Source organism: Chiloscyllium punctatum, chromosome 8 (genome assembly GCF_047496795.1).
Source record: "Chiloscyllium punctatum isolate Juve2018m chromosome 8, sChiPun1.3, whole genome shotgun sequence".
Taxonomy (NCBI): domain Eukaryota; kingdom Metazoa; phylum Chordata; class Chondrichthyes; order Orectolobiformes; family Hemiscylliidae; genus Chiloscyllium; species Chiloscyllium punctatum.
Genome location: NC_092746.1, coordinates 134,041,227 through 134,182,102, shown reverse-complemented (window position 1 = coordinate 134,182,102; position 140,876 = coordinate 134,041,227). Strand labels below are relative to the sequence as shown.

Below are 140,876 nucleotides of genomic sequence, written 5' to 3'. Positions count from 1 at the left end.
AGTGCTGTAGCCCAGCGTTATGCAGTGTGGGATTTGTCCTGTGACAGTGCTGAAGCCCAGTGTTATACGGTGTGGGTTTTGACCTGTGACAGTGCTGTAGCCCAGTGTTATACGGTGTGGGTTCTGTGCTGTCCAGAGCAGTAGCCCAGTGTTATACAGTGTCGGATTTGTCCTGTGTCAGTGCTGTAGCCCAGTGTTATACGGTGTGGGTTCTGTCCTGTGACAGTGCCGTAGCCCAGTGTTATACGGTGTGGGTTCTGACCTGTGACAGTGCTGTAGCCCAGTGTTATGTGGTGTGGGTTCTGTGCTGTCCTGTGCTGTAGCCCAGTGTTATGCGGTGTGGGATTTCTCCTGTGTCAGTGCTGTAGCCCAGTGTTATACGGTGTGGGTTCTGTGCTGACCCGTGCTGTAGCCCAGTGTTATACGGTGTGGGTTCTGTCCTGTGTCTGTGCTGTAGCCCAGTGTTATACGGTGTGGGTTCTGTCCTGTGTCAGTGCTGTAGCCCAGTGTTATACGGTGTGGGTTTTGTGCTGTGTCAGTGCTGGAGCCCAGTGTTATACGATGTGGGTTCTGTCCTGTATCAGTGCTGTAGCCCAGTGGTATACAGTGTGGGTTCTGTCCTGTGTCACTGCTGTAGCCCAGTGTGAGACGGTATGGGTACTGTCCTCAGTCAGTGCTGTATCCCAGAGTTATACGATGTGGGTTCTGTGCTGTGTCAGTGTTGTAGCCCATTGGTATACAGTGTGGGTTCTGTCCTGTGTCAGTGCTGTAGCCCAGTGTTATACGGTATGGGTTCTGTCCTGAGTCAGTGCTGTAGCCCAGTGTTATACGCTGTGGGTTCTGTGCTGTGTCAGTGCTGTAGCCCAGTGTTATACGGTGTGGGTTCTGTCCTGTGTCAGTGCTGTAGCCCAGTGTTATACGTTGTGGGTTCTGGCTTGTGTCAGTGCTGTAGCCCAGTGTTACATGGAGTGGGTTCTGTCCTGTGTAAGTGCTTTGGCCCAGTGTTACACGGTGTGTGTTCTGTCCTGTGTCAGTGCTGTAGCCCAGTGTTATACGGTGTGGGTTCTGTCCTGTATCAGTGCTGTAGCCCAGTGGTATACAGTGTGGGTTCTGTCCTGTGTCACTGCTGTAGCCCAGTGTGAGACGGTATGGGTACTGTCCTCAGTCAGTGCTGTATCCCAGAGTTATACGATGTGGGTTCTGTGCTGTGTCAGTGTTGTAGCCCAGTGGTATACAGTGTGGGTTCTGTCCTGTGTCAGTGCTGTAGCCCAGTGTTATACGGTATGGGTTCTGTCCTGAGTCAGTGCTGTAGCCCAGTGTTATACGCTGTGGGTTCTGTGCTGTGTCAGTGCTGTAGCCCAGTGTTATACGGTGTGGGTTCTGTCCTGTGTCAGTGCTGTAGCCCAGTGTTATACGTTGTGGGTTCTGTCCTGTGTCAGTGCTTTGGCCCAGTGTTACACGGTGTGTGTTCTGTCCTGTGTCAGTGCTGTAGCCCAGTGTTATACGGTGTGGGTTCTGTCCTGTGTCAGTGCTGAAGCCCAGCGTTATGCGGTATGGGTTCTCTGCTGTCCAGTGTTGTAGCCCAGTGTTATACGGTGTGGATTCTGTGCTGACCCGTGCTGTAGCCCAGTGTTATACAGTGTGGGTTCTGTGCCCTGTCAGTGCTGTTGCCCAGTGTTATACAGTGTGGGTTTTGTTCTGTCCTATGCAGTAGCCCAGTGTTATACGGTGGGGGTTCTCTCCTGTGTCAGGGCTGTAGCCCAGTGTTATACGGTGTGGGTTCTGTCCATGTGTCAGTGCTGTAGCCAAGTGTTATACGGTGTGGGCGCTTTCCTGTGTCAGTGCTGTAGCCCAGTGTTATACGGTGTCGGTTCTCTGCTGTGTCAGTGCTGTAGCACAGTGTTATACGGTGTGGGTTCTGTCCTGTGTCAGTGCTGTAGCCCAGTGTTATACGGTGTGGGTTCTGTGCTGAGTCAGTGCTGTAGCCCAGTGTTATACGGTGTGGGTTCTGTCCTGTGTCAGTGCTGTAGCCGAGTGTTATTCGGTGTGGGTTCTGTGCTGAGTCAGTGCTGTAGCCCAGTGTTATACGGTGTGGGTTCTGTCCGGAGTCAGTGCTGTAGCCCAGTGTTATACGGTGTGGGTTCTGTGCTGTCCAGTGCTGTAGCCGAGTGTTATACGGTGTAGATTCTGTCCTGTGTCAGTGCTGTAGCCCAGTGTTATACGGTGTGGGTTCTGTACTGTGTCAGTGCTGTAGCCCAGTGTTATACAGTGTGGGTTCTGTGCTGTGTCAGTGCTGTAGCCCAGTGTTATACGGTGTGGGTTCTGTACTGTGTCAGTGCTGTAGCCCAGTGTTATACAGTGTGGGTTCTGTGCTGTGTCAGTGCTGTAGCCCAGTGTTATACGGTGTGGGTTCGGTGCTGTCCAGTGCTGTAGCCCAGTGTTATACGGTGTGGGTTCTGTCCTGTGTCAGTGCTGTAGCCCAGTGTTTTACGGTGTGGGATTTGTCCTGTGTCAGTGCTGTAGCCCAATGTGATACTGTGTGGGTTCTGTGCTGTGTCAGTGTTGTAGCCCATTGGTATACAGTGTGGGTTCTGTCCTGTGTCAGTGCTGTAGCCCAGTGTTATACGGTATGGGTTCTGTCCTGAGTCAGTGCTGTAGCCCAGTGTTATACGCTGTGGGTTCTGTGCTGTGTCAGTGCTGTAGCCCAGTGTTATACGGTGTGGGTTCTATCCTGTGTCAGTGCTGTAGCCCAGTGTTATACGTTGTGGGTTCTGGCTTGTGTCAGTGCTGTAGCCCAGTGTTATACGGTGTGGGTTCTGTCCTGTGTCAGTGCTGTAGCCCAGTGTTATACGGTGTGGGTTCTGTCCTGTGTCAGTGCTGTAGCCCAGTGTTATACGTTGTGGGTTCTGGCTTGTGTCAGTGCTGTAGCCCAGTGTTACATGGAGTGGGTTCTGTCCTGTGTAAGTGCTTTGGCCCAGTGTTACACGGTGTGTGTTCTGTCCTGTGTCAGTGCTGTAGCCCAGTGTTATACGGTGTGGGTTCTGTCCTGTATCAGTGCTGTAGCCCAGTGGTATACAGTGTGGGTTCTGTCCTGTGTCACTGCTGTAGCCCAGTGTGAGACGGTATGGGTACTGTCCTCAGTCAGTGCTGTATCCCAGAGTTATACGATGTGGGTTCTGTGCTGTGTCAGAGTTGTAGCCCAGTGGTATACAGTGTGGGTTCTGTCCTGTGTCAGTGCTGTAGCCCAGTGTTATACGGTATGGGTTCTGTCCTGAGTCAGTGCTGTAGCCCAGTGTTATACGCTGTGGGTTCTGTGCTGTGTCAGTGCTGTAGCCCAGTGTTATACGGTGTGGGTTCTGTCCTGTGTCAGTGCTGTAGCCCAGTGTTATACGTTGTGGGTTCTGTCCTGTGTCAGTGCTGTAGCCCAGTGTTACATGGTGTGGGTTCTGTCCTGTGTAAGTGCTTTGGCCCAGTGTTACAGGGTGTGTGTTCTGTCCTGTGTCAGTGCTGTAGCCCAGTGTTATACGGTGTGGGTTCTGTCCTGTGTCAGTGCTGAAGCCCAGCGTTATGCGGTATGGGTTCTCTGCTGTCCAGTTTTGTAGCCCAGTGTTATACGGTGTGGGTTCTGTCCTGTGTCAGTGCTGTAGCCCAGTGTTATACGGTGTGGGTTCTGTCCTGTGTCAGTGCTGTAGCCCAGTGTTATACGGTGTGGGATTTGTCCTGTGTCAGTGCTGTAGCCCAGTGTTATATGGTGTGGGTTCGGTGCTGTCCAGTGTTGTTGCCCAGTGTTATACGGTGTGCGTTCTGTGCAGTCCAGTGCTGTAGCCCAGTGTTTTACAGTGTGGGTTCTGTCCTGTGTCAGTGCTGTAGCCCGGTGGTATACAGTGTGGGTTCTGTCATGTGTCAGCGCTGCAGCCCAGTGTTATACGGTGTGGGTTCTGTACTGTGTCAGTGCTGTAGCCCAGTGTTATACAGTGTGGGTTCTGTGCTGTGTCAGTGCTGTAGCCCAGTGTTATACGGTGTGGGTTCGGTGCTGTCCAGTGCTGTAGCCCAGTGTTATACGGTGTGGGTTCTGTCCTGTGTCAGTGCTGTAGCCCAGTGTTTTACGGTGTGGGATTTGTCCTGTGTCAGTGCTGTAGCCCAATGTGATACTGTGTGGGTTCTGTCCTGTGTCAGTGCTGTAGCCCAGTGTTATACGGTGTGGGTTCTGACCTGTGTCAGTGCTGTAGCCCAATGTTATACGGTGTGGGTTCTGTGCTGTCCAGAGCAGTAGCGCAGTGTTACACGGTGTGGGTTCTGTCCTGTGACAGTGCTGTAGCCCAGTGTTATACGGTGTTGGTTCTGTGCTGTCCAGTGCTGTAGCCCAGCGTTATGCAGTGTGGGATTTGTCCTGTGACAGTGCTGAAGCCCAGTGTTATACGGTGTGGGTTTTGACCTGTGACAGTGCTGTAGCCCAGTGTTATACGGTGTGGGTTCTGTGCTGTCCAGAGCAGTAGCCCAGTGTTATACAGTGTGGGATTTGTCCTGTGTCAGTGCTGTAGCCCAGTGTTATACGGTGTGGGTTCTGTCCTGTGACAGTGCCGTAGCCCAGTGTTATACGGTGTGGGTTCTGACCTGTGACAGTGCTGTAGCCCAGTGTTATGTGGTGTGGGTTCTGTGCTGTCCTGTGCTGTAGCCCAGTGTTATGCGGTGTGGTATTTGTCCTGTGTCAGTGCTGTAGCCCAGTGTTATACGGTGTGGGTTCTGTGCTGACCCGTGCTGTAGCCCAGTGTTATACGGTGTGGGTTCTGTCCTGTGTCTGTGCTGTAGCCCAGTGTTATACGGTGTGGGTTCTGTCCTGTGTCAGTGCTGTAGCCCAGTGTTATACGGTGTGGGTTTTGTGCTGTGTCAGTGCTGGAGCCCAGTGTTATACGATGTGGGTTCTGTCCTGTATCAGTGCTGTAGCCCAGTGGTATACAGTGTGGGTTCTGTCCTGTGTCACTGCTGTAGCCCAGTGTGAGACGGTATGGGTACTGTCCTCAGTCAGTGCTGTATCCCAGAGTTATACGATGTGGGTTCTGTGCTGTGTCAGTGTTGTAGCCCATTGGTATACAGTGTGGGTTCTGTCCTGTGTCAGTGCTGTAGCCCAGTGTTATACGGTATGGGTTCTGTCCTGAGTCAGTGCTGTAGCCCAGTGTTATACGCTGTGGGTTCTGTGCTGTGTCAGTGCTGTAGCCCAGTGTTATACGGTGTGGGTTCTGTCCTGTGTCAGTGCTGTAGCCCAGTGTTATACGTTGTGGGTTCTGGCTTGTGTCAGTGCTGTAGCCCAGTGTTACATGGAGTGGGTTCTGTCCTGTGTAAGTGCTATGGCCCAGTGTTACACGGTGTGTGTTCTGTCCTGTGTCAGTGCTGTAGCCCAGTGTTATACGGTGTGGGTTCTGTCCTGTATCAGTGCTGTAGCCCAGTGGTATACAGTGTGGGTTCTGTCCTGTGTCACTGCTGTAGCCCAGTGTGAGACGGTATGGGTACTGTCCTCAGTCAGTGCTGTATCCCAGAGTTATACGATGTGGGTTCTGTGCTGTGTCAGTGTTGTAGCCCAGTGGTATACAGTGTGGGTTCTGTCCTGTGTCAGTGCTGTAGCCCAGTGTTATACGGTATGGGTTCTGTCCTGAGTCAGTGCTGTAGCCCAGTGTTATACGCTGTGGGTTCTGTGCTGTGTCAGTGCTGTAGCCCAGTGTTATACGGTGTGGGTTCTGTCCTGTGTCAGTGCTGTAGCCCAGTGTTATACGTTGTGGGTTCTGTCCTGTGTCAGTGCTGTAGCCCAGTGTTACATGGTGTGGGTTCTGTCCTGTGTAAGTGCTTTGGCCCAGTGTTACACGGTGTGTGTTCTGTCCTGTGTCAGTGCTATAGCCCAGTGTTATACGGTGTGGGTTCTGTCCTGTGTCAGTGCTGAAGCCCAGCGTTATGCGGTATGGGTTCTCTGCTGTCCAGTGTTGTAGCCCAGTGTTATACGGTGTGGATTCTGTGCTGACCCGTGCTGTAGCCCAGTGTTATACAGTGTGGGTTCTGTGCCCTGTCAGTGCTGTTGCCCAGTGTTATACAGTGTGGGTTTTGTTCTGTCCTATGCAGTAGCCCAGTGTTATACGGTGGGGGTTCTCTCCTGTGTCAGGGCTGTAGCCCAGTGTTATACGGTGTGGGTTCTGTCCATGTGTCAGTGCTGTAGCCCAGTGTTATACGGTGTGGGCGCTGTCCTGTGTCAGTGCTGTAGCCCAGTGTTATACGGTGTCGGTTCTCTGCTGTGTCAGTGCTGTAGCACAGTGTTATACGGTGTGGGTTCTGTCCTGTGTCAGTGCTGTAGCCCAGTGTTATACGGTGTGGGTTCTGTGCTGAGTCAGTGCTGTAGCCCAGTGTTATACGGTGTGGGTTCTGTCCTGTGTCAGTGCTGTAGCCGAGTGTTATTCGGTGTGGGTTCTGTGCTGAGTCAGTGCTGTAGCCCAGTGTTATACGGTGTGGGTTCTGTCCGGAGTCAGTGCTGTAGCCCAGTGTTATACGGTGTGGGTTCTGTGCTGTCCAGTGCTGTAGCCGAGTGTTATACGGTGTAGATTCTGTCCTGTGTCAGTGCTGTAGCCCAGTGTTATACGGTGTCGGTTCTCTGCTGTGTCAGTGCTGTAGCCCAGTGTTATACGGTGTAGATTCTGTCCGGAGTCAGTGCTGTAGCCCAGTGTTACACGGTGTGGGTTCTGTCCTGAGTCAGTGCTGTAGCCCAGTGTTATACGGTGTGGGTTCTGTCCTGAGTCAGTGCTGTAGCCCAGTGTTATACGGTGTGGGTTCTGTCCTGTGTCAGTGCTGTAGCCCAGTGTTATACGGTGTGGGTTCTGTCCTGAGTCAGTGCTGTAGCCCAGTGTTATACGGTGTGTGTTCTGTCCTGTGTCAGTGCTGTAGCCCAGTGTAATACGGTGCGGCTTCTGTCCTGTGTCAGTGCTGTAGCCCAGTGTTATACAGTGCGGGTTCTGTCCTGTGTCAGTGCTGTAGCCCAGTGTTATACGGTGTGTGTTCTGTCCTGTGTCAGTGCTGTAGCCCAGTGTTATACGGTGCGGGTTCTGTGCTGTGTCAGTGCTGTAGCCCAGTGTTATACAGTGCGGGTTCTGTCCTGTGTCAGTGCTGTAGCCCAGTGTTATACGGTGTGTGTTCTGTCCTGTGTCAGTGCTGTAGCCCAGTGTGAAACGGTGTGGGTTCTGTGCTGTCCAGTGCTGTAGCCCAGTGTTATAGGGTGTGGGTTCTGTCCTGTGTCAGTGCTGTAGCCCAATGTTATACGGTGTGGGTTTTGGTCTGTGCAGTGTTGTAGCCCAGTGTTATACGGTGTGGGTTCTGTGCTGTGTCAGTGCTGTAGCCCAGTGTTATACAGTGTGGGTTCTGTGCTGTGTCAGTGCTGTTGCCCAGTGTTATACAGTGTGGGGTTTGTTCTGTCCTATGCAGTAGCCCAGTGTTATACGGTGGGGGTTCTCTCCTGTGTCAGGGCTGTAGCTCAGTGTTATACCGTGTGGGTTCTGTCCTGTGACAGTGCTGTAGCCCAGTGTTACACGGTGTGGGTTCTGTGCTGTCCAGTGCTGTAGCCCAGTGTTATACGGTGTCGGTTCTCTCCTGTGTCAGTGCTGTAGCCCAGTGTTATACGGTGTGGGTTCTGTCCTGAGTCAGTGCTGTAGCCCAGTGTTATACGGTGTGGGTTCTGTGCTGTCCAGTGCTGTAGCCGAGTGTTATACGGTGTGGGTTCTGTCCTGAGTCAGTGCTGTAGCCCTGTGTTATACGGTGTGGGTTCTGTCCTGAGTCAGTGCTGTAGCCCAGTGTTATACGGTGTGGGTTCTGTCCTGAGTCAGTGCTGTAGCCCAGTGTTATACGGTGTGTGTTCTGTCCTGTGTCAGTGCTGTAGCCCAGTGTTATACGGTGTGGGTTCTGTGCTGTCCAGTGCTGTAGCCCAGTGTTATACGGTGTGGGTTCTGTCCTGAGTCAGTGCTGTAGCCCAGTGTTATACGGTGTGTGTTCTGTCCTGTGTCAGTGCTGTAGCCCAGTGTTATACGGTGTGGGTTCTGTCCTGAGTCAGTGCTGTAGCCCAGTGTTATACGGTGTGTGTTCTGTCCTGTGTCAGTGCTGTAGCCCAGTGTTATACGGTGTGGGTTCTGTCCTGAGTCAGTGCTGTAGCCCAGTGTTATACGGTGTGTGTTCTGTCCTGTGTCAGTGCTGTAGCCCAGTGTTATACGGTGTGGGTTCTGTGCTGTCCAGTGCTGTAGCCCAGTGTTATACGGTGTGGGTTCTGTGCTGCGTCAGTGCTGAAGCCCAGTATTATACTGTGTTGCTTCGGTCCGGTGTCAGGGCTGTAGCCCAGTGTTATACGGTTTGGGTTCTCTCCTGTGTCAGTGCTGTAGCCCAGTGTTATACGGTGTGTGTTCTGTCCTGTGTCAGTGTTGTAGCCCAGTGTTATACGGTGTGGGTTCTGTGCTGCGTCAGTGCTGAAGCCCACTGTTATGCGGTATGGGTTCTGGGCTGTGTCAGTGCTGTAGCCCAGTGTTATACGGTGTCGGTTCTCTCCTGTGTCAGTGCTGTAGCCCAGTGTTATACGGTGTTGGTTTTGTTCTGTCCTATGCAGTAGCCCAGTGTTATACGGTGTGGGTTCTGATCTGTGTCAGTGCTGTAGCCCAGTATTATACGGTGTGGGTTCTGTCCAGTGTCAGTGCTGTAGCCCAGTGTTATACGCTGTGGGTTCTGTGCTGTGTCAGTGCTGTAGCCCAGTGTTATACGGTGTGGGTTCTGTCCTGTGTCAGTGCTGTAGCCCAGTGTTATACGTTGTGGGTTCTGGCTTGTGTCAGTGCTGTAGCCCAGTGTTATACGGTGTGGGTTCTGTCCTGTGTCAGTGCTGTAGCCCAGTGTTATACGGTGTGGGTTCTGTCCTGTGTCAGTGCTGTAGCCCAGTGTTATACGTTGTGGGTTCTGGCTTGTGTCAGTGCTGTAGCCCAGTGTTACATGGAGTGGGTTCTGTCCTGTGTAAGTGCTTTGGCCCAGTGTTACACGGTGTGTGTTCTGTCCTGTGTCAGTGCTGTAGCCCAGTGTTATACGGTGTGGGTTCTGTCCTGTATCAGTGCTGTAGCCCAGTGGTATACAGTGTGGGTTCTGTCCTGTGTCACTGCTGTAGCCCAGTGTGAGACGGTATGGGTACTGTCCTCAGTCAGTGCTGTATCCCAGAGTTATACGATGTGGGTTCTGTGCTGTGTCAGAGTTGTAGCCCAGTGGTATACAGTGTGGGTTCTGTCCTGTGTCAGTGCTGTAGCCCAGTGTTATACGGTATGGGTTCTGTCCTGAGTCAGTGCTGTAGCCCAGTGTTATACGCTGTGGGTTCTGTGCTGTGTCAGTGCTGTAGCCCAGTGTTATACGGTGTGGGTTCTGTCCTGTGTCAGTGCTGTAGCCCAGTGTTATACGTTGTGGGTTCTGTCCTGTGTCAGTGCTGTAGCCCAGTGTTACATGGTGTGGGTTCTGTCCTGTGTAAGTGCTTTGGCCCAGTGTTACAGGGTGTGTGTTCTGTCCTGTGTCAGTGCTGTAGCCCAGTGTTATACGGTGTGGGTTCTGTCCTGTGTCAGTGCTGAAGCCCAGCGTTATGCGGTATGGGTTCTCTGCTGTCCAGTGTTGTAGCCCAGTGTTATACGGTGTGGGTTCTGTCCTGTGTCAGTGCTGTAGCCCAGTGTTATACGGTGTGGGTTCTGTCCTGTGTCAGTGCTGTAGCCCAGTGTTATACGGTGTGGGATTTGTCCTGTGTCAGTGCTGTAGCCCAGTGTTATATGGTGTGGGTTCGGTGCTGTCCAGTGTTGTTGCCCAGTGTTATACGGTGTGCGTTCTGTGCAGTCCAGTGCTGTAGCCCAGTGTTTTACAGTGTGGGTTCTGTCCTGTGTCAGTGCTGTAGCCCGGTGGTATACAGTGTGGGTTCTGTCATGTGTCAGCGCTGCAGCCCAGTGTTATACGGTGTGGGTTCTGTACTGTGTCAGTGCTGTAGCCCAGTGTTATACAGTGTGGGTTCTGTGCTGTGTCAGTGCTGTAGCCCAGTGTTATACGGTGTGGGTTCGGTGCTGTCCAGTGCTGTAGCCCAGTGTTATACGGTGTGGGTTCTGTCCTGTGTCAGTGCTGTAGCCCAGTGTTTTACGGTGTGGGATTTGTCCTGTGTCAGTGCTGTAGCCCAATGTGATACTGTGTGGGTTCTGTCCTGTGTCAGTGCTGTAGCCCAGTGTTATACGGTGTGGGTTCTGACCTGTGTCAGTGCTGTAGCCCAATGTTATACGGTGTGGGTTCTGTGCTGTCCAGAGCAGTAGCGCAGTGTTACACGGTGTGGGTTCTGTCCTGTGACAGTGCTGTAGCCCAGTGTTATACGGTGTTGGTTCTGTGCTGTCCAGTGCTGTAGCCCAGCGTTATGCAGTGTGGGATTTGTCCTGTGACAGTGCTGAAGCCCAGTGTTATACGGTGTGGGTTTTGACCTGTGACAGTGCTGTAGCCCAGTGTTATACGGTGTGGGTTCTGTGCTGTCCAGAGCAGTAGCCCAGTGTTATACAGTGTGGGATTTGTCCTGTGTCAGTGCTGTAGCCCAGTGTTATACGGTGTGGGTTCTGTCCTGTGACAGTGCCGTAGCCCAGTGTTATACGGTGTGGGTTCTGACCTGTGACAGTGCTGTAGCCCAGTGTTATGTGGTGTGGGTTCTGTGCTGTCCTGTGCTGTAGCCCAGTGTTATGCGGTGTGGTATTTGTCCTGTGTCAGTGCTGTAGCCCAGTGTTATACGGTGTGGGTTCTGTGCTGACCCGTGCTGTAGCCCAGTGTTATACGGTGTGGGTTCTGTCCTGTGTCTGTGCTGTAGCCCAGTGTTATACGGTGTGGGTTCTGTCCTGTGTCAGTGCTGTAGCCCAGTGTTATACGGTGTGGGATTTGTCCTGTGTCAGTGCTGTAGCCCAGTGTTATATGGTGTGGGTTCGGTGCTGTCCAGTGTTGTTGCCCAGTGTTATACGGTGTGCGTTCTGTGCAGTCCAGTGCTGTAGCCCAGTGTTTTACAGTGTGGGTTCTGTCCTGTGTCAGTGCTGTAGCCCGGTGGTATACAGTGTGGGTTCTGTCATGTGTCAGCGCTGCAGCCCAGTGTTATACGGTGTGGGTTCTGTACTGTGTCAGTGCTGTAGCCCAGTGTTATACAGTGTGGGTTCTGTGCTGTGTCAGTGCTGTAGCCCAGTGTTATACGGTGTGGGTTCGGTGCTGTCCAGTGCTGTAGCCCAGTGTTATACGGTGTGGGTTCTGTCCTGTGTCAGTGCTGTAGCCCAGTGTTTTACGGTGTGGGATTTGTCCTGTGTCAGTGCTGTAGCCCAATGTGATACTGTGTGGGTTCTGTCCTGTGTCAGTGCTGTAGCCCAGTGTTATACGGTGTGGGTTCTGACCTGTGTCAGTGCTGTAGCCCAATGTTATACGGTGTGGGTTCTGTGCTGTCCAGAGCAGTAGCGCAGTGTTACACGGTGTGGGTTCTGTCCTGTGACAGTGCTGTAGCCCAGTGTTATACGGTGTTGGTTCTGTGCTGTCCAGTGCTGTAGCCCAGCGTTATGCAGTGTGGGATTTGTCCTGTGACAGTGCTGAAGCCCAGTGTTATACGGTGTGGGTTTTGACCTGTGACAGTGCTGTAGCCCAGTGTTATACGGTGTGGGTTCTGTGCTGTCCAGAGCAGTAGCCCAGTGTTATACAGTGTGGGATTTGTCCTGTGTCAGTGCTGTAGCCCAGTGTTATACGGTGTGGGTTCTGTCCTGTGACAGTGCCGTAGCCCAGTGTTATACGGTGTGGGTTCTGACCTGTGACAGTGCTGTAGCCCAGTGTTATGTGGTGTGGGTTCTGTGCTGTCCTGTGCTGTAGCCCAGTGTTATGCGGTGTGGTATTTGTCCTGTGTCAGTGCTGTAGCCCAGTGTTATACGGTGTGGGTTCTGTGCTGACCCGTGCTGTAGCCCAGTGTTATACGGTGTGGGTTCTGTCCTGTGTCTGTGCTGTAGCCCAGTGTTATACGGTGTGGGTTCTGTCCTGTGTCAGTGCTGTAGCCCAGTGTTATACGGTGTGGGTTTTGTGCTGTGTCAGTGCTGGAGCCCAGTGTTATACGATGTGGGTTCTGTCCTGTATCAGTGCTGTAGCCCAGTGGTATACAGTGTGGGTTCTGTCCTGTGTCACTGCTGTAGCCCAGTGTGAGACGGTATGGGTACTGTCCTCAGTCAGTGCTGTATCCCAGAGTTATACGATGTGGGTTCTGTGCTGTGTCAGTGTTGTAGCCCATTGGTATACAGTGTGGGTTCTGTCCTGTGTCAGTGCTGTAGCCCAGTGTTATACGGTATGGGTTCTGTCCTGAGTCAGTGCTGTAGCCCAGTGTTATACGCTGTGGGTTCTGTGCTGTGTCAGTGCTGTAGCCCAGTGTTATACGGTGTGGGTTCTGTCCTGTGTCAGTGCTGTAGCCCAGTGTTATACGGTATGGGTTCTGTCCTGTGTCAGTGCTGTAGCCCAGTGTTATACGGTGTGGGTTCTGTCCTGTGTCAGTGCTGTAGCCCAGTGTTATACGTTGTGGGTTCTGGCTTGTGTCAGTGCTGTAGCCCAGTGTTACATGGAGTGGGTTCTGTCCTGTGTAAGTGCTATGGCCCAGTGTTACACGGTGTGTGTTCTGTCCTGTGTCAGTGCTGTAGCCCAGTGTTATACGGTGTGGGTTCTGTCCTGTATCAGTGCTGTAGCCCAGTGGTATACAGTGTGGGTTCTGTCCTGTGTCACTGCTGTAGCCCAGTGTGAGACGGTATGGGTACTGTCCTCAGTCAGTGCTGTATCCCAGAGTTATACGATGTGGGTTCTGTGCTGTGTCAGTGCTGTAGCCCAGTGTTATACGGTGTGGGTTCTGTCCTGTGTCAGTGCTGTAGCCCAGTGTTATACGTTGTGGGTTCTGTCCTGTGTCAGTGCTGTAGCCCAGTGTTACATGGTGTGGGTTCTGTCCTGTGTAAGTGCTTTGGCCCAGTGTTACACGGTGTGTGTTCTGTCCTGTGTCAGTGCTATAGCCCAGTGTTATACGGTGTGGGTTCTGTCCTGTGTCAGTGCTGAAGCCCAGCGTTATGCGGTATGGGTTCTCTGCTGTCCAGTGTTGTAGCCCAGTGTTATACGGTGTGGATTCTGTGCTGACCCGTGCTGTAGCCCAGTGTTATACAGTGTGGGTTCTGTGCCCTGTCAGTGCTGTTGCCCAGTGTTATACAGTGTGGGTTTTGTTCTGTCCTATGCAGTAGCCCAGTGTTATACGGTGGGGGTTCTCTCCTGTGTCAGGGCTGTAGCCCAGTGTTATACGGTGTGGGTTCTGTCCATGTGTCAGTGCTGTAGCCCAGTGTTATACGGTGTGGGCGCTGTCCTGTGTCAGTGCTGTAGCCCAGTGTTATACGGTGTCGGTTCTCTGCTGTGTCAGTGCTGTAGCACAGTGTTATACGGTGTGGGTTCTGTCCTGTGTCAGTGCTGTAGCCCAGTGTTATACGGTGTGGGTTCTGTGCTGAGTCAGTGCTGTAGCCCAGTGTTATACGGTGTGGGTTCTGTCCTGTGTCAGTGCTGTAGCCGAGTGTTATTCGGTGTGGGTTCTGTGCTGAGTCAGTGCTGTAGCCCAGTGTTATACGGTGTGGGTTCTGTCCGGAGTCAGTGCTGTAGCCCAGTGTTATACGGTGTGGGTTCTGTGCTGTCCAGTGCTGTAGCCGAGTGTTATACGGTGTAGATTCTGTCCTGTGTCAGTGCTGTAGCCCAGTGTTATACGGTGTCGGTTCTCTGCTGTGTCAGTGCTGTAGCCCAGTGTTATACGGTGTAGATTCTGTCCGGAGTCAGTGCTGTAGCCCAGTGTTACACGGTGTGGGTTCTGTCCTGAGTCAGTGCTGTAGCCCAGTGTTATACGGTGTGGGTTCTGTCCTGAGTCAGTGCTGTAGCCCAGTGTTATACGGTGTGGGTTCTGTCCTGTGTCAGTGCTGTAGCCCAGTGTTATACGGTGTGGGTTCTGTCCTGAGTCAGTGCTGTAGCCCAGTGTTATACGGTGTGTGTTCTGTCCTGTGTCAGTGCTGTAGCCCAGTGTTATACGGTGCGGCTTCTGTCCTGTGTCAGTGCTGTAGCCCAGTGTTATACAGTGCGGGTTCTGTCCTGTGTCAGTGCTGTAGCCCAGTGTTATACGGTGTGTGTTCTGTCCTGTGTCAGTGCTGTAGCCCAGTGTTATACGGTGCGGGTTCTGTGCTGTGTCAGTGCTGTAGCCCAGTGTTATACAGTGCGGGTTCTGTCCTGTGTCAGTGCTGTAGCCCAGTGTTATACGGTGTGTGTTCTGTCCTGTGTCAGTGCTGTAGCCCAGTGTGAAACGGTGTGGGTTCTGTGCTGTCCAGTGCTGTAGCCCAGTGTTATAGGGTGTGGGTTCTGTCCTGTGTCAGTGCTGTAGCCCAATGTTATACGGTGTGGGTTTTGGTCTGTGCAGTGTTGTAGCCCAGTGTTATACGGTGTGGGTTCTGTGCTGTGTCAGTGCTGTAGCCCAGTGTTATACAGTGTGGGTTCTGTGCTGTGTCAGTGCTGTTGCCCAGTGTTATACAGTGTGGGGTTTGTTCTGTCCTATGCAGTAGCCCAGTGTTATACGGTGGGGGTTCTCTCCTGTGTCAGGGCTGTAGCTCAGTGTTATACCGTGTGGGTTCTGTCCTGTGACAGTGCTGTAGCCCAGTGTTACACGGTGTGGGTTCTGTGCTGTCCAGTGCTGTAGCCCAGTGTTATACCGTGTCGGTTCTCTCCTGTGTCAGTGCTGTAGCCCAGTGTTATACGGTGTGGGTTCTGTCCTGAGTCAGTGCTGTAGCCCAGTGTTATACGGTGTGGGTTCTGTGCTGTCCAGTGCTGTAGCCGAGTGTTATACGGTGTGGGTTCTGTCCTGAGTCAGTGCTGTAGCCCTGTGTTATACGGTGTGGGTTCTGTCCTGAGTCAGTGCTGTAGCCCAGTGTTATACGGTGTGGGTTCTGTCCTGAGTCAGTGCTGTAGCCCAGTGTTATACGGTGTGTGTTCTGTCCTGTGTCAGTGCTGTAGCCCAGTGTTATACGGTGTGGGTTCTGTGCTGTCCAGTGCTGTAGCCCAGTGTTATACGGTGTGGGTTCTGTCCTGAGTCAGTGCTGTAGCCCAGTGTTATACGGTGTGTGTTCTGTCCTGTGTCAGTGCTGTAGCCCAGTGTTATACGGTGTGGGTTCTGTCCTGAGTCAGTGCTGTAGCCCAGTGTTATACGGTGTGTGTTCTGTCCTGTGTCAGTGCTGTAGCCCAGTGTTATACGGTGTGGGTTCTCTCCTGAGTCAGTGCTGTAGCCCAGTGTTATACGGTGTGTGTTCTGTCCTGTGTCAGTGCTGTAGCCCAGTGTTATACGGTGTGGGTTCTGTGCTGTCCAGTGCTGTAGCCCAGTGTTATACGGTGTGGGTTCTGTGCTGCGTCAGTGCTGAAGCCCAGTATTATACTGTGTTGCTTCGGTCCGGTGTCAGGGCTGTAGCCCAGTGTTATACGGTTTGGGTTCTCTCCTGTGTCAGTGCTGTAGCCCAGTGTTATACGGTGTGTGTTCTGTCCTGTGTCAGTGTTGTAGCCCAGTGTTATACGGTGTGGGTTCTGTGCTGCGTCAGTGCTGAAGCCCACTGTTATGCGGTATGGGTTCTGGGCTGTGTCAGTGCTGTAGCCCAGTGTTATACGGTGTCGGTTCTCTCCTGTGTCAGTGCTGTAGCCCAGTGTTATACGGTGTTGGTTTTGTTCTGTCCTATGCAGTAGCCCAGTGTTATACGGTGTGGGTTCTGATCTGTGTCAGTGCTGTAGCCCAGTATTATACGGTGTGGGTTCTGTCCAGTGTCAGTGCTGTAGCCCACTGTTATGCGGCACGAGTTCTGTCCTGTGTCAGTGCTGTAGCCCAGTGTTATACGGTGTGGGTTCTGTCCTGTGTCAGTGCTGTAGCCCAGTGTTATACGGTGTGGGTTCTGTCCTGTGTCAGTGCTGTAGCCCAGTGTTATACGGTGTGGGTTCTGTCCTGTGTCAGTGCTGTAGCCCAGTGTTATACGGTGTGGGTTCTGTGCTGTCCAGTGCTGTAGCCCAGTGTTATATGGTGTGGGTTCTGTTCTGTGACAGTGCTGTAGCCCAGTGTTACACGGTGTGGGTTCTGTGCTGCCCAGTGCTGTAGCCGAGTGTTATACAGTGTAGATTCTGTCCTGTGTCAGTGCTGTAGCCCAGTGTTATATGGTATGGGTTCTGTCCTGTGTCTGTGCTGTAGCCCAGTGTTATACGGTGTAAGTCCTGTCCTGTGTCAGTGCTGTAGCCCAGTGTTATACGGTGTGGGTTCTGTCCTGTGTCAGTGCTGTAGTCCAGTGTTATACGGTGTGGGTTCTGTCCTGTGTCAGTGCTGTAGCCCAGTGTTATATGGTATGGGTTCTGGGCTGTGTCAGTGCTGTAGCCCAGTGTTATACGGTGTCGGTTCTCTCCTGTGTCAGTGCTGTAGCCCAGTGTTATACGGTGTGGGTTCTGTCCTGAGTCAGTGCTGTAGCCCAGTGTTATACGGTGTGTGTTCTGTCCTGTGTCAGTGCTGTAGCCCAGTGTTATACGGTGTGGGTTCTGTCCTGAGTCAGTGCTGTAGCCCAGTGTTATACGGTGTGTGTTCTGTCCTGTGTCAGTGCTGTAGCCCAGTGTTATACGGTGTGGGTTCTGTCCTGAGTCAGTGCTGTAGCCCAGTGTTATACGGTGTGTGTTCTGTCCTGTGTCAGTGCTGTAGCCCAGTGTTATACGGTGTGGGTTCTGTGCTGTCCAGTGCTGTAGCCCAGTGTTATACGGTGTGGGTTCTGTGCTGCGTCAGTGCTGAAGCCCAGTATTATACTGTGTTGCTTCGGTCCGGTGTCAGGGCTGTAGCCCAGTGTTATACGGTTTGGGTTCTCTCCTGTGTCAGTGCTGTAGCCCAGTGTTATACGGTGTCGGTTTTGTCCTGTGTCAGTGTTGTAGCCCAGTGTTATACGGTGTGGGTTCTGTGCTGCGTCAGTGCTGAAGCCCACTGTTATGCGGTATGGGTTCTGGGCTGTGTCAGTGCTATAGCCCAGTGTTATACGGTGTCGGTTCTCTCCTGTGTCAGTGCTGTAGCCCAGTGTTATACGGTGTTGGTTTTGTTCTGTCCTATGCAGTAGCCCAGTGTTATACGGTGTGGGTTCTGATCTGTGTCAGTGCTGTAGCCCAGTATTATACGGTGTGGGTTCTGTCCAGTGTTAGTGCTGTAGCCCACTGTTATGCGGCACGAGTTCTGTCCTGTGTCAGTGCTGTAGCCCAGTGTTATACGGTGTGGGTTCTGTCCTGTGTCAGTGCTGTAGCCCAGTGTTATACGGTGTGGGTTCTGTCCTGTGTCAGTGCTGTAGCCCAGTGTTATACGGTGTGGGTTCTGTCCTGTGTCAGTGCTGTAGCCCAGTGTTATACGGTGTGGGTTCTGTGCTGTCCAGTGCTGTAGCCCAGTGTTATATGGTGTGGGTTCTGTTCTGTGACAGTGCTGTAGCCCAGTGTTATACGGTGTGGGTTCTGTGCTGCCCAGTGCTGTAGCCGAGTGTTATACAGTGTAGATTCTGTCCTGTGTCAGTGCTGTAGCCCAGTGTTATATGGTATGGGTTGTGGGCTGTGTCAGTGCTGTAGCCCAGTGTTATACGGTGCGGGTTCTGTCCTGTGACAGTGCTGTAGCCCAGTGTTATACGGTGTGGGGTCTGTCATTTGACAGTGCTATAGCCCAGTGTTATACGGTGTGGGTTCTGTGCTGTCCAGAGCAGTAGACCAGTGTTATACGGTGTGGGGACTGTCATGTGACAGTGCTGTAGCCCAGTGTTATACGGTGTGGGTTCTGACCTGTGACAGTGCTGTAGCCCAGTGTTATGCGGTGTGGGATTTGTCCTGTGTCAGTGCTGTAGCACAGTGTTATATGGTATGGGTTCTCTCCTGAGTCAGTGCTGTACCCCGGTGTTATATGGTGTGGGTTCTCTCCTGTGTCAGTACTGTAGCCCAGTGTTATACGGTGTGGGTTTTGTCCTGTGTCAGTGCTGTAGCCCAGTGTTATACGGTGTGGGTTCTGACCTGTGTCAGTGCTGTAGCCCAGTGTTATACGGTGTGGGTTCTGTGCTGTCCAGTGCTGTAGCCCAGTGTTATACAGTGTGGGTTCTCTCCTGAGTCAGTGCTGTAGCCCAGTGTTATACGGTGTGGGTTCTCTCCTGTGTCAGTGCTGTAGCCCAGTGTTATACGGTGTGGGTTCTCTCCTGTGTCAGTACTGTAGCCCAGTGTTATACGGTGTGTGTTCTGTCCTGTGTCAGTGCTGTAGCCCAGTGTTATACGGTGTGGGTTCTGTGCTGTCCAGTGCTGTAGCCCAGTGTTATACGGTGTGGGTTCTGTGCTGTCCAGTGCTGTAGCCCAGCGTTATACGGTATTGTTCTGTGCGGTCCAGTGCTGTAGCCCAGTGTTATACAGTGTGGGTTCTGTGCTATCCACTGCTGTAGCCCAGTGTTACATGGTGTGTTTTCTGTGCTGTCCAGTGATGTAGCCCAGTGTTATACGGTGTGGGTTCTGTCTGGTGTCAGTGATGTAGCCCAGTGTAGTCCTACGGGGTGGGTTCTGTGCTGTGTCAGTGCTGTAGGCCAGTGTTATACGGTGTGGGTTTTGTCCTGCATCAGTGATGTAGCCCAGTATTATACGGTGTGGGTTCGGTCCTCAGTCAGTGCTGTAGCCCAGAGTTATACGGTGTGGCTTCTGTCCTGTGTCAGTGCTGTAGCCCAGTGTTATACAGTGCGGGTTCTGTCCTGTGTCAGTGCTGTAGCCCAGTGTTAAAGGGTGTGTGTTCTGTCCTGTGTCAGTGCTGTAGCCCAGTGTTATACGGTGCGGGTTCTGTGCTGTGTCAGTGCTGTAGCCCAGTGTTATACAGTGTGGGTTCTGTCATCAGTCAGTGCTGTAGCCCAGAGTTATACGGTGTGGCTTCTGTCCTGTGTCAGTGCTGTAGGCCAGTGTTATACGGTGTGGGTTCTGTCCTGTGTCAGTGCTGTAGCCCAGTGTTATACAGTGTGGGTTCTGTCATCAGTCAGTGCTGTAGCCCAGAGTTATACGGTGTGGCTTCTGTCCTGTGTCAGTGCTGTAGCCCACTGTTATACAGTGTGGGTTCTGTCCTGTGTCAGTGCTGTAGCCCAGTGTTATACCGTGTGGGTTCTGTGCTGACAAGAGCAGTAGCCCAGTGTTAAACGGTGTGGGGTCTGTCCTGTGACAGTGCTGTAGCCCAGTGTTATACGGTGTGGGTTCTGACCTGTGACAGTGCTGTAGCCCAGTGTTATGCGGTGTGGGATTTGTCCTGTGTCAGTGCTGTAGCCCAGTGTTATATGGTGTGGGTTCTCTCCTGAGTCAGTGCTGTAGCCCAGTGTTATACGGTGTGGGTTCTGTCCTGTGTCAGTGCTGTAGCCCAGTGTTATACGGTGTGGTTTCTGTGCTGTCCAGTGCTGTAGCCCAGTGTTATACGGTATGGGTTCTGGGCTGTGTCAGTGCTATAGCCCAGTGTTATACGGTGTCGGTTCTCTCCTGTGTCAGTGCTGTAGCCCAGTGTTATACGGTGTTGGTTTTGTTCTGTCCTATGCAGTAGCCCAGTGTTATACGGTGTGGGTTCTGATCTGTGTCAGTGCTGTAGCCCAGTATTATACGGTGTGGGTTCTGTCCAGTGTTAGTGCTGTAGCCCACTGTTATGCGGCACGAGTTCTGTCCTGTGTCAGTGCTGTAGCCCAGTGTTATACGGTGTGGGTTCTGTCCTGTGTCAGTGCTGTAGCCCAGTGTTATACGGTGTGGGTTCTGTCCTGTGTCAGTGCTGTAGCCCAGTGTTATACGGTGTGGGTTCTGTCCTGTGTCAGTGCTGTAGCCCAGTGTTATACGGTGTGGGTTCTGTGCTGTCCAGTGCTGTAGCCCAGTGTTATATGGTGTGGGTTCTGTTCTGTGACAGTGCTGTAGCCCAGTGTTATACGGTGTGGGTTCTGTGCTGCCCAGTGCTGTAGCCGAGTGTTATACAGTGTAGATTCTGTCCTGTGTCAGTGCTGTAGCCCAGTGTTATATGGTATGGGTTGTGGGCTGTGTCAGTGCTGTAGCCCAGTGTTATACGGTGCGGGTTCTGTCCTGTGACAGTGCTGTAGCCCAGTGTTATACGGTGTGGGGTCTGTCATTTGACAGTGCTATAGCCCAGTGTTATACGGTGTGGGTTCTGTGCTGTCCAGAGCAGTAGACCAGTGTTATACGGTGTGGGGACTGTCATGTGACAGTGCTGTAGCCCAGTGTTATACGGTGTGGGTTCTGACCTGTGACAGTGCTGTAGCCCAGTGTTATGCGGTGTGGGATTTGTCCTGTGTCAGTGCTGTAGCACAGTGTTATATGGTATGGGTTCTCTCCTGAGTCAGTGCTGTACCCCGGTGTTATATGGTGTGGGTTCTCTCCTGTGTCAGTACTGTAGCCCAGTGTTATACGGTGTGGGTTTTGTCCTGTGTCAGTGCTGTAGCCCAGTGTTATACGGTGTGGGTTCTGACCTGTGTCAGTGCTGTAGCCCAGTGTTATACGGTGTGGGTTCTGTGCTGTCCAGTGCTGTAGCCCAGTGTTATACAGTGTGGGTTCTCTCCTGAGTCAGTGCTGTAGCCCAGTGTTATACGGTGTGGGTTCTCTCCTGTGTCAGTGCTGTAGCCCAGTGTTATACGGTGTGGGTTCTCTCCTGTGTCAGTACTGTAGCCCAGTGTTATACGGTGTGTGTTCTGTCCTGTGTCAGTGCTGTAGCCCAGTGTTATACGGTGTGGGTTCTGTGCTGTCCAGTGCTGTAGCCCAGTGTTATACGGTGTGGGTTCTGTGCTGTCCAGTGCTGTAGCCCAGCGTTATACGGTATTGTTCTGTGCGGTCCAGTGCTGTAGCCCAGTGTTATACAGTGTGGGTTCTGTGCTATCCACTGCTGTAGCCCAGTGTTACATGGTGTGTTTTCTGTGCTGTCCAGTGATGTAGCCCAGTGTTATACGGTGTGGGTTCTGTCTGGTGTCAGTGATGTAGCCCAGTGTAGTCCTACGGGGTGGGTTCTGTGCTGTGTCAGTGCTGTAGGCCAGTGTTATACGGTGTGGGTTTTGTCCTGCATCAGTGATGTAGCCCAGTATTATACGGTGTGGGTTCGGTCCTCAGTCAGTGCTGTAGCCCAGAGTTATACGGTGTGGCTTCTGTCCTGTGTCAGTGCTGTAGCCCAGTGTTATACAGTGCGGGTTCTGTCCTGTGTCAGTGCTGTAGCCCAGTGTTAAAGGGTGTGTGTTCTGTCCTGTGTCAGTGCTGTAGCCCAGTGTTATACGGTGCGGGTTCTGTGCTGTGTCAGTGCTGTAGCCCAGTGTTATACAGTGTGGGTTCTGTCATCAGTCAGTGCTGTAGCCCAGAGTTATACGGTGTGGCTTCTGTCCTGTGTCAGTGCTGTAGGCCAGTGTTATACGGTGTGGGTTCTGTCCTGTGTCAGTGCTGTAGCCCAGTGTTATACAGTGTGGGTTCTGTCATCAGTCAGTGCTGTAGCCCAGAGTTATACGGTGTGGCTTCTGTCCTGTGTCAGTGCTGTAGCCCACTGTTATACAGTGTGGGTTCTGTCCTGTGTCAGTGCTGTAGCCCAGTGTTATACCGTGTGGGTTCTGTGCTGACAAGAGCAGTAGCCCAGTGTTAAACGGTGTGGGGTCTGTCCTGTGACAGTGCTGTAGCCCAGTGTTATACGGTGTGGGTTCTGACCTGTGACAGTGCTGTAGCCCAGTGTTATGCGGTGTGGGATTTGTCCTGTGTCAGTGCTGTAGCCCAGTGTTATATGGTGTGGGTTCTCTCCTGAGTCAGTGCTGTAGCCCAGTGTTATACGGTGTGGGTTCTGTCCTGTGTCAGTGCTGTAGCCCAGTGTTATACGGTGTGGGTTCTGTGCTGTCCAGTGCTGTAGCCCAGTGTTATACGGTGTGGGTTATGTCCTGAGTCAGTGCTGTAGCCCAGTGTTATACGGTGTGGCTTCTGTCCTGTGTCAGTGCTGTAGCCCAGTGTTATACGGTGTGGGTTCTGTCCTCAGTCAGTGCTGTAGCCCAGAGTTATACGGTGTGGCTTCTGTCCTGCATCAGTGCTGTAGCCCAGTGTTATACGAAGTGGCTTCTGTCCTGTGTCAGTGCTGTAGCCCAGTGTTATACGGTGTGGGTTCTGTCCTCAGTCAGTGCTGTAGCCCAGGGTTATACGGTGTGGGTTATGTCCTGAGTCAGTGCTGTAGCCCAGTGTTATACGGTGTGGCTTCTGTCCTGTGTCAGTGCTGTAGCCCAGTGTTATACGGTGTGGGTTGTGTCCTCAGTCAGTGCTGTAGCCCAGAGTTATACGGTGTGGCTTCTGTCCTGCATCAGTGCTGTAGCCCAGTGTTATACAGAGTGGGTTCGGTGCTGTCCAGTGCTGTAGCCCAGTGTTATACGGTGTGGGTTCTGTCCTGTGTCAGTGCTGTAGCCCAGTGGTATACAGTGTGGGTTCTGTCCTGTGTCAGTGCTGTAGCCCAGTGTTATACGGTGTGGCTTCTGTGCTGTGTCAGTGCTGTAGCCCAGTGTTATACGGTGTGGGTTCTGTGCTGTCCAGAGCAGTAGCCCAGTGTTATACGGTGTGGGTTCTGTGCTGTCCAGAGCAGTAGCCTCAGTGTTATACGGTGTGGGGTCTGTCCTGTGACAGTGCTGTAGCCCAGTGTTATACGGTGTGGGTTCTGACCTGTGACAGTACTGTAGCCCAGTGTTATACGGTGTGGGTTCTGTCCTCAGTCAGTGCTGTAGCCCAGTGTTATACGGTGTCGGTTCTCTCCTGTGTCAGTGCTGTAGCCCAGTGTTATACGGTGCGGGTTCTGTCCTGTGACAGTACTGTAGCCCAGTGTTATATGGAGTGGGGTCTGTCATGTGACAGTGCTATAGCCCAGTGGTATGCGGTGTGGGTTCTGTGCTGTCCAGTGCTGTAGCCCAGTGTTATACGGTGTGGGGTCTGTCCTGTGACAGTGCTGTAGCCCAGTGTTATACGGTGTGGGTTCTCTCCTGTGTCAGTACTGTAGCCCAGTGTTATACGGTGTGGGTTCTGTCCTGTGTCAGTGCTGTAGCCCAGTGTTATACGGTGTGCGTTCTGACCTGTGTCAGTGCTGTAGCCCAGTGATATACGGTGTGGGTTCTGTGCTGTCCAGTGCTGTAGCCCAGTGTTATACGGTGTGGGGACTGTCATGTGACAGTGCTGTAGCCCAGTGTTATACGGTGTGGGTTCTGACCTGTGACAGTGCTGTAGCCCAGTGTTATGCGGTGTGGGATTAGTCCTGTGTCAGTGCTGTAGCCCAGTGTTATATGGTATGGGTTCTCTCCTGAGTCAGTGCGGTACCCCAGTGTTATACGGTGTGGGTTCTCTCCTGTGTCAGTACTGTAGCCCAGTGTTATACGGTGTGGGTTCTGTCCTGTGTCAGTGCTGTAGCCCAGTGTTATACGGTGTGGGTTCTGACCTGTGTCAGTGCTGTAGCCCAGTGTTTTCCGGTGTGGGTTCTGTGCTGTCCAGTGCTGTTGCCCAGTGTTATACGGTGTGGGTTATGTCCTGAGTCAGTGCTGTAGCCCAGTGTTATACGGTGTGGCTTCTGTCCTGTGTCAGTGCTGTAGCCCAGTGTTATACGGTGTGGGTTCTGTCCTCAGTCAGTGCTGTAGCCCAGTGTTATACGTTGTGGGTTCTCTCCTGTGTCAGAGCTGTAGCCCAGTGTTATACGGTGTGGGTTCTCTCCTGTGTCAGTACTGTAGCCCAGTGTTATACGGTGTGTGTTCTGTCCTGTGTCAGTGCTGTTGCCCAGTGTTATACGGTGTGGGTTCTGTGCTGTCCAGTGCTGTAGCCCAGTGTTATACGGTGCGGGTTCTGTGCTGTCCAGTGCTGTAGCCCAGCGTTATACGGTATTGTTCTGTGCGGTCCCGTGCTGTAGTCCAGTGTTATACAGTGTGGGTTCTGTGCTGTCCTCTGCTGTAGCCCAGTGTTATATGGTGTGTTTTCTGTGCTGTCCAGTGCTGTAGCCCAGTGTTATACGGTGTGAGTTCTGTCTGGTGTCAGTGATGTAGCCCAGTGTAGTCCTACGGGGTGGGTTCTGTCCTGTGTCAGTGTTGTAGCCCAGTGTTATACGGTGTGGGTTCGGTGCTGTCCAATGCTGTAGCCCAGTGTTATACGGTGTGGGTTCTGTCCTGAGTCAGTGCTGTAGCCCAGTGTTATATAGTGTGGGTTCTGTCCTGTGTCAGTGCTGTAGCCCAGTGTTATACCGTGTGGGTTCTGTGCTGACAAGAGCAGTAGCCCAGTGTTAAACGGTGAGGGGTCTGTCCTGTGACAGTGCTGTAGCCCAGTGTTATACGGTGTGGGTTCTGACCTGTGACAGTGCTGTAGCCCAGTGTTATGCGGTGTGGGATTTGTCCTGTGTCAGTGCTGTAGCCCAGTGTTATATGGTGTGGGTTCTCTCCTGAGTCAGTGCTGTAGCCCAGGGTTATACGGTGTGGCTTCTGTCCTGTGTCAGTGCTGTAGCCCAGTGTTATACGGTGTGGGTTCTGTGCTGTCCAGTGCTGTAGCCCAGTGTTATACGGTGTGGGTTCTGACCTGTGTCAGTGCTGTAGCCCAGTGTTATACGGTGTGGGTTCTGTGCTGTCCAGTGCTGTAGCCCAGTGTTATACGGTGTGGGTTGTGTCCTCAGTCAGTGCTGTAGCCCAGTGTTATACGGTGTGGGTTCTCTCCTGTGTCAGTGCTGTAGCCCAGTGTTATACGGTGTGGGTTCTCTCCTGTGTCAGTACTGTAGCCCAGTGTTATACGGTGTGTGTTCTGTCCTGTGTCAGTGCTGTTGCCCAGTGTTATACGGTGTGGGTTCTGTGCTGTCCAGTGCTGTAGCCGAGTGTTATACAGTGTGGGTTCTGTCATCAGTCAGTGCTGTAGCCCAGAGTTATACGGTGTGGCTTCTGTCCTGTGTCAGTGCTGTAGGCCAGTGTTATACGGTGTGGGTTTTGTCCTGCATCAGTGATGTAGCCCAGTATTATACAGTGTGGGTTCGGTCCTCAGTCAGTGCTGTAGCCCAGAGTTATACGGTGTGGCTTCTATCCTGTGTCAGTGCTGTAGCCCAGTGTTATACAGTGCGGGTTCTGTCCTGTGTCAGTGCTGTAGCCCAGTGTTATACGGTGTGTGTTCTGTCCTGTGTCAGTGCTGTAGCCCAGTGTTATAAGGTGTGGGTTCTGTCCTGTGTCAGTGCTGTAGCCCAGTGTTATACGGTGTGGGTTCTGTGCTGTCCAGTGCTGTAGCCGAGTGTTATACGGTGTGGGTTCTGTCCTGAGTCAGTGCTGTAGCCCTGTGTTATACGGTGTGGGTTCTGTCCTGAGTCAGTGCTGTATCCCAGTGTTATACGGTGTGGGTTCTGTCCTGAGTCAGTGCTGTAGCCCAGTGTTATACGGTGTGTGTTCTGTCCTGTGTCAGTGCTGTAGCCCAGTGTTATACGGTGTGGGTTCTGTGCTGTCCAGTGCTGTAGCCCAGTGTTATACGGTGTGGGTTCTGTCCTGAGTCAGTGCTGTAGCCCAGTGTTATACGGTGTGTGTTCTGTCCTGTGTCAGTGCTGTAGCCCAGTGTTATACGGTGTGGGTTCTGTCCTGAGTCAGTGCTGTAGCCCAGTGTTATACGGTGTGTGTTCTGTCCTGTGTCAGTGCTGTAGCCCAGTGTTATACGGTGTGGGTTCTGTCCTGAGTCAGTGCTGTAGCCCAGTGTTATACGGTGTGTGTTCTGTCCTGTGTCAGTGCTGTAGCCCAGTGTTATACGGTGTGGGTTCTGTGCTGTCCAGTGCTGTAGCCCAGTGTTATACGGTGTGGGTTCTGTGCTGCGTCAGTGCTGAAGCCCAGTATTATACTGTGTTGCTTCGGTCCGGTGTCAGGGCTGTAGCCCAGTGTTATACGGTTTGGGTTCTCTCCTGTGTCAGTGCTGTAGCCCAGTGTTATACGGTGTGTGTTCTGTCCTGTGTCAGTGTTGTAGCCCAGTGTTATACGGTGTGGGTTCTGTGCTGCGTCAGTGCTGAAGCCCACTGTTATGCGGTATGGGTTCTGGGCTGTGTCAGTGCTGTAGCCCAGTGTTATACGGTGTCGGTTCTCTCCTGTGTCAGTGCTGTAGCCCAGTGTTATACGGTGTTGGTTTTGTTCTGTCCTATGCAGTAGCCCAGTGTTATACGGTGTGGGTTCTGATCTGTGTCAGTGCTGTAGCCCAGTATTATACGGTGTGGGTTCTGTCCAGTGTCAGTGCTGTAGCCCACTGTTATGCGGCACGAGTTCTGTCCTGTGTCAGTGCTGTAGCCCAGTGTTATACGGTGTGGGTTCTGTCCTGTGTCAGTGCTGTAGCCCAGTGTTATACGGTGTGGGATCTGTCCTGTGTCAGTGCTGTAGCCCAGTGTTATACGGTGTGGGTTCTGTCCTGTGTCAGTGCTGTAGCCCAGTGTTATACGGTGTGGGTTCTGTGCTGTCCAGTGCTGTAGCCCAGTGTTATATGGTGTGGGTTCTGTTCTGTGACAGTGCTGTAGCCCAGTGTTACACGGTGTGGGTTCTGTGCTGCCCAGTGCTGTAGCCGAGTGTTATACAGTGTAGATTCTGTCCTGTGTCAGTGCTGTAGCCCAGTGTTATATGGTATGGGTTGTGGGCTGTGTCAGTGCTGTAGCCCAGTGTTATACCGTGTGGGTTCTGTCCTGTGTCTGTGCTGTAGCCCAGTGTTATACGGTGTAAGTCCTGTCCTGTGTCAGTGCTGTAGCCCAGTGTTATACGGTGTGGGTTCTGTCCTGTGTCAGTGCTGTAGTCCAGTGTTATACGGTGTGGGTTCTGTCCTGTGTCAGTGCTGTAGCCCAGTGTTATATGGTATGGGTTCTGGGCTGTGTCAGTGCTGTAGCCCAGTGTTATACGGTGTCGGTTCTCTCCTGTGTCAGTGCTGTAGCCCAGTGTTATACGGTGTGGGTTCTGTCCTGAGTCAGTGCTGTAGCCCAGTGTTATACGGTGTGTGTTCTGTCCTGTGTCAGTGCTGTAGCCCAGTGTTATACGGTGTGGGTTCTGTCCTGAGTCAGTGCTGTAGCCCAGTGTTATACGGTGTGTGTTCTGTCCTGTGTCAGTGCTGTAGCCCAGTGTTATACGGTGTGGGTTCTGTCCTGAGTCAGTGCTGTAGCCCAGTGTTATACGGTGTGTGTTCTGTCCTGTGTCAGTGCTGTAGCCCAGTGTTATACGGTGTGGGTTCTGTGCTGTCCAGTGCTGTAGCCCAGTGTTATACGGTGTGGGTTCTGTGCTGCGTCAGTGCTGAAGCCCAGTATTATACTGTGTTGCTTCGGTCCGGTGTCAGGGCTGTAGCCCAGTGTTATACGGTTTGGGTTCTCTCCTGTGTCAGTGCTGTAGCCCAGTGTTATACGGTGTCGGTTTTGTCCTGTGTCAGTGTTGTAGCCCAGTGTTATACGGTGTGGGTTCTGTGCTGCGTCAGTGCTGAAGCCCACTGTTATGCGGTATGGGTTCTGGGCTGTGTCAGTGCTATAGCCCAGTGTTATACGGTGTCGGTTCTCTCCTGTGTCAGTGCTGTAGCCCAGTGTTATACGGTGTTGGTTTTGTTCTGTCCTATGCAGTAGCCCAGTGTTATACGGTGTGGGTTCTGATCTGTGTCAGTGCTGTAGCCCAGTATTATACGGTGTGGGTTCTGTCCAGTGTTAGTGCTGTAGCCCACTGTTATGCGGCACGAGTTCTGTCCTGTGTCAGTGCTGTAGCCCAGTGTTATACGGTGTGGGTTCTGTCCTGTGTCAGTGCTGTAGCCCAGTGTTATACGGTGTGGGTTCTGTCCTGTGTCAGTGCTGTAGCCCAGTGTTATACGGTGTGGGTTCTGTGCTGCGTCAGTGCTGAAGCCCACTGTTATGCGGTATGGGTTCTGGGCTGTGTCAGTGCTATAGCCCAGTGTTATACGGTGTCGGTTCTCTCCTGTGTCAGTGCTGTAGCCCAGTGTTATACGGTGTTGGTTTTGTTCTGTCCTATGCAGTAGCCCAGTGTTATACGGTGTGGGTTCTGATCTGTGTCAGTGCTGTAGCCCAGTATTATACGGTGTGGGTTCTGTCCAGTGTTAGTGCTGTAGCCCACTGTTATGCGGCACGAGTTCTGTCCTGTGTCAGTGCTGTAGCCCAGTGTTATACGGTGTGGGTTCTGTCCTGTGTCAGTGCTGTAGCCCAGTGTTATACGGTGTGGGTTCTGTCCTGTGTCAGTGCTGTAGCCCAGTGTTATACGGTGTGGGTTCTGTCCTGTGTCAGTGCTGTAGCCCAGTGTTATACGGTGTGGGTTCTGTGCTGTCCAGTGCTGTAGCCCAGTGTTATATGGTGTGGGTTCTGTTCTGTGACAGTGCTGTAGCCCAGTGTTATACGGTGTGGGTGCTGTGCTGCCCAGTGCTGTAGCCGAGTGTTATACAGTGTAGATTCTGTCCTGTGTCAGTGCTGTAGCCCAGTGTTATATGGTATGGGTTGTGGGCTGTGTCAGTGCTGTAGCCCAGTGTTATACGGTGCGGGTTCTGTCCTGTGACAGTGCTGTAGCCCAGTGTTATACGGTGTGGGGTCTGTCATTTGACAGTGCTATAGCCCAGTGTTATACGGTGTGGGTTCTGTGCTGTCCAGAGCAGTAGCCCAGTGTTATACGGTGTGGGGACTGTCATGTGACAGTGCTGTAGCCCAGTGTTATACGGTGTGGGTTCTGACCTGTGACAGTGCTGTAGCCCAGTGTTATGCGGTGTGGGATTTGTCCTGTGTCAGTGCTGTAGCCCAGTGTTATATGGTATGGGTTCTCTCCTGAGTCAGTGCTGTACCCCGGTGTTATATGGTGTGGGTTCTCTCCTGTGTCAGTACTGTAGCCCAGTGTTATACGGTGTGGGTTTTGTCCTGTGTCAGTGCTGTAGCCCAGTGTTATACGGTGTGGGTTCTGACCTGTGTCAGTGCTGTAGCCCAGTGTTATACGGTGTGGGTTCTGTGCTGTCCAGTGCTGTAGCCCAGTGTTATACAGTGTGGGTTCTCTCCTGAGTCAGTGCTGTAGCCCAGTGTTATACGGTGTGGGTTCTCTCCTGTGTCAGTGCTGTAGCCCAGTGTTATACGGTGTGGGTTCTCTCCTGTGCCAGTACTGTAGCCCAGTGTTATACGGTGTGTGTTCTGTCCTGTGTCAGTGCTGTAGCCCAGTGTTATACGGTGTGGGTTCTGTGCTGTCCAGTGCTGTAGCCCAGTGTTATACGGTGTGGGTTCTGTGCTGTCCAGTGCTGTAGCCCAGCGTTATACGGTATTGTTCTGTGCGGTCCAGTGCTGTAGCCCAGTGTTATACAGTGTGGGTTCTGTGCTATCCACTGCTGTAGCCCAGTGTTACATGGTGTGTTTTCTGTGCTGTCCAGTGATGTAGCCCAGTGTTATACGGTGTGGGTTCTGTCTGGTGTCAGTGATGTAGCCCAGTGTAGTCCTACGGGGTGGGTTCTGTGCTGTGTCAGTGCTGTAGGCCAGTGTTATACGGTGTGGGTTTTGTCCTGCATCAGTGATGTAGCCCAGTATTATACGGTGTGGGTTCGGTCCTCAGTCAGTGCTGTAGCCCAGAGTTATACGGTGTGGCTTCTGTCCTGTGTCAGTGCTGTAGCCCAGTGTTATACAGTGCGGGTTCTGTCCTGTGTCAGTGCTGTAGCCCAGTGTTAAAGGGTGTGTGTTCTGTCCTGTGTCAGTGCTGTAGCCCAGTGTTATACGGTGCGGGTTCTGTGCTGTGTCAGTGCTGTAGCCCAGTGTTATACAGTGTGGGTTCTGTCATCAGTCAGTGCTGTAGCCCAGAGTTATACGGTGTGGCTTCTGTCCTGTGTCAGTGCTGTAGGCCAGTGTTATACGGTGTGGGTTCTGTCCTGTGTCAGTGCTGTAGCCCAGTGTTATACAGTGTGGGTTCTGTCATCAGTCAGTGCTGTAGCCCAGAGTTATACGGTGTGGCTTCTGTCCTGTGTCAGTGCTGTAGCCCACTGTTATACAGTGTGGGTTCTGTCCTGTGTCAGTGCTGTAGCCCAGTGTTATACCGTGTGGGTTCTGTGCTGACAAGAGCAGTAGCCCAGTGTTAAACGGTGTGGGGTCTGTCCTGTGACAGTGCTGTAGCCCAGTGTTATACGGTGTGGGTTCTGACCTGTGACAGTGCTGTAGCCCAGTGTTATGCGGTGTGGGATTTGTCCTGTGTCAGTGCTGTAGCCCAGTGTTATATGGTGTGGGTTCTCTCCTGAGTCAGTGCTGTAGCCCAGTGTTATACGGTGTGGGTTCTGTCCTGTGTCAGTGCTGTAGCCCAGTGTTATACGGTGTGGGTTCTGTGCTGTCCAGTGCTGTAGCCCAGTGTTATACGGTGTGGGTTATGTCCTGAGTCAGTGCTGTAGCCCAGTGTTATACGGTGTGGCTTCTGTCCTGTGTCAGTGCTGTAGCCCAGTGTTATACGGTGTGGGTTCTGTCCTCAGTCAGTGCTGTAGCCCAGAGTTATACGGTGTGGCTTCTGTCCTGCATCAGTGCTGTAGCCCAGTGTTATACGAAGTGGCTTCTGTCCTGTGTCAGTGCTGTAGCCCAGTGTTATACGGTGTGGGTTCTGTCCTCAGTCAGTGCTGTAGCCCAGGGTTATACGGTGTGGGTTATGTCCTGAGTCAGTGCTGTAGCCCAGTGTTATACGGTGTGGCTTCTGTCCTGTGTCAGTGCTGTAGCCCAGTGTTATACGGTGTGGGTTGTGTCCTCAGTCAGTGCTGTAGCCCAGAGTTATACGGTGTGGCTTCTGTCCTGCATCAGTGCTGTAGCCCAGTGTTATACAGAGTGGGTTCGGTGCTGTCCAGTGCTGTAGCCCAGTGTTATACGGTGTGGGTTCTGTCCTGTGTCAGTGCTGTAGCCCAGTGGTATACAGTGTGGGTTCTGTCCTGTGTCAGTGCTGTAGCCCAGTGTTATACGGTGTGGCTTCTGTGCTGTGTCAGTGCTGTAGCCCAGTGTTATACGGTGTGGGTTCTGTGCTGTCCAGAGCAGTAGCCCAGTGTTATACGGTGTGGGTTCTGTGCTGTCCAGAGCAGTAGCCTCAGTGTTATACGGTGTGGGGTCTGTCCTGTGACAGTGCTGTAGCCCAGTGTTATACGGTGTGGGTTCTGACCTGTGACAGTACTGTAGCCCAGTGTTATACGGTGTGGGTTCTGTCCTCAGTCAGTGCTGTAGCCCAGTGTTATACGGTGTCGGTTCTCTCCTGTGTCAGTGCTGTAGCCCAGTGTTATACGGTGCGGGTTCTGTCCTGTGACAGTACTGTAGCCCAGTGTTATATGGAGTGGGGTCTGTCATGTGACAGTGCTATAGCCCAGTGGTATGCGGTGTGGGTTCTGTGCTGTCCAGTGCTGTAGCCCAGTGTTATACGGTGTGGGGTCTGTCCTGTGACAGTGCTGTAGCCCAGTGTTATACGGTGTGGGTTCTCTCCTGTGTCAGTACTGTAGCCCAGTGTTATACGGTGTGGGTTCTGTCCTGTGTCAGTGCTGTAGCCCAGTGTTATACGGTGTGGGTTCTGACCTGTGTCAGTGCTGTAGCCCAGTGATATACGGTGTGGGTTCTGTGCTGTCCAGTGCTGTAGCCCAGTGTTATACGGTGTGGGGACTGTCATGTGACAGTGCTGTAGCCCAGTGTTATACGGTGTGGGTTCTGACCTGTGACAGTGCTGTAGCCCAGTGTTATGCGGTGTGGGATTAGTCCTGTGTCAGTGCTGTAGCCCAGTGTTATATGGTATGGGTTCTCTCCTGAGTCAGTGCGGTACCCCAGTGTTATACGGTGTGGGTTCTCTCCTGTGTCAGTACTGTAGCCCAGTGTTATACGGTGTGGGTTCTGTCCTGTGTCAGTGCTGTAGCCCAGTGTTATACGGTGTGGGTTCTGACCTGTGTCAGTGCTGTAGCCCAGTGTTTTCCGGTGTGGGTTCTGTGCTGTCCAGTGCTGTTGCCCAGTGTTATACTGTGTGGGTTATGTCCTGAGTCAGTGCTGTAGCCCAGTGTTATACGGTGTGGCTTCTGTCCTGTGTCAGTGCTGTAGCCCAGTGTTATACGGTGTGGGTTCTGTCCTCAGTCAGTGCTGTAGCCCAGTGTTATACGTTGTGGGTTCTCTCCTGTGTCAGAGCTGTAGCCCAGTGTTATACGGTGTGGGTTCTCTCCTGTGTCAGTACTGTAGCCCAGTGTTATACGGTGTGTGTTCTGTCCTGTGTCAGTGCTGTTGCCCAGTGTTATACGGTGTGGGTTCTGTGCTGTCCAGTGCTGTAGCCCAGTGTTATACGGTGTGGGTTCTGTGCTGTCCAGTGCTGTAGCCCAGCGTTATACGGTATTGTTCTGTGCGGTCCCGTGCTGTAGTCCAGTGTTATACAGTGTGGGTTCTGTGCTGTCCTCTGCTGTAGCCCAGTGTTATATGGTGTGTTTTCTGTGCTGTCCAGTGCTGTAGCCCAGTGTTATACGGTGTGAGTTCTGTCTGGTGTCAGTGATGTAGCCCAGTGTAGTCCTACGGGGTGGGTTCTGTGCTGTGTCAGTGCTGTAGGCCAGTGTTATACGGTGTGGGTTTTGTCCTGCATCAGTGATGTAGCCCAGTATTATACAGTGTGGGTTCGGTCCTCAGTCAGTGCTGTAGCCCAGAGTTATACGGTGTGGCTTCTATCCTGTGTCAGTGCTGTAGCCCAGTGTTATACAGTGCGGGTTCTGTCCTGTGTCAGTGCTGTAGCCCAGTGTTATACGGTGTGTGTTCTGTCCTGTGTCAGTGCTGTAGCCCAGTGTTATAAGGTGTGGGTTCTGTCCTGTGTCAGCGCTGTAGCCCAGTGTTATGCGGTGTGGGTTCTGTGCTGTGTCAGTGATGTACCCCAGAGTTATACGGTGTTGCTTCTGTGCTGTGTCAGTGCTGTAGCCCAGTGTTATACGGTGTGGGTTCTGTCCTGTGTCAGTGCTGTAGCCCAGTGTTATACGGTGTGGGTTCTGTCCTGCGTCAGTGCTGTAGCCTTGTGTTATATGGTGTCGGTTATGTCCTGTCTGAGTGCTGTAGCCCAGTGTTATACGGTGTGGGTTCTGTGATCAGTCAGTGCTGTAGCCCAGAGTTATACGGTGTGTCTTCTGTCCTGTGTCAGTACTGTAGCCCAGTGTTATACAGTGCGGGTTCTGTGCTGTGTCAGTGCTGTAGCCCAGTGTAATACAGTGTGGGTTCTGTCATCAGTCAGTGCTGTAGCCCAGAGTTATACGGTGTGGCTTCTGTCCTGTGTCAGTGCTGTAGCCCAGTGTTATACGGTGTGGGTTCTGTCCTGTGTCAGTGCTGTAGCCCAGTGTTATATAGTGTGGGTTCTGTCCTGTGTCAGTGCTGTAGCCCAGTGTTATACCGTGTGGGTTCTGTGCTGACAAGAGCAGTAGCCCAGTGTTAAACGGTGAGGGGTCTGTCCTGTGACAGTGCTGTAGCCCAGTGTTATACGGTGTGGGTTCTGACCTGTGACAGTGCTGTAGCCCAGTGTTATGCGGTGTGGGATTTGTCCTGTGTCAGTGCTGTAGCCCAGTGTTATATGGTGTGGGTTCTCTCCTGAGTCAGTGCTGTAGCCCAGGGTTATACGGTGTGGCTTCTGTCCTGTGTCAGTGCTGTAGCCCAGTGTTATACGGTGTGGGTTCTGTGCTGTCCAGTGCTGTAGCCCAGTGTTATACGGTGTGGGTTCTGACCTGTGTCAGTGCTGTAGCCCAGTGTTATACGGTGTGGGTTCTGTGCTGTCCAGTGCTGTAGCCCAGTGTTATACGGTGTGGGTTGTGTCCTCAGTCAGTGCTGTAGCCCAGTGTTATACGGTGTGGGTTCTCTCCTGTGTCAGTGCTGTAGCCCAGTGTTATACGGTGTGGGTTCTCTCCTGTGTCAGTACTGTAGCCCAGTGTTATACGGTGTGTGTTCTGTCCTGTGTCAGTGCAGTAGCCCAGTGTTATACGGTGTGGGTTCTGTGCTGTCCAGTGCTGTAGCCCAGTGTTATACAGTGTGGGTTGTGTGCTGTCCAGTGCTGTAGCCCAGTGTTATACAGTGTGGGTTCTGTGCTGTCCACTGCTGTAGCCCAGTGTTATATGGTGTGTTTTCTGTGCTGTCCAGTGCTGTAGCCCAGTGTTATATGGTGTGGGTTCTGTCCTGTGTCAGTGCTGTAGCCCAGTGTTATGCGGTGTGGGTTCTGTGCTGTGTCAGTGATGTAGCCCAGAGTTATACGGTGTGGCTTCTGTGCTGTGTCAGTGCTGTAGCCCAGTGTTATACGGTGTGGGTTCTGTCCTGTGTCAGTGCTGTAGCCCAGTGTTATACGGTGTGGGTTCTGTCCTGCGTCAGTGCTGTAGCCTAGTGTTATATGGTGTCGGTTATGTCCTGTCTGAGTGCTGTAGCCCAGTGTTATACGGTGTGGGTTCTGTCATCAGTCAGTGCTGTAGCCCAGAGTTATACGGTGTGGCTTCTGTCCTGTGTCAGTGCTGTAGCCCAGTGTTATACGGTGCGGGTTCTGTGCTGTGTCAGTGCTGTAGCCCAGTGTTATACAGTGCGGGTTCTGTCATCAGTCAGTGCTGTAGCCCAGAGTTATACGGTGTGGCTTCTGTCCTGTGTCAGTGCTGTAGCCCAGTGTTATACGGTGCGGGTTCTGTCCTGTGACAGTGCTGTAGCCCAGTGTTATACCGTGTGGGTTCTGTGCTGACAAGAGCAGTAGCCCAGTGTTAAACGGTGTGGGGTCTGTCCTGTGACAGTGCTGTAGCCCAGTGTTATACGGTGTGGGTTATGTCCTGAGTCAGTGCTGTAGCCCAGTGTTATACGGTGTGGCTTCTGTCCTGTGTCAGTGCTGTAGCCCAGTGTTATACGGTGTAGGTTCTGTCCTCAGTCAGTGCTGTAGCCCAGACTTATACGGTGTGGCTTCTGTCCTGCATCAGTGCTGTAGCCCAGTGTTATACGAAGTGGCTTCTGTCCTGTGTCACTGCTGTAGCCCAGTGTTATACAGAGTGGGTTCGGTGCTGTCCAGTGCTGTAGCCCAGTGTTATACGGTGTGGGTTCTGTCCTGTGTCAGTGCTGTAGCCCAGTGGTATGCAGTGTGGGTTCTGTGCTGTCCAGAGCAGTAGCCCAGTGTTATACGGTGTGGGTTCTGTGCTGTCCAGAGCAGTACCCCAGCGTTATACGGTGTGGGGTCTGTCCTGTGACAGTGCTGTAGCCCAGTGTTATACGGTGTGGGTTCTGACCTGTGACAGTACTGTAGCCCAGTGTTATGCGGTGTGGGATTTGTCCTGTGTCAGTGCTGTAGCCCAGTGTTATACGGTGTGGCTTCTGTCCTGCGTCAGTGCTGTAGCCCAGTGTTATACGGTGTGGGTTCTGTCCTGTGTCAGTGCTGTAGCCCACTGTTATGCGGCACTGGTTCTGTCCTGCATCAGTGCTGTAGCCCAGTGTTAAACGGTGTCGGTTCTCTCCTGTGTCAGTGCTGTAGCCCAGTTTTATACAGTTTTGGTTTTGTTCTGTCCTATGCAGTAGCCCAGTGTTATACGGTGTGGGTTCTGACCTGTCTCAGTGCTGTAGCCCAGTGTTATACGGTGCGGGTTCTGTCCTGTGACAGTACTGTAGCCCAGTGTTATACGGATTGGGGTCTGTCATGTGACAGTGCTATAGCCCAGTGTTATACGGTGTGGGTTCTGTGCTGTCCAGAGCAGTAGCCCAGTGTTATACGGTGTGGGGACTGTCATGTGACAGTGCTGTAGCCCATTGTTATACGTTGTGGATTCTGACCTGTGTCAGTGCTGTAGCCCAGTGTTATACGGTGTGGGTTATGTCCTGAGTCTGTGCTGTAGCCCAGTGTTATACGGTGTGGGTTCTCTCCTGTGTCAGTGCTGTAGCCCAATGTTATACGGTGTGGGTTCTCTCCTGTGTCAGTACTGTAGCCCAGTGTTATACGGCGTGTGTTCTGTCCTGTGTCAGTGCTGTAGCCCAGTGTTATACGGTGTGGGTTCTGTACTGTCCAGTGCTGTAGCCCAGTGTTATACGGTGTGGGTTCTGTGCTGTCCAGTGCTGTAGCCCAGCGTTATACGGTATTGTTCTGTGCGGTCCAGTGCTGTAGCCCAGTGTTATACAGTGTGGGTTCTGTGCTGTCCACTGCTGTAGCCCAGTGTTATATGGTGTGTTTTCTGTGCTGTCCAGTGCTGTAGCCCAGTGTTATACGGTGTGGGTTCTATCTGGTGTCAGTGATGTAGCCCAGTGTAGTCCTACGGTGTGGGTTCTGTCCTGTGTCAGTGCTGTAGGCCAGTGTTATACGGTGTGGGTTTTGTCCTGCATCAGTGATGTAGCCCAGTATTATACGGTGTGGGTTCGGTCCTCAGTCAGTGCTGTAGCCCAGAGTTATACGGTGTGGCTTCTGTCCTGTGTCAGTGCTGTAGCCCAGTGTTATACAGTGCGGGTTCTGTCCTGTGTCAGTGCTGTAGCCCAGTGTTATACGGTGTGTGTTCTGTCCTGTGTCAGTGCTGTAGCCCAGTGTTATAAGGTGTGGGTTCTGTCCTGTGTCAGCGCTGTAGCCCAGTGTTATGCGGTGTGGGTTCTGTGCTGTGTCAGTGATGTAGCCCAGAGTTATACGGTGTGGCTTCTGTGCTGTGTCAGTGCTGTAGCCCAGTGTTATACGGTGTGGGTTCTGTCCTGTGTCAGTGCTGTAGCCCAGTGTTATACGGTGTGGGTTCTGTCCTGCGTCAGTGCTGTAGCCTAGTGTTATATGGTGTCGGTTATGTCCTGTCTGAGTGCTGTAGCCCAGTGTTATACGGTGTGGGTTCTGTCATCAGTCATTGCTGTAGCCCAGAGTTATACGGTGTGGCTTCTGTCCTGTGTCAGTGCTGTAGCCCAGTGTTATACGGTGCGGGTTCTGTGCTGTGTCAGTGCTGTAGCCCAGTGTTATACAGTGTGGGTTCTGTCCTGTGTCAGTGCTGTAGCCCAGTGTTATACCGTGTGGGTTCTGTGCTGACAAGAGCAGTAGCCCAGTGTTAAACGGTGTGGGGTCTGTCCTGTGACAGTGCTGTAGCCCAGTGTTATGCGGTGTGGGATTTGTCCTGTGTCAGTGCTGTAGCCCAGTGTTATATGGTGTGGGTTCTGTGCTGTCCAGTGCTGTAGCCCAGTGTTATACGGTGTGGGTTATGTCCTGAGTCAGTGCTGTAGCCCAGTGTTATATGGTGTGGCTTCTGTCCTGTGTCAGTGCTGTAGCCCAGTGTTATACGGTGTGGCTTCTGTCCTGTGTGAGTGCTGTAGCTCAGTGTTATACGGTGTGGCTTCTGTCCTGTGACAGTGCTGTAGCCCAGAGTTATACAGTGTGGCTTCTGTCCTGCATCAGTGCTGTAGCCCAGTGTTATACGAAGTGGCTTCTGTCCTGTGTCAGTGCTGTAGCCCAGTGGTATACAGTGTGGGTTCTGTCCTGTGTCAGTGCTGTAGCCCAGTGTTATACGGTGTGGCTTCTGTGCTGTGTCAGTGCTGTAGCCCAGTGTTATACGGTGTGGGTTCTGTGCTGTCCAGAGCAGTAGCCCAGTGTTATACGGTGTGGGTTCTGTGCTGTCCAGAGCAGTAGCCCAGTGTTATACGGTGTGGGGTCTGTCCTGTGACAGTGCTGTAGCCCAGTGTTATACGGTGTGGGTTCTGACCTGTGACAGTACTGTAGCCCAGTGTTATGCGGTGTGGGATTTGTCCTGTGTCAGTGCTGTAGCCCAGTGTTATATGGTGTGGGTTCTCTCCTGAGTGAGTGCTGTAGCCCAGTGTTATACGGTCTGGGTTCTGTCCTGTGTCAGTGCTGTAGCCCAGTGTTATACGGTGTGGGTTCTGTCCTGTGTCAGTGCTGTACCCCAGTGTTATACGGTGTGGGTTCTGTCCTCAGTCAGTGCTGTAGCCCAGAGTTATACGGTGTGGCTTCTGTCCTGCGTCAGTGCTGTAGCCCAGTGTTATACGGTGTGGCTTCTGTCCTGCATCAGTGCTGTAGCCCAGTGTTATACGGTGTGGGTTCTGTCCTGAGTCAGTGCTGTAGCCCAGTGTTATACAGTGTTGGTTTTGTTCTGTCCTATGCAGTAGCCCAGTGTTATACGGTGTGGGTTCTGATCTGTGTCAGTGCTGTAGCCCAGTATTATACGGTGTGGGTTCTGTCCAGTGTCAGTTCTGTAGCCCAGTGTTATACGGTGTGGGTTCTGTCCTGTGTCAGTGCTGTAGCCCAGTGTTATATGGTGTGGGTTCTGTTCTGTGACAGTGCTGTAGCCCAGTGTTACACGGTGTCTGTTCTGTGCTGTCCAGTGCTGTAGCCCAGTGTTATGTGGTGTGGGATTTGTCCTGTGTCAGTGCTGTAGCCCAGTGCTACACGGTGTGGGTTCTGTGCTGTCCAGTGCTGCAGCCGAGTGTTATACGGTGTAGATTCTGTCCTGTGTCAGTGCTGTAGCCCAGTGTTATATGGAATGGGTTGTGGGCTGTGTCAGTGCTGTAGCCCAGTGTTATACCGTGTGGGTTCTGTCCTGTGTCTGTGCTGTAGCCCAGTGTTATACGGTGTAGGTCCTGTCCTGTGTCAGTGCTGTAGCCCAGTGTTATACGGTGTGGGTTCTGTCCTGTGTCAGTGCTGTAGCCCAGCGTTATACGGTGTGGGTTCTGACCTGTGTCAGTGCTGTAGCCCAGTGTTATACGGTGTGGGTTCTGTGCTGTCCAGTGCTGTAGCCCAGTGTTATACGGTGTGGGTTATGTCCTGAGTCAGTGCTGTAGCCCAGTGTTATACGGTGTGGCTTCTGTCCTGTGTCAGTGCTGTAGCCCAGTGTTATACGGTGTGGGTTCTGTCCTCAGTCAGTGCTGTAGCCCAGTGTTATACGGTGTGGGTTCTCTCCTGTGTCAGTGCTGTAGCCCAGTGTTATACGGTGTGGGTTCTCTCCTGTGTCAGTACTGTAGCCCAGTGTTATACGGTGTGTGTTCTGTCTTGTGTCAGTGCTGTCGCCCTGTGTTATACGGTGTGGGTTCTGTGCTGTCCAGTGCTGTAGCCCAGTGTTATACGGTGTGGGTTCTGTGCTGTCCAGTGCTGTAGCCCAGCGTTATACGGTATTGTTCTGGACGGTCCAGTGCTGTAGCCCAGTGTTATACAGTGTGGGTTCTGTGCTGTCCACTCCTGTAGCCCAGTGTTATATGGTGTGTTTTCTGTGCTGTCCAGTGCTGTAGCCCAGTGTTATACGGTGTGGGTTCTGTCTGGTGTCAGTGATGTAGCCCAGTGTAGTCCTACGGGGTGGGTTCTGTTCTGTGACAGTGCTGTAGCCCAGTGTTACACGGTGTCTGTTCTGTGCTGTCCAGTGCTGTAGCCCAGTGTTATGTGGTGTGGGATTTGTCCTGTGTCAGTGCTGTAGCCCAGTGTTATATGGTGTGGGTTCTGTGCTGTCCAGAGCAGTAGCCCAGTGTTATACGGTGTGGGTTCTGTGCTGTCCAGAGCATTAGCCCAGTATTATACGGTGTGGGGTCTGTCCTGTGACAGTGCTGTAGCCCAGTGTTATACGGTGTTGGTTCTGACCTGTGACAGTGCTGTAGCCCAGTGTTATGCGGTGTGGGATTTGTCCTGTGTCAGTGCTGTAGCCCAGTGTTATATGGTGTGGGTTCTCTCCTGAGTGAGTGCTGTAGGCCAGTGTTATACGGTGTGGGATCTCTCCTGTGTCAGTGCTGTAGCCCAGTGTTATACGGTGTGGGTTCTGTCCTGTGTCAGTGCTGTAGCCCAGTGTTATACGGTGTGGGTTCTGTCCTGTGTCATTGCTGTAGCCCAGTGTTATATGGTATGGGTTCTCTCCTGTGTCAGTGCTGTAGCCCAGAGTTATGCGGTGTGGGATTTGTCCTGTGTCAGTGCTGTAGCCCAGTGTTATATGGTGTGGGTTCTCTCCTGAGTGAGTGCTGTAGCCCAGTGTTATACCGTGTGGGTTCTGTGCTGTGTCAGTGCTGTAGCCCAGTGTTATACGGTGTGGGTTCTCTCCTGTGTCAGTGCTGTAGCCCAGTGTTACACGGTGTGGGTTCTCTCCTGTGTCAGTACTGTAGCCCAGTGTTATACGGTGTGTGTTCTGTCCTGTGTCAGTGCTGTAGACCAATGTTATATAGTGTGGGTTCTGTCCTGTGTCAGTGCTGTAGCCCAGTGTTATACAGTGTGCGTTCTGTCCTGTGTCAGTGCTGTAGCCCAGTGGTATATAGTGTGGGTTCTGTGCTGTCCAGAGCAGTAGCCCAGTGTTATACGGTGTGGAGTCTGTCATGTGACAGTGCTGTAGCCCAGTGTTATACGGTGTGGGTTCTGTGCTGTGTCAGTGCTGTAGCCCAGTGTTATACAGTGTGGGTTCTGTCCTGTGTCAGTGCTGTAGCCCAGTGTTATACCGTGTGGGTTCTGTGCTGACAAGAGCAGTAGCCCAGTGTTAAACGGTGTGGGGTCTGTCCTGTGACAGTGCTGTAGCCCAGTGTTATGCGGTGTGGGATTTGTCCTGTGTCAGTGCTGTAGCCCAGTGTTATATGGTGTGGGTTCTGTGCTGTCCAGTGCTGTAGCCCAGTGTTATACGGTGTGGGTAATGTCCTGAGTCAGTGCTGTAGCCCAGTGTTATATGGTGTGGCTTCTGTCCTGTGTCAGTGCTGTAGCCCAGTGTTATACGGTGTGGCTTCTGTCCTGTGTGAGTGCTGTAGCTCAGTGTTATACGGTGTGGCTTCTGTCCTGTGACAGTGCTGTAGCCCAGAGTTATACAGTGTGGCTTCTGTCCTGCATCAGTGCTGTAGCCCAGTGTTATACGAAGTGGCTTCTGTCCTGTGTCAGTGCTGTAGCCCAGTGGTATACAGTGTGGGTTCTGTCCTGTGTCAGTGCTGTAGCCCAGTGTTATACGGTGTGGCTTCTGTGCTGTGTCAGTGCTGTAGCCCAGTGTTATACGGTGTGGGTTCTGTGCTGTCCAGAGCAGTAGCCCAGTGTTATACGGTGTGGGTTCTGTGCTGTCCAGAGCAGTAGCCCAGTGTTATACGGTGTGGGGTCTGTCCTGTGACAGTGCTGTAGCCCAGTGTTATACGGTGTGGGTTCTGACCTGTGACAGTACTGTAGCCCAGTGTTATGCGGTGTGGGATTTGTCCTGTGTCAGTGCTGTAGCCCAGTGTTATATGGTGTGGGTTCTCTCCTGAGTGAGTGCTGTAGCCCAGTGTTATACGGTCTGGGTTCTGTCCTGTGTCAGTGCTGTAGCCCAGTGTTATACGGTGTGGGTTCTGTCCTGTGTCAGTGCTGTACCCCAGTGTTATACGGTGTGGGTTCTGTCCTCAGTCAGTGCTGTAGCCCAGAGTTATACGGTGTGGCTTCTGTCCTGCGTCAGTGCTGTAGCCCAGTGTTATACGGTGTGGCTTCTGTCCTGCGTCAGTGCTGTAGCCCAGTGTTATACGGTGTGGGTTCTGTCCTGAGTCAGTGCTGTAGCCCAGTGTTATACAGTGTTGGTTTTGTTCTGTCCTATGCAGTAGCCCAGTGTTATACGGTGTGGGTTCTGATCTGTGTCAGTGCTGTAGCCCAGTATTATACGGTGTGGGTTCTGTCCAGTGTCAGTTCTGTAGCCCAGTGTTATACGGTGTGGGTTCTGTCCTGTGTCAGTGCTGTAGCCCAGTGTTATATGGTGTGGGTTCTGTTCTGTGACAGTGCTGTAGCCCAGTGTTACACGGTGTCTGTTCTGTGCTGTCCAGTGCTGTAGCCCAGTGTTATGTGGTGTGGGATTTGTCCTGTGTCAGTGCTGTAGCCCAGTGCTACACGGTGTGGGTTCTGTGCTGTCCAGAGCATTAGCCCAGTATTATACGGTGTGGGGTCTGTCCTGTGACAGTGCTGTAGCCCAGTGTTATACGGTGTTGGTTCTGACCTGTGACAGTGCTGTAGCCCAGTGTTATGCGGTGTGGGATTTGTCCTGTGTCAGTGCTGTAGCCCAGTGTTATACGGTGTAGGTCCTGTCCTGTGTCAGTGCTGTAGCCCAGTGTTATACGGTGTGGGTTCTGTCCTGTGTCAGTGCTGTAGCCCAGCGTTATACGGTGTGGGTTCTGACCTGTGTCAGTGCTGTAGCCCAGTGTTATACGGTGTGGGTTCTGTGCTGTCCAGTGCTGTAGCCCAGTGTTATACGGTGTGGGTTATGTCCTGAGTCAGTGCTGTAGCCCAGTGTTATACGGTGTGGCTTCTGTCCTGTGTCAGTGCTGTAGCCCAGTGTTATACGGTGTGGGTTCTGTCCTCAGTCAGTGCTGTAGCCCAGTGTTATACGGTGTGGGTTCTCTCCTGTGTCAGTGCTGTAGCCCAGTGTTATACGGTGTGGGTCCTCTCCTGTGTCAGTACTGTAGCCCAGTGTTATACGGTGTGTGTTCTGTCTTGTGTCAGTGCTGTCGCCCTGTGTTATACGGTGTGGGTTCTGTGCTGTCCAGTGCTGTAGCCCAGTGTTATACGGTGTGGGTTCTGTGCTGTCCAGTGCTGTAGCCCAGCGTTATACGGTATTGTTCTGGGCGGTCCAGTGCTGTAGCCCAGTGTTATACAGTGTGGGTTCTGTGCTGTCCACTCCTGTAGCCCAGTGTTATATGGTGTGTTTTCTGTGCTGTCCAGTGCTGTAGCCCAGTGTTATACGGTGTGGGTGCTGTCTGGTGTCAGTGATGTAGCCCAGTGTAGTCCTACGGGGTGGGTTCTGTTCTGTGACAGTGCTGTAGCCCAGTGTTACACGGTGTCTGTTCTGTGCTGTCCAGTGCTGTAGCCCAGTGTTATGTGGTGTGGGATTTGTCCTGTGTCAGTGCTGTAGCCCAGTGTTATATGGTGTGGGTTCTGTGCTGTCCAGAGCAGTAGCCCAGTGTTATACGGTGTGGGTTCTGTGCTGTCCAGAGCATTAGCCCAGTATTATACGGTGTGGGGTCTGTCCTGTGACAGTGCTATAGCCCAGTGTTATACGGTGTTGGTTCTGACCTGTGACAGTGCTGTAGCCCAGTGTTATGCGGTGTGGGATTTGTCCTGTGTCAGTGCTGTAGCCCAGTGTTATATGGTGTGGGTTCTCTCCTGTGTCAGTGCTGTAGCCCAGTGTTATACGGTGTGGGTTCTGTCCTGTGTCAGTGCTGTAGCCCAGTGTTATACGGTGTGGGTTCTGTCCTGTGTCATTGCTGTAGCCCAGTGTTATATGGTATGGGTTCTCTCCTGTGTCAGTGCTGTAGCCCAGAGTTATGCGGTGTGGGATTTGTCCTGTGTCAGTGCTGTAGCCCAGTGTTATATGGTGTGGGTTCTCTCCTGAGTGAGTGCTGTAGCCCAGTGTTATACCGTGTGGGTTCTGTGCTGTGTCAGTGCTGTAGCCCAGTGTTATACGGTGTGGGTTCTCTCCTGTGTCAGTGCTGTAGCCCAGTGTTACACGGTGTGGGTTCTCTCCTGTGTCAGTACTGTAGCCCAGTGTTATACGGTGTGTGTTCTGTCCTGTGTCAGTGCTGTAGACCAATGTTATATAGTGTGGGTTCTGTCCTGTGTCAGTGCTGTAGCCCAGTGTTATACAGTGTGCGTTCTGTCCTGTGTCAGTGCTGTAGCCCAGTGGTATATAGTGTGGGTTCTGTGCTGTCCAGAGCAGTAGCCCAGTGTTATACGGTGTGGAGTCTGTCATGTGACAGTGCTGTAGCCCAGTGTTATACGGTGTGGGTTCTGTGCTGTCCAGAGCAGTAGCCCAGTGTTATACGGTGTGGGGTCTGTCATGTGACAGTGATGTAGCCCAGTGTTATACGGTGTGGGTTCTGACCTGTGACAGTGCTGTAGCCCAGTGTTATGCGGTGTGGGATTTGTCCTGTGTCAGTGCTGTAGCCCAGTGTTATATGGTGTGGGTTCTCTCCTGAGTCAGTGCTGTATCCCAGAGTTATACGGTGTGGGTTCTGTCCTGTGTCAGTGCTGTAACCCAGTGTTATACGGTGTGGGTTCTGTCCTGTGTCAGTGCAGTAGCCCAGTGTTATACGGTGTGGGTTCTGTGCTGTCCAGTGCTGTAGCCCAGTTTTATACGGTGTGGGTTATGTCCTGAGTCAGTGCTGTAGCCCAGTGTTATACGGTGTGGCTTCTGTCCTGTGTCAGTGCTGTAGCCCAGTGTCATACGGTGTGGGTTCTGACTTCAGTCAGTGCTGTAGCCCAGTGTTATACGGTGTGGGTTCTCTCCTGTGTCAGTGCTGTAGCCCAGTGTTATACGGTGTGGGTTCTCTCCTGTGTCAGTATTGTAGCCCAATGTTAGACGGTGTGTGTTCTCTCCTGTGTCTGTGCTGTAGCCCAGTGTTATACGGTGTGGGTTCTGTCCTGCGTCAGTGCTGTAGCCCAGTGTTATACGGTGGGGGTTCTGTCCTGTCTCAGTGCTGTAGCCCAGTGTTATACGGTATGGGTTCTGTGCTGTCTCAGTGCTGTAGCCCAGTGTTATACGGTATGGGTTCTGTGCTGTCTCAGTGCTGTAGCCCAGTGTTATACGGTGTGTGTTCTGTGCTGTCTCAGTGCTGTCGCCCAGTGTTATACGGTATGGGTTCTGTGCTGTCTCAGTGCTGTAGGCCAGTGTTATACGGTGTGTGTTCTGTGCTGTCTCAGTGCTGTAGCCCAGTGTTATACGGTATGGGTTCTGTGCTGTCTCAGTGCTGTAGCCCAGTGTTATACGGTATGGGTTCTGTGCTGTCTCAGTGCTGTAGCCCAGTGTTATACGGTGTGTGTTCTGTCCTGTGTCAGTGCTGTAGCCCAGTGTTATACGGTATGGGTTCTGTGCTGTGTCAGTGCTGTAGCCCAGTGTTATACGGTGTGGGTTCTGTGCTGTCTCAGTGCTGTAGCCCAGTGTTATACGGTGTGTGTTCTGTCCTGTGTCAGTGCTGTAGCCCAGTGTTATCCGGTGTGGGTTCTGTCCTGTGTCAGTGCTGTAGCCCAGTATTATACGGTGTGGGTTCTGTCCAGTGTCAGTTCTGTAGCCCAGTGTTATACGGTGTGGGTTCTGTCCTGTGTCAGTGCTGTAGCCCAGTGTTATATGGTGTGGGTTCTGTTCTGTGACAGTGCTGTAGCCCAGTGTTACACGGTGTCTGTTCTGTGCTGTCCAGTGCTGTAGCCCAGTGTTATGTGGTGTGGGATTTGTCCTGTGTCAGTGCTGTAGCCCAGTGCTACACGGTGTGGGTTCTGTGCTGTCCAGTGCTGCAGCCGAGTGTTATACGGTGTAGATTCTGTCCTGTGTCAGTGCTGTAGCCCAGTGTTATATGGAATGGGTTGTGGGCTGTGTCAGTGCTGTAGCCCAGTGTTATACCGTGTGGGTTCTGTCCTGTGTCTGTGCTGTAGCCCAGTGTTATACGGTGTAGGTCCTGTCCTGTGTCAGTGCTGTAGCCCAGTGTTATACGGTGTGGGTTCTGTCCTGTGTCAGTGCTGTAGCCCAGCGTTATACGGTGTGGGTTCTGACCTGTGTCAGTGCTGTAGCCCAGTGTTATACGGTGTGGGTTCTGTGCTGTCCAGTGCTGTAGCCCAGTGTTATACGGTGTGGGTTATGTCCTGAGTCAGTGCTGTAGCCCAGTGTTATACGGTGTGGCTTCTGTCCTGTGTCAGTGCTGTAGCCCAGTGTTATACGGTGTGGGTTCTGTCCTCAGTCAGTGCTGTAGCCCAGTGTTATACGGTGTGGGTTCTCTCCTGTGTCAGTGCTGTAGCCCAGTGTTATACGGTGTGGGTTCTCTCCTGTGTCAGTACTGTAGCCCAGTGTTATACGGTGTGTGTTCTGTCTTGTGTCAGTGCTGTCGCCCTGTGTTATACGGTGTGGGTTCTGTGCTGTCCAGTGCTGTAGCCCAGTGTTATACGGTGTGGGTTCTGTGCTGTCCAGTGCTGTAGCCCAGCGTTATACGGTATTGTTCTGTGCGGTCCAGTGCTGTAGCCCAGTGTTATACAGTGTGGGTTCTGTGCTGTCCACTCCTGTAGCCCAGTGTTATATGGTGTGTTTTCTGTGCTGTCCAGTGCTGTAGCCCAGTGTTATACGGTGTGGGTTCTGTCTGGTGTCAGTGATGTAGCCCAGTGTAGTCCTACGGGGTGGGTTCTGTTCTGTGACAGTGCTGTAGCCCAGTGTTACACGGTGTCTGTTCTGTGCTGTCCAGTGCTGTAGCCCAGTGTTATGTGGTGTGGGATTTGTCCTGTGTCAGTGCTGTAGCCCAGTGTTATATGGTGTGGGTTCTGTGCTGTCCAGAGCAGTAGCCCAGTGTTATACGGTGTGGGTTCTGTGCTGTCCAGAGCATTAGCCCAGTATTATACGGTGTGGGGTCTGTCCTGTGACAGTGCTGTAGCCCAGTGTTATACGGTGTTGGTTCTGACCTGTGACAGTGCTGTAGCCCAGTGTTATGCGGTGTGGGATTTGTCCTGTGTCAGTGCTGTAGCCCAGTGTTATACGGTGTAGGTCCTGTCCTGTGTCAGTGCTGTAGCCCAGTGTTATACGGTGTGGGTTCTGTCCTGTGTCAGTGCTGTAGCCCAGCGTTATACGGTGTGGGTTCTGACCTGTGTCAGTGCTGTAGCCCAGTGTTATACGGTGTGGGTTCTGTGCTGTCCAGTGCTGTAGCCCAGTGTTATACGGTGTGGGTTATGTCCTGAGTCAGTGCTGTAGCCCAGTGTTATACGGTGTGGCTTCTGTCCTGTGTCAGTGCTGTAGCCCAGTGTTATACGGTGTGGGTTCTGTCCTCAGTCAGTGCTGTAGCCCAGTGTTATACGGTGTGGGTTCTCTCCTGTGTCAGTGCTGTAGCCCAGTGTTATACGGTGTGGGTTCTCTCCTGTGTCAGTACTGTAGCCCAGTGTTATACGGTGTGTGTTCTGTCTTGTGTCAGTGCTGTCGCCCTGTGTTATACGGTGTGGGTTCTGTGCTGTCCAGTGCTGTAGCCCAGTGTTATACGGTGTGGGTTCTGTGCTGTCCAGTGCTGTAGCCCAGCGTTATACGGTATTGTTCTGGGCGGTCCAGTGCTGTAGCCCAGTGTTATACAGTGTGGGTTCTGTGCTGTCCACTCCTGTAGCCCAGTGTTATATGGTGTGTTTTCTGTGCTGTCCAGTGCTGTAGCCCAGTGTTATACGGTGTGGGTTCTGTCTGGTGTCAGTGATGTAGCCCAGTGTAGTCCTACGGGGTGGGTTCTGTTCTGTGACAGTGCTGTAGCCCAGTGTTACACGGTGTCTGTTCTGTGCTGTCCAGTGCTGTAGCCCAGTGTTATGTGGTGTGGGATTTGTCCTGTGTCAGTGCTGTAGCCCAGTGTTATATGGTGTGGGTTCTGTGCTGTCCAGAGCAGTAGCCCAGTGTTATACGGTGTGGGTTCTGTGCTGTCCAGAGCATTAGCCCAGTATTATACGGTGTGGGGTCTGTCCTGTGACAGTGCTGTAGCCCAGTGTTATACGGTGTTGGTTCTGACCTGTGACAGTGCTGTAGCCCAGTGTTATGCGGTGTGGGATTTGTCCTGTGTCAGTGCTGTAGCCCAGTGTTATATGGTGTGGGTTCTCTCCTGAGTGAGTGCTGTAGGCCAGTGTTATACGGTGTGGGATCTCTCCTGTGTCAGTGCTGTAGCCCAGTGTTATACGGTGTGGGTTCTGTCCAGTGTCAGTGCTGTAGCCCAGTGTTATACGGTGTGGGTTCTGTCCTGTGTCATTGCTGTAGCCCAGTGTTATATGGTATGGGTTCTCTCCTGTGTCAGTGCTGTAGCCCAGAGTTATGCGGTGTGGGATTTGTCCTGTGTCAGTGCTGTAGCCCAGTGTTATATGGTGTGGGTTCTCTCCTGAGTGAGTGCTGTAGCCCAGTGTTATACCGTGTGGGTTCTGTGCTGTGTCAGTGCTGTAGCCCAGTGTTATACGGTGTGGGTTCTCTCCTGTGTCAGTGCTGTAGCCCAGTGTTACACGGTGTGGGTTCTCTCCTGTGTCAGTACTGTAGCCCAGTGTTATACGGTGTGTGTTCTGTCCTGTGTCAGTGCTGTAGACCAATGTTATATAGTGTGGGTTCTGTCCTGTGTCAGTGCTGTAGCCCAGTGTTATACAGTGTGCGTTCTGTCCTGTGTCAGTGCTGTAGCCCAGTGGTATATAGTGTGGGTTCTGTGCTGTCCAGAGCAGTAGCCCAGTGTTATACGGTGTGGAGTCTGTCATGTGACAGTGCTGTAGCCCAGAGTTATACAGTGTGGCTTCTGTGCTGTGTCAGTGCTGTAGCCCAGAGTTATACAGTGTGGCTTCTGTCCTGCATCAGTGCTGTAGCCCAGTGTTATACGAAGTGGCTTCTGTCCTGTGTCAGTGCTGTAGCCCAGTGGTATACAGTGTGGGTTCTGTCCTGTGTCAGTGCTGTAGCCCAGTGTTATACGGTGTGGCTTCTGTGCTGTGTCAGTGCTGTAGCCCAGTGTTATACGGTGTGGGTTCTGTGCTGTCCAGAGCAGTAGCCCAGTGTTATACGGTGTGGGTTCTGTGCTGTCCAGAGCAGTAGCCCAGTGTTATACGGTGTGGGGTCTGTCCTGTGACAGTGCTGTAGCCCAGTGTTATACGGTGTGGGTTCTGACCTGTGACAGTACTGTAGCCCAGTGTTATGCGGTGTGGGATTTGTCCTGTGTCAGTGCTGTAGCCCAGTGTTATATGGTGTGGGTTCTCTCCTGAGTGAGTGCTGTAGCCCAGTGTTATACGGTCTGGGTTCTGTCCTGTGTCAGTGCTGTAGCCCAGTGTTATACGGTGTGGGTTCTGTCCTGTGTCAGTGCTGTACCCCAGTGTTATACGGTGTGGGTTCTGTCCTCAGTCAGTGCTGTAGCCCAGAGTTATACGGTGTGGCTTCTGTCCTGCGTCAGTGCTGTAGCCCAGTGTTATACGGTGTGGCTTCTGTCCTGCGTCAGTGCTGTAGCCCAGTGTTATACGGTGTGGGTTCTGTCCTGAGTCAGTGCTGTAGCCCAGTGTTATACAGTGTTGGTTTTGTTCTGTCCTATGCAGTAGCCCAGTGTTATACGGTGTGGGTTCTGATCTGTGTCAGTGCTGTAGCCCAGTATTATACGGTGTGGGTTCTGTCCAGTGTCAGTTCTGTAGCCCAGTGTTATACGGTGTGGGTTCTGTCCTGTGTCAGTGCTGTAGCCCAGTGTTATATGGTGTGGGTTCTGTTCTGTGACAGTGCTGTAGCCCAGTGTTACACGGTGTCTGTTCTGTGCTGTCCAGTGCTGTAGCCCAGTGTTATGTGGTGTGGGATTTGTCCTGTGTCAGTGCTGTAGCCCAGTGTTATGTGGTGTGGGATTTGTCCTGTGACAGTGCTGTAGCCCAGTGCTACACGGTGTGGGTTCTGTGCTGTCCAGAGCATTAGCCCAGTATTATACGGTGTGGGGTCTGTCCTGTGACAGTGCTGTAGCCCAGTGTTATACGGTGTTGGTTCTGACCTGTGACAGTGCTGTAGCCCAGTGTTATGCGGTGTGGGATTTGTCCTGTGTCAGTGCTGTAGCCCAGTGTTATACGGTGTGGGTTCTGTCCTGTGTCAGTGCTGTAGCCCAGCGTTATACGGTGTGGGTTCTGACCTGTGTCAGTGCTGTAGCCCAGTGTTATACGGTGTGGGTTCTGTGCTGTCCAGTGCTGTAGCCCAGTGTTATACGGTGTGGGTTATGTCCTGAGTCAGTGCTGTAGCCCAGTGTTATACGGTGTGGCTTCTGTCCTGTGTCAGTGCTGTAGCCCAGTGTTATACGGTGTGGGTTCTGTCCTCAGTCAGTGCTGTAGCCCAGTGTTATACGGTGTGGGTTCTCTCCTGTGTCAGTGCTGTAGCCCAGTGTTATACGGTGTGGGTTCTCTCCTGTGTCCGTACTGTAGCCCAGTGTTATACGGTGTGTGTTCTGTCTTGTGTCAGTGCTGTCGCCCTGTGTTATACGGTGTGGGTTCTGTGCTGTCCAGTGCTGTAGCCCAGTGTTATACGGTGTGGGTTCTGTGCTGTCCAGTGCTGTAGCCCAGCGTTATACGGTATTGTTCTGTGTGGTCCAGTGCTGTAGCCCAGTGTTATACAGTGTGGGTTCTGTGCTGTCCACTCCTGTAGCCCAGTGTTATATGGTGTGTTTTCTGTGCTGTCCAGTGCTGTAGCCCAGTGTTATACGGTGTGGGTTCTGTCTGGTGTCAGTGATGTAGCCCAGTGTAGTCCTACGGGGTGGGTTCTGTTCTGTGACAGTGCTGTAGCCCAGTGTTACACGGTGTCTGTTCTGTGCTGTCCAGTGCTGTAGCCCAGTGTTATGTGGTGTGGGATTTGTCCTGTGTCAGTGCTGTAGCCCAGTGTTATATGGTGTGGGTTCTGTGCTGTCCAGAGCAGTAGCCCAGTGTTATACGGTGTGGGTTCTGTGCTGTCCAGAGCATTAGCCCAGTATTATACGGTGTGGGGTCTGTCCTGTGACAGTGCTGTAGCCCAGTGTTATACGGTGTTGGTTCTGACCTGTGACAGTGCTGTAGCCCAGTGTTATGCGGTGTGGGATTTGTCCTGTGTCAGTGCTGTAGCCCAGTGTTATATGGTGTGGGTTCTGTCCTGTGTCATTGCTGTAGCCCAGTGTTATATGGTATGGGTTCTCTCCTGTGTCAGTGCTGTAGCCCAGAGTTATGCGGTGTGGGATTTGTCCTGTGTCAGTGCTGTAGCCCAGTGTTATATGGTGTGGGTTCTCTCCTGAGTGAGTGCTGTAGCCCAGTGTTATACCGTGTGGGTTCTGTGCTGTGTCAGTACTGTAGCCCAGTGTTATACGGTGTGTGTTCTGTCCTGTGTCAGTGCTGTAGACCAATGTTATATAGTGTGGGTTCTGTCCTGTGTCAGTGCTGTAGCCCAGTGTTATACAGTGTGCGTTCTGTCCTGTGTCAGTGCTGTAGCCCAGTGGTATATAGTGTGGGTTCTGTGCTGTCCAGAGCAGTAGCCCAGTGTTATACGGTGTGGAGTCTGTCATGTGACAGTGCTGTAGCCCAGTGTTATACGGTGTGGGTTCTGTGCTGTCCAGAGCAGTAGCCCAGTGTTATACGGTGTGGGGTCTGTCATGTGACAGTGATGTAGCCCAGTGTTATACGGTGTGGGTTCTGACCTGTGACAGTGCTGTAGCCCAGTGTTATGCGGTGTGGGATTTGTCCTATGTCAGTGCTGTAGCCCAGTGTTATATGGTGTGGGTTCTCTCCTGAGTCAGTGCTGTATCCCAGAGTTATACGGTGTGGGTTCTGTCCTGTGTCAGTGCTGTAACCCAGTGTTATACGGTGTGGGTTCTGTCCTGTGTCAGTGCAGTAGCCCAGTGTTATACGGTGTGGGTTCTGTGCTGTCCAGTGCTGTAGCCCAGTTTTATACGGTGTGGGTTATGTCCTGAGTCAGTGCTGTAGCCCAGTGTTATACGGTGTGGCTTCTGTCCTGTGTCAGTGCTGTAGCCCAGTGTCATACGGTGTGGGTTCTGACTTCAGTCAGTGCTGTAGCCCAGTGTTATACGGTGTGGGTTCTCTCCTGTGTCAGTGCTGTAGCCCAGTGTTATACGGTGTGGGTTCTCTCCTGTGTCAGTATTGTAGCCCAATGTTAGACGGTGTGTGTTCTCTCCTGTGTCTGTGCTGTAGCCCAGTGTTATACGGTGGGGGTTCTGTCCTGTCTCAGTGCTGTAGCCCAGTGTTATACGGTATGGGTTCTGTGCTGTCTCAGTGCTGTAGCCCAGTGTTATACGGTATGGGTTCTGTGCTGTCTCAGTGCTGTAGCCCAGTGTTATACGGTATGGGTTCTGTGCTGTCTCAGTGCTGTAGCCCAGTGTTATACGGTGTGTGTTCTGTGCTGTCTCAGTGCTGTAGCCCAGTGTTATACGGTATGGGTTCTGTGCTGTCTCAGTGCTGTAGGCCAGTGTTATACGGTGTGTGTTCTGTGCTGTCTCAGTGCTGTAGCCCAGTGTTATACGGTATGGGTTCTGTGCTGTCTCAGTGCTGTAGCCCAGTGTTATACGGTATGGGTTCTGTGCTGTCTCAGTGCTGTAGCCCAGTGTTATACGGTGTGTGTTCTGTCCTGTGTCAGTGCTGTAGCCCAGTGTTATACGGTATGGGTTCTGTGCTGTGTCAGTGCTGTAGCCCAGTGTTATACGGTGTGGGTTCTGTGCTGTCTCAGTGCTGTAGCCCAGTGTTATACGGTGTGTGTTCTGTCCTGTGTCAGTGCTGTAGCCCAGTGTTATCCGGTGGGGGTTCTGTCCTGTCTCAGTGCTGTAGCCCAGTGTTATACGGTGTGGGTTCTGTCCTGTGTCAGTGCTGTAGCCCAGTGTTATACGGTGTGGGTTCTGTGCTGTCTCAGTGCTGTAGCCCAGTGTTATACGGTGTGGGTTCTGTCCTGTGTCATTGCTGTATCACTGAGATGATTCAGTCGCGTCGAGTTTCAGGCGTACCCTTGTCCCTATCATGCCTCCAGTCTGTGGTACTTCTGGTCTGCTTTGTTATGAAGTGCGATGTGAGCAATTTGCAGAAAGGTTTACCTGTTTTTATATATTAATATCTTTTTAATTTTCCCTTGCAACAAGGTTTCTTTTAACAACTTATCTTCTGTACAGCTGATGGAGTTGTTTAATCTCCAGGGGTTTGTCTGGATTGCAATCAGTTAGTGTGTTAAACGCACTGTTTGATATAAACAGGCTCATTCAAACGTGAAGGATTCTCCTGAATGAGTTAGTAAGGCATGCAGCTCAAAACAAAAAGACATTACATGAACAACATAAAAGGGATGAGTAATTCACTGAACTGAGAGGCAACAAAGAGAGCTGGGGAAAGTGAAGGCTGGGACAGTGTTCGTCTTGCTGACAGGATAGTGTCTGAGCTCCAGTTTCAGCTCCCCTACGACCAGGCACTGAGTCCTCACACATCAGGCATCGCAGCCTCCACTGTCAAGAGAAGTGAGCCTCCCGTGACTCTGTCCTGGTCTCCGCTGGGATTCCGGAATGTTCTGGTGTGACAGCTTCCTGGAGGCTACACCTGCTGGTAGGTCAGGATTTGCTTCACTCTCCGTCACTGTGTCACTGACATCACTCTCTGGAATAAGGTGCAATGGGGCTGGAATGAAAAGGAAACTGGTGACTGCAGCTGAACAACAAAGGAGACCAATAAAGAGACATCAGCCAATGATCCCAGAAAATGACACAATCCCAATGCAGCCTTTTATCTCAAATCCTGGTCAGGCCCTGTCATTGTGGAGATGACCTTCATGTCATTGTCCTGCACTCTCCCTGGGTACAGGGCTCTCTCCGGGACTAGGGAGCTAACCACATGGAGACAAACATTGAAACATACAGTGACATACTACAGAAGAGGTCCTTCAGCCCATCACACTCTTCCCATCAGAATCTCACACAATCTCTACTCCTCCCACTTCCCCCACCTGGCCTTTAGTCTTGTACGTTACAACATTTCAGTGGCTCATCCAGGGACCTTGTCAAGGTTGTGATGTTTCCTTCCTCAACTCCCTTCCCAGGGACTACGTTCCAGACCCTCCACCATCTCCTGAAGGCCCCCTCTGAACCTCCCACCTTTTCCTCTAAACTCATGCCCGTTGTTAATGACGCCTTGGCCCAGGGAATCAGCTGCTTCCTCCTCACCCTGTGCTCAGGAAAGCATGTTCCTCACTCCAGTCAAACCAACAACCCCCATCCCCTCTCAGAGGGGACCACTCCCACACCCACACTCCACCCCACCCTTGGAAAAGGGTCTACCCTCTTCCTATAGTTTATTCTCATATGAGGTGGAAGAGACGGACAGAGGGGGAGAGAAAGTGAGTGATGGGGTGACAGTGTGAGGGGACACAATGTGAGGGAGAGTGAGTGAGAGAGAGGGAGTGGGTGAGGGTGTAGAACATAGAACATAGAAGGATACAGCGCAGTACAGGCCCTTCGGCCCTCGATGTTGTGCCGATCCAAGCCCACCTAACCTACACTATCCTCCATATACCTATCCAATGCCCGTTTAAATACCCATAAAGAGGGAGAGTCCACCACTGCTACTGGCAGGGCATTCCATGAACTTACGACTCGCTGAGTGAAGAACCTACCCCTAACATCAGTCCTATATCTACCCCCCCTTAATTTAAAGCTATGCCCCCTTGTAATAGCTGACTCCATACGTGGAAAAAGGTTCTCACTGTCAACCCTATCTAACCCCCTAATCATCTTGTACACCTCTATCAAGTCACCTCTAAACCTTCCTTTCTCCAATGAAAACAAGCCCAAGTGCCTCAGCCTTTCCTCATAGGATCTTCCTACCATACCAGGCAACATCCTGGTAAACCTCCTCTGCACCCGTTCCAGTGCCTCCACATCCTTCCTATAGTATGGCGACCAAAACTGCACACAATACTCCAGATGCAGCCGCACCAGAGTCTTATACAACTGCAGCATGACCTCAGGACTCCGGAACTCAATTCCTCTACCAATAAAAGCCAGTACGCCATATGCCTTCTTCACCGCACTATTTACCTGGGTGGCAACTTTCAGAGATCTGTGTACATGGACACCAAGATCCTTCTGCTCTTCCACACTACCAAGTAGTCTACCATTAGCCCAATAATCCATCTTTTTGTTACTCTTACCAAAGTGAATCACCTCACACTTAGCTACATTGAACTCCATTTGCCACCTTTCTGCCCAGCTCTGCAGCTTCTCTATATCCCACTGTAACCTGCCACATCCTTCCTCACTGTCTACAACTCCTCCGACTTTCGTATCATCCGCAAACTTGCTCACCTAACCTTCTAACCCTTCCTCCAGGTCATTTATAAAAATGACAACAGCAATGGTCCCAAAACAGATCCTTGCGGAACACCGCTAGTGACGGCACTCCAAGATGAACCTTTGCCATCAACTAATACCCTCTGTCTTCTTCCAGAGAGCCAATTCCTAATCCAAACCTCCAACTCACCCTCAATGCCATATCTCTGTATTTTCTGCAGTAGCCTACCATGGGGGACCTTATCAAACGCCTTACTAAAATCCATATATACCACATCTACCGCTTTCCCCTCATCTACCTCCTTAGTCACCTTCTCAAAGAATTCAATAAGGTTTGTGAGGCACGACCTGCCCTTCACAAAACCATGCTGACTATCCTTGATCACATTATTCTTATCCAGATGTGCATAAATCCTATCCCTTACAATTCTCTCTAAGACTTTGTGCACAACAGAAGTGAGACTCACTGGCCTATAGTTACTAGGATTATCCCTACTCCCCTTCTTGAACAAGGGAACCACATTTGCTAGCCTCCAGTCCTCTGGCACTACTCCTGTAGACAAAGAGGACACAAAAATCAAGGCCAATGGCTCTGTAATCTCCTCCCTTGCTTCCCAGAGAATCCTAGGATAAATGCCATCAGGCCCAGGGGACTTATCTATTTTCACCCTTGCCAGAATTTCCAACACCTCTTCTCTACATATCTCAAAGCCATCCATTCTACTTATTCGTGCCTCAGTATTCATATTGGCAACAATGTCCTGTTCCTGAGTGAATACTGACGAAAAGTATTCATTCAGTGCCTCCCCAATCTCTTCAGCCTCCACACGCAACTTCCCATTACTATCCTTGATTGGACCTATTCCTACCCTAGTCATTCTTTTATTCCTAACATACCTATAGAAAGCCTTAGGGTTTTCCCTAATCCTACCAACTAAGGACCTTTCATGTCCCCTCCTTGCTGCTCTTAGCTCTCTCTTCAGGTCCTTCCGGGCTACCTTATAACTCTCAATCGCCCCTATTGAACCTTCACGCCTCATCTTTACAAAGGCCGCCCTCTTCCATTTAACAAGGGATTCCAATTCCTTATTAAACCACGGCTCCCTCACACGACCCTTTCCTCCCTGCCTGATAGGTACGTACTTATCAAGGACATTCAATAGTTGCTCCTTGAACAAGTTCCACATATCAATTGCGCCCTTCCCTTGAAGCCTACTTTTCCAATCCACACATCCTAAGTCATGCCTCAACGCATCATAATTTCCCTGCCCCCAGCTATAACTCTTGCCCTGTAGTACACACTTATCCCTCTCCATCACTAGAGTAAAAATCACCGAATTGTGGTCACTGTCCCCAAAGTGCTCACCTATCTCTAGTTCTAATACCTGGCCTGGTTTGTTACCCAGAACCAAATCCAGTATGGCCTCACCTCTTGTTGGCCTGTCTACATATTGTGTCAGGAAACTCTCCTGCACACATTGCACAAACACCGACCCATCTAACGAACTTGAGCTATAGCTTTCCCAGTCAATATCAGGAGGGGGAGGGAAAGAGAGGGAGTGAGTGGGTGAGGGTGTGAGGAGGGAGAGCGGGGGTGAGGGTGAGGGAGAGTGTGGGTGAAGGTGTGAGGGTGAGGGAGAGTGTGGGTGAAGGTGAATGAGGGAGTAGAGAGGGGGACAGAGGGTAACTGTGGGTGGGAGGGAGAGAGCCAGTGAGGGGAAGGGAAGGGAGAGTGAGGGTGGGTGTAGACAGTGTGTGAGGGGGAATAGGGACATTGAGTGAGATTAGTGTGGGATTGAGGGAGTACTGTCGTGGGTCAGGAGTAGGTTTTCTCTCACTTACCTCCTGTGAAGCGGCTGCATTGTGGGCAGCCGGAAGGAATCTCGATGTGAGCACCATCAGTTTGTGTCCACAGAGAGATGTCAGCCAGAGTGGGGCCGAGGTCAGTAACTACAGGCTGGTTTCTTCAGAAGGCTGTTTGGGAGCTGTCCTGGTTTACATAAGGAGTCTGAATTCACTCAGATTTGAATGGTCATGAAAACAGTCAGTGCAGTGGAGACACATGGTGTAAGGGAAGAGTTGGCTGGAGTTTTCCAGGAACAGACTGGAACACCCAAGTCTCAGGATGGTTCAATAAATTTGAAAGGCGGCACCTTGTTAATATTTGGTTTCTTTTCAAACAGCATCAAAGTCTTTGTTATAGTTCAATGGAAGAGAAGCTCTTAATACTTGCAGCATATTTGTTTTAAAATAGAAAGCGAGATATCTGGGCACGCTGTGGGTCAGTGCATTCACCAAGAAAGTTACAAGGTTTGGATATTGAACTCCTCCCCACTGACAGAGTAAGATGAGGATATGGCAGCAGTGGTGTCAGGTTTGATCCCCTGCTCCACAAAGAGCAACAAAATCGGCCCCGTCAGGAAACAGAGATTAATCAGATCTCGATAAATAGTCTCTTTTGGTTCCAAACATATACATTCCATTGGATTAACTTCAAATCACTAGATTATTTAAAACTCAGAGGGACCGAGGTGATGGAAAATTAAAACAAATTTCTCTCCTATATTTTTATCAGAATAATGGTGTCCGTTGCTGTCCTTTACAGAGACTATGGTTTTGGTTACTTGCTAGTTGTGGAGCAGGGTGAGGGGGAAGGGGGCCTGGGGACAGTGGTCTTGCTACATCATTGATACTTGTAGAAGCTGCGTCTGGGTAAACACGGAGCTCTCGTCTGGGTTAGGGAGTGGCCGAGAGCTCATTGACATGGTCACCATCTCCCGCCCTCCAGGAACAGCGGAGGCCAATCTGCGGCCGTAACTGGACGACGTGTATGAGGATGATGAGAAGGACATAGAATAACCAGATCCTGACGCATCAAAGCTTCCTCGTCTGGAGCCTGTTCTAGAACCAGTTCTTGAACCTGATCGAGAACCTGCGGATGAGCCAGCTCCGCTGACGTTGTAGGGACTATAGAAACCTTTGGTCGATTGTGATGATGCTTCAAGCAAACGCAAGCCTGTCCCTTCTTCAATCATTGATCGGTCCATTGCATCCTTGTAGGAAATCTTCAGCTTGGTTTTGGGACAGGTTATATATTTTGTATGAGCTCCAACATCCCTCAGTTTCTGGGCAGTGCGGGCATCGATGGTGCCTTTTTGTAAAGCTTCATCCAGAGAGACTCGCCCAGTGACATCAGGTTCAATCAGTCCACCAGTCAGATACTGTACCTCCAAGAATCTCTGGCCTGCTTCGTAATATAACCAGCCTTTCTTCAAGGCCTGAGCAGCGGACATTTTTGTCTTGGTTCTTGGATCTTCAAATCCATTGAATGCTTTCTGAGCCAGGTTGATTCTGTCCACCATGATCTTATCTACAAGGGAGTGAGCAACAGCATCGGTGACTGAATACTTCTCTCCTGTAGTGGGATCAATGATTCCACCTGTACAGGCCTGGGCCTCCAGTAACCTCTGACCACTGATGTTGTCCACCAAGTTACGATGCATGGCTTCTGTGATGGAGACTTTCTCAAGAGTATCTGTGTCCAAGATGCCAGCAACTGGACACGTCTCCTCCACTGGATCATTCCATGTAACCATGTGACTTCTCATGGGACTTGCTTGTTGGCTTGTGTACGAAGATGAGGAGCCAACTGAGGAAGTCCTTGATCGGAACCCACTCATGTTTCCTGACAACATATCAGCAAATTCTGTGATGGATAACGCTCCAGAGCGATACAGGTCTAAAGAACCCTGATCAATCAGCCCTTTGGACAGTGCATCATCGATATCGTACTGTCTTCCTGATCGTCTGTCAGTGATGACTGACTTCACCACACCATCTGATGAAGAGATTGTCACCTCCTCCCATTCACATTCCTGTTCAGACAGCTCTGTGTAAGTCTGATGATCAATGAGTCCTTTACGATAAGCCTCGTAAACAGACATCTCTTTGCCAGTTTCAGGATCCACAATGACCACTCGCCGTTTGCGAACAGATGACTTGGATGAAGTCTTCCTTTCTCTCTTCTTATCTTTCAGAATGAGTAAACAGAGGCCAGTATCAGAATCGACCACACAACGCTCCTTCAGCTGCAGGTAGGTGAGGTTTTCCTCAGTGTTTGGATCGAAGAAGCCCTTTGTGTCGTCACCTGGGTCTGACAGGATCTTGTTCATCTCTTCATCAAACAGGCCTCGTTTGTAGGCCACCTCAACAGGCAGGCGATGACTGTACTCTGGGTCAATGATCCCACCCGTAGCAATCTGCGATTCCAATAAACGAATCCCGTGATCTTTCAGAATCAGACTTTTCTGCATGGCTTGAAACAGAGACAGCAGTTCACCTGAGTAAGGATCTCTGTAACCAGTAACTGCTCTCTCAGCCGAGAGAAGTTTATCCTTAAACTCTGGACCCACCACTCCCATTTTCACAGCATCACTCACAGTTAACTTTAAATTTTTAATGGGATCAATCATGTAACCAGTTGCTGCTTGAGCCTCCAACAACTCAAAGGCTGTTCCAGGTCGAATCATACCTTTCTTCATGGCTTGGTAAATGGTTAATCGCTCTTTGGTAGCTTCAACAAACACTCCTGAAATACAACTGGTACCTTCCAAGTATTTCTTGATGCTGTCACTGACTTGTTCCACAGTGATTTCACCTTCCAGTAACTGTGCAGCATCAGAACTTGTGATGATATCTGATGCAACAAGTTGCTCCATTGTGATCTGTTTACGGAGACCTTTAAAGACCAACCTCTTCCTGTCCGTCAGAGTCAGCAGGCGTTGGCCTGAATTTTCATCGACCCTGCACCGCTTCAGCAGCTGAGTGTAACTCATGGGCTCTTCAGTGCTGGGGTCACAAAAGCCTTGGGGCCCCTCTGTGGGATCTGTCAGCAGGCTGTATGTCTCACGGTCAAGATAGCCACGCTGGTAGGCCGTTTCCAGAGGAAGGTGGTAGCTGTATTCTGGGTCAATAATGCCACCTGTGACTAACTGGGCATCCAGTAGCCTCAGTACATACTCCTTCGCAATAAGGCCTTTCTTCATGGCTTGGAAAAGTGAGATGGTCTTCCCAGTATAAGGGTCTCGGTAGCCAGTGACTGCTCGTTCAGCTGAAAGCAGTCTGTCGTGGAGCTCAGGACCCACGAGACCTTCTCTCACTGCCTCATCTACAGACAGCCTCTTATTCTTCACCGGGTCCAACATGAAGCCAGTGGCAGCCTGCGCTTCCAACAGAGCATCAGTTATCTCAGGTTTCACCAAACCCTTCTTCATTGCTTGGTATAATGTTAACACTTCCTTCCCAGCACATTTATAAATCCCACTTATAGCTCCTGTTCCAAACAGGTACTTCCTGACTGACTCCATCTCACAGACTTGCTGCACAGTTAATCGCTTGTCCTTCAGCATATTCAGTGTTTCCAGGTCAATAATTTTGGAGGAATAAAGCTGATCAGCTGTGATCTTACCCCTGAAAGTATTAAACGTAATCATTTCATAGCCTCTGCGAATTTCCACCTGCTGAATAATCTCAATAATTACCACAACCAAACGCTCACGTGTAATCTTTCCTGAACGATAGTCTCTTGTTAACTTGAGCCGCTCTTTCTCAGTAAGTAACTCAGAGTTCAGGATCTCCCAAATGGACATGGATTTCCCACCAAGTGTGCCTTCAGGAAGTTCCACTGTTGTGTTCTCAAATACCTCCCTTGTTTCAACCTCACTGTGCACCATACTTTCAACCACCTGGGTTATCTGGCTGTCCTTTATTGGGATGAGGTATAGTCCTGTCTCTGGATCTGTTATGCACCTCTCCTTTAGCTGCTGATAGGTGAGGTCTTCATCAGTGTTAGGGTCCAGAAACCCTTTGGTGTCATCCGCAGCATCAGACAGAATCTTGTTCATCTCCGCATCAAACATTCCTCGTTGGTAGGCCACATCGACAGGCAGTCGGTGACTGTTCACAGGGTCAATGATGCCTCCTGTGGCAATCTGTGCCTCAAGGAGACGGATCCCATTACCCTTCGACACAAGCTCCTTCGTGATCGCTTCAAATAAGGAGATTTTGCGGCCAGTGTAAGGGTCAGTGTACCCAGTCACAGCTTTCTCTGCTGACAGAAGTTTCTCGTGGAGCTCTGGACCTACCAGACCTTCTTTAACTGCCTCATCGACAGTGAGGGTTCGATTCTTCACAGGGTCAACAATAAATCCTGAACCTGCCTGAGCTTCCAGCAAGGCCTCTGCTGTGCTTGGACTCAACATATTCTTCTTCATTGCTTCATAAAAGCTCATCTTTGTCTTTGTTGGTTCAATAAACACTCCAGCGATACTGTCTGACCCTTGAAGGTACCTCTTCACTGAATCCAGCTTGCCAACATCTTCTGGTGTTGCTTTTCCCTTCTGAAGCCCATCAAATGTCTTCTTGTCAATGATCTTCGATTCGAGTAACTCACTGGCAGGAACCTTGTCTCTCAGACCATCTAATGTTATTTGTGACTTTTTCTTCACTTCAGTTTCCTCAATGATTGTAACAACAATTGTAATGATCTTTTCCACGGTGACCTTTCCCGATCTGTACTGTCGGATAAGGTCCCGACGTTGTTCCTCAGTGAAATACTCGGAGTGTATCAATTCCCAGATGGTGACCGTTTTGCCAGAGAATTTTCCAGATGGGACAGACACTGCAGCATTTCGGAAAACCTCTTTAGTCACCTCCTCAGGGTGAACATCCACACGTTTAGTTGCCTCTTCTGTCAATGGTAACAGAAGAAGTGATGTCTCAGGATCGGTTTGACATTTCTCCCTCAGCTGTTGGTACGTGACACGTTCATCTGTGTTTGGTTCAGTGAAGCCTTTAATGTCATCGCTAGACGTGGACAACTTTTTACTCATCTCCTCATCCAACATGCCCCTCTTGTAGGCCACCTCGAAGGGTAGACGATGGCTGGTCACAGGGTCAATGATACCACCACATGCCAACTGGGCATCCAAGAGAGGCACACCATGTTTCTTGGGTATGAGGTCCTTCTGCATTGCCTCAAATAAGGAGATCTTGCGGCCAGTGTAAGGGTCAGTGTACCCAGTCACAGCTTTCTCTGCTGACAGCAGTTTCTCGTGGAGCTCTGGGCCTACCAGACCTTCTTTAACTGCCTCATCGACAGTGAGGGTTCGATTCTTCACAGGGTCAACAATAAATCCTGAACCTGCCTGAGCTTCCAGCAAGGCCTCTGCTGTGCTTGGACTCAACATATTCTTCTTCATTGCTTCATAAAAGCTCATCTTTGTCTTTGTTGGTTCAATAAACACTCCAGCGATACTGTCTGACCCTTGAAGGTACCTCTTCACTGAATCCAGCTTGCCAACATCTTCTGGTGTTGCTTTTCCCTTCTGAAGCCCATCAAATGTCTTCTTGTCAATGATCTTCGATTCGAGTAACTCACTGGCAGGAACCTTGTCTCTCAAACCATCAAACAGAAGCTGTGGTTTCTTCTTTGCTTCTTTCTCCTCAATCACCGTGATGACAATTCTGATGATCTTCTCAACTGTGACCTTTCCTGATCGGTATTGTCGAATCAAATCCCTCCTTTGTTCCTCAGTGAAATACTCAGAATTAATCAGCTCCCAGATGGTGACTGTTTTCCCAGTGAAAGTACCAGCAGGAACAGAGACTGTTGTCTTTTTAAAAGTATCTTTTGTCTGTTCCTCATCATAAGCTGGTTTCAAGGCAATAGCTTTCTCACTCAAAGGCAGCAGGTAAACCCCAGTTGTATCATCCTTTATGCATCTGTCTTTCAGCTCTTGGTAAGTGAGGGTCTCCTCTGTGTTTGGATCATAAAATCCTTTATTGTCATCACTGGAAGTAGACAACATGCGAGTCATCTCCTCATCCAACATTCCCCTCTTGTAGGCCACTTCGATGGGTAGACGATGGCTGGTCACAGGGTCAATGATACCACCAGATGCCATCTGGGCATCCAAGAGGCGTAACCCATGTTCCTTGTGAAGAAGGTTCTTCGTGATCGCTTCAAATAAGGAGATTTTGCGGCCAGTGTAAGGGTCAGTGTACCCAGTCACAGCTTTCTCTGCTGACAGAAGTTTCTCGTGGAGCTCTGGGCCTACCAGACCTTCTTTAACTGCCTCATCGACAGTGAGGGTTCGATTCTTCACAGGGTCAACAATAAATCCTGAACCTGCCTGAGCTTCCAGCAAGGCCTCTGCTGTGCTTGGACTCAACATATTCTTCTTCATTGCTTCATAAAAGCTCATCTTTGTCTTTGTTGGTTCAATAAACACTCCAGCGATACTGTCTGACCCCTGAAGGTACCTCTTCACTGAATCCAACTTGCCAACATCTTCTGGTGTTGCTTTTCCCTTCTGAAGCCCATCAAATGTCTTCTTGTCAATGATCTTCGATTCGAGTAACTCACTGGCAGGAACCTTGTCTCTCAGACCATCAAAGTGAGGCTGCTTTTTAGCTTCACTCTCACCAATGATTGTAACAACAATTGTAATGATCTTTTCCACGGTGACCTTTCCCGATCTGTACTGTCGGATAAGGTCCCGACGTTGTTCCTCAGTGAAATACTCGGAGTGTATCAATTCCCAGATGGTGACCGTTTTGCCAGAGAATTTTCCAGATGGGACAGACACTGCAGCATTTCGGAAAACCTCTTTAGTCACCTCCTCAGGGTGAACATCCACACGTTTAGTTGCCTCTTCTGTCAATGGTAACAGAAGAAGTGATGTCTCAGGATCGGTTTGACATTTCTCCCTCAGCTGTTGGTACGTGACACGTTCATCTGTGTTTGGTTCAGTGAAGCCTTTAATGTCATCGCTAGACGTGGACAACTTTTTACTCATCTCCTCATCCAACATGCCCCTCTTGTAGGCCACCTCGAAGGGTAGACGATGGCTGGTCACAGGGTCAATGATACCACCACATGCCAACTGGGCATCCAAGAGAGGCACGCCATGTTTCTTGGGTATGAGGTCCTTCTGCATTGCCTCAAATAAGGAGATTTTGCGGCCAGTGTAAGGGTCAGTGTACCCAGTCACAGCTTTCTCTGCTGACAGCAGTTTCTCGTGGAGCTCTGGGCCTACCAGACCTTCTTTAACTGCCTCATCGACAGTGAGGGTTCGATTCTTCACAGGGTCAACAATAAATCCTGAACCTGCCTGAGCTTCCAGCAAGGCCTCTGCTGTGCTTGGACTCAACATGTTCTTCTTCATTGCTTCATAAAAGCTCATCTTTGTCTTTGTTGGTTCAATAAACACTCCAGCGATACTGTCTGACCCTTGAAGGTACCTCTTCACTGAATCCAACTTGCCAACATCTTCTGGTGTTGCTTTTCCCTTCTGAAGCCCATCAAATGTCTTCTTGTCAATGATCTTCGATTCGAGTAACTCACTGGCAGGAACCTTGTCTCTCAAACCATCAAATAGAAGCTGTGGTTTCTTCTTTGCTTCTTTCTCCTCAATCACCGTGATGACAATTCTGATGATCTTCTCAACTGTGACCTTTCCTGATCGGTATTGTCGAATCAAATCCCTCCTTTGTTCCTCAGTGAAATACTCAGAATTAATCAGCTCCCAGATGGTGACTGTTTTCCCAGTGAAAGTACCAGCAGGAACAGAGACTGTTGTCTTTTTAAAAGTATCTTTTGTCTGTTCCTCATCATAAGCTGGTTTCAAGGCAATAGCTTTCTCACTCAAAGGCAGCAGGTAAACCCCAGTTGTATCATCCTTTATGCATCTGTCTTTCAGCTCTTGGTAAGTGAGGGTCTCCTCTGTGTTTGGATCATAAAATCCTTTATTGTCATCACTGGAAGTAGACAACATGCGAGTCATCTCCTCATCCAACATTCCCCGCTTGTAGGCGACCTCGATGGGTAGACGATGGCTGGTCACAGGGTCAATGATACCACCACATGCCAACTGGGCATCCAAGAGGCGTAACCCATGTTCCTTGTGAAGAAGGTTCTTCGTGATCGCTTCAAATAAGGAGATTTTGCGGCCAGTGTAAGGGTCAGTGTACCCAGTCACAGCTTTCTCTGCTGACAGAAGTTTCTCGTGGAGCTCTGGGCCTACCAGACCTTCTTTAACTGCCTCATCGACAGTGAGGGTTCGATTCTTCACAGGGTCAACAATAAATCCTGAACCTGCCTGAGCTTCCAGCAAGGCCTCTGCTGTGCTTGGACTCAACATATTCTTCTTCATTGCTTCATAAAAGCTCATCTTTGTCTTTGTTGGTTCAATAAACACTCCAGCGATACTGTCTGACCCCTGAAGGTACCTCTTCACTGAATCCAACTTGCCAACATCTTCTGGTGTTGCTTTTCCCTTCTGAAGCCCATCAAATGTCTTCTTGTCAATGATCTTCGATTCGAGTAACTCACTGGCAGGAACCTTGTCTCTCAGACCATCAAAGTGAGGCTGCTTTTTAGCTTCACTCTCACCAATGATTGTAACAACAATTGTAATGATCTTTTCCACGGTGACCTTTCCCGATCTGTACTGTCGGATAAGGTCCCGACGTTGTTCCTCAGTGAAATACTCGGAGTGTATCAATTCCCAGATGGTGACCGTTTTGCCAGAGAATTTTCCAGATGGGACAGACACTGCAGCATTTCGGAAAACCTCTTTAGTCACCTCCTCAGGGTGAACATCCACACGTTTAGTTGCCTCTTCTGTCAATGGTAACAGAAGAAGTGATGTCTCAGGATCGGTTTGACATTTCTCCCTCAGCTGTTGGTACGTGACACGTTCATCTGTGTTTGGTTCAGTGAAGCCTTTAATGTCATCGCTAGACGTGGACAACTTTTTACTCATCTCCTCATCCAACATGCCCCTCTTGTAGGCCACCTCGAAGGGTAGACGATGGCTGGTCACAGGGTCAATGATACCACCACATGCCAACTGGGCATCCAAGAGAGGCACACCATGTTTCTTGGGTATGAGGTCCTTCTGCATTGCCTCAAATAAGGAGATCTTGCGGCCAGTGTAAGGGTCAGTGTACCCAGTCACAGCTTTCTCTGCTGACAGCAGTTTCTCGTGGAGCTCTGGGCCTACCAGACCTTCTTTAACTGCCTCATCGACAGTGAGGGTTCGATTCTTCACAGGGTCAACAATAAATCCTGAACCTGCCTGAGCTTCCAGCAAGGCCTCTGCTGTGCTTGGACTCAACATATTCTTCTTCATTGCTTCATAAAAGCTCATCTTTGTCTTTGTTGGTTCAATAAACACTCCAGCGATACTGTCTGACCCTTGAAGGTACCTCTTCACTGAATCCAGCTTGCCAACATCTTCTGGTGTTGCTTTTCCCTTCTGAAGCCCATCAAATGTCTTCTTGTCAATGATCTTCGATTCGAGTAACTCACTGGCAGGAACCTTGTCTCTCAAACCATCAAACAGAAGCTGTGGTTTCTTCTTTGCTTCTTTCTCCTCAATCACCGTGATGACAATTCTGATGATCTTCTCAACTGTGACCTTTCCTGATCGGTATTGTCGAATCAAATCCCTCCTTTGTTCCTCAGTGAAATACTCAGAATTAATCAGCTCCCAGATGGTGACTGTTTTCCCAGTGAAAGTACCAGCAGGAACAGAGACTGTTGTCTTTTTAAAAGTATCTTTTGTCTGTTCCTCATCATAAGCTGGTTTCAAGGCAATAGCTTTCTCACTCAAAGGCAGCAGGTAAACCCCAGTTGTATCATCCTTTATGCATCTGTCTTTCAGCTCTTGGTAAGTGAGGGTCTCCTCTGTGTTTGGATCATAAAATCCTTTATTGTCATCACTGGAAGTAGACAACATGCGAGTCATCTCCTCATCCAACATTCCCCTCTTGTAGGCCACCTCGATGGGTAGACGATGGCTGGTCACAGGGTCAATGATACCACCAGATGCCATCTGGGCATCCAAGAGGCGTAACGCATGTTCCTTGTGAAGGAAGTTCTTATTGATAGCTTCAAATAAGGAGATTTTGCGGCCAGTGTAAGGGTCAGTGTACCCAGTCACAGCTTTCTCTGCTGACAGCAGTTTCTCGTGGAGCTCTGGACCTACCAGACCTTCTTTAACTGCCTCATCGACAGTGAGGGTTCGATTCTTCACAGGGTCAACAATAAATCCTGAACCTGCCTGAGCTTCCAGCAAGGCCTCTGCTGTGCTTGGACTCAACATATTCTTCTTCATTGCTTCATAAAAGCTCATCTTTGTCTTTGTTGGTTCAACAAACACTCCAGCGATACTGTCTGACCCCTGAAGGTACCTCTTCACTGAATCCAACTTGCCAACATCTTCTGGTGTTGCTTTTCCCTTCTGAAGCCCATCAAATGTCTTCTTGTCAATGATCTTCGATTCGAGTAACTCACTGGCAGGAACCTTGTCTCTCAGACCATCGAAGAGAAGCTGTTTTTTAGCTTCAGTCTCATCAATAATTGTAATGATGTATTTGATGATGCTTTCGATGGTCACTTTTCCCGATCTGTACTGTCGGATAAGGTCCCGACGTTGTTCCTCAGTGAAATATTCGGAGTGTATCAATTCCCAGATGGTGATGGTTTTACCAGAGAATTTTCCGAATGGGACAGACACTGTGGCTGTGCTGAAGATGTCACGTGTTTGTTCTGTTGTATAACCTTCCGTATGTGTCACTGCTTCATCAGTCAATGGTAAGAGACAGAGTCCAGTCTCTGGGTCCAGTTGACACCTGTCCATCAGTTGGAAATAAGTAAGGTACTCTTGGGTATTGGGGTCAAAATACCCTTTGGTTTCATCAGTGTCGCTGTGAAGTGTTTTGCTCATTTTCTCATCAATGATGCCTTGCTTATAGCCCTGCTCCAAGGGTAGACGATGGCTGTTCAAAGGGTCAATGATGCCACCAGTCGCCATCTGAGCTTGCAGTAAACGGATTGCATGGTTTGGACTGATGAGATCTTTCTTCATTGCTTCAAACAGGGAGATGGTGTTTCCCGTGTAGGGATCCCTGTAACCAGTCACCGCCCTCTCTGCAGACAACAGCTTTTCCTGAAGTTCTGGTCCAACCACAGCTTCCTTAATGGCCTCATTGACTGGCAGCTTCTTGTTTTTGATGGGGTCAATGATGAAACCAGAAGCTGCCTGGGCCTCCAGCAGGCTTGTGGCTGTTGTGGGCTTCAATATTCCCTGTTTCATTGCCTGATAGACGCTAAGTTTCTCATTTCTAGGCTCAAGGATGAGACCAGCAATGCAGCTCTTGCCCTGCAGATAAGTCTTCAGGTTTTCTTTTTGGGACAGTTCCTGTACTGTTACCGAACCTTTCTTCAGTTTGTCCAACTGTTTCCTGCTCAAGATGCCAGCCTGCTGTAGACGACCAGCTGTCACTGGCTGACGAAGGCCACTAAAAGTCAGTTTGGTGTCTTCACTTTCTGCAGCAGAGTCTACCATGTCTCTGCCATTGGAAATGGCTTTCACTGGAGTGACTATAACTTGTTGAATTGGAGCCATCTCTTTGATCTTTTTCTGAGCTTCCAGTTGCTCTCTCAGGATCCGATTCTCCTCAGCCAGCTGCTTCTCTTTCTGCTGTCTCTTCTCTTCCATTTCCTGCAATTCCTTTTGTTTATCGTGAACCAAATCCTCTGCCTCCTTTTGCTTTCTCAATGCCTCCTCCATACTGGCCTGAAGCCTGTGTTTCTCATCCTCCAGTTTCTTCATTTGTTCACTTTGGTCGTCCTTCAGGGATTGGGATTTCTTCAATTCATCTTCATAAAGTCGCTCTAACCTCTCCTTTTCCTCTTCAACCATCTTCTCCTTCTTTAGCAGAAGCTCTTTCTCATTGATGAAGGTTTGTTGAAGGATCTGAGTGGTCTCAGCAATTTCCTTCTTCTGCCCTGCTTCCATCTGTAAGATTTAAGTACAGGAAACCAACCGTTACTGACCAAAGACAGTACATAGACTGTTCACACATTGGACCCAATAACCCCGTCCCCATTAACCTGTTACCTAACACAACAATAATCCACATATTACTGCCACCTTACTCACTGATTACTGACAAATGAGGAGGTTTAATAAGTGAGGCAGGGATTAAGGAGGGAGGGGGTTTGGAGTGAAGGTTGGGATAGAGTAAGGGGTAAAGACTGAGGCAAAGGATAGGAATGAAGAAGGAGGGCAATGAGAGACAGGAGTAATGAGTGAGATGAGAGACCATCAATGAAGAAAAAAGTGGGGAATCAAGAGAGGGGTTATGAGCGAGGAGACAAAGCGGCAATTGGATAGGTACATAGGTGCTTAAGCTAGGACAAATGTTCAGCACAACACGGTGGGCCGAAGGGCCTGTTCTGTGCTGTACTGTTCTATGTTCTACGTTCTATGTACAAAGGTGCAATGTTATTGTTACTGGGGACCTGGCTTTAAATTCCACCATGGCAGAGGCAGAATTTTTAAAAAAACCTGGTAAGTGAATATCAAAAGATGGTGTTGATTCTGACAGAAACCCACCTGGTTCACTATGCACTTCAGGGAAGGAAATCTGCCAATCCTCACCTGGTCTGGCCTACATGTGACTCTAGACCTACAGCAACGTGGTTGGCTCTCAGTTGTCCCTCTGAAATGGCCGGGCAAGCCATTCAGTTGTATCAATCGTGACAAAGTCTCAAAGAATTGAAACCGGACGGTTCACCTGGCATCGACCTCAGCACCGGAAAAGACAACGGCAAAACCAGCTGTAACAACCGTGCACAGTCCCCCTCACTAACATCCGGGGTCTAGTGCCAACACTGGGAGAGCTGTCTCACAGCCTAGCCAAGCAACAGCCTGACACAGTCATACTCACGGAATCATACCCTGGGACAGATAATATCCCAGACCCCACCATCCCCATCCCTGGATATGTCCTGTCCCACCGGCAGGACAGACCCAGCAGACAGGGCACCACAGTGGGATACAGTCAGGAGGGAGTTACCCTGGGAGTCCTCAACATTGACTCCGGACCCCAGGAAGTCTCAGTGTTTCAGGTTAAACCTGGGCAAGGAAACCTCCTGCTGATCACCACGTGCCATCCTCCCTCGGCTGATGAATCGTTACTCCTCCATGTTGAACAACACTGTGAGGAAGCACTGAGGGTGGCAAGGTCACATAATTAGAATTAGAATTTATTGTCACAGGTACACACATGAGTACAGTGAAAGGTCTAGAAGGTACCATTTACGGAACCATCTGAAACACAAAGGTATCCAGATACACATTCTTAAATACAAGCTCTTAGGGAAAAAAATATAAAAATTAAAAAATAAGTCCAGCATTACAGACTTTCAAAAGGACAAGCCCATAGTAAAAGAGGGGAAAAGTAAAGAGATAAAAAGTTCAGAAGAATAGTCCTCCCACAATAATATAATAACAAAAGAAAGGCATTTTTGAAAAAGAGAATTTAAGACAAAGTCCATTTCCTGGCTTTGGGATTGAGGAAGCCCACTCTCCACCCCCACTGGAATCTTCACAATGCAGAAGAACAAGCTGCATGAGGTCACAGACAGACTGACCTCAGGGAGACCCAGACTGAGACCCACGTCACTGAAAGGGGTCTACTACCGAGGTCCACCTGCAACAGTAGCTCAGCCGCAGCATTACGGGGATGGAGCTGGTGAGGTCCGAAAGGACATCGCTGTTGGGTCTGCGGCAGGTGGGGAGGGAACCAACCAGAGAGACAAACACACTCGACCTCATCCTCACCAATCTGCCGGCTGCAGATGTATCTGTCCGTGACAGTCTCGGTAAGAGTGACCACCGCACAGTCCTTGTGGAGACAAAGTCCCACCTTCACATCGTGTTGTGTGGCACTATCACTGTGTTAAATGGGTCAGACTTCACACTGATCCAGCAACTTCACACACTCACCCTCACCCTCACCGCACTCACCCTCCACACACTCACCCTCACCGCACTCACCCTCCACACACTCACCCTCACCGCACTCACCCTCACCGCACTCACCCTCCACACACTCACCCTCACCGCACACACCCTCAACGCACTCACTCTCCACACACTCACCCTCACCGCACTCACCCTCCACACACTCACCCTCACCGCACACACCCTCACCGCACCCACCCTCCACACACTCACACACCCTCACCGCACTCACCCTCCACACACTCACCCTCACCGCACACACCCTCAACGCACTCACTCTCCACACACTCACACTCACCGCACACACCCTCACCGCACTCACTCTCCACACACTCACACACCCTCACCGCACTCACTCTCCACACACTCACCCGCCACACACTCACACTCACCCTCACCGCACACACCCTCAACGCACACACCCTCACCGCACTCACCCTCCACACACTCACCCTCACCGCACTCACCCTCCACACACTCACCCGCCACACACTCACACTCACCCTCACCGCACTCACTCTCCACACACTCACCCGCCACACACTCACACTCACCCTCACCCTCACCGCACTCACCCTCACCGCACCCACCCTCCACACACTCTCCCTCACCGCACTCACCCTCCACACACTCACCCTCACCGCACACACCCTCAACGCACTCACTCTCCACACACTCACACTCACCGCACACACCCTCACCGCACTCACTCTCCACACACTCACACACCCTCACCGCACTCACTCTCCACACACTCACCCGCCACACACTCACACTCACCCTCACCGCACACACCCTCAACGCACACACCCTCACCGCACTCACCCTCCACACACTCACCCTCACCGCACTCACTCTCCACACACTCACCCGCCACACACTCACACTCACCCTCACCGCACTCACTCTCCACACACTCACCCGCCACACACTCACACTCACCCTCACCCTCACCGCACTCACCCTCACCGCACCCACCCTCCACACACTCTCCCTCACCGCACTCACCCTCCACACACTCACCCTCACCGCACACACCCTCAACGCACTCACTCTCCACACACTCACACTCACCGCACACACCCTCACCGCACTCACTCTCCACACACTCACACACCCTCACCGCACTCACTCTCCACACACTCACCCGCCACACACTCACACTCACCCTCACCGCACACACCCTCAACGCACACACCCTCACCGCACTCACCCTCCACACACTCACCCTCACCGCACTCACTCTCCACACACTCACCCGCCACACACTCACACTCACCCTCAACGCACACACCCTCACCTCACTCACCCTCCACACACTCACCCTCACCGCACTCACTCTCCACACACGCACCCTCACCGCATTCACCCTCACCGCACTCACCCTCCACACGCTCACCCTCCACACGCTCACCCTCCACACGCTCACCCTCCACACGCTCACCCTCCACACACTCACCCTCCACACACTCACCCTCCACACACTCACCCTCCACCGCACTCACCCTCCACCGCACTCACCTTCCCCGCAATCACCCTCCACACACTCACCCTCCACACACTCACCCTCCACCGCACTCACCTTCCCCGCAATCACCCTCCACACGCTCACCCTCCACACGCTCACCCTCCACGCACTCACCCTCCACGCACTCACCCTCCACGCACTCACCCTCCACGCACTCACCCTCCACGCACTCACCCTCCACACACTCACCCTCCACACACTCACCCTCCACACACTCACCCTCCACACACTCACCCTCCACACACTCACCCTCCACTGCACTCACCTTCCCCGCAATCACCCTCCACACACTCACCCTCCACGCACTCACCCTCCACACACTCACCCTCCACACACTCACCCTCCACTGCACTCACCTTCCCCGCAATCACCCTCCACACACTCACCCTCCACGCACTCACCCTCCACGCACTCACCCTCCACGCACTCACCCTCCACCGCACTCACCTTCCCCGCAATCACCCTCCACACACTCACCCTCCACACACTCACCCTCCACCGCACTCACCCTCCACACACTCACCCTCCACACACTCACCCTCCACCGCACTCACCTTCCCCGCACTCACCTTCCCCGCACTCACCCTCCACACACTCACCATCCACACACTCACCTTCCCCGCAATCACCCTCCACACACTCACCCTCCACCGCACTCACCCTCACCGCACTCACCCTCACCGCACTCACCCTCCACACACTCACCCTCCACCGCACTCACCCTCCACGCACTCACCCTCCACACACTCACCCTCCACCGCACTCACCCTCACCGCACTCACCCTCCACCGCACTCACCCTCCACCGCACTCATCCTCCACCGCACTCACCCTCCACACACTCACCCTCCACCGCACTCACCTTCCCTGCACTCACCCTCCACACACTCACCATCCACACACTCACCTTCCCCGCAATCACCCTCCACACACTCACCCTCCACACACTCACCCTCACCGCACTCACCCTCCACCGCACTCACCCTCCACACACTCACCCTCCACACACTCACCCTCCACACACTCACCCTCCACCGCACTCACCCTCCACACACTCACCCTCCACACACTCACCCTCCACACACTCACCTTCCCCGCAATCACCCTCCACACACTCACCCTCCACACACTCACCCTCCACACACTCACCCTCCACCGCACTCACCATCATCGCACTCACACTCCACACACCCACCCTCACCACACTCACCCTCCACACACTCACCCTCACCGCACTTACCCTCCACACACCCACCCTCACCACACTCACCCTCACCACACTCACCCTCCACACACCCACCCTCACCACACTCACCCTCACCACACTCACCCTCCACACACTCACCCTCACCACACTCACCCTCACCGCAGTCACCCTCCACACACTCACCCTCACCGCAGTCACCCTCCACACACTCACCCTCACCGCACTCTCCCTCACCGCACTCTCCCTCACCGCACTCTCCCTCACCGTACCCACCCTCCACACACTCTCCCGCACCACACTCTCCCTCACCAAGCACCCACCCTCACCGCATTCACCCTCACCCTCCACACACCCACCCTCACCACGGTCACCCTCCACACACTCTCCCTCACCGCACTCTCCCTCACCGCAGTCACCCTCACCGCAGTCACCCTCACCGTACCCACCCTCCACACACTCACCCTCACCGCACCCACCCTCCACACACTCTCCCGCACCACACTCTCCCTCACCGCAGTCACCCTCACCGCAGTCACCCTCACCGCACTCTCCCTCACCGCACCCACCCTCACCGCACCCACCCTCCACACACTCTCCCTCACCGCACTCTCCCTCACCGCACTCTCCCTCACCGCACTCACCCTCACCGTACCCACCCTCCACACACTCTCCCTCACCGCACTCTCCCTCACCGCAGTCACCCTCACCGCAGTCACCCTCACCGTACCCACCCTCCACACACTCTCCCTCACCGCACTCTCCCTCACCGCAGTCACCCTCACCGCACTCACCCTCACCGCACTCACCCTCACCGTACCCACCCTCCACACACTCTCCCTCACCACACTCACCCTCCATACACCCACCCTCACCGCAGTCACCCTCCACACACTCACCCTTACCGCAGTCACCCTCCACACACTCTCCCGCACCACACTCTCCCTCACCAAGCACCCACCCTCACCACACTCACCCTCACCCTCCACACACCCACCCTCACCGCGGTCACCCTCACCGCACTCACCCTCACCGCACTCACCCTCACCCTCCACACACTCTCCCTCACCGCAGTCACCCTCCACACACTCTCCCTCACCGCAGTCACCCTCCACACACTCTCCCGCACCACACTCACCCTCACCACACTCACCCTCACCGCACTCACCCTCACCCTCCACACACTCACCCTCACCACACTCACCCTCACCGCACTCACCCTCACCCTCCACACACTCTCCCTCACCGCACTCACCCTCACCGCACTCACCCTCACCCTCCACACACTCACCCTCACCACACTCACCCTCACCGCACTCACCCTCACCGCACTCATCCTCCACACTTGCCATCCCATTTTGGTTTGTGTCATTCACAGACCTGGTGATAGTACATTCACCTTTCTCACCCTAATCATTCAGGAATATTGTAAATCATTGTAGCCTCAGCACTTATCAGATCGAAGCTCTGCAGTCCTCTCACATCTGGTAGTGAAAGGTGGTGGACAAATAAACAACTCATTGGAGGAGGAGAGTCCACAAATCTCCCCCTCCTCAATGATAGGGGAGCCCAGCACATCGACTGGTGTGCTGCAAGGATCAGTGCTGGGACCGCAGCTTTGTACAATATACATTAATGATATTGATGAAGGTATTAAAAGTAACATTAGCAAATTTGCTGATGATACTAAGCTGGGTGGCAGGGTGAAATGTGAGGAGGATGTTAGGAGATTACAGGGTGACCTGGACAGGTTAGGTGGGCGGCACGGTAGTTAGCACTGCTGCATCACAGTGCCAGAGACCCGGGTTCAATTCCCGCCTCAGGTGACTGACTGTGTGGAGTTTGCACATTCTCCCCGTGTCTGCGTGGGTTTCCTCCGGGTGCTCCGGTTTCCTCCCACAGTCCAAAGATGTGCAGGTCAGGTGAATTGGCCATGTTAAATTGCCCGTAGTGTTAGGTGAAGGGGTAATTGTAGGGGAATGGGTCTGGGTGGGCTGTGCTTTGGCGGGTCGGTGTGGACTTGTTGGGCCGAAGGGCCTGTTTCCACACTGTAAGCAAGTAATCTGGACGGATACATGGCAGATGCAGTTTAATGTGGATAAATGTATGGTTATCCACTTTGGTGGCAAGAACAGGAAGGCAGATTATTATCTAAATGGAGTCAAGTTAGATAAAGGGGCAGTACAAAGAGATCTGGGTGTTCTTGTACACCAGTCAATGAAGGTAAGCATGCAGGTACAGCAGGTAGTGAAGAAGGCTAATAGCATGCTGGCCTTCATAACAAGAGGGATTGAGTATAGAAGCAAAGAGGTGCTTCTGCAGCTGTACAGGGCCCTGGTGAGACCACACCTGGAGTACTGTGTACAGTTCTGGTCTCCAAATTTGAGGAAAGACATTCTGGCTATTGAGGGAGTGCAGCGTAGGTTCACGAGGTCAATTCCTGGAATGGCGGGACTACCTTACGCTGAAAGACTGGAGCGACTGGGCTGTATACCCTTGAGTTTAGAAGACTGAGAGGGGATCTGATTGAGACATATAAGATTATTAAAGGATTGGACACTCTGGAGGCAGGAAACATGTTTCCGCTGATGGGTGAGTGCCGAACCAGAGGACACAGCTTAAAAATACGGGGTAGACCATTTAGGACAGAGATGAGGAGAAACTTCTTCACCCAGAGAGTGGTAGGTGTGTGGAATGCTCTGCCCCAGAGGGCAGTGGAGGCCCAGTCTCTGGATTCATTTAAGAAAGAGTTGGATAGAGCTCTCAAGGATTGTGGAATCAAGGGTTATGGAGATAAGGCAGGAACAGGATACTGATTGAGGATGATCAGCCATGATCATATTGAATGGTGGTGCAGGCTCGAAGGGCAGAATGGCCTACTCCTGCACCTATTGTCTATTGTTTAACAATGTAGAACATTACCAAGGTATGCCATGTACATAAAAAGCTGGAAAAGTGCAGCAGGTCAGGCAGCATCCAAGGAGCAGGAGAATTGACGTTTCGGGCATCAGCATTCCTGAAGAAGGGCTGATGCCCCAAACGTCGATTCTCCTGCTCCTTGGATGCTGCCTGACCTGCTGCGCTTTTCCAGCAACACATTTTCAGCTCTGATCTCCAGCATCTGCAGTCCTCACTTTCTCCATAAAAAGCAGGGCAAGTCCAACCTGACCAATTACCGTCCCATCAGTAAAGTGATAGACGGTGTCAGTAACAGAGCTACCAAGCAGCACCTGCTCAGCAATAACCTGCTCAGTGACGCCCAGTTTGGGTTCCCCCAGGGTCACTCATTCCAGCCTTGGGTCAAACATAGACAGAAGAGCTGGATTCCAGAGGGGAGGGGAGAGGGACAGCCCTTAACATCAAGGGGCCCTGGCAAAACTGGACTCCCTGGGTGTCAGGGGGCAAGCACTCCGATGGTTAGAGTCATACCCGACACAAAGGAAGATGGTTGTGATTGTGGAGGGTCTGTCATCTCAGCTCCAGGACATCTCTGCAGGGGTTCCTCAGGGGAGGCTCCTAGGCCCAACCATCTTCAGCTGCTTCATCAGTGACCTTCCCTCTGTCATAAGGTCAGAGGTGGGGAGGTTCACTGAAGATTGCAAAATGTTCAGCACCATTTGTCACTCCTCAGATACTGAAGCAGTCTATGCTCAAATGCAACAAGATCTGAACAATATCCAGGCTTACACTGAACAATGGTAAGTAATATTTGTGCCACACAAATACCAGGCTATGACCATCTCCAATTAAAGATAATCTAACCACCAGTCCTTGACATTCAATGGTGTTACCATCACTGACTCCCCCACTATCAACATCCTGAGGGTGACCAGTGACCAGACACTCAGTTGGACCCACCACATAAACACAGTGGCTCCAAGAGCAGGTCAGAGGCTGGGAATCCTGCAGCGAGTTACTCCCCTCCTGACTCCCCAAGGCCTGCCCACCATCTACAAGGGAAGGAGAAAGTGAGAAGGAGGGAGTAAGGAGTGAGCGAGGGGGAGGGAGGGGGTTGATGTGATGAGCAAAGAGTGACACCTCAGAAGTGGTCACTAAGATGTGAGCCCTGGGGACAGCATGCACAGGGACTGCACGTTGAGCACAGCCGCAGACAGAGAGTCTTAGCTTGTGTTAAATGATTGAATACTCACTATCCCAACATTGTTCAATCTGCTCAGAGAGAATCGAGGCCTGACCTGGGGGCAACGTCAAACTGAAAGCAGTAACTAGAGAAGCCAGCAGCAACCAGCACTAATCCCACACGAGACAAACTCATCAGCAAAACACACTCCAGTCCAAATACAGTCCACAGCAAACTCACAGTCAGGGTGGTCTGGGGCAATGGTCAGTGTGGTCTGGGGTGATGGTCAGGGTGGTCTGGGAGGTGATGGTCAGTGAGGTCTGGGAGGTGATGGTCAGTGATGGTCAGTGTGGTCTGGGAGGTGATGGTCAGTGTGGTCTGGGGTGATGGTCAGGGTGGTCTGGGAGTGATGGTCAGTGTGGTCTGGGGTGATGGTCAGTGTGGTCTGGAGGTGATGGTCAGTGTGGTCTGGAGGTGATGGTCAGTGTGGTCTGGGAGTGATGGTCAGTGTGGTCTGGGAGTGATGGTCAGTGAGGTCTGGGGTGATGGTCAGTGTGGTCTGGGAGTGATGGTCAGTGTGGTCTGGGAGTGATGGTCAGTGAGGTCTGGGGTGATGGTCAGTGTGGTCTGGGAGTGATGGTCAGTGAGGTCTGGGGTGATGGTCAGTGTGGTCTGGGAGTGATGGTCAGTGTGGTCTGGGAGTGATGGTCAGTGAGGTCTGGGGTGATGGTCAGTGTGGTCTGGGGTGATGGTCAGTGTGGTCTGGGAGTGATGGTCAGTGAGGTCTGGGGTGATGGTCAGTGTGGTCTGGGAGTGATGGTCAGTGTGGTCTGGGGTGATGGTCAGTGTGGTCTGGGGTGATGGTCAGTGTGGTCTGGAGGTGATGGTCAGTGTGGTCTGGAGGTGATGGTCAGTGTGGTCTGGGAGTGATGGTCAGGGTAGTCTGGGGTGATGGTCAGTGTGGTATGGGTGTGGTGGTCAGTGAGGTCTGGGGTGATGGTCAGTGTGGTCTGGAGTGATGGTCAGTATGGTCTGGGAGGTGCCATTTAGTGATGGTCAGTGCGGCCTGGGAGGTGCCGGTCAGTGACAGTCAGTATGGTCTGGGAGGTGATGGTTAGTGTGGTCTGGAGTAATGGTCAGTGTGGTCTGGGAGGTGATGGTTAGTGTGGTCTGGAGTAATGGTCAGTGTGGTCTGGGAGGTGCTGGTCAGTGACAGTATGGCCTGGGTGGTGATGGTTAGTGACAGTCAGAGTGGTCTGGGTGTGATGGTCAGTGTGGTCTGTAGTGATGGTCAGTGTGGTCTGGGAGGTGTCATTTGGTGCTGGTCAGAGTGGTCTGGGTGTAATGGTCAGTGTAGTCTGTAGTGATGGTCAGTGTGGTCTGGGAGGTGCTGATCAGTGACAGTGTGGCCTGGGTGGTGATGGTTAGTGACAGAGTGGTCTGGGCGTGATGGTCAGTGTGGTCTGGGGGTGATGGACAGGGACAGTCAGTGTGGTCTGGGAGTGATGGTCAGTGTGCTCTGGGAGGGGCTGGTCAGTGATGGTCAGTATGGTCTGGGGTGATGGTCAGTGTGGTCTGGGAGGGGCTGGTCAGTGATGGTTAGAGTGGTCTGGGAGGGGCTGGTCAGTGTGGTCTGGGAGCGATGGTCAGTGTGCTCTGGGAGGGGCTGGTCAGTGATGGTTGGAGTGGTCTCGGAGGGGCTGGTCAGTGATGATCAGTGTGGTCTGGGGGAGGCTGGTCAATGATGGCTAGAGTGGTCTGGGAAGGACTGGTCAGTGTGGTCTGGGAGGGGCTGGTCAGTGTGGTCTGGAAGGGGCTGGTCAGTGATGGTAAGTGTGGTCTGGGAGGGGCTGGTCAGTGATGGTCAGTATGGTCTGGGGTGATGGTCAGTGTGGTCTGGGAGGGGCTGGTCAGTGATGGTTAGAGTGGTCTGGGAGGGGCTGGTCAGTGTGGTCTGGGAGGGGCTGGTCAGTGTGGTCTGGGAGGGGCTAGTCAGTGATGGTTAGAGTGGTCTGGGAGGGGCTGGTCAGTGATGGTCAGTGTGGTCTGGGTGATGGTCAGTGTGGTCTGGGGGTGATGGACAGGGACAGTCAGTGTGGTCTGAAGTGGTTGGTCAGGGATAGGCAGTGTGGTCTGGGAGTGATGGTCAGTGTGCTCTGGGAGGGGCTGGTCAGTGATGGTCAGTGTGGTCTGGGGGAGGCTGGTCAACAATGGCTAGAGTGGTCTGGGAAGGACTGGTCAGTGTGGGCTGGGAGGGGCTGGTCAGTGTGGTCTAGGAGGGGCTGGTCAGTGATGGTAAGTGTGGTCTGGGAGGGGCTGGTCAATGATGGTCAGTGTGGTCTGGGGTGATGGTCAGTGTGGTCTGGGAGGGGCTGGTCAGTGTGGTCTGGGAGGGGCTGGTCAGTGTGGTCTGGGAGGGGCTGGTCAGTGATGGTTAGAGTGGTCTGGGAGGGGCTGGTCAGTGATGGTCAGTGTGGTCTGGGTGATGGTCAGTGTGGTCTGGGAGGGGCTGGTCAGTAATGGTCAGTGTGGCCTGGGAGGGGCTGGTCAGTAATGGTCAGTGTGGTCTGGGAGCGATGGTCAGTGTGGTCTGGGAGGGGTGGTCAGTGTGGTGTGGAAGGTCTGGTCTGGGAGGGTCTGGTCAGTGTTGGTCTGGAGGTGATGGTCAGTGTTGGTCTGGAGGTGATGGTCATTGTTGGTCTGGGAGTGGTGGTCAGTGTTGGTCTGGAGGTGCTGGTCTGTGTGGTCTGGGGTGATGACAGTGTTGGTCCAGGAGTGATGGTCAGTGTGGTCTGGGAGGTGCTGGTCTGTGTGGTCTGGGGTGATGGTCAATGTGATGGTCATTGTTGTCTGGGAGGTGCCAATTAGTGATGGTCAGTGTGGTCTGGGAGGTGCCATTTGGTGCTGATCAATGTGGTCTGGAGTAATGGTCAGTGTGGTCTGGGAGGTGATGGTCAGTGTGGTCTGGGAGGTGTTGTTTGGTGCTGGTCAGTGTGGTCTGGGAGGTGATGGTCCATGTGGTCTTGGAGTGATGGTCAGTGTGGTCTGGGGTAATGGTCAATGTGGTCTGGAGTAATGGTCAGTGTGGTCGTGGAGGTGCTGGTCAATGACAGTGTGGCCTGGGTAGTGACAGTTAGTGACAGTCAGAGTGGTCTGGGCGTGATGGTCAGTGTGGTCTGTAGTGATGGTCAGTGTGGTCTGGGAGGTGCCGTTTGGTGCTGGTCAGTGTGGTCTGGGAGGTGATGGTCAGTGTGGTCTGGGAGTGATGGTCAGGGTAGTCTGGGGTGATGGTCAGTGTGGTATGGGTGTGGTGGTCAGTGAGGTCTGGGGTGATGGTCAGTGTGGTCTGGAGTGATGGTCAGTATGGTCTGGGAGGTGCCATTTAGTGATGGTCAGTGCAGCCTGGGAGGTGCCGGTCAGTGACAGTCAGTATGGTCTGGGAGGTGATGGTTAGTGTGGTCTGTAGTGATGGTCAGTGTGGTCTGGGAGGTGATAGTCATTGTGGTCTGGGAGTAATGGTCAGTGTGGTCTGGGAGGTGCTGGTCAGTGACAGTATGGCCTGGGTGGTGATGGTTAGTGACAGTCAGAGTGGTCTGGGCATGATGGTCAGTGTGGTCTGTAGTGATGGTCAGTGTGGTCTGGGAGGTGTCATTTGGTGCTGGTCAGAGTGGTCTGGGTGTGATGGTCAGTGTAGTCTGTAGTGATGGTCAGTGTGGTCTGGGAGGTGCTGATCAGTGACAGTGTGGCCTGGGTGGTGATGGTTAGTGACAGAGTGGTCTGGGCATGATGGTCAGTGTGGTCTGGGGATGATGGACAGGGACAGTCAGTGTGGTCTGGAAGTGGTTGGTCAGGGATAGGCAGTGTGGTCTGGGAGTGATGGTCAGTGTGCTCTGGGAGGGGCTGGTCAGTGATGGTCAGTGTGGTCTGGGAGCGATGGTCAGTGTGCTCTGGGAGGGGCTGGTCGGTGATGGTTGGAGTGGTCTTGGAGGGGCTGGTCAGTGATGATCAGTGTGGTCTGGGGGAGGCTGGTCAATGATGGCTAGAGTGGTCTGGGAAGGACTGGTCAGTGTGGTCTGGGAGGGGCTGGTCAGTGTGGTCTGGGAGGGGCTGGTCAGTGATGGTAAGTGTGGTCTAGGAGGGGCTGGTCAGTGATGGTCAGTATGGTCTGGGGTGATGGTCAGTGTGGTCTGGGAGGGGCTGGTCAGTGATGGTTAGAGTGGTCTGGGAGGGGCTGGTCAGTGTGGTCTGGGAGGGGCTGGTCAGTGTGGTCTGGGAGGGGCTAGTCAGTGATGGTTAGAGTGGTCTGGGAGGGGCTGGTCAGTGATGGTCAGTGTGGTCTGGGTGATGGTCAGTGTGGTCTGGGGGTGATGGACAGGGACAGTCAGTGTGGTCTGAAGTGGTTGGTCAGGGATAGGCAGTGTGGTCTGGGAGTGATGGTCAGTGTGCTCTGGGAGGGGCTGGTCAGTGATGGTCAGTATGGTCTGGGGTGATGGTCAGTGTGGTCTGGGAGGGGCTGGTCAGTGATGGTTAGAGTGGTCTGGGAGGGGCTGGTCAGTGTGGTCTAGGAGTGATGGTCAGTGTGGTCTGGGAGGGGTGGTCAGTGTGGTGTGGAAGGTCTGGTCTGGGAGGGTCTGGTCAGTGTTGGTCTGGAGGTGATGGTCAGTGTTGTCTGGAGGTGATGGTCAGTGTTGGTCTGGGAGTGATGGTCAGTGTGGTCTGGAGGTGCTGGTCTGTGTGGTCTGGGGTGATGACAGTGTTGGTCCAGGAGTGATGGTCAGTGTGGTCTGGGAGGTGATGGTCAGTGTGGTCTGAAGGTGCTGGTCTGTGTGGTCTGGGGTGATGGTCAATGTGATGGTCATTGTTGTCTGGGAGGTGCCAATTAGTGATGGTCAGTGTGGTCTGGGAGGTGCCATTTGGTGCTGATCAATGTGATCTGGAGTAATGGTCAGTGTGGTCTGGGAGGTGATGGTCAGTGTGGTCTGGGAGGTGTTGTTTGGTGCTGGTCAATGTGGTCTGGGAGGTGATGGTCCATGTGGTCTGGGAGTAATGGTCAGTGTGGTCTGGGAGGTGATGGTCAGTGTGGTCTGGGAGGTGTTGTTTGGTGCTGGTCAGTGTGGTCTGGGAGGTGATGGTCCATGTGGTCTGGGAGTGATGGTCAGTGTGGTCTGGGGTAATGGTCAATGTGGTCTGGAGTAATGGTCAGTGTGGTCTTGGAGGTGCTGGTCAATGACAGTGTGGCCTGGGTGGTGACAGTTAGTGACAGTCAGAGTGGTCTGGGCGTGATGGTCAGTGTGGTCTGTAGTGATGGTCAGTGTGGTCTGGGAGGTGCCGTTTGGTGCTGGTCAGTGTGGTCTGGGAGGTGATGGTCCATGTGGTCTGGGAGTGATGGTCAGTGTGGTCTGGGGTAATGGTCAATGTGGTCTGGAGTAATGGTCAGTGTGGTCTGGGAGGTGCTGGTCAGTGACAGTGTGGCCTGGGTGGTGATGGTTAGTAACAGAGTGGTCTGGGCGTGATAGTCAGTGTGGTCTGGGGGTGATGGACAGGGACAGTCAGTGTGGTCTGGGAGGGGTTGGTCAGGGATAGGCAGTGTGGCCTGGGGGCGATGGTCAGTGTACTCAGGGAGGGGCTGGTCAGTGTGGTCTGGAAGGGGCTGGTCAGTGTGGTCTGGAAGGGGCTGGTCAGTGATGGTCAGTGTGGTCTGGGAGAGGCTGATCAATGATGGCTAGAGTGGTCTGGGAGGGACTGGTTAGTGTGGTCTGGGAGGGACTGGTCAGTGATGGCCAGTGTGGTCTGGGAGAGGCTGGTCAATGATGGCTAGAGTGGTCTCGGAGCGACTGGTCAGTGATGGTCAGTGTGGTGTGGGGTGATGGTCAGTGTGGTCTTGGAGGGGCTGGTCAGTGATGGTTAGAGTGGTCCGGGAGGGGCTGGTCAGTGATGGTCAATGTGGTGTGCGAGGTGCTGGTCAGTGAGGGTTAGGGTGATCTGGGAGGGGCTGGTCAGTGTGGCCTGGGAGAGGCTGGTCAATGATGGTCTGTGTGGTCAAGTAGGGGCTGGTCAGTGATAGTCAGTGTGGCCTGGGAGGGGCTGGTCAGTGATGGTCAGTGCAGTCTGGGAGGGGATAATCAGTGATGGTCAATGTGGTCTGGGGGTGACGGTTAGTGTGGTCTGGGAGGGGCTGGTCAGTGATGATCAGTGTGGTCTGGGAGGGGCTGGTCAGTGATGGTCAGTGCGGTCGGGGAGGGGATAATCAGTGATGGTTGATGTGGTCTGGGGGTGATGGTCAGTGTGGTCTGGTAGGGACTGGTCAGTGATAATTTGTGTGGTCTGGGAGGGGCTGGTCAGTGTGGTCTGGGAGGTGATGGTCCATGTGGTCTGTGAGTGATGGTCAGTGTGGTCTTGGAGATGCTGGTCAATGACAGTGTGGCCTGGGTGGTGATGGTTAGTAACAGAGTGGTCTGGGCGTGATGGTCAGTGTGGTCTGGGGGTGATGACAGTGACAGTGTGGCCTGGGGGGTGATGGTTAGTGACAGTCAGTATGGTCTGGGTGTGATGGACAGGGACAGTCAGTGTGGTCTGGGAGGGGTTGGTCAGGGATAGGCAGTGTGGTCTGGGGGCGATGGTCAGTGTGCTCAGGGAGGGGCTGGTCAGTGTGGTCTGGAAGGGGCTGGTCAGTGATGGTTAGAGTGGTCTCGGAGGGGCTGGTCAGTGATGGTCAGTGTGGTCTGGGAGAGGCTGGTCAATGATGGCTAGAGTGGTCTGGGAGGGACTGGTCAGTGTGGTCTGGGAGGGGCTGGTCAGTGATGGCCAGTGTGGTCTGGGAGGGGCTGGTCAGTGTGGTCTGGGAGGGTCTGGTCAGTGCAGTATGTGAGGGGCTGGTCAGTGATGGTTATAGTGGTCCCGGAGGGGCTGGTCTGTGATGGTCAGTGTGGTCTGGGAGGGGCTGGTCAGGGTGGCCTCGGAGAGGCTGGTCAATGATGTCTAGAGTGGTCTGGGAGGAGCTGGTCAGTGATGATCAGTGTGGTCTGGGAGGGGCTAGTCAGTGATGGTGAGTGCGGTCTGGGAGGGGATAATCAGTGATGGTCAATGTGGTCTGGGGTTGATGGTCAGTGTTTTCTGGTAGGGACTGGTCAGTGTGGCCTGGGAGGGGCTGGTCAGTGATGGTCAGTGTGGTCTGGGTGTGATGGTCAGTGTGATCTGGGAGGTGCTGGTCAGTGACAGTGTGGCCTGGGTGGTGATGGTTAGTATGGTCTGTAGTGATGGTCAGTGTGGTCTGGAGGTGATGGTCAGTGTGGTCTGGAGTAATGGTCAATGTGGTCTGGAGTAATGGTCAGAGTGGTCTTGGAGGTGCTGGTCAGTGACAGTGTGGCCTGGGTGGTGATGGTTAATGACAGAGTGGTCTGGGCGTGATGGTCAGTGTGGTCTGAGGGTGATGGTCAGTGTGGTCTGGGGGTGATGGTTAGTATGGTCTGTAGTGATGGTCAGTGTGGTCTGGAGGTGATGGTCAGTGTGGTCTGGAGTAATGGTCAATGTGGTCTGGAGTAATGGTCAGAGTGGTCTTGGAGGTGCTGGTCAGTGACAGTGTGGCCTGGGTGGTGATGGTTAATGACAGAGTGGTCTGGGCGTGATGGTCAGTGTGGTCTGAGGGTGATGGTCAGTGTGGTCTGGGGGTGATGACAGTGACAGTGTGGCCTGGGGGGTGATGGTTAGTGACAGTCAGTATGGTCTGGGTGTGATGGACAGGGACAGTCAGTGTGGTCTGGGAGGGGTTGCTCAGGGATAGGCAGTGTGGTCTGGGGGCGATGGTCAGTGTGCTCAGGGAGGGGCTGGTCAGTGATGGTCAGTATGGTCTGGGGTGATGGTCAGTGTGGTCTGGGAGGGGCTGGTCAGTGACAGTGTGGCCTGGGTGGTGATGGTTAATGACAGAGTGGTCTGGGCGTGATGGTCAGTGTGGTCTGAGGGTGATGGCCAGTGTGGTCTGGGGGTGATGACAGTGACAATGTGGCCTGGGGGGTGATGGTTAGTGACAGTCAGTATGGTCTGGGTGTGATGGACAGGGACAGTCAGTGTGGTCTGGGAGGGGTTGGTCAGGGATAGGCAGTGTGGCCTGGGGCAATAGTCAGTGTGCTCAGGGAGGGGCTGGTCAGTGTGGTCTGGAAGGGGCTGGTCAGTGATGGTCAGTGTGGTCTTGGAGAGGCTGGTCAATGATGGCTAGAGTGGTCTGGGAGGGGCTGGTCAATGTGGTCTGGGAGGGGCTGGTCAGTGATGGCCAGTGTGGTCTGGGGTGATGGTCAGTGTGGTCTGTGTGGTCAGGTAGGGGCTGGTCTGTGTGTCCTGGGAGAGGCTGGTCAATGATGGCTAGAGTTGTCTGGAAGGGGCTGGTCAGTGATGGTCTGTGTTGTCAGGTAGGGGCTGGTCAGTGTGGTCTGGGAGGGGCTGGTCAGTGATAGTGTGGTCTGGGAGGGGCTGGTCAGTGTGTCCTGGGAGGCTGGTCAATGATGGCTAGAGTGGTCTGGGAGGGGCTGGTCAGTGATAGTGTGGTCTGGGAGGGGCTGGTCAGTGTGTCCTGGGAGGGGCTGGTCAGTGATGGTCAGTGCAGTCTGGGAGGGGAAAATCAGTGATGGTCAATGAGGTCTGGGGGGTGATGGTCAGTGTGGTCTGGGTGGGGCTGGTCAGTGAGGGTCAGTGTGGTCGGGGAGGGGATAATCAGTGATGGTCGATGTGGTCTGGGGATGATGGTCAGTGTGGTCTGGTAGGGACTGGTCAGTGATGATTAGTGTGGTCTGGGAGGGCCTGATCAGTGTGGTCTGGGAGGTGTTGTTTGGTGCTGGTCAGTGTGGTCTAGGAGGTGATGGTCCATGTGGTCTGTGAGTGATGGTCAGTGTCGTCTGGAGTAATGGTCAATGTGGTCTGGAGTAATGGTCAGTGTGGTCTTGGAGGTGCTGGTCAGTGACAGTGTGGCCTGGGTGGTGACGGTTAGTGACAGTCAGAGTGGTCTGGGCATGATGGTCAGTGTGGTCTGGGCGTGATGGTCAATGTGGTCTGGAGTAATGGTCAGTGTGGTCTTGGAGGTGCTGGTCAATGACAGTGTGGCCTGGGTGGTGATGGTTAGTAACAGAGTGGTCTGGGCGTGATGGTCAGTGTGGTCTGGGGGTGATGACAGTGACACTGTGGCCTGGGGGGGTGATGGTTAGTGACAGTCAGTATGGTCTGGGTGTGATGGACAGGGACAGTCAGTGTGGTCTGGGGGTGATGGACAGGGACAGTCAGTGTGGTCTGGGAGGGGTTGGTCAGGGATAGGCAGTGTGGTCTGGGGGCGATGGTCAGTGTGCTCAGGGAGGGGCTGGTCAGTGTGGTCTGGAAGGGGCTGGTCAGTGATGGTTAGAGTGGTCTCAGAGTGATGGTCAGTGTGGTCTGGGAGAGGCTGGTCAATGATGGCTAGAGTGGTCTGGGAGGGACTGGTCAGTGTGGTCTGGGAGGGGCTGGTGAGTGATGGTCTGTGTGGTCTGGGAGGGGCTGGTGAGTGATGGTCTGTGTGGTCTGGGAGGGACTGGTCAGTGTGGTCTGGGAGGGGCTGGTCAGTGAGGCCTGGGAGGGGTTGGTCAGTGATGGTCAGTGTGGTCTGGGAGGGGCTGATCAGTGTGGTCTGGGAGGGGCTGGTGAGTGAAGGTCTGTGTGGTCTGGGAGGGACTGGTCAGTGTGGTCTGGGAGGGGCTGGTCAGTGAGGCCTGGGAGGGGTTGGTCAGTGATGGTCAGTGTGGTCTGGGAGGGGCTGATCAGTGTGGTCTGGGAGGGGCTGATCAGTGTGGTCTGGGAGGGGCTGGTGAGTGATGGTCTGTGTGGTCTGGGAGGGGCTGGTCAATGATGGCTAGAGTGGTCTGGGAGGGACTGGTCAGTGTGGTCTGGGAGGGGCTGGTCAGTGAGGCCTGGGAGGGGTTGGTCAGTGATGGTCAGTGTGGTCTGGGAGGGGATGATCAGTGATGGTCAATGTGGTCTAGGGGTGATGGTCCGTGTGGTCTGGTAGGGACTGGTCAGTGATGATTAGTGTGGTCTGGGAGGGGCTGGTCAATGTGGTCTGGGAGGGGCTGGTCAGTGATGATCAGAGTGGTCTGGGAGGGACTGGTCAGTGTGGTCTGGGAGGGGCTGGTCTTTGATGGTCAATGTGGTCTGGGGTGATGGTCAGAGTGATCTGGGGGGCTGGTTATTCATGGTCAGTGTGGTCTGGGAGGGGTGGTCAGTGTGGTCTGAAAGGTCTGGTCTGGGAGGGGCTGGTCAGTGTTGGCCTGGAGGTGATGGTCAGTGTGGTCTGGGAGGGGTGGTCAGTGTGGTGTGGAAGGTCTGGTCTGGGAGGGGCTGGTCAGTGTTGGCCTGGAAGTGCTGGTCAGTGTGGTCTGGGGTGATGGTCAGTGTTGGTCTGGAAGTGCTGGTCTGTGTGGTCTGGGGTGATGGTCAGTGTGGTTTGGGAGGTGCTGGTCTGTGTGGTCTGGAGGTGCTGGTCTGTGTGGTCTGGGGTGATGGTCAGTGTGGTTTGGGAGGTGCTGGTCTGTGTGGTCTGGAGGTGCTGGTCTGTGTGGTCTGGGGTGATGGTCAGTGTGGTCTGGGGTGATGGTCAGTATTGTCTGGGGGCAATGGCCAGTGTGGTCTGGGAGGAGATGGTCAGTACAGTTAAGGGATGATGATCAGTTTGGTCTGGGTTTGATGGCCAGTCCGGGGGCGATGGTCAGTGTGGTCCGGGGTGACAGTCCCAGGGTCATCGCCAGTCCTGGGGTCAGGGTCAGTCCCGGGGTCAGGGTCAGTCCCAGGGTCATGGTCAGTCCCAGGGTCATGGTCAGTCCCAGGGTCAGGGTCAGTCCCAGGGTCATCGTCAGTCCCAGGGTCATCGTCAGTCCCGGGGTCAGGGTCAGTCCCGGGGTCATGGTCAGTCCCGGGGTCATCGTCAGCCCCGGGGTCAGGGTCAGTCCCGGGGTTACGGTCAGTCCCATGGTCATCGTCAGTCCCGGGGTCACGGTCAGTCCCGGGGTCAGGGTCAGTGCCGGGGTCACGGTCATTCCCAGGGTCACGGTCAGTCCCGGGGTCATCGTCAGTCCCAGGGTCAGGGTCAGTCCCAGGGTCAGTCCCAGGTTCACGGTCAGTCTCAGGGTCACGGTCAGTCCCGGGGTCAAGGTCAGTCCCGGGGTCTGGGTCAGTCCCAGGGTCATGGTCAGTCCCAGGGTCACTGTCTGTCCCGGTGTCTTGGTCAAGGGTCAGACCCGGGGTCCGGGTCAGTCCCGGGGTCCAGGTCAGTCCTGGGGTCAGGGTCAGTCCCAGGGTCACGGTCAGTCCCAGGGTCACGGTCAGTCCCAGGGTCAGGGTCAGACCAGGGGTCCGGGTCAGTCCCAGGGTCAGGATCAGTCCTGGGGTCACGGTCAGTCCCGGGGTCAGGCTCAGTCCCGGGGTCAGGGTCCGTCCCGGGGTGATGGTCAGTCCCGGGGTCAGGCTCAGTCCCGGGGTGATGGTCAGTCCCGGGGTCATGGTCAGTCCCAGGGTCAGGGTCAGACCCGGGGTCTGGGTCAGTCCCAGGGTCATGGTCAGTCCTGGGGTCACGGTCAGTCCCAGGGTGACAGTCAGTCCCGGGGTCAGGGTCAGTCCCAGGGTCAGGGTCAGTCCTGGGGTCATGGTCAGTCCCGGGGTGACGGTCAGTCCCAGGGTCAGGGTCAGTCCTGGGGTCACAGTCAGTCCTGGGGTGACGGTCAGTCCCAGGGTCAGGGTCAGTCCTGGGGTCATGGTCAGTCCCAGGGTGATGGTCAGTCCCGGGGTCACGGTCAGTCCCGGGGTCACGGTCAGTCCCAGGGTCAGGGTCAGTCCCGGGGTGATGGTCAGTCCCGGGGTCAAGGTCAGTCCCGGGGTCAGGGTCAGTCCCAGGGTCATGGTCAGTCCCAGGGTCACGGTCTGTCCCGGTGTCTTGGTCAAGGGTCAGACCCGGGGTCCGGGTCAGTCCCGGGGTCCGGGTCAGTCCCGGGGTCAGGGTCAGTCCCAGGGTCACGGTCAGTCCCGGGGTCTCGGTCAGTCCCGGGGTCACGGTAAGTCCCAGGGTCAGGGTCAGATCAGGGGTCCGGGTCAGTCCCAGGGTCAGGGTCAGTCCTGGGGTCACGGTCAGTCCCGGGGTCAGGCTCAGTCCCGGGGTCAGGGTCCGTCCCGGGGTCAGGGTCAGTCCTGGGGTCAGGCTCAGTCCCGGGGTGATGGTCAGTCCCGGGGTCATGGTCAGTCCCAGGGTCAGGGTCAGACCCGGGGTCTGGGTCAGTCCCAGGGTCAGGGTCAGTCCTGGGGTCATGGTCAGTCCCAGGGTGACGGTCAGTCCCGGGGTCAGGGTCAGTCCCAGGGTCAGGGTCAGTCCTGGGGTCATGGTCAGTCCCGGGGTGACGGTCAGTCCCAGGGTCAGGGTCAGTCCTGGGGTCATGGTCAGTCCCGGGGTCACGGTCAGTCCCAGGGTCAGGGTCAGTCCCGGGGTCATGGTCAGTCCCAGGGTGATGGTCAGTCCTGGGGTCACGGTCAGTCCCAGGGTCAGGATCAGTCCTGGGGTCAGGCTCAGTCCCGGGGTGATGGTCAGTCCCGGGGTCATGGTCAGTCCCAGGGTCAGGGTCAGACCCGGGGTCTGGGTCAGTCCCAGGGTCATGGTCAGTCCTGGGGTCACGGTCAGTCCCAGGGTGACGGTCAGTCCCGGGGTCAGGGTCAGTCCCAGGGTCAGGGTCAGTCCTGGGGTCATGGTCAGTCCCGGGGTGACGGTCAGTCCCAGGGTCAGGGTCAGTCCTGGGGTCACAGTCAGTCCTGGGGTGACGGTCAGTCCCAGGGTCAGGGTCAGTCCTGGGGTCATGGTCAGTCCCAGGGTGATGGTCAGTCCCGGGGTCACGGTCAGTCCCAGGGTTACGGTCAGTCCCAGGGTCAGGGTCAGTCCCGGGGTCCGGGTCAGTCCCGGGGTCAGGGTCAGTCCCGGGGTCAGGGTCAGTCCTGGGGTCACAGTCAGTCCTGGGGTGACGGTCAGTCCCAGGGTGATGGTCAGTCCCGGGGTCAGGGTCAATCCCAGGGTCACGGTCAGTTCCGGGGTCACTGTCTGTCTCGGGGTCACTGTCAGTCCCGGGGTCACGGTCAATCCCAGGATCACAGTCTGTCTCAGGGTCACGGTCAGTCCCAGGGTCACGGTCAGTCCCAGGGTCACGGCCAGTCCCTGGTGACGGTCAGTCCCAGGGTCACGGTCAGTCCCAGGGTCACGGCCAGTCCCTGGTGACGGTCAGTCCCAGGGTCACGGTCAGTCCCAGGGTCACGGTCAGTCCCAGGTGACGGTCAGTCCCAGGGTGACGGTCAGTCCCAGGGTCACGGCCAGTCCCTGGTGACGGTCAGTCCCAGGGTCACGGCCAGTCCCTGGTGACGGTCAGTCCCAGGGTCACGGTCAGTCCCAGGGTCACGGTCAGTACCAGGGTGACGGTCAGTCCCAGGTGACGGTCAGTAACATTACCTCCTTTGCTTTCTGTTGGAGTAGCTCTGCCTCTTGTTTGAGTTTCTCTTTCTCGCTCTCTAACGCAGCAATGGCGTCCTGTAGCTCACTGGCTTCTTTCTTACTCTGGATCCACTGAAGTTCGAGTTTCTGCACAGTGCTGGCCTTCTCTCTTGTTGCCTGTTCTATATCGTGAAGCTTCAAGCTGATCTCCTTTGCTTCGGTTTTGAATTTCTTCGCTTCCTGTTCGGCTCTGGCCTGAGCCTCAGTCAGTTCGGAGACTAACGTTTTCAGGTGTTGAGCTTCCTCACTGATCTCAACCTGACGCTGACGTTCACTCAACAGAAGTTTCTGGAATTCTTCAGCCTCGGCCTCCAGCCGTTGCTGCATCTGCAGTTTGTCTGCCGAAAGTTTCTTGGCCTGTTCCTCGGCTTGGTCTCTCTGTTTCTGCAACATTTCTGCCTCTGCTTTCAGCTGGTTTGCCTCCTGAATTGCCTGCATCTTTTCCTTTAACATCTTATCAGCCAGTGCCCTCTGTTGGGCCAGGTCTTCCTCTGCGAGCTTTCTCTGACGGGCTGATTCTTGTGCCTCAACACTGAGCCGGGCTGCGTCCTCAGCCAGCTTCTTCATTTTCTCAGCTTCCTGAGCCAGATGCTTCTGCATGTTGTCCTTATCTTTCAAAACCAACATCTTGTTTTCTTCTTCAATCCTCGTCTTCAGTTTAATCAACTCTTCCATGTGGATTTTGACTTTGTAGAGTTCATCCTCAGCTTGCGTCTTCTGTTTGATGGCCTCTGTCACCTCCGATTTCAAACGTTGTAACTCTTCATCCAAGATGGATTTCTGGTGGTCTGTATCTTCCAACTGCAGCTTCACTTTAGTCAGTTCTTGCTCCACACTCGATTTCTGTCTCAGTGTTTGCTCGGCAAACTTCTTGTGTTTCTCCATGTCTGCGTCAGCCAGCTGTTTCTGTTTTAGAGCTGCCTCCTCAGCTTTCGCTCTCTTGGCAGCTTCAAATTCGGCCTCTTTCCTCCTCTTTTCAGCGTCTTGTTGAGCCCTGGCTTTTCCCTGAGCGTCTTTCTCTGCCTGCTCCTTCAGTCTCTCAGCTTCTTCTGCCTGTTGTCGGCAGAACGTTGCCTCTTGTTCAGCTTTCAGCCTTGCCTGTTCAGCTTCCTCTGCCAGGCGCTTGGCATTCTCGGCCTGTTCCTTCAGGTTGTCCACAATCGTCTTCTCCTGTTGCTTGCTTTGTAGCAATTCCTGTTCCTTCTGCTGCACTGTGGCTAAGTGAGCTCTCTCCTCAGCATCAATACGTTTTTGAGCAGCCTCCTGTGCCAGGTTGATCTGCCTCTCCGCCTCTCTCTCTGACAGTTCCTTCTGTTTCCAGGCCTCTTCTGATTTTTTCTTCAGCCGCTCAACCTCGTCCAGTGCAGCCTTGCGTTGCCGAGCAGCCTCTTCCTCAGCGGCGAGGATTTCTTTCACTTTGTGTTCAGCTTCTTGCCTCTTCTTTGCTTCTTCCAAGGCCCGGGATCGCTGTTTGTCAGCCTCCTCCTCGGCCTCTCTCTTGCTGCGCTGAGTTTCCTCTGCAATGTTCTTTAACTTGCTCAGCTCAATTTCCAGATCAGACTTGCCTTCCGAAGCCTTCTCAAAGTTCAGTTTGAGGATCTGAATCTCTTCCTCAATGATTCTCCTCTGTTTCAAAGTCTCCTCCACAATGCTTTTCTGCCTGTCCAACTCAAGGTCAGAGCTCTTCCTCAGCTGAGTAATCCTTTCCTCGATATCTTGCTTGTGCTGCATGGCCTGTTCTTCCAGAAGCTTCCGTTGATAGGCCTCATCCTCGGCCAGTCGCCTCAGACGCGCATTTTCAGCTTCCTTTTCCTTCAGTGCCATTTCTGCCTCTGTCTTTAAGCGAGTGGCATCATTAATCGCAGCAAGTTTCTCCTTCAGGATCCTCTCAGCCTCACTCCTCTGGTGACTGGCTTCATCTTCAGCGATCTGTCTCAGGCGCTTGGCTTCCTCTGTTGCAGATCGCAGCTTTGCTGCCTCATCCGCCAGCTCTTTCATCTTCTGTGCCTCGGTCTCCAGCATCTGTTTGGTCTTTTCTGTCGTCGACCTGGTTTCTTCCTCAGTTTTCAGTTTCAGCTGCAGCAGCATCTCCATCTCTGCTTTCACCTTGGCCAGCTCCTCCTCCAATAGTTTCCTCTGGCGAAGGGCCTCACTCACCTCGTTCTTCAGCCGGTACAGTTCTTCCTCGAGGAGGAGTCTCTGCTGCTCCCCGTTCTCAGTTTGCGCTCGCAGACGGATTAACTCCTGCTCTGCACAGAGTTTCTGCTGTGCCGTTTCATCGGCCAGCTTCCTCTGTTTCTCCAGCTCCTGCTCAGCCATCTCCTTCTGCCTCAGCGCCGATTCCTCCGTTTTCACTCTCTTCCTGGCCTCACGCTCGGCTTCTTCCTTCTGCCTTTCAGCTTCCTCTTGAGCAAGGGACTTTTTGTGAGCCACCTCTTCTGCCTGCAGCCTTAAGCGAAGGGCCTCGTTTGCTTTCTGACGCCATTTCTCCAGCTCCTTCTCTGCTTCCTGCTTGGCATTCTCTGCATCCTCCTGTTGCCGTTTTAACCGTGTAGCCTCCTCCTGTAACTGGGTCACAGTCTGATGCTCCTGTCTCAGGGATAACTCCAGCTCAGTTGTTTTCTGCTCAAAGGAGAGGCGTTTGCTGTGGAGCTCAGCTGCTGCACTTTTCTGAGCGACGTCCTGAGCAAGCAGAAGCTGTTTCTCCTTCTCCAGCTCAGCTTGCTTCATTCTCCTTTCCACATCTGCAGCTTGGTTCCTGAAATGTTGCAGGTCATCCAAAGCCTTTTGTTTCTCACGAGCAGCATCTTTCTCTGCCAGAATCTTCAGCTTCAGTTCCTCCTCTGCTTGTTTCTTCTTCTGGGACTCCTCGTTCACCTGTTTGCGAAGTCTCTCAGCCTCGTCCTGTGCTGTCTTCCTCTGTTTCTCTGCTTCCTCAGCTTGGGCTTTCAGTTGTTGTAGTTCTGACTCAGCAGATGCTCTCTGTTTCTGGGAAGTCTCTAACTGTAACTGGATAATTCGAATCTCTTCCTCAATCTTGGTACGGCTGAGGAGAACATCCTCCACCATCTTTGTCTTCTTCTTGATTTCAATTTCCGAGGAGCTTTTCAGTTGGTTTAACTCTTGTTGAACATTCTGCTTCTGGTTTTCTGCATTCAGTGCTACTGCCTCCCTCTTGCTCACCTCTTCTTCTATCCTGTGCTGTAGCTCCTTTGCTTCCTTCTCAGCGTCAGCTTTGGCCTTTGCGTGAGCAGCAGCTAACTGCTTCTGTTTCTCTAACTGGGCCTCCACTTCTTCCAAACGTTTGCGCTCCTCAGCTTTCAGCTCCTCTGCAGCTTTCTAAGTGTGAGAATGATGGACAGAAGCAACGTCAGCACCAACAACAACAGCCAGCAACAAATCAGACAACTCCTCAGGCCTGAGTGAAGAACCGAGCACAAACCAACCAGAACTACAGGGAATGGCAGCCAATCACTAGGGACTGGGCACACAGACCTCTCCAATTAGCGACTGGACTTCAGTGACCAAACTGGCCCCAGTCAATACTAGGCTCCCATTAGGTGAGGAATTTGATAGCGGGCTCCCATTGGTTGGGGAGGAGCCCAGGACTCCCACTAGTTAAGGAAGAGGCTTGGTTGACAGAGTGGACACTGGGCACCCATTGGTTAAGGGAGTGAACACTGGGCTCCTACTAGTTGTGGGACAGCACTGGGTTCCCATTCCTGATGAAGGGCCTTTGCCTGAAGCGTTGATTTTCCTGCTCCTCGGATGCTGCCTGACCTGCTGTGCTTTTCCAGCACCACCCTAATCTAGACTCTGGTTTCCAGCATCTGCAGTCCTCACTTTTGCCTGGGTTCCCATTGGTTGAGAGAGTGGACACCAGGCTCCCATTGATTGAGGGAGAGCACAGGGCTCCCATTGGTTGGGGAGGAGGGCATTGGGCTCCTATTGGTTATGGGAGACAACAGGGCTCCCACTGAGTGAGAGAGACAGGGCACTGGGCTCCCATTGGTTGGGGGAGAGAACATGGCTCCCATTGAGTGAGGGAGAGGGCACTGAGCTCCCATTGAGTGAGGGAGAGGGCACTGAGCTCCCATTGAGTGAGGGAGAGGTCACTGAGCTCCCATTGAGTGAGGGAGAGCACAGGGCTCCCATTGGTTGGGGAGGAGGGCATTGGGCTCCTATTGGTTATGGGAGACAACAGGGCTCCCACTGAGTGAGAGAGACAGGGCACTGGGCTCCCATTGGTTGGGGGAGAGAACATGGCTCCCATTGAGTGAGGGAGAGGGCACTGAGCTCCCATTGAGTGAGGGAGAGGGCACTGAGCTCCCATTGGATGAAGGAGAGGTCACTGAGCTCCCATTGATTGAGGGAGAGCACAGGGCTCCCATTGGTTGGGGAGGAGGGCATTGGGCTCCTATTGGTTATGGGAGACAACAGGGCTCCCACTGAGTGAGAGAGACAGGGCACTGGGCTCCCATTGGTTGGGGGAGAGAACATGGCTCCCATTGAGTGAGGGAGAGGGCACTGAGCTCCCATTGAGTGAGGGAGAGGGCACTGAGCTCCCATTGGATGAAGGAGAGGTCACTGAGCTCCCATTGAGTGAGGGAGAGGTCACTGGGCTCCCATTGGATGAGGGAGAGGGCACTGGGCCCCATTGAATGAGGGTTTTGATAGACTTACAGGGACAGAGTCCATGTTGGAATTGTGTCTGGAGATGGAACAAGGTGAATGGATGGAATATGGAATCACTCGAGACAATCATGCAACTGCCCAGTCCCACTGCCCAGAAACAATGAGACAACATCTCAGTGGCAACTATTGCAACATCTCTGTACGTTAAACCATCATGAAACAAGGTGCAACCACAGCGCCTCGGCACTTACACCATGTCCCGTTCACCACCAAATCCCTGACCATCTACTGCACACAACAGCTGGCTCCTAGCTTGGGGTCTTTGCCAAGGGACAGCTCATGTTGACAGAAGCCCCGAAACCAGCTCGAATTAACGAGGAAGTCAGGTTCACCTTCCAGCTTTAGTGAGCACAGCAGTGAGGGACAGAGTCTTAAACACTCCTGATCACAAAGCACTAAACAGCAGAAGGTCACAGTCCCCACTTAGCTCGACAGGTTTAAAGTACAGGAGATGTGATCAACCAGACATTGGATACCAAGCACCCAACACCAGGGCAGCACCAAGTGAGAAACCAAGGAACAACCAATGGAGTTGATGATGTATCTGATGACACAGAGCGAGAAATAGAGAGAATGTGTGTGTGAGAGAGAGAGAGAGAGAGAGGGAGAGCACGAGATGATGGACGGACGGACTGAGCACTGTCACAACACCTGAAGCTCAGTCTGGACTGAGCAGGAACATGCAGTATTGGAGAGAACACCTTCCAGCCAGCAGTGACAATCCACATCTTCATTTACCTTAATCACTGCCCAACAAACAGAATAATAAGCAGAACAGAAGGCCGCACCCGAATGCAGGGAGAAGGTTTTGAAAGATAAACAAGAAGATAAAACACTTAGCAAGTAAGTAACCTCATTAACAGCCAAAAAAAAATTCAAAAACATTAAAACAATGCTGCTCAATACCTTGAAAACTCAGAGGCTTTACACAGCAGGGACCCCCTGCTCACGATCTGGGGCCTTCAGTTCAAATCCACACCACAGTAACTGGTGGGATTTACATTCTATTCAGGACTTGTGAAATATGGAGGTGGTCTGACGTTGCTCATGAGTCCATTGTCAATTGTTGGGAAAAACCCCACCTGGTTCACTAATGTCCTTCAGGGAAGGAATCTGCCATCCTTACCTGGTCTGGGCCTACACGTGACTCCAGACCCACAGCAACATGGTCAACTCTCAGCCACCCTCTGAAATGGCCAAGTGAGCCACACAGATCAAGGGCAGTTCGGGATAGCCAACACATGCTGGTCCAACCAGTGAAGCCCACAGCGGGTAAGAGAATAAAGAAAGGTTTCTCCCTCCCTCTCATTCTCTCTCTCTCTCTCTCTCTCTCTCTCTGTCTCTGTCTCTGTCTCATGTCTCTAAAAATTACATCATTGATGATTCTCATCTTTTTAACAGATTGAGGGAATCCCAGTCCAAGTCTTACACTGCTGTTCAGCTGGACACAGTCATCACTTGTGTTAAAATGGTTTTTGTACAGCTTGTAGTTTGTGTGCCCACTCTTAGCTCCAATAAAGTCGCAGTTATTTCGGAGATGATGAATGGGGTTTGAGTAGGACAGAGCTGCTCTGATGGGTTTTACCCTTCACTCCTTTGCCCACACACTTTGCTTTGTAATTAAAATTACATCCACATTCCTAGAACGCTGACGTCCAAACTTCCAACAAAGCCAAACAACCTCTCCCCATCAACATACCCCCTGACCCTTCACCCCATACACCCCGACCTCTCACCCCATACACCCTGACCCTTCACTCCATACACCCTGACCCTTCACCCCATACACCCTGACCCTTCACCCCATACTTTCTAACCCCCTTGTCCAAACCTATGTCCAGATACAGCCCCACCCTCCCAGGGGTACCACCCCCAGGACCCCCATTCCCCACCCCCACCCTCCCATGGGTACCACCCCCAGGACCCCCATTCCCCACCCCCACCCTCCCATGGGTACCACCCCCAGGGCCCCCATTCCCCACCCCCACCCTCCCATGGGTACCACCCCCAGGGCCCCATCCTACCCCCACCCTCCCATGGGTACCACCCCCAGGGCCCCATCCTACCCCCACCCTCCCATGGGTACCACTCCCAGGGCCCCCATTCCCCACCCCCACCCTCCCATGGGTACCACCCCCAGGGCCCCCATTCCCCACCCCCACCCTCCCATGGGTACCACCCGTAGGGCCCCCATTCCCCACCCCCAAGCCTCACCTCCTCAGTTTCCAGTCGCTGCAGGTTGATGGTGATGAACTTGATGTACTGGCTGGACAAGGTCATCAGCTCAATGTAGCGAGTCCGCAGGTCCACATACTGAAAACAACAGGCGAGCATCAGTCCCAGAGCTCCCTCACAGAACCTCGCCCAGCACCATCACTGCCAGGGCTGTGCCAGTCCTATGCCCAGGGTGCAGACTGTGTAGGAAAAGCCACAGGGAGATGAGGCAGGAGGGGAAAGCTGGAGGAGGAGGATGGCAATGAGAGGAGGGGGAGGGATAGAGATAAGGTGTGAACAGAGAGGAGGGCAAGAGGGATTGGGGGAGATGGGTGAGGGGAGTGTGTTGAAGGAGGGGGTTGGAGGTGGCTGAAAGGGTGGGGTGAGCCAGGGTTGGAGGTATGAGCTATAGGGAGACATTGAACAGGCTGGGATTGTTTTCCCTGGAGCATCGGAGGCTGAGGGGTGATCTTATAGAGGGTTACAAAATTATGAGGGGCATGGATAGGGTAAATAGACAAAGTCTTTTCCCTGGGGTCGGGGAGTCCAGAACTAGAGGGCATAGGTTTAGGGTGAGAGGGGAAGGACATAAACGAGACCTAAGGCACAACTTTTTCATGCAGAGGGTGGTACGTGTATGGAATGAGCTGCCAGAGGATGTGGTGGAGGCCGGTACAATTGCAACATTTAAAAGGCATTTGGATGGGTATATGAATAGGAAGGGTTTGGAGGGATATGCGCCGGGTGCTGGCAGGTGGGACTAGATTGGGTTGGGATATCTGGTCGGCATAGACAGGTTGGACAGAAGGGTCTGTTTCCATGCTGTACATTTCTATGACTCTATAAGTGGGAGGGTTTGGATATCAGAAGCAGAGGGGTGGAGGGAGAGGTGGATGGGACTGTGAGGGTGTGAGGGTATCAAGGTGGCAGGAGTGTGAAGGTACGAGGGTCTCTCCTACCTCCTGGATGATGCTGTCTGATGCTGATGTGACTTTCTGTTTCTTCACTGGAGATGCGAGGGGTTCCACCTGAGCTTTGTACGTCACCAACTGCAGCTCGTAGTCCTGGGGGAACACAGCACATCAGGGCACACAGCAACCTCCTGCTCACACACACACACACACACACACAGACCCACCCCACACACACACACACACACACACACACACACACATACACACACACACAGACCCACCCCTCACACATTCACACACACATACACACACACATACCACACACACACACACAGACCCACCCCTCACACACACACACACACATACCACACACACACACACACACACACACAGACCCACCCCTCACACACACACACACACACATACCACACACACACACACACACACACACACACACAGACCCACCCCTCACACATTCACACACACACACAAACACACAGACCCACCCCACACACACACACACAAACACACATACAGACCCACCCCTCACACACACACACACACACATACCACACACACACACACACACACACAGACCCACCCCTCACACACACACACACACATACCACACACACACACACACACACACACACACACACAGACCCACCCCTCACACATTCACACACACACACACAAACACACAGACCCACCCCACACACACACACACACACAAACACACAGACCCACCCCACACACACACACACACACACAGACCCACCCCTCAAACACACTCACCCCTCACACACACACACATACACACACACATACCAGACACACACACACAGACCCACCCCTCACACACACACACACACACACACACAGACCCACCCCTCAAACACACTCACCCCTCACACACACTCACCCCTCACACACACACACACTCACTCACTCACACACACACACACAAACACACACACACACACACAGATCCACCCCTCAAACACACTCACCCCTCACACACACACACAGACATACCCCTCACACACACTCACCCCTCACACACACACACTCACTCACACACTCACCCCTCACTCACCCCTCACACACACATACATACCCCACACACACACACACACACACACACACTCACTCACACACTCACCCCACACACACACACACACACACTCACCCACTCACTCCCTCATTCACTGACACAACCACACTCACTCCTACAAAGAACAAAGAAAATGTACAGCCCAGGAACAGGCCCTTCGGCCCTCCAGGCCTGAGCTGATCCAAATCTACTGTCTAAACCTGTCGCCCAATTCCTAACCATCTGTATCCCTCTGCTCCCCACCTACTCAGGCATCTGTCCAGACACATCTTAAATGAATCTACCGTACCTGCCTCTACCACCTCGACTGGCAACGCGTTCCAGACGCCCACCGCCCTCTGTGTGAAGTATTTACCGCATGTATCCCCCTTAAACTTTCCACCTCTCACCTTGAACGTGTGACCTCTCGTTATTGAATCCCTCACCCTGGGAAAAAGCTTGTCTCTATCCACCCTGTCTATACCCTTCATGATTTTGTAAACCTCAATCAGGTCCCCCCTCAATCTCCTTTTTTCTAATGAAAACAAACCTCACCTACTCAACCTCTCTTCATAGCCAGCACCTTCCATACCAGGCAACATCCTCGTAAACCTTCTCTGCACCCTCTCCAAAGCGTCCACATCCTTTTGGCAATGTGGCGACCAGAACTGTACACAGTATTCTAAATGCGGCCGAACCAATGTCTTGTACAATTTTAACATGACCTGCCAGCTCTTATACTCAATACCCCGTCCAATGAAGGCAAGTATACCATATACCTTCTTGACCACTCTATCCACCTGTGCAGCAACCTTCAGGGTACAATGGCCCTGAACTCCCAGATCTCTCTGCCCATCAACTTTTCCCAAGGCTCTTCCATTTACTGTATAATTCGCTCTAGAATTAGACTTCCCAAAATGCATCACCTCACATTTGTCTGGATTGAACTCCATCTGCCACTTCTCCGCCCAACTCTCCAGTCTATCTATATCCTCCTGTATTCTCTGACAGTCCCCTATACTTTCTGCTACTCCACCAATCTTTGTGTCATCTACAAACTTGCTGACCAGACCAACAGTGCCCTCTTCCAGATCATTGATGTCTATCACAAACAACAGTGGCCCCAGCACTGACCCCTGTGGGACACCACTGGTCACCTTTCTCCATTTCGAGAAACTCCCTTCAACTACTACTCTCTGTCTCCTGTTGCTCAACCAGTTCTTTATCCACCTGCTACAACACCCTGCACACCATGTGACTTCACTTTCTCCATTAGTCTACAATGGGGAACCTTATCAAACAGAACACAGTTTCTGCACAACATTAGCACAGGATGGGATGGCGGGGGGGGGGGGTCAGGAGGGTTGGGAGGGGCAGGGGTATGGGGCGGGGGGACAGATGTATGGGGGGAGGGGTTGGGACAGGGGCATGGGGAGCGGGTGGGCGAGAGGGTGGGGCAGGGTTTTGGGGAGCGGGAGGGGTGGGGAGAGGGTGGGACACGGGTATGGGGAAGGGAGGGGGAGGGGGAGGGGAAAAGGGTGGGGCAGTGGTATGGTGAGGGGGAGGGAGCAGGGGTATGGGGAGGGGAGGGGGAGAGGGTGGGACAGGGGTATGGGGAGATGGTGGGGCAGGGTATGTGGAGGGGAGGGGGAGGGGGGAGGGGGAGAGGGTGGGGCAGGGTATGTGGAGGGGAGGGGGAGGGGGAGAGGGTCGGGCAGGGGTATTGGGAGGGGGCAGGGGGAACGGGGAGGTATATGGGGAGGAGAGGGGAGAGGGTGGGGCAGGGGCATGGGGAGGGGGGAGGGGGGAGAGGGTGGGGCAGGGGTATGGGGGGGGAGAGGGTGGGGCAGGGTTATGGGGTGGGAGCAGGGGGAACGGGGAGGGATATGGGGAGGGGAGAGGGAGGGGGCGAGGGTGGGGCAGGGGTATGGGGAGGGATATGGGGAGGGGAGAGGGAGGGGGAGAGGGTGGGGCAGGGGTATGGGGAGGGATATGGGTAGGAGACGGGGGCGGGGGGGGACAGGGAGGGGCCATTGTTGTTCTTGTTTGCTGACCTTGATAGCATCAATGTACTGCTTGGCAAATTTCTCACATTCGTCCACCTTCTCTCGGTTTTTCATAACTTCCTGCAGGACTTTCTGTAAAACCAAGACGACTGAAGTTAGAACAAAAACTGAGAGCTCAGCAGCTTTGACATTGCCCACCCCCTGGGAATCCTTCTCCCCCAGATCCACACCCTCCTCCCTCCACCCCCAGGATCCCCCTGCCCTCTCCCCATTTCCCCCCCATCCCCCCTTCCCCCCTCTCCCCAGGGATCCCCCTCTCTCCAGGGTTCCCCCTCTGCCTCCCCCCCGCCCTGGGTCCTCCTGCCCTCCCCCCCCCGCCCTGGGTCTCCCTGCCCCCACCCCAGGGTTCGCTCCCCCCCCCCCCGCCGGGTCTCCCTGCCCCCACCCCCGGGTTCACTCTCCCCCCCCTCCCCTGGGTCTCCCTGCCCCCACCCCTGGGTTCGCTCCCCCCCCCTCCCCTGGGTCTCCCTGCCCCCACCCCAGGGTTCGCTCCCCCCCCCTCCCCTGGGTCTCCCTGCCCCCACCCCCGGGTTCGCTCCCCCCCCCTCCCCTGGGTCTCCCTGCCCCACCCCCGGGTTCGCTCCCCCCCCCTCCCCTGGGTCTCCCTGCCCCCACCCCAGGGTTCGCTCCCCCCCCCCTCCCCTGGGTCTCCCTGCCCCCACCCCAGGGTTCGCTCCCCCCCCCTCCCCTGGGTCTCCCTGCCCCCACCCCCGGGTTCGCTCCCCCCCCCTCCCCTGGGTCTCCCTGCCCCCACCCCAGGGTTCGCTCCCCCCCCCTCCCCTGGGTCTCCCTGCCCCCACCCCAGGGTTCGCTCCCCCCCCCTCCCCTGGGTCTCCCTGCCCCCACCCCCGGGTTCGCTCCCCCCCCCCTCCCCTGGGCAGTTGCAGGTACCTGTTCTTGCTGCAGTTGTTGTTTCAAGCTGCTGCTGTCTCTGATGGGTACAGCTTGCATCTTTTCCTGACGTTCTTTAGTTTCCCGAATCCACTGGATCAGCCAATCATAAGCATCACGGTAGTAGGTGAGGTGCCGTCCCAGTTGGTCGAGTTCCCGGGAGCGGGTATCGATCTGACCCTGGATTCCTTGCCAGTGCTCCAGGAGTTGTTGGACACAATCCCGGTATCGATCCAGGTCCACATCTCTCTCACTATGACTGCGAATCATTCGCTCATTCACCACTTTGGCTTTGCTCAGCTCGCTCTCCAGGTTATCGAAGATTTGTTGGTTGTTCCCCACCTCCACTCGCATTCCCTGAACACCAGAAGGACACCAATTAACAGCTGTGTCACACACCGAGACGGCGAGTGTGTCACACCGAGACGGCGAGTGTGTCACACCGAGACGGTGAGTGTGTCACACACCGAGACGGCGAGTGTGTCACACCGAGACGGTGAGTGTGTCACACACCGAGACGGCGAGTGTGTCACACACTGAGACAGTGAGTGTGTCACACTGAGACGGCAAGTGTGTCACACACCGAGACAGTGAGTGTGTCACACCAAGACGGCGAGTGTGTCACACACCGAGACAGTGAGTGTGTCACACTGAGACGGCAAGTGTGTCACACACCGAGACAGTGAGTGTGTCACACCGAGACGGCGAGTGTGTCACACACCGAGACGGCAACTGTGTCACACAGCAAGACGGTGAGTGTGTCACACACCGAGACGGCGAGTGTGTCACACACTGAGACGGTGATTGTGTCACATACCGAGGCTGTAAATGTGTCACACACCGAGACAGTGAGTGTGTCACACTGAGGCGGTGAGTGTGTCACACACCGAGACAGTGAGTGTGTCACACACTGAGACAGTGAGTGTATCACACACCGAGACGGTGAGTGTGTCACACACTGAGACGGTGAGCGTGTCACACCCTGAGACAGTGCGTGTGTCACACACTGAGACGGTGAGTGTGTCACACACTGAGACGGTGAGTGTGTCACACACCGAGGCGGTAAATGTGTCACACGCTGAGACAATGAGTGTGTCACACCGAGGCAGTGAGTGTGTCACACACTGAGACGGTGAGTGTGTCACACACTGAGGCAGTGAGTGTGTCACACACCGAGACGGTGAGTGTGTCACACACTGAGACGGTGAGTGTGTCACACACCGAGGCAGTAAATGTGTCACACACCGAGGCGGTAAATGTGTCACACACTGTGACGGTGAGTGTGTCACACACCGAGACGGTGAGTGTGTCACAGACCGAGACGGTGAGTGTGTCACACACCGTGACGGTGAGTGTGCCACACACCGAGACGGTGAGTGTGTCACCCCGAGATGGTGCGTGTGTCACCCTGAGACGGTGCGTGTGTCACCCCGAGGCGGTGAGTGTGTCACACACCGAGGCGGTGGGTGTGTCACACCCGAGACGGTGCGTGTGTCACCCCAAGACGGTGAGTGTGTCACACACCAAGACCGTGAGTGTGTCACACCGAGACGGTGAGAGTTACACACCCCGAGACGGTGAGTGTGACATCCCGAGACAGTGAGTGTGACACCCCGAGACTAGATTAGATTAGATTACTTACAGTGTGGAAACAGGCCCTTCAGCCCAACAAGTCCACACTGCACTGTCACACCGAGACGGTGAGTGTGTCACACCGAGACGGTGAGTGTGTCACACCGTGACGATGAGTGTGGCACTCCGAAACAGTGAGTGTGACATACCCCGAGACGGTGAGTGTGACAGACACCGAGATGGTGGGTGTGACACACCCTGTGACGGTGAGTGTGACAGACACCGAGATGGTGAGTGTGACACACCCTGTGATGGTGAGTGTGACAGACACCGAGAGGGTGAGTGTGACACACCCTGTGCCGGTGAGTGTGACAGACACCGAGAGGGTGGGTGTGACACACCCTGTGACGGTGAGTGTGACAGACACCGAGATGGTGAGTGTGACACACCCTGTGACGGTGAGTGTGACAGACACCGAGAGGGTGAGTGTGACACACCCTGTGACGGTGAGTGTGACAGACACCGAGAGGGTGAGTGTGACACACCCTGTGACGGTGAGTGTGACAGACACCGAGAGGGTGAGTGTGACACACCCTGTGCCGGTGAGTGTGACAGACACCGAGAGGGTGAGTGTGACACACCCTGTGCCGGTGAGTGTGACAGACACCGAGAGGGTGAGTGTGACACACCCTGTGACGGTGAGTGTGACAGACACCGAGAGGGTGAGTGTGACACCCTGAGACAGAGGAGAGCTGAGGCAGAAGGGGGTCTGACAGTGCTGCAGCAGAGATCCACCCACAGAGTCTCTCTCTCTCTCTAACACACACCTATACACCCACACACACATATACACACAGACACAGACACACACACCCACACACACATATACACACACAGATACAGACACACACACCAGCACCCACACACACCGCCCTCCCCTCCCACACACACAGAAATATACACACAGACACACACACCCACACACACATATACACACAGACACAGACACACACACCCACTCATACACACACACATATACACATACAGACACACACACCGCCCTCCCCCCCACACACACACACCCACACAGACATATACACACACACAGCCCCAGACATACACCCCACACACACCCCACCCCCCCCCCACCCCACACCGACGTGTCTGGGGGTTTTGAACACTTACAGAAACTGCTGATACCGAACGGTCACCGTGATCTGAACCAACAGTGAGAGGGCACCATGGGGCTGCCTGAACAGATTCATGAAGGTTATGGCTGGGAGGTATTACCGACCAATCAGGGCCACAGGAAACAGGAGTGAGAGTAGGCTCTATGACCCACCAATCAATGTGATCAAGCCTGATCCCCTTATCCTTGAACCCTGGAAATCTTCAATCAGCTGAGATTTGTCTTTAACGTCCTCAAAGACCAGGACAGAGAGTTGCTCAGAGTCGCTGCCCTCTGACTGAAGGAGTTCCTTCTTAGCTCAGGGCCAAACCCTGAGGTTAGGTCCCCACTTCCAACCTCAGGCAACACTATATGCATACCCCCCAGGTCGCTCTCGATGTCAACACTTTCAAATCTCATACTATTTTAGGAAGGTACTGCAACTCCATTCAAAGAACAGAGAACAGTAGAGCACAGGAATGGCCATTCGGCCCACCAAGACTGTGCCAACATGATGTCTTTCAAAACTACAGACCTGCTGCCTCGACACTGTCAGTGTCCCTCTATTCCCTGCCTGTTCCTGTATGTGTCAAGATGTCTCTTCCATGTTGCTCTTGTATCTACCTCCACCACCTCTTCTGGAAGCACTTTCCAGGCACTCAACACCTTCTGTGTAAAAACAATTGCCTCTCACATCTTCTGTAAACTCTCCCCCTTTCACCTTCAACCCAGCTAATCCCATTCTCCTCAACACCACCCAACTCTAAGTGTAGCCAGTAACAGTCATAGAGTCCTACAGCAGAATCAGGCCATTTGGCCCAAACTGGTCACGGTGGCTCAGTGGTTAGCACTGCTGCCTCACAGCACCAGGGTCCCAGGTTCAATTCCCACCTCAGTCTGTGTGGAGTATGCACATTCTCCCCGTGTCTGTGTGGGTTTGCTCCGGTTTCCTCCCACAGTCCACGCTAAATTGTCCGTAGTGTTAGGTGAAGGGGTAAATGTAGGGGAATGGGTCTGGGTGGGTTGCGCTTCGGCGGGTCGGTGTGGACTTGTTGGGCCGAAGGGCCTGTTTCCACACTGTAAGTAATCTAATCTATGCCGAAATGTCCACTCACACTAACCCCATTTCCCTGCACTTGGCTCCTTTCCGATCCACGTATTTGTCTAAATGCATTTTAAATGTTATTAATGTATATGCCTTCACCACTTCCACTGGCAGCTCATTCCATATGCATATCACCCTCTGTTAATGTTCCCTGTTATCTCAGGTTCCCTTTTATTCTTTCCCCTCTAACCTTAAACTGATGCCCTCTAGTCCTTGATTCCCCAACTTTGGGAAAAAAACTGAGTGCATTTACCCCATCCATGCCTTTAATAGTCTTCTATAATGTCTACACTTCTATAATGTTCCCCCCTCAGTCTCCTACACTCGAAAGGAAAAAGTCCAGGCTTGTCCAACCTCTCCCTATAACTCAGACCATTGAGTCCAGGCATCATCCTTGTAAATTTCTTCCGCACTCTTTCCAGTTTAATAACATCCTTCCTATAGCAAGGTGACCAAAACTGAATGCAATACTCCAAGTGTGGTCTCACCAACATCCTGGATAACAGCAACATAACTTCCCAACTTCTATACTCAATGACCTGACTGATGAGAGCCAGTGTGCCCAAAGCCTTCATCACTGCCCTGTCTACCTGAGACAACCACTTTCAGAGAACTGTGAACCTGAACTCCAAGGTCCCTCTGTTCCATGACACTCCTTAAGGTCCTACCATTCACCCTGAAATTCCTACCTTGATTTGACTTTCCAAAATGCAACACCTCACACCTATCTATATTAAACTCCATTTGCCATTTCTCAGCCCACTTTGCCAGCTGGTCAAGGTCTTGCTGCAATTTCTGATAACCTTCCTCACTGTCCACAATGCTGCCTAGTTTAGTGCCAACAGCAAATTAATGAATGCCTTGGACATTCTCATTCAAATCATTGATATAGGTAACAAACAGCTATGGACCCAAAACTGACCCCTGAGGTACTCCACTACTCATAAGCCTCCAGTCTGACAAGCATCCTTCCACTATTACCCTCTGCGTCCTACCATCAAACCAATTGGGTATCCAATTTGCCAGCTCACCCGGTATCTAACTTACCATGTGGAACCTTATCAAAGGCCTTTCTGAAATCCAAATAGACTACGTCCCTGTCACACTCAGTCAGGGTCAGTCCTGCTCACACTCAGTCAGGGACAGTCCTGCTCACACTCAGTCAGGGTCAGTCCTGCTCACACTCAGTCAGGGACAGTCCTGCTCACACTCAGTCAGGGTCAATCCTGCTCACACTCAGTCAGGGACAGTCCTGCTCACACTCAGTCAGGGTCAGTCCTGCTCACACTCAGTCAGGGACAGTCCTGCTCACACTCATAGAACATAAAACATAGAACATTCCAGCGCAGTACAGGCCCTTCGGCCCTCAATGTTGCGCCGACCTGTCATACCAACCTGAAGCCCATCTAACCTACACTATTCCATGTACGTCCATTTGCTTGTCCAATGACGACTTAAATGCACTTAAATTGGTGAATCTACTCCCGTTGCAGGCAAAGCATTCCATAGCCTTACTACTCTCTGAGTAAAGAAACTACCTCTGACATCTGTCTTATACCTATCTCCCCTCACTTTAAAGTTGTGTCCCCTCGTGTTTGCCGTCCCCATACTTGGAAAAAGGCTCTCCCTGTCCACCCTATCTAACCCTCTGATTATCTTGTATGTCTCTATTAAGTCACCTCTCAACATTCTTCTCTCTAATGAGAACAGCCTCAAGGCCCTCAGCCTTTCCTCGTAAGACCTTCCCTCCACACGTGGCAATATCCGAGTAAATCTCCTCTGCACCCTTTCCAAAGCTTCCACATCCTTCTTATAATGCGGTGACCAGAACTGTACACAATACTCCAAGTGTGGCTGTACCAGAGTTTTGTACAGCTGCAGCAAAACCTCCTGGTTCCGGAACTCAATCCCTCTATAAATAAAAGCTAAAACACTGTATGCCTTCTTAACAAACCTGTCAATCTGGGTGGCAATTTTCAGGGATCTGTGTACATGGACACCGAGATCTCTCTGCTCATCTACACTCCCAAGAATCTTACCATTAGCCCAGTACTTTGCATTTCGGTTACTCTGACCAAAGTGAATCACCTCACACTTGTCCGCATTAAACTCCATTTGCCACCCCTCAGCCCAGCTCTGCAGCTTATCTATGTCTCTCTGCAACCTACAACATCCTTCGTCACTATCCACAACTTCATCGACCTTAGTGTCGTCTGCAAATTTACTAACCCACCCTTCTAAGCCGTCATCCAGATCATTTATAAAAATGACGAACAGCAATAGACCCAACACCGACCCTTGCGGTACCCCACTAGAAACTGGACTCCAGGATGAACATTTCCCATCAACTACAACCCTCTGTCTTCTTTCAGCAAGCCAATTACTGATCCAAACTGCTATGTCTCCCACAATCTCATTCCTCCGCATTTTGTACAATAGCCTACTGTGGGGAACCTTATCGAACGCTTTGCTGAAACCCATATACACCACATCAACTGGTTTACTCTCATCTACCTGTTTGGTCACTTTGTCAAAAAAGTCAATAAGATTCGTTAGGCACGACCTACCCTTCACAATACTGTGCTGACTGTCTCTGATCAGATTATTCTTTTCTAGATGGTTATAAATCCTATCTCTTATAACCTTTTCCAACACTTTACCAACAACTGAAGTGAGACTCACTGGTCTGTAATTCCCAGGGTTGTCTCTACTACCCTTTTTGAACAAGGGAACCACATTTGCTATCCTCCAGTCCTCAGGCACTATTCCTGTAGACAATGACGATTTAAAGATCAATGCCAAAGGCTCAGCAATCTCTTCCCTTGCTTCCCAGAGGATCCTAGGATAGATCCCATCTGACCCAGGGGACTTGTCTATTTTCACACTCTGCAGTATTTCTAATACCTCTTCCTTGTAAACCTCAATCTCTTCTAGTCTAGATGCAAGTATCTCTGTATCCTCCTCGCCAACATTTTCATTTACTATCGTGAACACTGTCGAAAAATATTTATTTAGTGCTTCCCCTATCTCCTCTGACTCCCCACACAACTTCCCACTATTATCCTTGATTGGCCCTAATTTAACTCTGGATTAGTGGTGCTGGAAGAGCACAGCGGTTCAGGCAGCATCCAACGAGCAGCAAAATCGACGTTTCGGGCAAAAGCCCTTCATCAGGAATAAAGGCAGTAAGCCTGAAGGGTGGAGGGGCTGACTGCCTTTATTCCTGATGAAGGGCTTTTGCCCGAAACGTCGATTTTGCTGCTCGTTGGATGCTGCCTGAACCGCTGTGCTCTTCCAGCACCAGTAATCCAGAATCTGGTTTCCAGCATCTGCAGTCATTGTTTTTACCTAATTTAACTCTCGTCATTCTTTTATTCCTGATATACCTGTAGAAAGCCTTAGGGTTTACCCTGATCCTATCCGCCAACAACTTCTCATGTCTCCTCCTGGCTCTTCTGAGCTCTCTTTTTAGGTCTTTCCTGACTTCCTTGTAACCCTCAAGTGCCCTAACTGAGTTTTCACATTTTGTCCTAAGATAAGCCTTCTTCTTCTTCTTGACCAGGGATTCCACTTCCTTAGTAAACCACAGCTCTCGCGTTCTATATCCTCCCCCCTGCCTGACAGGTACGTACTTATCTAGGACACACAGGAGCGTTTCCTTGAATAAGCTCCGTATTTTTAATGTGCTCAACCCCTGTAGTTTCCTTCCCCATTCTACGCTTCCTAAATCTTTCCTAATTGCATCATAATTTCCCTTCCCCCAGCTGTAACTCTTGCTCGGTGGAGTACACCTATCCCTTTCCATCACTAAAGTAAACCTGACAGAATTGTGATCGCTGTCTCCAAAGTGCTCACCTACTTCCAAATCTAACATCTGGCCAGGTTCGTTACCCAGTAGTAAATCTAAAGTGGCTTCGCCCCTTGGTGGCCTGTCTACATACTGTGTCAGGAAGCCCTCCTGCACACACTGGACAAAAACTGACCCATCTATAGTACACCTACTGTAGTGATCCCAGTCAATATTTGGATAGTTGAAGTTCCCCATAACAACTACCCTGCCTCTCTCAGTCCTATCAAGAATCATCTTTGCTATCCTTTCGTCTACATCTCTGGGACTATTCGGAGGCCTATAGAAAATTCCCAACATGGTGACTTCTCCTTTCCTGTTTCTAACCTCAGCCCATACCACCTCAGTTAACGAGTCCCCAAACATCCTTTCTACAGCTGTAATATTGTCCCTGATCAACAATGCCACACCTCCCCCCTGTTTTATCATCTTCTCTGTTCTTACTGACTCAGTCAGGGACAGTTTCTTTCACACACTAATACCCAGTTTCTCTGGTAGGAGCAGCCATCTTACCTTGAGCTGTTTTTTGTAGGACTCCAATGACTTTGCATCAGCTGGAACACTGTTCACCTCTCTCAGCTGAGTCTCATATTTCTTGACCAAATCCTCAGCCTCCTGTGTGCTGCGAATGACCACATCAATTGTCTTCAATCTGAAAACGAAAGGAAATGAATTGGTGAGTAGAGGGCAGTCTCTCTGCTAATGCTGCTCTGTATTTCACAAAAACAGACAGGTCACCTCCAGCTCTGCCCCAAATATCGCATGTAATTATTTTCCCATCTCTAGATGGTGTTAAGCTTCTTGAGTGTTATTGGAGATGCAATTATCCAGGCAGATGGAGAGCATTCTATCACCCTCCTGCCTTGTCCCTTGTAGATGGTGGACAGGCTTTAGGGAGTCAGGAGGGGAGTTACTCGCTACAGGATTCCCAGCTTCTGACCTGCTCTTCTGTCACGTCAGGAAGGAAAAAGTGAGGACTGCAGAGTCAAAAAATGTGGCGCTGGAAAAGCACAGCCAGATCGGGAGCATCTGAGATACAGGACAGTCAACATTTCAGGCATAAACCCTTCATCAGGAATGTGACAAAAAGCTGATGCTCGATAAAGTGACTCTCCTGCTCCTCAGATCGTGTCAGACCAGCTGTACTTCTCCAGCGCCACACTGTTTGAAACAGCAGCATCAAACTGAATACAATAAACATTAAGATTGAGAAATAAAGATAGTGGAGCACCACATGGAAGGAGACAAGATGGATCAGACCAGTACTGTCTCACACACCAGCTTTGCTGGGCAGTGACAATATGTGTAAATCTGTATGTGAGTGTGTGTCCCTGTGTAAGACAGTGGGAATGTGTGTAAATCTGTATGTGAGTGTGTGTCCCTGTGTAAGACAGCGGGAGTTTGTGTAAATCTGTATGTGAGTGTGTGTCCCTGTGTGAGACAGCGGGAGTTTGTGTAAATCTGTATGTGAGTGTGTGTCCCTGTGTGAGACAGCGGGAGTGTGTGTAAATCTGTATGTGAGTGTGTGTCCCTGTGTAAGACAGCGGGAGTGTGTGTAAATCTGTATGTGAGTGTGTGTCCCTGTGTAAGACAGTGGGAGTGTGTGTAAATCTGTATGTGAGTGTGTGTCCCTGTGTAAGACAGCGGGAGTGTGTGTAAATCTGTATGTGAGTGTGTGTCCCTGTGTAAGACAGTGGGAGTGTGTGTAAATCTGTATGTGACTGTGTGTCCCTGTGTAAGACAGCGGGAGTTTGTGTAAATCTGTATGTGAGTGTATGTCCCTGTGTAAGACAGTGGGAGTTTGTGTAAATCTGTATGTGAGTGTGTGTCCCTGTGTGAGACAGCGGGAGTGTGCGTAAATCTGTATGTGAGTGTGTGTCCCTGTGTGAGACAGCGGGAGTGTGTGTCCCTGTGTAAGACAGTGGGAGTGTGTGTAAATCTGTATTTGAGTGTGTGTCCCTGTGTGAGACAGCGGGAATGTGTGTAAATCTGTATGTGAGTGTGTGTCCCTGTGTGAGACAGCGGGAATGTGTGTAAATCTGTATGTGAGTGTGTGTCCCTGTGTAAGACAGCGGGAGTTTGCGTAAATCTGTATGTGAGTGTGTGTCCCTGTGTGAGACAGCGGGAGTGTGCGTAAATCTGTATGTGAGTGTGTGTCCCTGTGTAAGACAGCGGGAGTGTGCGTAAATCTGTATGTGAGTGTGTGTCCCTGTGTGAGACAGCGGGAGTGTGCGTAAATCTGTATGTGAGTGTGTGTCCCTGTGTGAGACAGCGGGAGTGTGTGTCCCTGTGTGAGACAGCGGGAATGTGTGTAAATCTGTATGTGAGTGTGTGTCCCTGTGTATGACAGCGGGAGTGTGCGTAAATCTGCATGTGAGTGTGTGTCCCTGTGTGAGACAGTGGGAATGTGTGTAAATCTGTATGTGAGTGTGTGTCCATGTGTAAGACAGTGGGAGTGTGTGTAAATCTGTATGTGAGTGTGTGTCCCTGTGTAAGACAGCGGGAGTGTGTGTAAATCTGTATGTGAGTGTGTGTCCCTGTGTGAGACAGCGGGAGTGTGTGTAAATCTGTATGTGAGTGTGTGTCCCTGTGTGAGACAGCGGGAGTGTGTGTCCCTGTGTGAGACAGCGGGAATGTGTGTAAATCTGTATGTGAGTGTGTGTCCCTGTGTATGACAGCGGGAGTGTGCGTAAATCTGCATGTGAGTGTGTGTCCCTGTGTGAGACAGTGGGAATGTGTGTAAATCTGTATGTGAGTGTGTGTCCATGTGTAAGACAGTGGGAGTGTGTGTAAATCTGTATGTGAGTGTGTGTCCCTGTGTAAGACAGCGGGAGTGTGTGTAAATCTGTATGTGAGTGTGTGTCCCTGTGTGAGACAGCGGGAGTGTGTGTAAATCTGTATGTGAGTGTGTGTCCCTGTGTGAGACAGCGGGAGTGTGTGTAAATCTGTATGTGAGTGTGTGTCCCTGTGTGAGACAGCGGGAGTGTGTGTCCCTGTGTGAGACAGCGGGAGTGTGTTACCTTCCTCTGGGGTTGTGTTTGCTCATGCTGTTTGCAGAAGCTTCAACCTAGAATGGGCGGGTCCTGGGACCTTGAGCAGAAAGACAGTGGAATAAGAAACAAGGGGAGAAGTGGAAGAGAGAAAGGAAAGGGGGAATGGAAGGCAGGAAAATAAATGGGACCAATGTGCAAACTACAGCCAAGATGATGAGAAAGGTTCAAAAGAGAAGCCTCAAGGCTTTGTCTTTAATGCAAAGAGCATTAGCAATGAGGGTGACAAATTAAGAATGCAAATCGATATAAATTATTCGGATGCAGTTGCAATCTCACAGACGTCGCTGTTGTGATCCAGGATAGGAACTGTATATCCAGGGTGCTCATTCTACATGAAGCACAAATAGGGAAAGGAGGTGGGGTAGCAACGTTAGTAAAGGATTTCCAATCCATTAGCACAGAAGGATATTGGCTTAGAAAACCATGATCTGGAATTTGTACAGGGTGGAGAGAGGAAAATCCAAGAGGCAGAAAGTGTGGCTGGGTTTGCTTTCTTTTTTGAGAGATTATCTACAGTGTAGAAACAGGCCATTCGGCCCAACAAGTACACAATGACCCTCCGAAGACTAACCCTTCATTTCCAAACAGGAATCATTGAAATCATGGCGAGACTGTAATGTTTAGTTGGAGACTGAATGGGTTCAAAGTACAGGTACATGTGTTAAATAAGGGTAATTACAAAACAACGAGAGTAAAACTGGCTGCAGGGGATTGGGAAGGGAGTGTGGCAGCAAAGGGATAAGCTCACCATGGTTCATCGCGGAAACTGAGCAGAGTATCAAATTGGAAGGAAAAACATGCAACGTGGCAGAGATTAGTGATAAACCAGTGGATATAGAAAATTTGAAAAACCAATAACTGATAATCAAAAAATTAATAAATAGCAAGATAAAGGTTGAGGAGTAACTTGCAAGTAATATCAAGATGGACAGAAAGAGCTTCTTTAAGGAAATCAAATGGAAGAGAGAGGCCAAAGAGAGCCTGGACCTTTTGAGGATGAAGCTGGAGGAATAATAACAAGGGACGAGGAAATGGCAAAGGAGCTGAATAAATACCTTGCATCAATCTTCACTGTAGAAGACACTAACAGCATTTTAAAATGACCAAATAATCAAGGGGTCAAAGGTGGACAGAAAATAAATACAATAACTATCACTAGAAAAAACATACTAGGGAAACTAATAGATCTAAAGACCGATAGGTCTCCTGGACCTGATCTGTTGTGTCCAAGGATATTAAGAACAATGAACAAAGAACATTACAGCATAGGAACAGGCCCTTCGGCCCTCCAAGCCTGTGCCGATCCAGATCCTCTAATCTAAACCTGTCGCCTATTTTCTAAGGATTTGTATCTCTCTGCTCCCTGCCCATTCATGTATCTGTCTTAAATGACACTATCGTTCCCGCCCCTACCACCTCCCTGGCAATACATTCCAGGTACCCACCACCCTCTGGGTAAAGAACTTCCCACCTATATCTCCCCTAAACGTTTCCCCTCTCACCTTGAACTTGTGACCTCTAGTAACTGAGTCCCCCTACTCTGGGAAAAAGATTCTTGCTATCCACCCTATCCAAACCTCTCATGGTTTTGTCCGCCTCAATCAGGTCCCCCTCAACTTCTGTCTTTCTAATGAAAATAATCCTAATCTACTCAATCTCTCCTCATAGCTGGCACCCTCCATACTAGGCAACATCCTGGTGAACCTCCTCTGCACCCTCTCCAAACCATCCACATCCTTTTGGTAATGTGGCAACCTGAAGTAGATATGGAAATAGTGGATGCACTGATAGGAATCTTTTTTTTTAGATTTCTTACAGTGTGGAAACAGGCCCTTCGGCCCAACAAATCCACACCGACCCGCCGAAGAGCAACCCACCCAAACCCATTCCCCTGCATTTACCCCTTACCTAACACTACCGGCAATTTAGCATGGCCAATTCACCTAACCTGCACATTTTTGGACTGTGGGAGGGAACCGGAGCACCCGGAGGAAACCCACGCAGACACGGGGAGAATGTGCAAACACCAAACAGACAATCGCCTGAGGCTGGAATTGAACCCGGGTCTCTGGCGCTGTGAGACAGCAGTGCTAACCACTGTGCCACCGTGCCACTCATCTTCCTGGAATCCTTGTATTCTGGAAAAGTTCCAGGCGATTGGAAAACAGCCTCACTTTAAAACATGAAGGAGAGAAAAAAAAACAGGTAAGTTTGGGCCAGTGATCTTAATGTCTGCTATTGGGAAAATGTTCCAGCCTATTATGAAGGATCCAACAGCCTAACATTGAGAAAGTTATAACAGGATCAGTTCGAATCAGGGTGGTTTCATGAGGTGAGCAGAATTCAGGCCTGAAAGACCTTTTAGGATTTTTTTGAGGACGTAACAAGCAGGATAGACAAAGGGGAACAATGGATGTAACATACTTGGATTTTCAGAAAGTGTATGATAAATACACATCAAGGTAGGACTTATAAAGTAAATGGTACAGCCTGACGAATGTTGTGAACCAGAGGGACCGAGGAGCACAAGTACATAGTTCATTGAAAACGATGTTACAGGTAAACAGGGTGGTGAAGAAGGCCCAGATAGTGTCGGGTCTGGGACATTAAGTATATTCAAGGCGGAAATTGATAAATTTGTAATCAGTTGAAAGCAATTGAGGATATAGGGAGAAGGCAGGAAAATGGAGTCGAGGATGTTCAGATCAGCTGTGATCGTGTTGGATGGTGAGTGACTCATTGGGCTGAATGGCTTGGCTGAGTTCCGATATCACATGGTCTTTTCTCTGGCCATGCAGGAGGCCCTGGGAGGTGGGACTCACTTGTCCAGGTAGATAGCAGACAGACTGTAGACCCGGTCCATCTTCTGGGTGGTCAGGTCGAGTTCGGAGCGCAGTGTGGGTGCACTGCTCAGCTGCTCAGGCATGGCCAGGACTTTCTCTGTCTTCTCCGTCACCGTGTTCAGATTCTTCTGAATCCCTTCCAGCTCCAAGTGGATTTTCTGCCCGACAAGAGATGAAACAGAATTGTTAGTCAGCTTCTGTCACTGAACAAAGATAGTGTGATGGTCTGAATACCTCTCTCCCTCTCCCTCTCTAACACTCCCTCTATTTCTCTCTTTCCTTCATTCTTGCCCTCTCTTCCCTCTATACATCGCTTTCTCCATCTCCTCTCTCACTGTCTATCTTCTGTTTCTCTCATCTATTTCCTTTCAATCCCCCTCCATTTGTGTCACAATAATGAGGTTCACAACATTATGGAACATGATGAAATTACGGTACATCTGGATAATAGTAACAGGATAGGACAGAGTCAGCATGGATTTATGAAGGGGAAATCATGCTTGACTAATCTTCTTGAATTTTTTGAGGATGTAACTCGGAAGATGGACAAGGGAGATCCAGTGGATGTACTGTACCTGGACTTTCAGAAAGCTTTTGATAAAGTCCCACACAAGAGGTTAGTGAGTAAAATTAGGGCGCACGGGATTGGGGGCAAAGTACTAGATTGGATAGAGAATTGGTTGGCTAATAGGAAACAAAGGGTAGTGATTAACGGCTCCATTTCGAAATGGCAGGCAGTGACCAGTGGGGTACCGCAGGGATCCGTGCTGGGACCGCAGCTTTTTACAATATATGTAAATGATATAGAAGATGGTATCAGCAATAACATTAGCAAATTTGCTGATGACACAAAGCTAGGTGGTAGGGTGAAATGTGATGAGGATGTTAGGGGATTACAGGGTGACCTGGACAAGTTAGGTGAGTGGGCAGATGCATGGCAGATGCAGTTTAATGTGGATAAATGTCTGGTTATCCACTTTGGTGGCAAGAACAGGAAGGCAGATTACTACCTCAATGGTATCAAATTAGGTAAAGGGGCTGTTCAGAGAGATCTGGGTGTTCTTGTCCACCAGTCAATGAAGGCAAGCATGCAGGTACAGCAGGTCGTGAAGAAGGCTAATAGCATGCTGGCCTTCATAACAAGAGGGATTGAGTATAGAAGCAAAGAGGTGCTTCTGCAGCTGTACAGGGCCCTGGTGAGACCACACCTGGAGTACTGTGTACAGTTCTGGTCTCCAAATTTGAGGAAAGACATTCTGGCTATTGAGGGAGTGCAGCGTAGGTTCACGAGGTCAATTCCTGGAATGGCAGGATTGCCTTACACTGAAAGACTGAAGCGACTGGGCTTGTATACCCTTGAGTTTAGAAGACTGAGAGGGGATCTGATTGAAACGTATAGGATTATGAAAGGATTGGACACTCTGGCAGGAGGGAACATATTTCCGTTGATGGGGGAGTGCCGAACCAGAGGACACAACTTAAAAATAAGGGGTAGACCATTTAGGACAGAGATGAGGAGAAACTTCTTCACCCAGAGAGTGGTGGCTGTGTGGAATGCTCTGCCCCAGAGGGCAGTGGAGGCCCAGTCTCTGGATTCTTTTAAGAAAGAATTGGATAGAGCTCTTAAAGATAGTGGAGTCAAGGGTTATGGAGATAAGGCTGGAACAGGATACTGATTAGGAATGATCAGCCATGATCATATTGAATGGCGGTGCAGGCTCGAAGGGCAGAATGGTCTACTCCTGCACCTATTGTCTATTGTCTATTGTCTATTATTTTATTTTGTGACAATGGTTTTACCTTAACGTAAACTTTAACTTTTCTGAAGTTTGCCCCAGAACAAACCCTGCAGGAGCTTGAGATGGACCATCCACTCGGCATTCCTGCCTGAAGGTTGCTGTGGAAGCTTCAGCCTTATCTTTTACATTAATGTGCTGGGCTCTGCCATCATTCTCGATATTTATAATACCGTAAGACACAAGAGCAGAAATTAGGCCATTCTGTATGTTTTACTTAGATCCCCCCTCATCCTTCTAAACTCCATTGAGTACAGACCCACAGTCATCAAACATTCCTCATATGTTAAGCTTCTCATTCCTGGGACTATTCTCAGGAATCCCTTCTGAACACGCTCCAGGGCCAGTACATCCTTCCTGAGATATGGGGCCCAAAATTCACACAATCCTCCAAAAGTGGTCTGATCAGAGCCTTATAGAGACTCAGAAGTACATCCCTGTTTTAATATTCAAGTCCCCTCAAAATAAATGCCAAGTCTCTTTGCACTTCAGATTTCTGAATTTTCTCCCCCTTTAGAAAATAGTCCATGCCTCCATTCTTCCGACCAAAGTGCATCACCTCACACTTCCCCATGTTGTACTCCATCTGCCACTTCTTTGCCCACTCTCCTATCCTGTCCAAATCCTTCTGCAGCCTCCCCACCTCCTCAATGCTACCTGTCCCTCTACCTACCGTTGTGTTGTCTGCAAACGTGGCCAGAATGCCCTCAGTTCCTTCATCTTGATTGTTATTGTATAAAGTGAAAAGTTGTGGTCCCAACACTGATCCTTGTGGAACACCACTCGTCACCGGCTGCCATCCTGAGAAGGACCCTTTTATCCCAGTCTCTGTTTTCTGCCCGACAGCCCAGCTTCTACCTGTGCCAGCACCTTGCCCCTAACACCAAGGGCACTTAGTTAACTCAATAGCGTCCTGTACGGCACCTTGTCAAAGGCCTTCCTGAAGACCAGGGAGATAACGTCCATTAGCTCTCCTTGGTCTAACCTGCTCATTACTTCCTCAAAGAATTCTAGTAGATCTGTAAGGTGTGACCTCCCCTTGATGAAACATTGCTGACTTTGCCATATTTTACCGTACATTTCCATGTGGAGCCTCTTTCCCCAGTGAGTTGTTTAATTGTCCATCAACATGCAACGGTGAGGAGGGAGCTCTGCCCTGTCGGAGGGTCAGTGCTGAGGGAGTGGGCACTGTCGAAGGGTCAGTGCTGAGGGAGTGGGCACTGTCGGAGGGTCAGTGCTGAGGGAGTGGACACTGTCGGAGGGTCAGTGCTGAGGGAGCGCCGCACTGTCGGAGGGTCAGTGCTGAGGGAGTGGGCACTGTCGGAGGGTCAGTGCTGAGGGAGTGGGCACTGTCGGAGGGTCAGTGCTGAGGGAGTGGGCACTGTCGGAGGGTCAGTGCTGAGGGAGTCCTACATTGTCAGAGGGTCAGTGCTGAGGGAGTCCTACATTGTCAGAGGGTCAGTGCTGAGGGAGTCCTACATTGTCGGAGGGTCAGTGCTGAGGGAGTGCCGCACTGTCAGAGGGTCAGTGCTGAGGGAGTGGGCACTGTCGGAGGGTCAGTGCTGAGGGAATGGGCACTGTCAGAGGGTCAGTGCTGAGGGAGTGGGCACTGTCAGAGGGTCAGTACTGAGGGAGTGGGCACTGTCGGAGGGTCAGTGCTGAGGGAGTGCCGCATTGTCGGAGGGTCAGTGCTGAGGGAGTCCTGCACTGTCGGAGGGTCAGTGCTGAGGGAGTGCCGCACTGTCGGAGGGTCAGTGCTGAGGGAGTGCCGCACTGTCGGAGGGTCAGTGCTGAGGGAGTGCCGCACTGTCGGAGGGTCAGTGCTGAGGGAGTGGGCACTGTCGGAGGGTCAGTGCTGAGGGAGTGGGCACTGTCGGAGGGTCAGTGCTGAGGGAGTGCCGCACTGTTGGGAGGACAGAATTGATGTAAAATGGTGTATTGTGTGAGCCCGTATTCAGTTATTGATGGAGAGGAAGCTGCTGATTTGCTGATGGTTTCCCAGTGGGCCATGCCTTTTGGCAGAATGCTGAACTGACATTGGCAGACGGACTGGAACCTGAATTCAGTCTGACTCAGTGCCCATGTGCGTTGAGCTGGCACACACTATTTCACCTGGAGCCCACTGAGTGGCAAAGATTCAAACGGCTGTGAGTTCGAGTGGAACATCCGAGTCAATCGCAACTTCCCAAAGAGTCCAATAAACATTCACAATGGGAGCAGCTGAAGGCCATTGGGCCCATCCAGCTTGCTCCACCTTTCCCCAAGATTACAGCTGCATGGTTATGTTTTGAATTCCATATTCCCATCTCCCTCCATTAATCCTCAATTCTCTATTTAATAAGAATCTATCCCCCCCCCCCCGCCTTAAATGTATTCGATGACCCTCCTCTATCACTTCCTGAGGCAAACTGACACAACCCTCAGAGAGAAAACATTCTCCTCATCTTTATCCCGAAAGGACGAGCCCTAATTGTAAAACAGAGTCCCCTCGTTCAGGACGGACCCAAACAGGAAACATCCCATGGATCTTGTCAAGACCATTCAGGATCAAACACTTCAATCAGGTCACCCCCTACTCTAGATTAGATTAGATTCCCTACAGTATGGAAACAGGCCCTTCGGCCCAACCAGTCCACACTGACTCCCAAAGAGTAACCCACCCAGACCCACTTCCCTCTGACTAATGCACCTATTCCCGATAGGCAATTTAGCGTGGCCAATCCACCCTAACCTGCACATCTTTGGACTGTGGGAGGAAACTGGAGCACCCGGAGGAAACCCACACAGACACGGGGAGAATGTGGGAACTCCACACAGACAGTCGCCCGAGGCTGGGAATCAAACCTGGGTACCTGGCGCTGTGAGGCAGCAGTGCTAACCACTGAGCCACCATGCCACCCTAAACTCCAACAGACACAAGCCCAGTCTGTCCAGAAGATATAGAAGCAAGTTAGGCCATTCGGCCCATCATCTCCTCCACCATTCGATCATCTCTGATCTGTTTCTCATAAGACAATCCTTCTCTTCCAGATACTGATCTAGGACATCTCCATCTAACAATCATCTCGAATACATTTCCACCTTTCCTTAAATAAGGAGACCAAAACTGCACACGGTATCAACGATGTGGCCTTGCCAATGCCCTGTATAACTGAAGCATTACAGTATATCTTACATTATTACATCCTTCTGAAACAGGGGACGATCAGCCATGAGCTGGAACAGGCTTCAAGGGCCAAACTTTGCTGGTTGGGGGTGTCACCGGCTCTAACTGCCCTGAGGGTAGGTGAGATTCAACCACATTGCTGTGGGTCTGGAGTCACATGTAGGCCAGACCAGGTGAAGATGGCAGAATTCCTTCCCCAAAGGACATTAATGAACCTGATGGATGTATCTGACAGTCGGTAATAGTTGTCATTAGACTAGATTTTCATAAAATTCCAGATGGTATTGAATACAAACATCATCAAGGTGCTGCGGCGGGATTTGAGCTGAAGTCACTGGGACATTAGCATCTGAATTACTCATTACACCACCACAGACTCCTTCCCTCCCCTTCCTATTCCTACCTCCATCCAAACGGATTGTACATCCTGCTTTCCTGAACCAAGATTACCGTAACTATTAGACTGCATCATCTCTAGATTGCTTCCTCTTGTTCATGAAAGTCAGATAGTCCTCAATGTTCAGAACTCAGGTCTCATCACCCTGCAGCCAGTCCTCTGTAATCACCATCAGACTGACTACAATTACAGCATTGTGCACAAGTCCATTCAGCCCACTGCACTCTAGCCCATTCAGATACACAGCCAGTTCCTTCATTACAATGTTACCTTTGTAATGTTGCTGCATTCACTGTCCTGCTTTCCAGTACCTGCTCAGAGAGAGTCAGGCTCCTTATCAATGAGTTGAGGGATTCTGTCTCAGCCACCACTAGGCAGACAATTCCAGAGACCCACCACCTTCTGGTGGGGAGGGGGGAACATTTCCTCAAACCAAAACCAAAACCAAAATTACTGGAGAAACTCAACAACTCAGCAGCTCTGGCAGCACGTGTGGACAGAAAGCAAGGTTAATGCTTTTGTTGTACTGACTTTTCATTGGAACTGTCTTCTCTTGACAGATGCTGCTAGACCTGCTGAGTTTCTCCAGCAATTTCTGTTTCAGATTTCCAGCATCCACAGTTGTGTTTTATTTTAAAAGATTTTCTCTTTTGTTTTCACAAAATCACCTGAAACCCCTCTCTGTTGGGGAAACAGGTTCCCCCCCTCCCCCATCCACTCCACTCCCCCCTCCCCATATAGGTCCCCCCTCCCAGTATACTCCTCCCAGGACCTTCAATGAAGGTGCCTCTCTGTCACCTGTATTTTAAGGAGATCAATCCCAGACTCTCCAATCCTTTCCTCTTGGCAGCAATTTCCAAACCCTGATAACATTCAGAACTGCACACAACATTCAAATGGATGTACAAAGCTGGAGAAGCACCCACAGTGTTCCTGAGGGAGGGAATTCCAGGATTCTGACCCAGTGACAGTGCAGGAACGGTGATATATTTCCCAGTCAGGATAGGGAGTGACTCGGAGGGGAACGTGCAGGGGATGCTGTTCCCGTGTATCTGCTACCCTTGTCCTCTGATGGTTTGGGGTTGGTTTAGTCAATTGGGAACAACTCCTGTAGGACCCTCGTCCTCAAACTCTCCCCTCACCTGAGGCATGGTAACCCTTGGGTTAAACCACCACCAGTCATCCCTCCCTCTCTAATGGTTTAGTAAGACTATGGCAATATTATCTTTATCTTCTAGATGGAAGTGGGTGTGGGTTTGGAAAGGGCTGTCTGAGGGTCTTTGGTGAATCTCTGCAGTGCATCTTGTAGATGGTACACACTGCTGCTACTGAGTGTAGGTTGTGAGGGGAGCAGGTGTTAAAGGTGGTGATGGGAGTTTATAAAATCTGATACAACCTTTGGCTTCATTTTAACCTCCAAGTCTTTCACCAAGGCTCTGCATTAGTTTGGCCTCCTTTCCCCTCCCTGATGTTCCAGTCTGTGGTTAGTCAGTGATGAGTCACCTACCTGCTGTTCATTGAGTCGCTGCTTACACTCTCCCAGTGGATCTTTGTCCAGTGGCTGTCGGATTTTGTGGATCGTTCGCTTCTCACAGGAGTCCAGCTGCAGCCGGATATCCTTCAGCTGTGTCACATACTGTTTACAACTCGCTTCATCTTGCTCACCTACGGGAGGGAGAGGTAGGGGGAGGTAGGCAGAGGAGGGAGAGAGAGGAAGGGAGGGCGAAGGAGAGAGGAGGCAAGAGAGAGAGAGAGAGAGAGAGAAAGAGAGAGAGGGGAGAGAGAGAGAGAAGGGGAGATGTGGAGGGAGGGGAGAAAGAGAAGGGGGGGAGAAGGGGGAGATGGGGAGAGAGAGAGAAAAGGAGTATGTTAAAGGCTGACTCTATCTGAAACATCTTTGCTGTAATCTCCAAACCATCCTGAGATCTCTGTAGATGTTAATCACATGGGGTAGTCATAACATCTTTGCATTATTTGAGAATTCTTGGACAGACAGGGAACAGAGAATGGGAAGAAACAGGTCTTTTTCCAAATGGCAGCAAGCAACTGGATGGGTTCTGCGAGGATCGTATGGAAACGAACTGGAAGTGGGAACCATATACAACATTCCCATAATAGAGCAGGATTATGAATTGGGAGGATAAGACAAGGTCTTTAAGACAAGGGGTGTGTGTGTGAGAGTGAGTACGTGCGTGTGTGAGTGAGAGTGAGTACGTGCGTGTGTGAGTGAGAGTGAGTACGTGCATGTGTGTGAGAGTGAGTGAGTACGTGCGTGTGTGTGAGAGTGAGTACGTGTGTGTGTGTGAGAGTGAGTACGTGTGTGTGTGTGAGTGAGAGTGAGTACGTGTGTGTGTGTGAGAGTGAGTACGTGTGTGTGTGTGAGTGAGAGTGAGTACGTGCGTGTGTGTGAGAGTGAGAGTGAGTACGTGTGTGTGAGTGAGAGTGAGTACGTGTGTGTGTGTGAGTGAGAGTGAGTACGTGCGTGTGTGTGAGAGTGAGTGAGTACGTGCGTGTGTGTGAGAGTGAGAGTGAGTACGTGCATGTGTGTGAGAGTGAGAGTGAGTACGTGTGTGTGAGTGAGAGTGAGTACGTGTGTGTGAGTGAGTACGTGTGTGTGTGTGAGTGAGAGTGAGTACGTGATTGTGTGTGAGAGTGAGTACGTGCGTGTGTGAGTGAGAGTGAGTACGTGCGTGTGTGAGTGAGAGTGAGTACGTGCGTGTGTGTGAGAGTGAGTGAGTACGTGCGTGTGTGTGAGAGTGAGTACGTGTGTGTGTGTGAGAGTGAGTACGTGTGTGTGTGTGAGTGAGAGTGAGTACGTGTGTGTGTGTGAGAGTGAGTACGTGTGTGTGTGTGAGTGAGAGTACGTGCGTGTGTGTGAGAGTGAGAGTGAGTACGTGTGTGTGTGAGAGTGAGTACGTGTGTGTGTGTGAGTGAGAGTGAGTACGTGCGTGTGTGTGAGAGTGAGTGAGTACGTGCGTGTGTGTGAGAGTGAGAGTGAGTACGTGCATGTGTGTGAGAGTGAGAACGTGTGTGTGAGTGAGAGTGAGTACGTGTGTGTGTGAGAGTGAGTACGTGTGTGTGTGTGAGTGAGAGTGAGTACGTGATTGTGTGTGAGAGTGAGTACGTGCGTGTGTGTGAGAGTGAGTACGTGTGTGTGTGTGAGTGAGAGTGAGTACGTGTGTGTGTGTGAGAGTGAGTACGTGCGTGTGTGTGAGAGTGAGTACGTGTGTGTGTGTGAGAGTGAGTACGTGTGTGTGTGTGAGTGAGAGTGAGTACGTGCGTGTGTGTGTGAGTGAGAGTGAGTACGTGTGTGTGTGTGAGAGAGTGAGTACGTGCGTGTGAGTGAGAGTGAGTACGTGTGTGTGTGAGTGAGTGAGTACGTGCGTGAGTGAGAGTGAGTACGTGCGTGTGTGTGAGAGTGAGAGTGAGTACGTGCGTGTGTGTGAGTGAATGTGTGGTTGTGGTTGTGAGTGTGTGTGTGTGAGTGAGCATGAGTGTGGAAATGGGAGTGAGTGTGAGTGAATGCATAAACACAATGTAGACAGTACAATGTGAACAAACAGAAAGGGGTGTGAGGGTGAAAGGTGTGTGAGGGTGAATTCGATTTCCACCATCTGCTATAGTGGGAGTTGAACCCAGGTCCCCAGAGTGTTGTCTGGATCCCTGGAATAACAGTCCAGTGATAGTACCACTAGGCCACAGCCAGCCCATTTGAGTTCAGATGGTTGGGACAGCTTACTGCAGTTACACAGCAGCTTGGTAAGACTAGGTGCAGGTTAGGGCTGTCTATCTGAGTGAGGAGATTCCTACCATCAAGGGAGTGCAGCAGAGGTTCAATCGGCTGATACCGGGGATGGTAGGACTATCCTGGGAGGAGAGATTGGTTCGATGGGCCTGTATTCACTGGGGGTTTAGAATGAACAAGAGGGGGTTTGATGGAAATGTATGAGATTCTAACAGTGCTGAACAGACTAGATGCAGGGAGAATATCTCCACCTGGGGAGGGGTGGGCCTGGAACCAGGCAACACAGGCTCATGGTTTGAGGTCGAGATGAGGAAACATTTCTTCACTCAGAGGGTAATGAACCTCCAGAGTTCTCCATCACAGAAGGCCAAGTCTAAATATTCAGGGTGTCCTGCTATAGCACGCGATTCGTTAATATGAATTTGCTGAGTTTTTTGCAAACAGATTTTTGGTCATTTGATTGTATTAGATTAGATTCCCTACAGTATGGAATCTGGCCCTTTGGCCCAACAAGTCTACACCAACCCTCTGAAGAGTAACCCACCCAGACCCATTCCCCTACCCTTTATTTACCCCTGACTCATGCATCTAACACGATGAACAATTTAGCATGGCCAATTCACTCTGACCTGTACATCTTTGGACTGTGGGAGGAAACCGGAGCACCCGGAGGGAACTCACACAGACACTGTTGGGGAATTGAGGATACAGGGAGTGGGTGGGAAAGTGGAGGTGAAACACAAGGTCATCACTGTACTGGATGGGGGAGAAGGCTTGAGGGGCCAAATGGTCTCATCATGCTCTTGTTTCTCATTCCCCTGTGTACCTCTCTCCAGGTTCTGGAGCAGCTTCTCGTAGTGCTGAGTCATCAGTTTGTATTCCCTCTCCAACTGAATTCGGTCGTCTGCTCCAAACATTTGGGAATCTTGACTTTGCCTCATGAAGTCCTGATAGTGGCGTTCCAGGTTCAAGAGAATCTGTTTATAATCCTCCGGATTCAAACTCCGAAACTGGAAAACAAACAAGAGTGTGAGGGAGCAAGGGAAGGAGTGAGGGATGGAGGGGAGTGAGGGACGGAGGGGAGTGAGGGATGGAGGGCAGTGAGGGACGGAGGGGAGTGAGGGATGGAGGGGAGTGAGGGTGAGGGTCAGAGGGGAGTGAGGGGCGGAGGAAAGTGAGGGTGAGGGATGGAGAGGAGTGAGGGTGAGGAGGGGAATGAGGGTGAGGAGGGGAGTGAGGGACGGAGGGGAGTGAGGGATGGAGGGGAGTGAGGGTGAGGAGGGGAGTGAGGGTGAGGAGGGGAGTGAGGGACGGAGGGGAGTGAGGGACGGAGGGGAGTGAGGGACGGAGGGGAGTGAGGGTGAGGAGGGGAGTGAGGGACGGAGGGGAGTGAGGGACGGAGGGGAGTGAGGGACGGAGGGGAGTGAGGGTGAGGGTGGCAGGGTGTCGGAGATGGTCCCCCCCCTCCCCGGGGTGGGGGCTAACTCACCGTAAGCAGGGTCCAGGAGTGAACCTGTTGCATGTCACGGTGAAGGTATAACCAGGGCAGCAGGCTCTCCATATCAGTGTGGAGTTGGTGCCACATGGTGACCAGGGTCTGGTGGGTGCTCTCCAGCCTGAGGAACACCAACAGAGAGACACCTTCAATAACACACACCATTCAGGCACAAACTCTTCCAGCTCCTCACCCAGGAACCAGTCGAGTGAACCTTCTGTGAACTCTGCCCTAACGCTGTTATATCATTCTTTATACAAGGAGAACACAACTGTGCCCAGTTTTGTGGATGTGCTCTCACACTGACCAGCTGCAGTAACATCCTGACATTTCTATTCCTTTCCCTCACAATAAACAACAATTATCCAGTTACTTTCCTCATCACTTGCTGTTCCTGCAAACTAACGTTCCGTGATTGATGGATAGGACACCCAGATCCCTCTACACCTCCACATTCAGCAACCTCCCGCCATTTCAATAAAACACTGTTTAATCGTCCCATCGACCAACCAGGTGTCCCCACCTCCTGTGATCACCGTTCACTACCTCAGCTCATTCCAGCCCTCTCCCCTCCCAAACCCCCACCAACCATCTCTCTCTCTCTCTCTCTCTCTCTGCAGCGCCCCTTAGCCCCACCCCGAGTCCTGAACAAGGGTTCTACCTGAAACACTAGGTTCCTCCCCCCCGCCTGTTGTGAGTGTGTGTCCTGTTGTGAGTGTGAAACTGGGTGTGTGTGTGATCCTGGTGCGAGTGTGAAACTGGGTGTGAGAGTCCTGGTGTGAGTGTGTGTCCTATTGTGAGTGTGAAACTGGGTGTGAGTGTGAGTCCTGGTGTGAGTGTGTGTCTTGTGAGTGTGAAACTGGGTGTGAGTGTGTGTCCTGTTGTGAGTGTGAAACTGGGTGTGAGTGTGTGTCCTGGTGCAAGTGTGAAACTGGGTGTGAGTGTGAGTCCTGGTGTGAGTGTGTGTCTTGTTGTGAGTGTGAAACTGGGTGTGGGTGTGAGTCATGGTGTGAGTGTGTGTCCTGTTTGAGAGGGAGCCCGGTTTGTGTGAGAGCTCAGTGTGACTGTGAAGCCGGGTGTGAGTGAGAGAAAGTGTGAGCCCAGCTGTGAGTGTGAATCTGGGTGTCAGTCAGTGTGAATCCTGGTTATAGATTATATTAGTTATGCTAGTTAACAAGCAGTGGAGTTAGTGGGTGATAGTTACCTGTTGGTGGCATCCAGAGCTTCCTTGTTGGAGGGTGGCACTGTGAAGCAGACTGAGGGAACAAGTGCCTCATTCCCGGACACACTCACCACTTTCCATTTTTTGGGTTGGCTGTTATTCAGCAGGATGTACTCGTCTCCCTTATTCACGGTGATCTGAGAGAGAACACACACACAACAGTCAGCATCAGGACCAGTGGACAGCTCCCCCACTCTCAACATTGCTCTCTCTCTCCACCTTCCCCTCTCTCTCTCTCATTCCTCCATCTTCCTCTCACTCTCTCAACACTCCATCTCCATCTTTCTCTCGTTTCATCTCAACACCTTTCACTCAATGTCTCATCACCTTTCTTTATCCATCTCCATTTATCTCTCACTCTGTCTCTCTCTCTCTCTCTCTCTCTCCTTTATCTCTCACTCTGTCTCTCTCTCTCTCTCTCCATTTATCTCTCACTCTGTCTCTCTCTCTCTCTCTCTCTCCTTTATCTCTCACTCTGGCTCTCTCTCTCTCTCTCTCCATTTATCTCTCACTCTGTCTCTCTCTCTCTCTCTCTCTCCATTTATCTCTCACTCTGTCTCTCTCTCTCTCTCTCTCCTTTATCTCTCACTCTGGCTCTCTCTCTCTCTCTCCCCTTCCACTTATCTCTCACTCTCTGTCCCTTTCACTTGCAATAATGTTCAGTTTCTCTCTGGTCACAGGAGAGGTGCCAGAGGACTGGAGAACAGCTAATGTGGCACCATTGTTCAAGAAATGGGCAAGGGCTAAATCAGGAAACTGCAGCTGGGGAAACGATTGGAAGCCATTCTGTGGGACAGAATTAATCGGAGTTTGGAGACGCAGGGATTAATCAACTACAGTCATCATGGTTTTGTTAAGGGAAGATCGTGTCTGACCAACTTGACTGACGTTTTCTGAAGAGGTGACCAAGTGTATAGGTGAAGGCAATGCTTTTGATGTAGTCTATTTAGACTTCAGCTAAGCTTTTGATCAGGTCCCACATGGGAAACTCATAGCAAAGCTAAATGTCCATGGGATCCAGGGAATGTTAACAAATTGGAACCACAATTGACTGAATGTCAGGAAGCAGAGGGTGATGGTTGAGGGTATTTTTGTGACTGGTAGTCTGTGCCCAGTAGGGTTGGTCAGTGGTGGGGCCTTCGCTGATTGATCTATATGATTTAGACTTGAACACAGTAGGGTTGATCAGTGGTGGGGCCTTCGCTGATTGATCTATATGATTTAGACTTGAACATAGTAGGGTTGGTCAGTGTTGGGGCCTTCGCTGATTGATCTATATGATTTAGACTTGAACACAGTCGGGTTGGTCAGTAAGTTCACAGGTGATATGAAAATGAGTGGGATGGTAAATAGCCTTAGATTACAGGACAAGAGAGATGGCCTAGTCAGCAGCAAACAAAATTCAATTGGATAAATGTAGAGGACAGACAAGGCAAGGGAGTTTGTGATGAACAGCCCTGGGAGGCCCCGATGGTTAGAGAGATCTTGGTGTGTATATTGTGTGCAGTTCTGCTCCCCACACTATAGGAGGGATGTGGAGGGTTTGGGGATGGTGCAGAAGAGGTTTGCCAGGATGTTGCCTGGATTGGAGTGTATACGCTATAAGGAGAGGTTGGAGAAACACGGGTTGTTTTTACTAGAGCGTCAGAGGCTGAGGAGTGACCTGATAGAAGTCTATAAAATTGTGAGAGGCATGGACAGGGTGGATAGTCAGTCTTTTTTCCAGGGTGGGAAGTAGAACGTAGAACATTCCAGCACAGTACAGGCCCTTCAGCCCTTGATGTTGCACTGACCTGTGGAACCAATCTGAAGCCCATCTAACCTACACTATTCCATTCTCATCCATATATCTATCCAATGACCATTTAAATGCCTGTAAAGTTAGTGAGTCTACAACTGCTGCAGGCAGTGCGTTCCACGCCCCCTACTACTCTCTGAGTAAAGAAACTACCTCTGACATCTGTCCTATATCTATCACCCCTCAATTTAAAGCTATGTCCCCTCGTGCTCACCGTCACCATCCGAGGATAAAGGCTCTCCCTGTCCACCCTATCTAACCCTCTGATTATCTTATATGTCTCTATTAAGTCACCTCTCAACCTCCTTCACTCCAACGAAAACAGCCTCAAGTCCCTCAGCCTTTCCTCGTAAGACCTCCCCTCCAGACCAGGCAACATCCTGGTAAATCTCCTCTGCACCCTTTCCAAAGCTTCCACATCCTTCTTATAATGCGGTGACCGGAACTGTACACAATACTCCAAGTGCGGCTGCACCAGAGTTTTGTACAGCTGCAGTATGACCTTGCAGCTCTGAAACTCAATCCCTCTCCCAGTAAAAGCTAACACACTGTACATCTTCTTAACAACCCTGTCAAGCTGGATGGCAGTTTTCAAGGATCTATGTACATGGACTCCAAGATCTCTCTGCTCATTTACACTACCAAGAATCTTACCATTAGCCCAGTACTCTGTGTTCCTGTTGCTCCTTCCAAAGTGAATCATGTCACACTTTTCCCCATTAAACTCCATTTGCCAGCTCTCAGCCCAGCTCTGCAGCTTAGCTGGGTGAAAAGTCAAATACGAGGAGGCATAGGGTTAAGGTGAGAGGGGGGGGAAAGTTTAAAGGAGATATGTGAGGATAGTGAGGACATGAACAGGCTGAGAATACAGGGATACAGACCATGGGCAGGCAGATGGGATTGGTTCAGAATGACACCATGGTCAGTACAGACATAGTGGGCCGAATGGCCTGCATTATTCTATTTTCTATGCCCTCCAGTCCCTTAAGGTATCAGGGCAGGTGGGTAAAGGGAGGGAGGCCTATGGGAGAGTTGCCTTTATTATCCGAGGTATCGAGTTGAAGAGCAGGGAGGTGATGCTGGAACTAAAACATTGGTTAGGCCACAGTGAGAGTACGGTGTGCAGTTCTGGAATCCACATCATGGGAGGGATGTGCGTGCACAGGAGAGGGTGCTCAGGAGATTTCCCAGGATGTGGCCTGGGCTGGAGAGATTGCCAGACTGGGATTGTTTTCCAGGGAGCAGAGGAGATTGAGAGGGGACTTGGTCACGATGGATAAAATTATGAGGGACATTGACAGGGTCGATTGGAGGAACCTTTCCCTCGGTAAAGGGATCATTATCTTAATCTATGATCCGGTCAAAGGGCAGGAGGTTTAGAGGGGGATGTGAGAATAAACCTTTTCACCCAGAGGGGGGGTGGGGAATCTGGACCTCACAGCCCGAGAGGGTGGGAGAGGCAGGAACCCTCATCACATTGAAGAGGGATTGAGATGTGTATGTGCAATGCCAAGGTCCACAAGGATGTGGAGGCTTTGGAGAGGTTTACCAGGGTGCTGCCTGGATTAGAGGGTGTGAGCTAGAAGGGGAGGCTGGAAAAGCTCATGTTGTTTTCTCTGGAGGAGTCTCTTTGGGGAAACTTGATAGAAGTCGATAAAATAATGAGATGCAGAGATAGGGTTAACGGGCAGAATGTTTTCCCCCAGAGTTGAAATGTCTAAAATTAGGGGGGGGAGGCATGCATTTAAGGTGAGAGGGGGGAAAGGTTTAAAGATGTGAGGGGCAGGTTTTTTATACAGACAGTGGTAGGAGTGCTGCCAGGGGGTGGTGGAAGCAGATACGATACGATAGGGGCATTTATTGACTCTTAGATAAACACATGGATACATGAGGGATATGGACCGAGGGATCGAGGGAGGGATATGGACCGAGGGATCGAGGGAGGGATATGGACCGAGGGATCGAGGGAGGGATATGGACCAAGGGAGGGATATGGACTGAGGGATCGAGGGAGGGATATGGATATGGAGGGATATGGACTGAGGGCAGGCAGAAGGGATCAGTTTAATTTGGCGTCACGTTTGACACAAGGTAGTAGGTGGAGGGGCCTGTTCCTCTGCTGTTCAGTTCCATGATAGAACATAGAACATTACAGCGCAGTACAGGCCCTTCGGCCCTCGATGTTGTGCCGATCCAAGCCCACCTAACCTACACTAACCCACTATCCTCCATATACCTATCCAATGCCCGCTTAAATACCCATAAAGAGGGAGAGTCCACCACTGCTACTGGCAGGGCATTCCATGAACTTACGACTCGCTGAGTGAAGAACCTACCCCTAACATCAGTCCTATATCTACCCCCCCTTAATTTAAAGCTATGCCCCCTTGTAATCGCTGACTCCATACGTGGAAAAAGGTTCTCACTGTCAACCCTATCTAACCCCCTAATCATCTTGTACACCTCTATCAAGTCACCCCTAAACCTTCTTTTCTCCAATGAAAACAACCCCAAGTGCCTCAGCCTTTCCTCATAGGATCTTCCTACCATACCAGGCAACATCCTGGTAAACTTCCTCTGCACCCGTTCCAGTGCCTCCACATCCTTCCTATAGTATGGCGACCAAAACTGCACACAATATTCCAGATGTGGCCGCACCAGAGTCTTATACAACTGCAACATGACCTCAGGACTCCGGAACTCAATTCCTCTACCAATAAAAGCCAGTACGCTATATGCCGCCTTCACTGCACTATTTACCTGGGTGGCTATGAGCCAAGAGCTGGTTAATGGAATTAAAATAGGGGGTTGTTTTTGACTAGCACAGACATGATGGGCTGAAGGGTCTATTTCTCTGTACAGCTCTGTGACTCTCTGTCTCTCCTTGTCTCTCTGTCAGTCTCTCTCTCTGACTCTTACTCTGTCTGTCTCTCTATCTGGTCTCTTTCTGCCTCTTTTGTCTGTGTCTGTGTGTGTGTGTGTGTGTGTGTGTGTGTCTGTCTCCCCCCTCCCTCCGTCTCTGCCTGGCCCTCTCCTCTGCCGTCTCGGGCTGACCTCCATCTGTTTGTAGTCACACACAGCCTGCACCAGGAGGTTGGCCTTCAGTGGATGAGCTGGATTGCGAGGTTTCAGCTGCACGCTGGTCTTCGCTCTCTTACTCAGGCCGTTCAGGTGGGATTTGTAATCACAAACAAAGCTGCTCCTTCTCCTCCTGTAACCAGGAGAGCCAAACAATTACTGACAAGGGCAAAGGGGCCAGACGATCACCGCAGCGGCAGCGGAGGGTGTGGGTGAGGATGAGGGCATGGGTGTGGGAGGGAGAGGGGAGGGTGAAGGTCATTGGGGGGGGAAACGGGGACGATGAGGGTCGGTGGGGTGGGAGGGGGAGGGGGATGGTGTGGGAGGGTGAGGGTGTGGGGAGTGGGAGGGGAGGGTCGGTGAGGGAGGGTGAGGGTGTGTGGGAGGGGGAGGGTCGGTGAGGGAGGGTGAGGTGTGGGAGGGTGAGGGTGTGGGAGTGGGAGGGTCGGTGGGGGGGAGGGTGAGGGTGTGGGAGTGGGAGGGTGTGGGAGTGGGAGGGGAGGGTCGGTGAGGGGAGGGTGAGGGTGTGTGGGAGGGGGAGGGGAGGGTCGGTGAGGGCGGGTGAGGGTGTGTGGGAGGGGGGAGGGTCGGTGAGGGAGGGTGAGGTGTGGGGGAGGGTGAGGGTGTGGGAGTGGGAGGGTCGGTGGGGGGGAAGGTGAGGGTGTGGGGTGGGAGTGGGAGGGTGTGGGAGTGGGAGGGGGAGGGTCGGTGAGGGAGGGTGAGGGTGTGTGGGAGGGGGGAGGGTCGGTGAGGGGAGGGTGAGGGTGTGGGAGGGTGAGGGTGTGTGGGAGTGGGAGGGTCGGTGGGGGGAGGGTGAGGGTGAGGGAGGGGAGGGTCGGTGAGGGAGGGTGAGGGTGTGGGAGGGTGAGGGTGTGGGAGTGGGAGGGGTCGGTGAGGGGGAGGGTGAGGGTGAGGGAGGATGAGGATGTGGGAGGGTCGGGTCGTGGGGGGAGGGTGAGGGTGAGGGAGGGTGAGGGTGAGGGAGGGTGAGGGTGTGGGAGGGTGAGGGTGAGGGAGGGTGAGGGAGGGTGAGGGTGTGGGAGGGTGAGGGTGTGGGAGTGGGAGGGTCGGTGGGTGGGAGGGTGAGGGTGAGGGGAGGGTGAGGGAGTGGGAGGGTGAGGTTGAGGGAGGGTGAGGGTGAGGGAGGGTGAGGGTGTGGGAGGGTGAGGGTGTGGGAGGGTGAGGGTGTGGGGAGTGGGAGGGTCGGTGGGTGGGAGGGTGAGGGTGAGGGAGGGTGAGGGAGTGGGAGGGTGAGGGTGAGGGGAGGGTGAGGGTGAGGGAGGGTGAGGGTGTGGGAGTGGGAGGTCGGTCGGGGGGGGAGGGTGAGGGTGAGGGAGGGTGAGGGTGAGGGTGAGGGTGTGGGAGTGGGAGGGTCGGTGGGGGGGGAGGGTGGGGAGAGGGTGAGGGTGTGGGGAGTGGGAGGGTGTGGGAGGGGTGAGGGTGTGGGAGGGTGAGGGTGTGGAGTGGGAGGGTCGGTGGGTGGGAGGGTGGAGGGTGAGGGAGGGTGAGGGAGTGGGAGGGTGAGGGTGAGGGAGGGTGAGGGTGAGGGAGGGTGAGGGTGTGGGAGTGGAGGGTCGGTGGGGGGAGGGTGAGGGTGAGGGAGGGTGAGGGAGTGGGAGGGTGAGGTTGAGGGAGGGTGAGGGTGAGGGAGGGTGAGGGTGTGGGAGGGTGAGGGTGTGGGAGGGTGAGGGTGTGGGAGTGGGAGGGTCGGTGGGTGGGAGGGTGAGGGTGAGGAGGGTGAGGGAGTGGGGAGGGTGAGGGTGAGGGAGGGTGAGGGTGAGGGAGGGTGAGGGTGTGGGAGTGGGAGGGTCGGTGGGGGGAGGGTGAGGGTGAGGGAGCGGTGAGGGTGAGGGTGAGGGTGTGGGAGTGGGAGGGTCGGTGGGGGGGAGGGTGGGGAGAGGGGTGAGGGGTGTGGGAGTGGGAGGGTGTGGGAGGGTGAGGGTGTGGGAGTGGGAGGGGTCGGTGGGTGGGAGGGTGAGGGTGAGGGGAGGGTGAGGGTGAGGGAGGGTGAGGGTGAGGGAGGGTGAGGGAGTGGGAGGGTGAGGGTGAGGGAGGGTGAGGGTGAGGGAGGGTGAGGGGTGTGGGAGTGGGAGGGTCGGTGGGGGGAGGGTGGAGGGTGAGGGAGGGTGAGGGTGAGGGTGAGGGTGTGGGAGTGGGAGGGTCGGTGGGGGGGAGGGTGGGGAGAGGGTGAGGGTGTGGGAGTGGGAGGGTGTGGGTGAGGGTGTGGGAGTGGGAGGGGTCGGTGGGTGGGAGGGTTGAGGGTGAGGGAGGGTGAGGGAGTGGGAGGGTGAGGGTGAGGGAGGGTGAGGGTGAGGGAGGGTGAGGGTGTGGGAGTGGGAGGGTCGGTGGGGGGGAGGGTGAGGGTGAGGGAGGGTGAGGGTGAGGGTGAGGGTGTGGGAGTGGGAGGGTCGGTGGGGGGGGGGGGAGGGTGGGGGAGGGTGAGGGTGTGGGGAGTGGGAGGGTCGGTGGGGGGAGGGTGAGGGGTGTGGGTGAGGGTGAGGGTGTGGGGAGTGGGAGGGTCGGTGGGGGGAGGGGGAGGGTGTGGGTGAGGGTGAGGGTGAGGGAGGGTGAGGGTGAGGGAGTGGGAGGGTCGGTTGGGGGGAGGGTGAGGGTGAGGGTGTGGGAGGGTGAGGGTGAGGGTGAGGGAGGGGTGAGGGTGAGGGTGTGGGAGTGGGAGGGTCGGTGGGGGGAGGGTGAGGGTGTGGGTGAGGGTGAGGGTGAGGGAGGGTGAGGGTGTGGGAGGGTGAGGGTGTGGGAGGGTGAGGGTGTGGGAGTGGGAGGGTCGGTGGGGGGGAGGGTGAGGGTGGAGGGTGAGGGAGGGTGAGGGTGAGGTGAGGGTGAGGGAGGGTGAGGGTGAGGGAGGGTGAGGGTGAGGGTGTGGGAGTGGGAGGTCGGTGGGGGGGAGGGTGAGGGAGGGTGAGGGTGAGGGTGAGGGAGAGGGTGAGGGTGTGGGGAGTGGGAGGGTCGGTGGGGGGCGAGGGGTGAGGGTGAGGGTGAGGGAGGGTGAGGGTGTGGGAGGGTGAGGGTGTGGGGAGGGTGAGGGGTGTGGGAGTGGAGGGTCGGTGGGGGTGAGGGTGAGGGTGAGGGAGGGTGAGGGTGAGGGTGAGGGAGGGTGAGGGTGAGGGTGAGGGAGGGTCGGTGGGGGGAGGGTGCGGGGAGGGTGAGGGTGCGGGTGGTGGAGGGTGAGGGCTGAGGCCGGGTGAGGGAGGGGTGTATGTCACTCTGTGGTGATGGGTACGTACGATGGAATCCTGCAGTAAATCCTCGAGGCGAGTGACGGTAATGGAGCGGTCACACACGTACTTCCTCTTCATCGAATCCTGCAATTTCTTCAGGAAATTCTCCGCATCGTTCACATCCGAGAAATACTGTTCAGGGAACAAGGAATCAGACAGTGGTCAAACCAGATCAGACGGAGAATATACATCCAGTTAGAACTCACTCTGCACTGACTCTTCACCACAGTATTCCCCTTTGTCCAAACCACGGAACACCGGACAGCCATTCAGCCTGCTGCATCTTTTACTAGCCCTCTGTAGGAGGGATTCACCCAGGACCGGTCCACCAGCTTCTCCCCATACCACCCCTTGCTACTTCACCGGGAAACTTACATCTATATGTCCCTCATGTTCTTCTTCCTGGTACGAGCAGGAACTGTTTCTCCTTGTCTGCTCTGTCCAGCCTCACTCCCGGTTTTGGAAACCTCTACCAGATCTCCCTCTCAGCCGCCCTCTCTCTGGGGAGAACCGTCCCAACGTCTTCAATCTCCCCCCATCCCTGAAGTTTCTCATTCCGGAAACCATCCTGTAAATCACTTTCTGCACTCTCTCCAATGCATTCCCATCTTTCCTATAATGTGGGGCCCACACCCTGTACATAATATCCCCAGCTCCCTCTGCTCTTGCACCCCCTCTAGAATTATAACCTTATTTTATATTGTCTCCCAATCTTTGTCCAAAATTCATCACTTTGCACTTCTGTGCATTAAACCTCATTTATCCACCCAATTCATCAACTTGTCAATGTCCTTTTGGAGTTCCACATTGTTCGCCTCACAGTTTACAATTCTTCCAAGTTTTGTGTCAATCTGTAAACTGTGCAATTGTCCCCTGCACAGTAAGATCCCAATCATTAATGTAGATCAAGAAAAGCAAGGCTCCCAAAACCACCCTCTGGGAACACCATTCCAAATATTCCTCCAGCCCATTCCTCTCTGTTTCCTGTCACTCAGCTAATGTTGTATCCATATTCTCACTGTTCCATTTACACCAACATCTCAAACTCTCTTCACAAGTTTGTTGTGTAGCGCTGTATCAGGCACCTTCTCGAAAACAGCATTACTTTCATTGGGTCTTTCCGTTACCCTCCTCAAAATACTCCAGGAAGTTTGTTAAACACGGTTTCTCCCTTTGGAAACTCCCATTGACTCTTCCAAATCAGCCAACATTTGTCACGTGACTGTCACTAGTTCATTCCCTGAACTCTTGGGCCCTGTTCAAGTGCATTCCAATCAGCTCCTGTATCAGCTCCTGTATCTGTATCACAGCAACCCCGTGTAACAGCCTCCATTCCCTGACAAGGCCTGTTCCAAAGCAGACATCGAGAGCATGGGCCCTGTACAGGGGTCGGGGGTTGGTGGGGGGGGGGGGGGGGGGGGGGGGGGAGGGGGGAGAGGGGGCTCTACTGGCCTAGGCATTCCTGCACCGCACCTGGAAATACGCTGTGTTCTCCTTCAGATGGGCCTCAATACAGCAGCACAGCTGCAGAATCCAACTCCACTGGGTCTGCAATGCAGCCATAAAGGCCTGTCAAACACAAGACACAGAGAGAGTGTTAGACACGGGGGAGGAGTGAGACACGAGAGAGTGAGAGTGTTAGACACGGGAGAGGAGTGAGACACGAGAGTGTGAGAGTGTTAGACACAGGGGAGGAGTGAGACACGAGAGTGTGAGAGTGTTAGACACGGGGGAGGGGTGAGACACGAGAGTGTGAGAGTGTTAGACACGGGGGAGGAGTGAGACACGAGAGTGTGAGAGTGTTAGACACGGGGGAGGAGTGAGACACGAGAGTGTGAGAGTGTTAGACACAGGGGAGGAGTGAGACACGAGAGTGTGAGAGTGTTAGACACGGGGGAGGGGTGAGACACGAGAGTGAGAGAGTGTTAGACACGGGGGAGGGGTGAGACACGAGAGTGAGAGAGTGTTAGACACGGGGGAGGAGTGAGACACGAGAGTGTGAGAGTGTTAGACACGGGGGAGGAGTGAGACACGAGAGTGTGAGAGTGTTAGACACGGGGGAGGGGTGAGACACGAGAGTGTGAGAGTGTTAGACACGGGGGGAGGAGGTGAGACACGAGAGTGTGAGAGTGTTAGACACGGGGGAGGAGTGAGACACAAGAGTGAGAGAGTGTTACACATGGGGGAGGAGTGAGACACGAGAGTGTGAGAGTGTTAGACACGGGGAGGAGTGAGACACGAGAGTCTGAGAGTGTTAGACACGGGGGAGGGAGTGAGACACAAGAGTGTGAGAGTGTTAGACACGGGGGAGGAGTGGAGACACGAGAGTGTGAGAGTGTTAGACACGGGGGGAGGAGTGAGACACGAGAGTGTGAGAGTGTTAGATACGGGAGAGGAGTGAAAAACAAGAGTGTGAGAGAGTTAGACACGGGGGAGGAGTGAGAAACGAGGAGTGAGACACGAGAGTGTCAGAGTGTTAGACAAGGGGGGAGGAGTGAGACACGAGAGTGTGAGAGTGTTAGACACGGGGAAGGTGTAAAAAACGAGGAGTGAGACACGAGAGTGTGAGAGTGTTAGACACAGGGGAGGAGTGAGACACGAGAATGTGAGAGTGTTAGACACGGGGGAGGAGTGAGACACGAGAGTGTGAGAGTGTTAGACACAGGGGAGGAGTGAGACACGAGAATGTGAGAGTGTTAGACACGGGGGAGGAGTGAGACACGAGAGTGTGAGAGTGTTAGACACGGGGGAGGAGTGAGACACGAGAGTCTCGCGAGTGTTTACACACGGGGGAGGAGTGAGACACGAGAGTGTGAGAGTGTTAGACATGGGGGAGGAGTGAGAGACGGGAGAGGAGTGAGACACAAGAGTGTGAGAGTGTTAGACACGGGGGAGGAGTGAGACACGAGAGTGTGAGAGTTTTAGACATGGGGGAGGAGTGAGACACGAGAGAGTGAGAGTGTTAGACATGGGGGAGGAATGAGACACGAGAGTGTGAGAGTGTTAGACGTGGGGGAGGAGTGAGACACGAGAGTGTGACAGTGTTAGACACGGGGAGGAGTGAGACACGAGAGAGTGAGAGTGTTAGACACGGGGAGGAGTGAGACACGAGAGAGTGAGTGTTAGACACGGGGGAGGAGTGAGACACGAGAGTGTGAGAGTGTTAGACACGGGGGGAGGAGTGAGACACGAGAGTGTGAGAGTGTTACACACGGGGGAGGAGTGAGACACGAGAGTGTGAGAGTGTTACAGGTGGGGGAGGAGTGGGACACAACAGTCTGAGAGTGTTAGACACGGGGAAGGAGTGAGACACGGGGGGAGGACTGAGACACGAGAGTGTGAGAGTGTTAGACACGGGGAGGGGGAATGAGACACGAGAGTGTGAGAGAGTTAGACACGGGGGAGGAGTGAGACACGAGGAGTGAGACACGAGTGCGGGTGTGTGTGTATGAGGATATGTGTGTGTATGTTTGAGGGTGTGTGTGAGGGGTGTGTGTGAGGGTGTGCGTGTGTATGTTTGAGGGTGTGTGTGAGGGCGTGCGTGTGTGTGTGTGGTGTGAGAGTGTGTGTCAGGGTGAGGGTGTGTGTGTGTGAGAGAGGGGGGGTGTGTGAGGGTGCGTGGGTGTGTGTGTGGGTTTGTGAAAGGGTGCGTGAGATGGTGTCTGTGGGTGTGTGTGAGGGTGTGTGTGTGAGGGTGTGTGTGTGGGGGGTGTGTGTGTGGGTGTGCGTGAGGGTGTGTGTGTGTGCGTGAGGGTGGATGTGTGTGAGGGTGTGTGTGAAGGTGCGTGTGTGTGTGAGAGGGCGTGTTTGTATGTGAGAGTGTGTGTGTGTGAGGGTGTGTGTGTGTGAGGGTGTCTGTGTGAGGATGTGTGTGTGTAAGGGTGTGTGTGAGGCTGTGTTTGAGCGTGTGCGAGTGTGAGGGTGTGTGTGTGCAGGTGTGTGTGTGTGAGGCTGTGTGTGAGTGTGTGTGTGAGACTGTGTGTGAGGGTGTGTGTGTGAGGGTGTGTGTGAGAGGATGTGTGACGGGGGTGTGTGAGGGGGTGTGTGACGGGGTGTGTGAGGGGGTGTGTGACGGGGTGTGTGAGGGGGTGTGTGACGGGGGTGTGTGACGGGGTGTGTGACGGGGTGAGTGTGTGAGGGGGTGTGTGAGGGGGTTGTGTGAGGGGGCGAGTGTGTGAGTGTGTGTGTAATGGGGTGTGTGACGGGGTGTGTGATGGGGTGTGTCACGGAGTGTGTGAGGGTGTGTGTGTGTGAGGGGGTGTGTGAGGAGGTGTCTGACGGGGTGTGTCACTGGGTGTGTGAGTGTGTGTGTGTGAGGGTGTGTGTGTGTGAGGGGATGTGTGAGGGGAAGTGTGAGGAGATGTGTGAGGGAAAGTGTGAGGAGATGTGTGAGGAGATGTGTGAGGGGGTGTGTGAGGGAGTGTGTGAGGGAGTGTGTGAGGGAGTGTGTGAGGGATGTGTGTGAGGGGGTGTGTGAGGGGGTGAGTGTGTGAGGGTGTGTGTGTGTGTGTGTGTGTGTGTGTGTGAAGGGGTGTGTGAGGGGGTGTGTGACGGGGTGTGTGACGGGGTG

General features: G+C 52.5%; 1 protein-coding gene across 1 annotated transcript; it reads right to left on the bottom strand.

Moving 5' to 3' along the window:
- Nucleotides 1–52,454: 52,454 nt before the first annotated feature.
- Nucleotides 52,455–137,871, bottom strand: LOC140480941 (plectin-like). The gene is given in 17 exon segments (XM_072576554.1): nt 52,455–53,024; nt 56,534–68,559; nt 90,871–94,251; nt 97,822–97,920; nt 98,781–98,885; nt 101,883–101,966; nt 102,786–103,142; nt 110,991–111,129; nt 116,353–116,531; nt 123,240–123,397; nt 126,304–126,487; nt 126,967–127,093; nt 128,177–128,331; nt 133,047–133,184; nt 133,186–133,203; nt 136,313–136,438; nt 137,780–137,871. Coding segments are annotated over 16 exon segments (16,530 nt in total). The 5' UTR covers nt 137,870–137,871; the 3' UTR covers nt 52,455–53,024; nt 56,534–57,369.
- Nucleotides 137,872–140,876: the final 3,005 nt, after the last annotated feature.